This window comes from Emys orbicularis, chromosome 22 (genome assembly GCF_028017835.1).
Source record: "Emys orbicularis isolate rEmyOrb1 chromosome 22, rEmyOrb1.hap1, whole genome shotgun sequence".
NCBI classification, from domain to species: Eukaryota; Metazoa; Chordata; order Testudines; family Emydidae; genus Emys; species Emys orbicularis.
The window spans coordinates 17,027,908-17,170,883 of record NC_088704.1 but is presented as its reverse complement, the minus strand read 5'-3'; the positions used below and the strand labels follow the sequence as shown (position 1 = coordinate 17,170,883).

The window sequence follows — 142,976 nt, the reverse complement described above, 5'->3', positions numbered from 1 at the left end:
CCAGCACCCCTGTAAGGTAGGGAAGTGCTGTTATCCCCATGTTACAGCTATAAAGGAGATGTGGGGAGACAGCAAGGAAGGGATTCAAACTCCAGAGCAGTCCAGCACCAGAACCACTCAGCCACCTTGTCTGATAAAAAGAGATGTGCCGGCCTCATAGGAATTTGAACTCCGATCAATGGGACCGATCCAGAGTGCTGATCGTTACACCATGTACTCAGCTGCTGGCTATGCTGAAATGCAGCTGCCGCCTGCTCAGTGAAACTTGCCAGCTTTCACCTTTCATTACAAACTCAAAGCAGATTTGTCAAAAGACCCCTGCAGGTTGGATAGTCTGGGCCTGACTTAATAATACTTAGCAATATAGCAATTTTCATGAGTAATCTCAAGGAACCTTATAAAGGATTTCAGTATCATTTTACAGATGGGGAAACAGAGGCACAGAGCCCAAGTGACATGTCCAAGGCCACCCAGCAGGCCAGTGGCAGAGTCAGGCATAGAACTACTAGTCCAGTTCTGTATTCATTAGTCCACATTGCATCTCTGACTTCTGGTTTTTCCTTTGGCGACAGGGGAAGGTGATAGTTTTGCATGATTTTTGGCACAAAAGCAGGTGAAACTTAGCAGCTGCGAGTGGATTTCACTGAGGTTTCTGGTTCATTGGGGGTATGGTGTTGGCAGATGAGGTGGGAGAGAGCCCACAGGGCTCAAAAGCAATAAAAAAAGTGTGTGTGAGCCCCTGCAAAGCAAACCCGGTGAGTCTGGTGCTACTCTAAAAAACTACAGGCTGTATCCCCAGTTGCTATAAATCTGCGTAGTTCAATTGAACTCAACAGAGCGAGGCTGATCTACCCCAGCTGAGGATCTAGCGTAAAACCCATAGTTCTGGTGCTAATTACAACTATCTGTCCTTTTACGTGTATATTTTCAAGTGTCAATACAAAGGAGCTGCCATTTCTTTGCCAACCCCGTGATGTATTCGGTTGTGAAGCACGGGCTCATTGAGTCAGCTGGGGGCAGTGTACTACCAGCAACCTCACAGCAAACTGTGACGGAGACATTGTAATCCTCAGACAAGCTGAGCCAATGTCCATCCTGCGGGAACTTCCTTGACTTCAACTGAGTTCCAGCCAGAGGGATTTCCGCTGCAGGATGCTGGGCCAAGTTCCTTCCTGGTGTAAGTCAGGAGTGTTTTGAAGGATTATCTTGTTGGTGTTTGCACCGTGCTTTGAGATCCTGAGCTGAAAGGTGCCACAGAAAGGCAAAGATCATTATTATTATTATTATTATTTCTTTCTTTATTATTGTGAAGTGCATCCAACCCATTTTATTAAGAGCAACTATGAGTATGGATGGAGAGGTCCAGGATACAGCACGGTCAGTGCCAAAACTCTGTTCTGCAGGCTTTTTCTGTCTCCTGTCAGGCTTTAGAGTGATATGGTTGAGCTAATAGAAAGACACGCTTAGTTTAAGACAGGTGGGTGTGAGTCGAAAGGTCATTCAGCCTGACGGAGGCTGGACACACATTCCTTTATAGAACAGCTGTGATAACACAATCCACTCCAATCAAAGCATAGAACTAGAATGAAAAGGCAAAATTTCTCCATCCTCCGTCGCACTGGCAGAGGGGGCTAGATTAGATGAGGTAACCTAGGCAAAGAGGTTCTTTCGAGTCCAGTCCAGGTAGCTTCACTGATCCATTTTCCTTTGCCTCTTTACCAGGGGATGGGGGAAAATGCAGATACACTTTTCTCCATATGATTAGAACTGAAAACTACTAAACGGGACATTAAGCATTATGTGTTCCAGACCACAAGCTTCCTACAGAGCTGATGAGCTCTCTGAAAAAGCTGAGTCAGCATTCCTCCAACTTTAAAAAAAATCACTTGACAAAATCTGTTTTCTTCCCCCCCTCAGTGCATTGTGGGAGGGAGGGCCTATGGGCCTGGGACCTGATCCAAAACCCAGTGAGAGCCAGGGAAAGACTCCCATTGATTGCACCAAGCTTTGGCTCGGGCTGCAATTTTCAAATGGTGTCCAGGTCCCATTGAAATCCAGTGAGTTACACGAGCCAGCCGCTTGTGGTGGGTTTAAGGCAGCGTGATGGGGGGTTGGGGAGGTGAGGGCTGATGCCATTGAAGTCAGAGGGAATTTTACAGCTGCCATCACTGTTAGTAGGCTCCCAGCCATAGGAGACGGAGACACAGGATGAGGCTGAATCTCCGCCCTGCACCTTCTGCAGCCATTTATATCAGTGGGTGTGAAATGGTGCCCAGCTGCTTCACTCACATTTGACACCCGTGTTGCACCAGGCAGGGGAGAATCAGGCTGAGTGTGATCAGTTATGCACTTGTTCATTTAAAGTAAATCAAAGGTGGTGGTTAAGCAAGAGGCTCTGTTGCTAAATAGTCTTTACTAACCCAGCCTCTGCACGCAGGTCAGGGTCCTGGTCAAACTGCCTCCCAGCCCTTTCTCACGGTTCTAGTTTTTAAACAAAGCCTGGAAATAACCAATTTTAGCTCTCCTCCCCTCCCCTGCAACCTGGCCAACTTTTTAGTTGAACTGTGTGCCCAGATTTGTAGCTGGGAAGTTAAAGGATACACAGAGACAGCAGGAGCTGAATAATGCAGTTTTGCAGCAAAATGCCTTCCCTGCATTAAACGAGAGGAAGGGTCTTTGAACTAGACGACGTAACCAGAATGACAATTTGGACTCAAATGCTTTGGACGGCTACACGGTTTTATTTTTTAAAACTGGTCAATAACACACAGCTTGGAAAGGAGTCAGAATTTGTGTAAAACAAACAGTGAATTCCACTGAAATAAACATACCAACAACAGTGTCTAGGGTTTTCTACGGCAGCACCCTCTAGACACCCACTGAGATCAGGGCCCCATGGTGCTAGATGATAAGTAAATAAGAGACAGTTGCTGCTCCAGAGAGCGTACAGTCTAAATAGACAAGACAAATAAGTATTATGATCCCCATTTACAGAGAGAGGAAGTGACTTACCTACGGTCATACAAGGAGTCTGTAGCAGAGCGAGGAATTGAAATCAGATTTCCTGAGTTCCAGTCCAGGGCCGTCACCACAAGACCACCCAGCTTAGCAGCTAATAGTGCTCTAATAATAAATCATTCCTGATCCATGTGTCTTACAAAGACTTGGCCAAATCCTGAGATCCTCACTCGGGACAGTAGGCTGTTGTCCTCTATAAGAGCCTTGCATGAGTAAAGAACAGGGAGCTTTGATGGTTACGAATCCTGTGGATAGAGTTTCTTCTGGCAGGAGTTTGCAGCTCCCTGTGTCCCTGTTGCATCTATGCCCGGAACCCTCTTAGCACGCACACATCATTCTCCGGAGCGTCCTTCGCAGCTGGCTGTGCCCTGCCAGGATTACCAGGGGGCTCATCCCCAAGAAGAGCGAGGCGCAGAAATTTGCAGCCTGAAGCAGGAAGGGTGCGGTGGGCCAGCTGGTGAAGCTGTGGTAGCCGACTGCCAGCGTGTTGGTCCCCCAGCAGCCCACAAACAGAACGACCAGGGCCAGGATGACCTTGGCAGCTCTCCGCTCAGAGGCAAACCTGGCCACCCCATTCTCGGCCCCCATGGCTCTCACGTGCCCCTTCAGTTTGTGCAAGGTGTACACATTGGCGCCCAGCATCAGGACTACGGGCACAGTTTCCTGGATGACTAAGGAAGCCGTGGCATAGGCCAGCCCGCTCTGCTGGGAAGGGAAAGCCCATGTACAGCCCAGCAAAGGCCTGGTGGTACTGCTCACTAGCATCGGGGAGAGAGTGGTATTCCCAGCCACGTGGCTGGAATACACCAAGGCAGGAAGAGAATACAACACATTCGCCATCCAGAGGGCAGATACAGCAATAGCTGCGTCCCTGGCCCCTCTGGCTTCCCTAGCCCCTAGGGGATGCTGCTTCCTTATGGTACGGCAATGGAAGATGCTCAGGCAGGAAGTGGCCCAGGTGCTCATAGCTCTCAAGAGCACCCAGGTGAACATGAAGACCCTACACCAAGTGGCAGACAAGGAGAGCTGTAGCCCCAGGTCAGCTGTGAAGATCAGCGTGTTCCGCAGCGCTGTGAGAAGGAGGTTGACAGTGGAGAGGTTGGCCAGGAGAAGGTCAGAAGCAGCCATGGTGCCATGCTTCACAGTCATGGCAAGGACCATTAGGAGAACCAGGCTATTGCCCAGCAGGCAGAGAAGGACCAGAGCACCATACAGAGTCACCTGCACCACGTTGCCCTGAGACCGCGCATCCGGTGTCATTGCTCTGGCGTGCCCCGAAAGCCCTGTGAAAGCAACACAAGGCAGGCCTGTTATATCCAAGTGCCCGTGCCAGCCTGGGAAACCCACCTCCTCCCAGAGACGGGGCACCTTGGCTGTGCAGGCATCCAGAGATGATCCCGTCATCCTGCCTCCAACCTGTTCTGCTTCTCTGGGATCAAGTCAGGGGCTTCACCTTCAACCCACGTTAACGGAGACTTCCAGCAAGGGACCAGTTGGGTTGGTTTTTTGATGTGGATGTTATTTCTGGGAACTAGCCCGGGACACACACGGCCAAACTCGTTACACCTGGGCCACTGAATAACCAGAGCAAGGCAGCAGCTTTTGGTCACTACTGTCCTAGAGCAGATCCAGAACAGTGGTGCCACAACTACTACTGTTCTTTTTGCTAGATGTGAAAGCCTCTGGTACCCTACCACCAATTCTCAAATCCCAGGAATGTAGATTCCACTTGGATAAAGGGCCTAAGTGACAGCTCATTATTCACTGTCTCAGATCCACTCACCTGTGTGTTGGGGTCCTGGAACCTGCACAGAAAAGCAAAGGCCCCTCTCCTTCAGTACTTACCATCCTTCCAATTCCTCTCTTCTCTGGTCCGCTCGCTTGTTTGTGTGAATTGGTACTTTTGCTGACTCCACTAGTTTTCCACTCATTTCATCTGCTCATCAGATGCTTAGCAACTAAACAAGCATTTATACAACCCACTGATTCACCAAATGGCTACAGCTGGGACTTTAAAGGCCTGTGACTCCAGATTGATCCTCCTCCCTTGCTAGAATGAGACAGAATAGGCCTACAAAGATTTGCATTGTCTTTCTGTAACACTGGGAGGAGAGTACTAAAAGCCAATAGGTGGGAAGGAGTTTGCCAATCTAATATAGTTGCACCTCTCAGCTGGTGAACTTGGAGAAGTTAAAACCACTGATCCTCCCAGTGTCCCCTCTGAAGCAGGTAGGTATGTACCTTTGCATCTGCTTTACACCTGGATAGATGGGGAGGCACAGAGGGGTGCAGAAACAGAACAGCCCAGGGCAAAACCAGGCCTGGAACCCAAACATTTTGACTCATGTTGTGCTGCTTTAGAGGCTAGCTCATGCTGATGAGTCATACATTTTCTCATGGGAAGTGTTGTCTTTGCAAGAGGGATTTGCTTCTGATGCATTTCAGCAACAGGCTTCATGCACATTTATCCTGAGGGCAGCCCTCCTTTACAGCAGTCTGGTCTCCTCCCTGTGTTTGAGAGGACCCTGATTCTAGGCCCTTTGTTCTCCCCTTCACCTCAACATGGCAGTGGTGGGGTGACCAGCTGATGAAGGTTTAGGGAAGATAATGTTGTGACGTTACACCCCATATTCTTCATAGAAATATGGTTACGGTATGAATATGGTATAACTAAGATATACTTTATGCAAGATGAACAGGAGTACTTGTGGCACCTTAGAGACTAACAAATTTATTAGAGCATAAGCTTTCGTGGGCTACAACCCACTTCTTCGTGGGTTGTAGCCCACGAAAGCTTATGCTCTAATAAATTTGTTAGTCTCTAAGGTGCCACAAGTACTCCTGTTCTTTTTGCGGATACAGACTAACACGGCTGCTACTCTGAAACCTGTCTTTATGCAAGATGGGTCTTGTAAGATATAATTGGAAGGGCTATAATTTACTGAATGTGTTTATCCAATTTGTATGCATGTATCATTTTTGTATCTGAAGCTGGGAATATTGACCATGTCTCTGTATTTCAAATGGGCTACTTTGGATGAGGCCAAACAATGTTAGTGGCTTATTGAGGAAATGCACACAAGTGTAAGGATTACCGAAGGAATGGTGTGCAGTAGAAACCCCTCAGAGTTAGCTCCACACAATGGGAACTGTTTGACCTGGGTCACAGCAAAAAAGCTTTCCAGCAAGAGGGGGGAAGCTATCAAAGAAGGACAATGACAACACGAGATGTCCTCACTCTCCCTACAACAACACACCTGGAATCACCTGAGGAACAAAGTCTGAACAGTGGGAAGTGATGGTCCCAGGCTGGAAGGATTTTTAGCCTGTGTAAGAAAACCTGGGAAAGCCAAGGCAGCTAGTGCCTTAAGAATCTGCCAGCCTGTTTATCACTCAGGGTGAGAATTTGCTAATGTGTATCCTACCTATCTAGTGTGTTAAGATCAGTTTGCGGCTTTTGTTTATTTACTAAGGTAATCAGCTTTGTTCTGTTTGCTATCCCTTTAACTACTTAAAATCTACCTTTTGTAGTTAATAAACTTATTTTGTTTATTATTAAACCCAGTTTATGTGATTTCTAACTGGAGGGGCAAGAAGTCGTGCACATCTCTCTTCACATTGAGGAGGGTGGATTTTTATGAGTTTGCACTGTGCAGATTTTTCTATACAGTGCAAGACAGTATTATTTTGGGTTTGTCTCCTAAAAGGGGTGGGCACGTGAGTGCTGGGGGAGCCCTCTCACACAGAGCTGACTTGAGTTTGTGTCTTCAGCGGGGTGCGGTCCTACCTATGTCTGTGTGCTGCAAGAGGCCGGAGAACCTAATTCTTTAAAGCAGGGAGAGGGGACCTAGGATGGTTGAGCAGGAGGGGCTCAGTGAAATCCCAGTACATCAGGTGGCATCCCAGAAGGGAGGTCCAACCCGTCACACATGTTTATTCTGCCACATCGGTGGGTTGCCATAATACTTCTGCCCTACAGCAAAGGAGAGGACGTGGCATGTGCTGGTATGGACGCCTCTTGAGCAGAATCAGCTGACTGGATCACACCATTGCAATCGATCCAGCCTTAAAGGTGACCTGCAAAAGAAAAAGAAACTGGGATTATGCCCCTTTTTTGCTTCTCTTTGATGGATAAAGAACGGCTGAAAGGATTTTTCCTGGTCGTTCTTACATTAGGAACATGAGGTCTCCTCTCTGCTATTCTTGCTCGAGGACTCCATGGAGGACTGGAGAACTAGGACATGGCAAGAAGTGAGAGGCTGAAACCTGAGCAGTTCTTATTGTAGGAACCCTTCAGGGCAGCGATTGTCTCTTTGTGATATTGGGGTCTAGCACTGTTTTTTAGGGTATGTCTTCACTGCAGAAAAAGGGTGTGTTGTTACCTTGATTAGCAGCTCAGGTGCAACCCTAGGCCCCCCTTGAACTGCTAACCTGAGTTAAAAGCCAAGTTGCCGTATCTTCACTTCTAGTTTAACCCGAGTTAGGTAACCTGAGCTAAGAACACACCTGTGTGCAGTGAAGACCTACTCTTCGCTTCGCCGACGTTTTTGCTGACTCTCCTTTAGCATCCGCTGCACCTTTTCCTCTCAAATTGTTTTGTCGGTCAGTGGGAATTTCCAAGCATCCCAGCACATTCTGCTAATGACCCGAGCTCTGACAGCCAATCACTACATCTGCTCTATGCAATTCAGCTCCTCCTGGAGTAAAACAACGCCGCCGGCTCCCCTTCTTTGTAAAGACAGTTAAATGGCAGGTTGGCTAGTGGAAATGCTGATGATGGTGTGGGGCTGCCCGCTCTGTGAGCGCCGCTTGACCTTCCCAAAGCCCTGCTACTTAGCATGGCCTTACTGCAGCCCCCTGCTAATGCTCCTCTAATTGCTTCATTTGTCTGTGTGTTAGCAAAGCTGCAAGGCCGCGTTAGCTGGCTTCATGGACGGTAGCTCTTGATAATCACACAGCTTATGGAAGCATCAGCCACTAATTATACCAGGACTTGCTCTCCCCAAGAGTCAGCGTGATCGCCTGGCCTGCAAAGGACGATGGGCTCATCCCCCTGGGCCTGATGCAAACTGGGTTGTGTTGCCCTATGCTGCTGTCACCCTGCTGCCAAGCTTCTCTCAGCTTTGGCATCTAACTGAAACAAAGCCTGGTCCTTAAATCATGGATGGCACAGCTCTAATCCTGGGGGTTTTGTGATTAAATCCGGGACGGTATCACTGGTGTGGGACTGATCCTACAGTCAGTGCTGGAGGGGTTGCAGAGAGGCTGGCTACAATATTGTTGTGGCGCATAGGTCCTGTTCCCGCCGCGCATGGGCCCTTGAGATGTTCAGGGCACCGGCTGTCTGAAGTGCTCAGAAGTGCTCCAGGCCTCCGAGGATGCGAGGAGCAGAACTGAGGGTGGCGCTTTGGTGGGAGCCAGGATCCCGCGCGAGAAGTCTGCTCCCTTCAGACGAGCACACGAGGAGCCATGGTGCAGCCGGCTTCTTGGCAGGTGAATTTTTAATGTCGAGTAGAGACTGCGTCTGGGCTGCTTTGACCTTTGTTTGTCTCAGTCCTGATGAGATCTGGTTGGCGTTGTTGGCAGGTATGGTATCCCAGCCCCGCCCTTTGGCCTCGCTGTGCACATCAGCGCGGGGATGTGCCTCTCTCTTCCTAGGGAGACAACGGGGCTTACTTACGAGTCTGCTTGTTGACAGGAAAACAGCGCCTGCTCCTATGAGTCACGTCTGAAATCACTTTGTGCCTTTAGATGGCACCGTCCCCAAAGCTGCTCTGAGAGGATGTTCTGCCAGCTCCAGGGCCAGCTGTGCTGCTCAGACAAAACAGAACATCCCTCCAGGGCTGCTGGTGAGTGACTTGCTGTGTCAGATGCCAGTGCTCCCAAAACCCTGGCGCCGGTGTGGCCCGGGGTTCTCCCCTCCTCGCGGCCTCTGCTCCATCCCACCAGCAGCGACACCTTTAGCCCTTTCACTGGCCCCTATATACTGATCCCCTGGCGTATAGAGGCAGCCAAGGCGTTTCAACAGCCCTGGGGAGAATTCCCACGGCATGGGGCCGACACACATGGCCCTATGCTGCCCCCACTCCCACTAGACCTAGTGACTTGCTCTCTGGATACTCTGGGCTACAGTGCAACTCATAGACAGCCCTGGGTAGGGGGCCATATGTTAGGGCAACCGTGGGGGGCGGCAGTATCTGGGAGGCACAAAGGGGGCTGAAAGCCACTCTCTCGGTCCCTCCTTCTGAGCTGTGGCTTCTGCACCTGCCTCCTGAGAGGGGCAGTGTGGGGTCTGACTCATCCTGGGAACACTGAAGCGAGCTGAGACCGCGCAGGAACGTTTGCACTGAACACAGAGCTGAAGGGTCCAAATCAGTGCTTTTAACAAAGATGTCAGGAAACATTTCTGTTGCTCTCGGGCGCACCCTCAGCTCCTGACAGGGCATCTCCTGGTTTCAAGCAGAGCTGGAAGATCTGGCGCCGGCCGGTTAGGGTTTGTGATTCTCTCTCTTGCGCGTTGGCGTGTTGACAAAAGTGAAACGGTTTCCCCGAGGTAAAGTTGGAGGGTGACGGTCACAGTGTTTTATGTTGAACTAATGGGGTTGGGTATTCAGAACTCTCTCTCCGTCTCTCCCTTCACACACACACTCCTGCGCTGGCCCTCACTTCGGTGGGAATTCTGTCATCCTCTACTGGCCAAGGGGCAAGGATCACGCATGGAATCAGCTCGGCACACTTCTTTCCTTTAGCTTTGAATAATAATAATACCTAGTTTTATCTAGCGCTTTTCATCAGCGGCTCTTAAAGCACTTTACAAAGGAGGGTGGTCTCATTATCCCCATTTTACAGATGGGGAAACTGAGGTACAGAGGGGTGAAGTGACTTGCCCAAGGTCACCCAGCAGGCCAGGGAATAGAACCTAGGTCTCCTGAATCTGGGTCAAAAAGCTTTTTCCAGTAGGCCACACTGCCTCCTTGTGTCACCCATACATGACTGGTGCCCTTTCACCACTAAGGGACTGATTCAGGGCAACAGGTCCATTGGCATAGATTTAATACACCAGCCACCATCTTTGTAAGAGCCGGATTACCTAACTCTTTCATCCAAGCTGTTTTGGTGCCATTTAAATCCCCACAGCATGAATCCAGCCACCTGTCACCTTCGTTCACTTCCCTGTGTACGGAGAAAACATGTGACAGGCTTTTAATAATTGATGGTCTTTGTTAGCTAGCTGTTTCTCACACAAACTAGCCTATATTTATTTTTCTCCTCCAGTTCAGAGTTGCCTTGTTTCGTTTGTGCTCTGGCTGGAAAGAAGAGCTGCTGTTACACAGAGATACATTTGTTAAAAGCAATGATTATGTTTGCACAGGTAACATCTAAACAAGTGCTTCACTGCCCTGTGTGTTGCAAACAGCTAATTAATCAGGAAAATATTAACAGCCACTTTTTTTCGGGCTTTGAGCAGCCGGCGCTGTGATATGGTGCTGCAAAATGCAGGAGTTGATTGAGCCCTAAATAATTGATAACACTAGAAATCACGTCTGTGAGTGAGAGTGACAAGCGCATATTAGGTGGGTCCCTTTCTGAATGGGAATGGGCTGCTGTTATGCACCTGGAAACTGAGATCAGTAAATGTAGGTGCCAGCTCAGAACTAAACCCAAGGAATTCTGTTCAGTGAAACCAGGCACAAGTAAAGTGTGCAATTCTTTGCAACAACTGGATCTTAGAACCCCGAGATAATGGAGTGCTTGAGTTGGGATTCTGGATTATCCTGGCAAGGTTATTTTTTGTTCTGTATTGCTAGGGGGCTGAGGTTCTGGGGGGACCTATCCTGCAAGCCACGGAGGGCCTGATTCTGTTCCCCCGCAGCATGTGTGTCCTCACTTTCACTAATGCAAAGAGGGTGTCGAATTATTATAGCAGCCAGAGACTTCAGCAGAGCTCACAATCCAGTTCTGTCAGGAGCTGTGCATGCAGCGCCTTCCCCAGGTGACTGCATCCTCAAGATGGAGGCACAGGGAAAAGAAGCCACTTCCCCAGCTTACATGGCAAGTCAGCTGCCCAATCAGAATGGAGGCATTTTACACCCACTTTGCACTGGGATAAATAACCCCAGGAGCTGGGCAATGCAGCATCCGACCCAGAGCATGCCCTGTGAGGCGCGGGGGGCCCTCCACTCCCAGCGGCTCCAGGGGAGGCTCCAGATGTTTAGCACCTTGATTAGCAGGGGAGTTCACTCTTCACCAGCTAGCAACGTGGCCAGGCAGGCTGTGGCCCAAATCCCACGTTGCTTCTTTCTTCCCTTTCCTACCAGCCACCAGCTGCACACTCCACTTCCACTTCGAAACTTGCCAAACTTCCCTGCTGGGAGGTGAGGGGCGATTTGGGAGGTGAGGAGATGAAAAGGACAGGAGGTGTGGGGGAGAGGAGGGTGTACACTGGGGCACTGAATATGCTAGAGCCCTACTTTGGGGGCTGTTAATTAAAAGTTAAACTAAACTGTCGAGGGAGCCTAGGCTTGACTTTGACCAGCTAAATCAAGCAGAAAGGTTTTCCTGTGCATCTCCCCCAGGGGAATATCCTTGGTCAGGTCGGGGTTAACTTCAACCTCTTTTTCCTAATCGGGACATACCTACAGAGTCCTCTTCTGGGGTGGTGTTAAGAGGTAAAGTATGTGTTGTGGGCAGTTGCCAATCAGGAACTGACTGAGACCTGCCAAACTCATTTCACCCACGACATCTGCTTTTTAAGAAGGAAAGGCTGTGGCAACACGCCGGCTGGGAAAGTATATCAGACAATATGAAGAGAAGCCCAGTGGCAGAAGAAACGATCTGTTATATTTCTCTGGCTGCAAGGTACCGGCAAGAGGATTTATCTGGCTGTAAAAGCTGTGACTTATTGCTTTAATATTTTACCAATGTTGCTGCATATTTAACCCCACTGAGTGAAGGAACCTGTTAATCTTCCTTCCCAGAATGTTTTACAAGGGGCCTCTGCAGCAGTATCTACAACAACTATGCTATTTCACAGCAGAGTGTAAGTAGTGCAGGGGAACTCAAAGGGAGTGGCAATGCGTCTCTAGCATCGCAACCGACAAAACGACGCTGGGTCAATAGGTTTGCTTCTATTCCACTGTGACTCTGAGAGAGAAGCACGGACTACCCGGCAACCCACTCGGCCCTTCCTTGCAGGCCTCTGTTTAATGCACTCATCGGATTAGCAGCCCTCATTCATCCGCTGCTCAAAAAGGACCAAGTCCTGTTTCCCTTACTTAGAGGATTAGTCCACTGTTGTCATCCAGCTTTCTATCCTGAGTAAATTGAGCAGGGCTAGCTGTTCCTGTAGGGTGAAATGATTGCAAGCTTCTGAGGACAGAGACTCTCTCTCTTTATTCTGTTTGCACAGCGCCTGGCACCCTGCGGTCCTGGTCCAGGACTGGTGCTCCCAGAGGCATCTGCAATAAAAAGAATTAATAATAATATTCTCCTGCGCAGAGTGTCGGCTCCACCCATCCATCCAGCTCTAAGGCCACCATCACCACGGTATCTGTCTCCTGTAGATTCAAAGAGGACTATGCTTTCTTCACCTGCCAGGCGCTGGGTGTTCTGTTGCGAATGACTGTGTGGGAAGGAGGATGGCAGGCAGGTTTCGCAGGTTGCTCTGAGGCTTGTGATATTCTCACTTCTTCCAGCCGTGAGTTCCATGTGCCTGGGCCAGCTCCTACGAAGGTTCTGTCTCATGCCCATTGGCTGATAGTAGCATTGTTCCAGTCGAACACCGCTGTCATTGGAATTATGGTCACGGAGGCCATCTCTGTGCTAGCCGGGATCAATGCCAAAATAGGGCTTGAGGAGGAGTCAAATGGGTTTGTGCTGGCCCTGCACTGGGGTGAGGTTTTTTGGTTTTGGGGAGTCCTTTCCTAAATGGATGTGGGATGGAACTTGAGGGCCCTGCTCTACCCCTGTGTTACTCCAATTTTCTGCCAATGAAAGTCCACTGAAAACAATGGACTTGCACTGACGTAAAACTGGAATTCCATTGACTTCACACTGGAGGCGAATCAATCTTGTTGCAGCCTGTTATCCGTTGGCTGAGATTTCTTGTGCTCCCTTTCAGTCCCTCTCACCTATTGCACTCCTCTGAGAAGTGTCACTGTTGTGGCTAGTCAATGGAGATGCACACAGAGCTTTGGGGTTGGTTGGTTTGATTAGCACATTTTTATCAGTCTAAACAAATATCACCCACAGAAATACTGCATTGAAAGAGCATTATCGAGGTTCCAATGTCAAGCACTCAAAAGCTAGGAAATGCCAGAGTTAATGCACCCTTAATTCAGCCCTCACGTGTATAAGCATTTTGATATAGCCACTAATTACATGATCAAATACTATTTTTCCACCTGTTTCATTCAGTGCATGGGATGGAACTGCTCTGGGGATAATTTTTCAAAGGCTTATTACTTGGCCAGATGTGGGCAGATTTTCACAAGGATGGCAAAAAGCACATGCCTGCCAAATTTCAAGTCCCTGCTCCAAAGCCAAGAGACTCGTGGACTTTTCAAAGAAATGGGCACCAGAAATTTTAAATATGAGCAAAGCAAAATATTTTCCCCAGCCTCATTTTTGGAAATGGCCGAACTATTTTGGCTGAAATTTTCCAAAAAACTTCAGCCTGAGGCAGACACTGGGCATGGAACATGCACCCCAAATAGTTTAAAATTTGGCAAAGCTATCAGCAACTGAAATCAGGGTCTTTTCATGGGAAGTGTTGGGCAGCCTTAATAACTGGCAATCTCATACCAGCCCCACCCATAATATAATATAGATGGAGCTATACGTGTTCAGGAATAGAAAGGGTTCCATTTTTTTTCAAAAGCAGTCAGGCAAATAACCCCATGCCCATAATTAATTAGCTACGTACAGAAATATTTGCATAGCTTTGAGAGGCAGTCACCAAATCAATGACATTTGCCATTTGTTTTGCATGCTCAATAGTTATTATGCCCCACTCCTTCTATCATGTTCCTGTCCTGTGCAGCTCTAAAATGTGTCTAAATGATGTACTTGGCCTGAGTGCTTCCTTCCAGATGAAATAGCCTGGAAGAATTGGATGATTTGAATCCACACTTCCTCATTGGAACTCATCAACATATTTGTTCTGTCTACTGCCATGTGTAAAACATCAAGTGTACTTGGCAGAAACTGCTCGAGACCATTAAAGAGGGGAAATGGACTCAGGGATTAAAAAAAAAAGTAAATAAACATCAGGCATTTCTGCCCCAATTACAAACGAATTAATGTGAACTAGAAGCTAGACATGCAAACGTGTAATACAAGTGGAGATAAGGCATTGTATGATAGAGAAGGTATAAGATGGAAGCAAGAAAACCTAATTGCTGGACATTTCATACAACATAAAACACCAGGCTAGACACCACTGTGCCAAGGTACTGAATGACATACTGACAGCAGAATTAGAATAGAGGGAATATATACCGGAGGTGTACTTACACAGACACACTAATACCAGGATACTAGTTAATACCACCCACTTTATGATTATTTATTGATTTATACTGGATGTTTGCAAGCTTCAGTGAGTTCACCAAGTATTTATGCCGTGACAGTGAAAACCAAAGGAATAATAACAAATGAGTCACCACTTAGAACCCCCTACTGTTTTCAAAGCAGTGCCCCACAGAGTTAGCATAATCCTAATAATAAATAACAAGGAACACATTGCATGTATGTTACGCCTGGAATACCAGGATTGCAACGCACTTTAGAAAGGTGCGGGACTGTTATCACCCCTATTTTACAGATAACGAAACTGAGGCATAGGGTGGTTCAGGTGAATGCTTTCTAACGGGGTGCCCAAAGTTAAAGCTCCTGTCTCCATATTTCAGCCCCGAAATAAGTGGCCTGATTAGGTTCAGAGCCAGTGTACTCAGCACCTCTTGCTATCATCAGCCCCTGTCCTAATTCAGCCCTGGCATAGAGGTCAGGCAGAGGGTGTGGCCAACACATGCTGAACTGCACCTATTCCCAGCTGGTGTATAGTCCCTTAGAGACTGTGTCTCAGATGGTCAATGTTAGAGAAGCTCCTAAGATGCTCTGGTCTGCATTGAGGTAGGTGCAGATTCACCTCAGCGCTTCGAGACACACCTACAGAGCAATAGGCAGCTGGAATTTCTGGCCAGGGCGTCTCTTTAATCCACTTGGAAGGGATTTACGGTTGTCCAACAAGAAAATATTCCTGATGAAGAATGTCTGAATGAGTAGATCTGTTCTCTAGCATTCGGTAGATATGTCCCTGGAATCTGGAAAACTGAAAAGATAAGGAACAAATTAGTATTTAAATATATGAAACCATTCTAGTAGCTGAGGTTATATGTACGAGGACTTGCAAGAAATGGCTTCCCAGCCTTTTCCTTTGACATATTTTATCAACCTAAATGAGTATTGCACATGAAAATCTGCCAGGGAACTCCATCCGTGCTGGTGTAATTAGCTAGCAGGGTGTACAGCAGGCAGCCTTGCTGCTTATTATCTTAGGAGTCTAGAGGCTGGGTTATGGCATGAATCTGTACTGCATCAGAATGTTAATGCCTGGTAGAGCCTGTGACATGCAGCATCTGGCTGCACTGCTCGAACCTTTGCAATGGTCTGGACCAAATTCATCCCTGCCGTGACTGCAATGAAATCAATTGGGGTTACACCAGGCATGACTCTGGCCTCTCTGTCTCTTGCTAGACTGGGGATCCCACCTTTGTCGCATGCGGGAAAGGCCAACGTGATCTCGCCGCACCCAAACAGGTAATTTTAATATGCACTCCTGGGGGCCGATTCAGCTCTGGTGTATGCAGGTGCAGTGCCAGGCAGTTGCACCTGCTTACACTGAATTTCTGAATTTGCCCCTCTCCCCCAACCTCTTTGGCTCCTTTCTCAAACTGGTTTGATGTATGGACGAACTCCATGGGAAGCAGCCCCTGCCCTTTGCTCTCACTGCACCGGGACACCAGGCTAGTCCAGGAGCCCCCACTGAAGCCAAGGGAAGTTTTGTTGCTGACTTCTGTGGGGCCAGGATTTCACACTTCCCCTGTGGCCCTCCCAAACTCACACTGCGAGGGGATGCAGCATGCCTTGGCTCTACTGGACCAGTGCAGGGAGGGAGGACCAAAGCGGACAGGCCCTCGTGAAGATACTCCTGACAGCTACCTTCTCTCTGTGATGTCAGGGGGGCTCCCATTCGAGTGCCTCTGCTGATCTCCATGGGGGCAGCATGTGAACAGGCAGAAGCTGCTCATGTATAAGCTGGTTCTGCCCACGTTATTCACCTCCTCTTGGGCACTGTCCTCTGCATGCCAGACAAGAAGCCTGCTGTGGGGGGGAACATCAAGAGGGCTTGAGGGATTGATTTAGGAAAGTAGGTGCCAGGAGGTAAATATGCCTGGGCTAGATTAGCTGGGGGCAGGGGCATGCAGGATGTCTGGAGGGATCTGAAGGATATAAACACCCAGGAGGCAGAGGAATTGTCTGGGGCGCAGTAAGGGGCGATAAGTAGGAGAAATTGGAGTACCGTCAGAGAAGGAAAACTTGGTCTGAGGATCAGGAAAATGGTTCTATCTGATTGTGGGATGTTTCCCCAAGCCAGGCACCTGACAAAGTCCCATTACTTCAGAACCTAAAAGCAGCCTGTACAACTCACTAGCAAAAGTCCCACAGTGAACAATCCTACACTATCCAGGAGGCGAAGGAAATAGGCCCTCGGGCTCGAGTACGTCAAATAGGTTTTTTCCAGTGTCTAAATTATGTAAACTGGCCAGGAGAGTCACTTTCCACGAGAAGAACAGGATTACTTGTGGCACCTTAGAAACTAACAAATTTATTTGAGCATAAGCTTTCGTGGGCTACAGACCACTTCATCGGATGCATACAGTGGAAAATACAGTAGGAGGATATATATATACACACAGAGAGAACATGAAACAATGGGTGTTACCATACACACTAGAGTGATCAGTTAAAGTGAGCTATTACCTATTATCACTTTCCACGAGGTTTGTCATTTACGTTTGTGTACGACTCAGACTTCATGCCACTGTAATTGCTCCTTGAGATCAGATTTTTCAGGCAGTGCTGGCTAACACATGCAGTAGGGTGCGAGAGAGGAGTGCCTGGTGCCTACTTGCCCATTGGACAGGGTTTGCAGCTCTCTAACACAGGTGCCTGTGTGTATTTTGTCTGACAATTTCCCCTTTTGTATTTTTGCGGAAGTGAGAGACAAACAATCGCCATTTAAAGCCACTCTTTGACTTTTCCTATCGAGGCTCTTTTGTGGGTCAGAAGAATTGAGCTTGGAACTGTAGGCCAGTAACAATTTTTCATGTTTAAAGATCTCTGTGTAATTAGCTTAGTGTCAACTTGATTGTTGGCGAGAGAGAGAATTTCTGACAGTGTAATATAGAATGGAGGCTGATTTACATTTCTGTAGCTTCATCTCTTGCAAGATAGAGGAACAACTGCCATTAAATGTATCCAGCTGGCTTTTTCCAACCACTGGGGAAGTATACCCGGACAGAGGCTGCTGAGGGCTATCAACTAGCCATAGGCTCTTTAAAGGAATAGTTGAGTGGTTAATGCTATCTTTTTGCCCTTGCTTAGCAAAACATAATAGATCTCAAAAAGCATAGATTGCACTGCCGTGACAGATATATTTTTGAAAGGTTCCCATTAAAAATGTACTGTACAGTAGAAACAAGGCATGGGGTAAAATTTTCAAAAGCACCTAGATGATTGCGGAGCACTAGTCCTATGGAAAATCAATGGGCCATTTTGAAAACCCCACCATAAATGACTGACCCATCCAGCTGGCCACAGTTATATCGAACCCAAGAAAATAGGAGAGAGTAGGTGGAGCTCTTTGATCACTCCTGGGCATGTTGGTTTACAAAGTTCTAACTGGACTTCCTTGACTGCCGCCCTCATTAGTGACTGGCCAAGGTAGCTAACAAGGGATCTGTCCAGCTCACCACTCAGTGCATTCTGAAAAGCTGCCTCAGGTTTTCATGGACATCTAGGCAGTGCAAAATATTTGTGTGTCCAACTTTAGTGAAAGCTTGCCTAATACAAAGGAATGAATGTTCCCAGAGAAGCTTGGACCCAGAATCACTAGATTTCAGTACTAGAGTTGAAGATTTCACACACATCTACTAACAGTGGGAGCCAGCCTGGTATAGTGGAGAACACTAGACTAGGAGCCTGGGGTATGTTCCTGGCTCTGCCACTGACTTTCTGAGTGACCTTGGATGAGTCACTTCCTTTCTCCGTTTCTCTGTTTCCCCTCCCTCCATTTGCCTGTCTTGTACCCAGGTCACAGACTGTCTCTCTTTATGTGTGTGTAGCAACTAGCATGATGGGATCCCAATAATTAATAACCCACTCCTATTTTTGTCTAGCAACTCTGGATGGACTCTGAGAGTGCAGAGGGAAAGGGTAGGTTGTATTCAGCTAGGAAAACATTTGTAACCCTGGAGTCACTCAGTGCGGCCAATAGATTTTAGATTGGGTTCAGAGGAGGGGGATGTATGTTTGGTCCTCGGATCTGCTCTTGCTGCAAGTCAACATGCTGGTGTTTCTTCTTACTTAGGGCTCGTCTACACTGGCAAGTTTTGGCGAAAAAAATCTTTCACCCCTGCGAGAGACTTTTGTCTTTATTGTCTGTAAACAGCCAGTGTAGACACCACACCGTTTCCGCCTTCCCACAACACCTAGCGACAGATGGTGTCGCCAGGCACTGTGGGATACATACCCACAGTCCATTGCTCACGCTGTCAACATGTGGACACGATCTGTCGACAAAGGGAGCAAATGTAGACTCGCTTTGGTGACTTTACTTTTGTTGATTTTTTTCGTGTCAACGTTACTATTTGAAGCCTTTATCTTGTCTGGGTTCTACATGCGATTCTAATTGTCAAGTGGAAGCTTGTTTCCACTGCTATGCCAGGAAGTGGATAACTGCTTGGCTCCGAGCAGGGTTTTTTAATATCCGGATATGAGAAATGGGTTACACTTTGTGTCTCTGATGCAATAAAATACAGTCACAGGTAGATTAATTTCCATCCATCAGGTTCTGTGCCAGAAGGTGGCTATTAGCTATGGAGATGTATACCTGTGCCTCTAGCATTGCCCAATAGCTACTTAATTACCCAACACGGAGATGCAGAGATCTATTTTCAGTCTGCTTCTGCAGGGACACCTGCCTGCTTGGTTTCAACTGGTGCTTCGTGTAAGGAGAAAACAAACAAACAAATTCCACAGAGGAGCACGGTTGTGCTCGTACAAGAATCCAGCAGTCCTGTAGTTCATGCATGTGAGTCCTTGCTGTTGCAATGCCAGGAGTGCACTTATCCTTGTGCTCTTAGAAGATGGTTATTCTGTTTCATACAAGAAAGAGGAAGGGAAGAAAGAACCTCTTCTTATGTATTGATAGGATTTAGAGGACCCAAAAGGAAACCCCAGACCCAAAGAAGCTACCTAGGAAGCTCTCTGCAGCATTCATGTTGATTTTTCAATATATCTTGGAACACTGGGAAAGCTGTGTCCAGTTCTGGTGTCCACAGTTCAAGGATTTTGATAAAATGAGCGGGTTTAGAGAAGAGCCATGAGAATGATTAAAGGATTGGAAAACATGCCTTACGGAGACAGGCTCAGGAGCTCAATCTGTTGAGATTATCAAAGAGGTTACGGGGTGAATTGATGGGGATCGCATGAGGAACACATGTTTAATAATAGAGGGCTCTTCCGTGTAGCAGAAAGAGGTCTAACAAGATCCAGTGGTTGGAAGTTGAAGCCAGACAAATCTCTAAAACTGGAAATAAGCTGCAAATTTTTAACAGTGAGGGTAGTTAACCATTGGAATAATTTACCAACAGGGACATATTGCAGCCAAAACTTCTTTCAGTGAAATGGCATTGCTAAAGTTCTATTTTTATGTGCTCTCAATTTTGTTTTCACTGAATCGTTCATGTCAATAGAAACAAATAACATTTAAAACCCAAAACAAAAACAAAAAATCCCCAAATGTCAAAATGTTTCTGATTCAAAATGTGCTTAAATTTTATTCAAAAACATTAAAAAACACTTGAAATCTAATCAAAGCGTTTAGTTCAACTCAAAACTAAATGTTTGATTTTTTTTTTGATCTGCTGAAAAATTAAAAAAACATCATTTTCAGTTTGACACTAAATGATTTTTTTATTTCTGAGTTGTCAGTGAACTGAAAAAGACATTATTTGCACAGCTCTACCCAGGAGTAAAAGGTGCATTAGCTGTATGGCAAGGGGGTAATATATATATCGGAGTTGGTGGAAAGAGGTAGTGGCCTCCAGTTTTGCAGCACTTTGAAAATAAAAAAAAACCTTAGCCTGAGATTTCCATTGTTTTCCTCCTAAATTTTTAAATTACTGCTGGGAGCTGGAATGTTCCCTGGCTCTAATAAAAAGGCATGCTGGCTGCACCTCAGTAAAGCAGTTAAGACTATGCATATTTTACAGGGAAGTAACTTCCTTTTAAATTACTTCTCCTGTTTTGCAGGCATTGTACAGAAGCAGGCAAGGGAGTTATAGAGCTCTAATTGCACTATGATCAGCTTTCTAAGGAGAATACATTATTTGCCCCTTTCTGTTTGCAGCTTGTCACTTCAAAACCAGTCCTCATTTCCTTTAATTAAACAGGTACCTGACTTCCACAGAAGCACTGGACTTGCCCGTAATAGCTTCTTGTCATGCATGGCCAGGTGCAGTCACTGCAGCAGTATTGCCAACCCAAACAAAGATCTTGAGTTGGGATTAAAAAACCCAACCCGGTTATTACAAAAAATATTTGGGGTTCTCTTTATTTGAATTCTGGTTTCTGAGCTCGAAGGTGAACTCAGTTCATGTTTTCAAGCTTTTCTTGGCAACCATGAGAGAACCTTACTTGTGTTTTTTTTTTAATGAAAATTGAGATTCTTATCTAATCAGTTGACTCCAGGAGCTGGGGCTTTAAGGAAAAGCACCAGCTATCACGATAAAATATCCAAACACCAAATATCATGGGATAAAGTCGTGAGAGTTGGCAACACAATCCAGTGCCTCAGAATAAGAATAGCTGAGCCTGATTGGAAACTGTGATTCAGAGGGCACAGACTTTGGCTCTGGCTGTGGAGTTTGTCCTTTGAGTGGGAGGTTGCAGGAATTTGTCTGGGAGTTTCTGCCCTCTTGAATTATGGTGGAAATCTGATGAGGTTCGCTATCCTTGAGATCTCAGTCACACTCTAACTGGAGTCAGAGAACAGGTCCCTTCCCATTTTGGAGCCAACCCAGAACCAAAACCATAGAGGTGGACTTGAATCAGGGGACTCACATGTGACCCCAAACAACTGACAGCAGTTCTGAGTTAGGTTCCAGCACAGGCCTATCTCTCTCTCTTTTTTTTTTTTTTTTTGCACAAGCCACTTTTCCTCCCAGTTCCTCAGAAAGATGTGGTTTGAGTGAAGGACTGGGAACCAGGAATGGCTGAATTCTAACCTTGTTCTCATACTGACGCCCTGTGTGGCCTTGGAAATCACATAACGCCTCTGTGCCTCAGTTTCCCCATATGTAAAATGGGACTAATCCTAATCCTGTTCATTGGGGGTGGGGTTGTGAGGGTTAATTTGTGTTTGTAAAGTTCTCTGAGGATGGAAAGTACTTAGTATTGTTGAGACTGGTGCAGGCTAAAAATCAGACTCTGTTTCTATAAACCATAATGGGAGAGTCCCCTATAGTGTCGTTGTCTCCCTTGAATGGCTGATACACATAAGACTATCAGAGTCTACCTCTGCTGCGACTTAGCTCGAGAGTCCATTAGCCCAGGTAGTCGAGGCTCATGCTCTTACTCTTAGAGCAAAGATCTAGATCTAGAATTGCAGCGCAAATGGAGGCAATTATGTTTAGTATTATGGCCGCACAGCACCATCTCTCTGCCCCCTCCCCCCCCACTGGTCTGCAGGATTGTCCCTAAAACATGGCAGAGTCCTGGCGGCATTGGGGTCCCAGAGTTTCTTGGGCTGGCCCACAAGCAGGGTAGCTGTGGGATGACTCAAGGGGCTCATGTGGGCTCATGAAGTAAAACCAAGGCAACAGATCGAATTTGAGATCAGTCACCAGAGCACCCCCTGACCCTCCCCCTCCCCAAAACAGCAACAATCATAATTTAAACAATATATTTTGAAAAGTGGCTTAACCTTATAGATTCTCCTGAGGCTCCTTCTAATGGAACCTAATTATAAGCCATCAGTTCTCATTATGGGAATGAGTGAACAGCTCAGCTTCCCAGCCCCCTAAATTTGGTACGCTTCAGAGCCTCTTTTTACTTTAGGTATAAATGCCCCCTGGGAATCATATAACTGGGGATGGGACACTAGATGGGGCGGGCTCTGAGTTACTACAGAGAATTCTTTCCCGGGTGTCTGGCTGGTGGGTCTTGCCCACATGCTCAGGGTCCAACTGATCGGCATATTTGAGGGCTGGGAAGGAATTTCCCTCCAGCTCAGATTGGCATAGACCTGGGGGTGGGGGCCGGGGCGGGGGGTTCACTTTCCTCTGCAGCATGGGGCATGAGTTACTTGCTAGTTTGAACTAGAGTAAATGGTGGAATTCTGTGTAACTTGAAGTCTTTAAAAGAACAGTTGAGGACTTCAGTAACTCAGCCAGAGGTTAGGGGTCTATTACAGGAGTGCAGGGCCGGCTCCAAGTTTTTTGCTGCCCCAAGCAAAAAAATTTTCCCGCGCCCCCTGGCTCCGCCCCATTCCAACCCCTTCCCCAAATTCCCGGCCCCGCCTCCTCCCCCGGGCGCGCCACATTTCCCCTCCTACCCCTCCCTCCTGGGGGAGGGGGGAGTGGTTCCTCTGCCCCCCCAGGGTTACTTCCTGTGGCCCTCCCCACGCCCTCCACCACCGCAGCTCACCTCCACTCCGCCTGCTCCCCTGAGCGCGCCGCCGCCGCTCCGCTTCTCCCCCCTCCCTCCCAGGCTTGCTGCAAAACAGCTGATTCACGCAGCAAGCCTGGGAGGGAGGGGGGAGAAGCGGAGCGGCGGCGCACTCGGGGGAGGAAGCGGAGGTGAGCTGGGGGGGAGCGGTTCCTCTGCCCCCCCCCCCCAGGGTTACTTCCTGCGGCTCTCCCCGCTCCCCCCACCGCCGCAGCTCACCTCCGCTCAGGGCCGGCGCCCGAAGAAAAAAAAAAAAAGGGAGCCGGAGTGCTGCCCCTTGGAGAGTGCCACCCCAAGCACATGCTTGGAGGGCTGGTGCCTAGACCCAGCCCTGCAGGAGTGGGTGGGTGAGGTTCTGGGGCCTGCGATGTGCAGGAGGTCAAACTAGATGATCATGATGGTCCCTTCTGGCCTTGGAGTCTAGGAGTCGAAAGCATTTTGACTTGTGTGAGAAAGCATGTGGAGTCTCTCTAAGAAGCCAGCATGCACTGGGGCCGGCAAATTTTGGAGTGCACATGCAACATGAAAACTCTGTGTGTGTTTGTGTGCACAGGTGCATGTATTGGGGGGGGGGGGGGATCCCTTCCAAAGATTCTCAGCTGACATCAGAAGAGCATTAAATGCAGCTAAGAGCAACTGTTGTGAAATTCTTTAACTAAACCACTTTTGAGCAGAGCCCATTAATTGACTGATCTAGGAGAAAGGTTTTGGGATCCATGCCCAGTGAGCCATTAACTTATCAAAAGTGCCCAAGAGATGCTAGAAATAAAAAGAGTCAGTGTGAAAAATGCAACAATACCTGCAGCATTCTCAATGAGAACGAGTCGGGAATTTTTTGACAAAACATTTTTTCATCAGAAGATTCCGATTCACCGAAAATTAAACTTTTTGAGGGAATGAATGGGTTGGTTCTGATGCATTTTCAACTCAATAAAAGTTTTGACTAATAACAGAGATTTGAAATTGTCATTGTTTTGTTTCATCATTTTCAAAATGAAAACATCAGGGTTTTTCAGTTTGAATGACTTTTTGTTTTGAAATTTAGGATGATTTTAGTAATAAAAAAATTAAATGCTCAAAACTGAAACAAACCAGTTCAAAATGAAACGTTTCAATGGCCTGAATTGATTATTTTTTTTGGCGTTTTGGGTTTGTGGAAATTTTCAAGATTTTGACTTTTCCTCCCGATTCGTGGTAGGATAATTTTTTTCATATCTTGAAAATGTTCAGGGGGGAAGAAAACTGTTTCCTGCCCAGCTGTGTTTCAGTCACTAGAGCAGAATACTGGAAAATGTAGATGTTATCAGCATGGCCACTAACCTGCTGTGCCTACTTCCCCCTCTGCCTCACACTCTCGTCCCACCAAGACAAGTGTTGACAAAGTGTATGAAAGAGACAAGCTCCCTGTGGTATCTGTCAGGGGCGGGTATGGCCCATCCAGGGCTACACACTACGTTTGCAGGTTTCAGTAGTGCTCAGTGCTGTTGTGGAACCCTTCCCTTGTGGCAGCCTACAACGCTCTGTGAATTCCTTGATGGCTGTAAAAAAGCAAAGTGTCACATTCCAGCAAACCATGTCCATCTAATCTGGATCACCAGTGCCCTCTAATTCGGGCTTGGAAAGTGTTTCTGAATCCCATGCACCCTAGCCTCAGAAATCATCACCAGCATTTCCCAGGCTGGAGCCAGCACCCGAGGAAGGAATTAACGATGGCAGCAGAGAGAAGGAATGTGTTGCGTAGAAGCAAACTGAGAGCTTCAAGCCCAGGTCTTATTGTTCCTCCCCATTCTCAGGATGGAGACTAAAGACATTCCAGCTGCTGTACAATGGCTTGGAAAGACACATACCTCAAGGCCTACATTGTTCATGTGTAAATAATAATGAATGGAGCTGTAAGAACAAAAGGGCCTCTGCTCTAGGCAATCCTGTTCATCTGTTCCATATGGAATGTCACTGGGAGCGAAGGCCTATGTTCTTATGACTAGACTACCACTCCTACCCTCAGCTGGGTCCATGTGTAGAGTGCCTAGTGTGTGCAATGGAGCCCCGGTCCATGACTGGGTCTCCAGGCACTACCATAATACACCTAATAAACAATGAGATGTATGTGGACTGGAGAAACATTGCCCTAGGATGATGTTCATCATCCTTCTTTGTGACTATCCCCAAATGTATGGAAGAGGAAATCTGTCTTGTAAATGAGTTCACTGGCCGGGAGTCAGGTAAACTGGGTTGCAATCCTGGGTCTGCCATGGACTCATTGCATGATCTTGGGCAAGTCATGTAGGCCAAGATTTTCAAAAGAGACTAGTGATTTTAAGCACCCAACCTGAGACACCCGTAAAAGGGGCCTGATTTCAGAGGGCAAATGCTTGGCACTTTCTGAAAAATCGAGCCCCGTTTTTAAAGCATTTCAAGCTGGGCATCCAAAATCACTAGCCACGCTTGAAAATTTTAGCCTTAAAAAAAATCTTGCTGTGCCTCAGTTTCCCCCTCTGTGAAAGAGGGATGATGATACTCATCGACCACACAGGGGTGTTATAAAGCTTAAGTCATTCATATCTGTAAAGTGATAGGAGATTCTTGGATGGAAGGTGCTATTGAAGTACCAATTATTAACATGACTCTTGGTTATTTCCTAGTTGCCTGGACCATGAGAGAGGCAGCAGGATTCCAAATCTGGCAGAGCTCCAAATGAACCATTCTTGTGGGTTCCGCTACATGGCTGAGAAAGCCATCTGACTGCTGGTGTTGGTAAGTCCAAAGACACATTCACAAACCTTGGATCAGTAACTGGTTCAAAGATAGGAAACAAAGGGTAGGAATAAATGGTCAATTTTCACCAGGGAGAGAGGTAAATAGCAGGGTCAGTATGGGGGTCAGTGCTGTTCAAGATATTCATAAATGATCTGGAAAAAGGGGTACACGGTGAGGTGGCAAAGTTTTCAGATACAAAATTACTCAAGCTAGTTAAGTCCAAAGCAGACTGCTAAGAGTTATAAAGGGATCCCACAAAACTTGGTGACTGGGCTAAAAAATTACAGATAAAACTCAATGTTGATAAATGCAAATTAATGCACATTGGAAAACATAATCCCAACTATACATACAAATGATGGGGGTCTACATTAGTTGTTACCACTTAGGAAAGAGATGATGGAATCATTGCGCACAGTCCTCTGAAAATATCTGCTCACTGTGCCCTGGCAGTCAAAAACGCTAACGGAATGTTAGGAACCATTACGAAAGGGTTAGATAATAAGACAGAAAAATCATAAATCCACATATAAATTCATGGTACGCCCACACCTTGAGTACTGCGTGCAGTTCTGATCACCCCATCTCAAAAAAGATATATTAGAATTGGAAAACGTACAGAGAAGGGTGACAAAAATGACGACGGGTATGGAACAGCTTCTGTATGAGGTAGGGTGACTAGATAGCAAATGTGAAAGATCGCGACAGGGGGTGGGGAGTAATAGGTGCCTATATAAGAAAAAGCCCCAAATATCAGGATGGTCCCTCTAAAATCGGGACATCTGGTCACCCTAGTAAGAGGAGAGGTTCATCTTAGAAAAGAGACAACTAAGGGGTGGGGGATATCATGATAGTGGTCTATAAAATCAAGACTGGTGTAGGGAAAGTGAACAGGGAAGTGTGTTACTTACCCCTTCACATAACACACGAACCAAGGGTCACTCCATGACATTAATATGCAGCAGGTTTAAAACAAACAACAGGAAGTACTTCTTCACACATTGCATAGTCAACCTGTGGAACTCATTGCCAGGGGATGTTGTGAAGGCCAAAACTATAACTAGGTTCCAAAAAGAATGAGAAGTTCATGGAGGATAGGTCCTTCAATGGCTCTGAGCTAAGATGGTCAAGAATGAAACTCAGTGCTCTGGCTGGCTCTAGCCTGTGACCGCCAGAAGCTGGGAGTGGCTGACAGGGGATGGATCGCTCGATAATTGCCCTGCTCTGTTCACATGGGCCATTGGTCTGAGCCAATATGACCATTCTGATGTTCTTATGATGGCCATTTATGTTAGATTTGAATACATTGGCCACATTGCGACAAGATGATTGTCATGAAAAGGCTGAGGTAAGTGCATGGAAGAACCTTTCACGTTAAAATGAGATTTGCAGCTGAACATGAAGGATCAGGGAAGAGCCCACAGCCACTTTGGAAACACCGATGGCTTGGATCTAAGCTGAACTGACTGCTCAGGCACAGCAGGCTCTGGCACCGCACGGAAGGAGCTGAATACTTACTGCAAGGACAGCTTCTTTGGAAAGGCCACCGTCGCCTGCAGCACCTTTAAAATGGTCTGCTCAATGCAGAGATGCTGCTCAGGTTAGAGAGGGCAGTTTCCCAGGCTTTAGGCACCCATCAGGCCCGGATGCCTTTCGTGGACTTGTATGTTGCTAAAATTAAATTGACAACACATCATAAAAGAGATATTTTAAAAAGTGATAAAAGCAAGTCACACACCCAGAGAGATCTGATTTTATCAAATGCAATTTAATACAAATACTCCAACTCCTCCTGGTGAAGGTGGCCCACAACTTTGACATATGAACCTAGAGCTACAGTCACCTTCGCTCATTAGATGATGAAAGCATATAAGACGCAATCCTGACCCTATTGACGTTGATGGGAGTTGTGCCATTAACTTCACGGAGGCCAGGAGTTCACCCATGGACCCTCAGCTTGGTGTTGAGACTTTTAAGATGTTTCTGACATACCATCACTGGAGTTAACCTAGGCATAGTTGAAAAAGGCATGATTTCTTTCTGCAAGGTCCATCTGTTCCATCTCTACTTGAGTAGGTAACTGGCAAACCTCCAGAGGACCGAGGTTTGGTTCAGATAAACACCTAGAAGGTAGTAGGATGATCAGCTAGAGAAGTGCTGCTCAAAACGTAGCTCACAGACGCTTTCCTGGTGGTCTGCAGAATGAACCACTGCTGGGCAACATCACATGGCAGGGGATTGGGAGAGATAGGTCGATGGAAGAATCTTTCTCTTGTGAAGTGGCTTTCTGAATGAAAGAGCTGGACAGCTACAGCAGTGTAATCTTTCCAGTGTAATCTTAGGTCTACAGATTTCAGATGGAAACCTCACTAACCCTCGCTTCCTTGCAAGTCATTGGGATGTTTCTGGAGTAAGTGGATTATTTGCTGTTTAGGCTACAACTACCCTAAAAGACTCTCTAGTGGTATTTTGGCACCTTCTGGACTCAGGTCAGAACCGGAAGTCCAAGAGGGGGTGACAGGAAAAGCAAGAATAAGGTAAGAAAAAAATATCCACATGTTTTTGAACAGATGTTTGATTGAAGGGAGGAGGTTGGTGATACTTTGTGAGCGAGAAACCCAAATGTTGAAGTTCTTACTCAGGCAAAACTCATTAGAAAAACCCCCATTTCCCTTTACCCATCTTAGCTCAGAAAACAGAAACAATTCCATAAATTGGTTGTTTCTTGTCTGCTGCAGCATCAGTCTCTCGTGCATTAGCCCACCCCTGCTACATGGGGAGATGAGGGGGGGAGAGCAGCAGTCCATCCACCTGTTTCCTTTGGATTTCTAGTGGCCTGAGGTGTCAGAGAAACTTGTTTGTGATTTTTGTTTTCAATACATGTCAGTCTGGGACCAAATGTGACCTGATGAATGTTTAACTCTCAGCCAGCTCCACAACAGGCAGAAGCTGCAGAGCGCTACAAAAGTCTCCCTTGCTTCCTTTACAATACTAATGGGACACTGAGCGTTCTCTGGTCCATTAGCTGGAGCTGCAGGCACGCATCATCCCCAGACGCTGTGCCACCGCCAAGCCCTCCATCTTCAGGGGCTGCTGGAGCTGGAAAAAATCAGCCCAGATAGAAATATGCTTCCTCATAACAACAGTGACTTATCGATCTTGTCTGCTGGCCCTCGCTTCCTGCCGTTAATGCCTCTGGCACCGCCCGTTCGCCCTATTGACCTGCAGCTGGGCTAGCCTGGTTCTCTCTGGGTGGGTGCGGGGAGAGGAGCAAGAGGCAGAGCCAACCCCCTGTTGCAGACAGCCCCTCTGGCTTCTCCTCAGCACCACTTTCACCCCCCATTGTTCCCCCCTTGGACCAGATGCTCCATCCCCAGCCCCTCACCCTCTCTGCAGCTGCATGCTGCCAGTCTCAGCTTCTCCCGCAGCCCAGATACATTATCCCCAGAGCTGCCTCCAGTCCATAGGCCTGGGCCCTGCAGGATCCCTATTATAAGCTAGGCTGGTTTGGACCATTACCCAAGTGCATCCCTGTGCATTCCTCTCTCCTGCCCACCCCACATTCTCCCCATACTGCAGCCCTGCCTGCCCCCTTCCCAGCAGTACCCCATCCCCATGCTGCAGCCCAGCCTGCCCCTTTCCCAGCAATACCCCATCCCCATGCAACAGCCCTAGCTGCCCCCTTCCTAGCAGTTCCCCCTGCACGCTGGTATATCCAACCTCTTCCTCCTCAAAACAGCCTCAAGCCCCCCTATGCTGCTACAACCTCCTCCTCCCCACGGCTCGGCCCCTCCTCTTTGATCCTTCCTGGGTACAGCCACCCCACTCTTTGCTTCCCTTCCCAGCTCAGCTCCTCCCCAAATCACGCCCCCCTCCCAGCCTGGGTCCTCCAGCGCCTCCTAAGAGGGCGGACTCTCTGCAGCTCGGGTGCATTGGTCAATTTTCATGTCAGTTCCCCCCCGTCCCCGGGGGCTGTGGCTTCCTCTTTGAAATTGTTGCAAGTTTGAGGAGGGGGGAGGCAAGAGCCGGAAAGTCTGGCGATTCCCGCAGGAAGGGAGGGGGGCGGGGGGTTAGGAGGCAGGGCCAAAACGCCGCCCTCGCATTGATCTTGGATTGATGGATTGATTGATTTTTGCAGCACATGGGAAGCAAAAGTTTTCCTCTCCCCCCTTCTGCTTCCCGCCCCTTGTGCCAGCCGGCAGCAGCCAGCCCGCTCCCCGGGACCGGGCGCCCCGCGTCCCCCTTTGCATCTGCGCTGCTCCTCCCTGGATACTTTGGTGGTGTTTTTGCCCCGCTCTCCTGCGGGCGCTGAGGAATAAAAGGCGATCGGGCCCTTCCCCACCCTTCTCCGGGCTGGGACGGAGGGAGAGAAACAGCCTCCCCCAGCAAGGATCGCTCTGGGGAAGGGCAGAACTTCAGGGATGTGTAGTTTGCGGGGAGTGTGGTTCAGCTTTGCCCGGCTGCTTTAGTGGAAGCAGGGAAGCGACGCAGCTCCGAGCCCGGTCTGCTCCAGTCTCATCATGGGGTCTGGCATGTGCTCGAGAAGGCAAAAGGGGCTCTTGCAAACCGGCTTCTGCCTGGTGGCGGTGGCTTGTTTGGGCGCCGGAGTTTTCATGTACAGCCACTTGCAGCAGAAGGCGAAGGACGCCGAAGCCCTGGCTCTGAAATTCAAACAGCAGCAGGAAGCTCTGTCCGCCCAGCTACAAGGTGAGTGAACCCCTGTGCGTTTGTGTTTGTGCCTCCCCCGTTTCAAGGGGTCTGTTGTATGATTCCTCCACGGCCCCGCTAACAAGTGTTAGCTGCTTTTTGTAAACAGGCTCTGCTGCTGATTGAAAGGGGGTTAAAAATACGTTGCCCCAGTCTGCTTCTTTTTTAACCTCCCTGTCTGGAAATAGACTAACTATGCATCTCAGGTTCTCTCTGCAAATACCACTCAGGGTCCCCTGTGTCTGTGTTTAATTGTGGAGTTCAGTTACATCTAATCTGCCCTGGTTTATGTCCTGGTAGTTTCTTTGGATCATTGGCACAAGCTTTATGTAACTTTTATTTTTTAATTATATCAATTGACTCTTATTTCGCTAGGCAGAATCAGACCCATAATACCCAGCTCTTCTGGATGAGGAAAGTTAGGTGCCAGGATACCGAATTGTGGGAGGGAAGATTTTTTTTTTTTAAGTTATCATAACATCCGGTACCGCTGTTTTGAGCAAAGAAACCCCCTCAATTTAGTGAGAAAATGGATCTGCTGTTCCTGTAGTGTTCCTCCCTGTCTGTTTTGTTGTTGATGGATGCTAATATAATGCCACAGCAATGAGGCATGCTTAGGGGGAATTGACTATGCAGGGCCCATCCCTGGAATCCAAAGGAATATCGCTTTTGTGGGGCTGTCTCTCTCTGTAATTTTTCCAGAAGGACCACCCACTTAGACTGGCAGAGTTTCTGCACAGATACCGCTAGCAGCAAACTTTTTAAAAATTTTGTTTTCCCCCTTTTCCTTCAAAAAAATCTCCAAACTTGGGAATATTTAATTTTAGCTACTAGAGAGATTTCCCAGAATGGCAGGATGGAAGATGCATGGTGTTCTTGTTCTGAACTCTCTTCCTTTTCTAGACTATGCATTCTAGACTTTTTGTGTCTCTGCTAAAACTAGAGCTCCCAGTATTAACACCAGCATTCTCCCTAGGGCCTGAGGCTGTCTGTATCTTTGTTAGATTTAAGTAGAGGGATTTATTCCTTGGAGTCTAATTCTCTGGAGCCCAGAGCTCTGCATCTGTAGGGTGGACTCAGCTATGGAATGAATGCCCACAGAACACATTTCATATGGCTACACGCCACTCTGATTCTGGTGTCTCAAGGACAAGAGAATCACTTAAACATATTTCTTGTCATAAATAATAGACTAGATTCTGGCATGTAAAGCCAAGATTGTTCCTCAGGCTCAGAACAGTTATGACCTCCATCAGATATAAAATTATATCTTATGGACGGTAGGCTGCATTGCTAAGAAGGTCTACTGGTTCCATCCCTGCCATTGCTTCAGCATAATCCTGCTCAAGGCATTTTCTTTTCTGGGTCAAATCTTCCAAAGTGTGCGCATGCTGCATTGCATGCCTGCAGGTGCCAGTGTGCATGTGCTGTGCAGAACTTTGCATGCAACTCAGCCCGTGCTCTTCTTGCAATTTGGACTCTGTTCCCATCTGTAAAATGGGTAGAGTGACTTTTCACCTGTCTCACAGGGGTGTAGCAAAGTGTAAATCTATGGAGTGCTGTGTATGTGCTCAGTACTTACAGTTCGCTTCTGTTTTCCTGCTAATCACTTGTGGCTTTAAGGCAGCAGCTACAGGTAGTGCCTCCAGCACGGCCCCACCAGAGGCCTCCCACATGGACCTCTGATCAGAGGCAGCTGGGTCCAGAGAGAAGGATCAGCAGTGCAGATATTCAGTCCACATTATTTCTGTTGACGCTCACCATCGGGGTGGGATGGATGTTAAAAGAATAAGTTGACACCACCGATCTCTTGGACCTGGTTCTGGGAGCAGGACAGAGGAAGTTACTGAACTCAGGCTCATAATGTTATTCCACTCAGAGAAAGTTTATGTTTGGATGCGTGGACAGGTAGCAAGTAACCTGGTCGCTTTCAACCCTACCACTAGCAAATACAGGCATTGCCATGGAAACCCTTCATATTTTGGGAACATTTTGTCCAGTTATTTTAAGAAAGATGAAAGTTTGATTCAAATTCTGCTGGCAAGAGAGGCAGAACAGGCTGGCATCTGCAAAACTGTCAGCACTGTTCATAGATACGCTCAGGTACATCGGTAGTTGCACATCTTGCTGTATATCTCATGCTGTCTTCCCATACCTCCACCATCAGCATTAGTCTGGTGCTTAAAGCCGGGGAGTGGGCTCAGGGCTCCTGGGGGCTGTACCCAGCTCTGCAGCTGTCTTGCTCTAAGACTTCGAGTATGTCGCTTTACCCACTCGGTGCCTCAGTTTCCCCCATCTGTGTGTAAAACGGAGACAGTATTTCACAGGAGGCTGAAGCAGGCAATGTTTATCCAGCACTCTGCATAGCTCTTCCCATCTCTCAGGTACTTCCTGTTCCCTTCATAGCCAGCATAGCAAGTGACCAACACTTCTGGCTCTCCTGTAAATAAAGTTTTAAAGTGGAACGACAGGCCACAAATTATTGCCGGGGAAAGTAAAGCAAGGGGAGGAAGTCAGCCTGTTCTCCTTGCAGGGCTGCCCCGGAGCCACTGACGCGTGGCCCATGTTATGTGGCACAGGGAAATGTATCTTCCCTTGTTCTGCTGTCAAACAGGAGCCAAGCAGCTGCTGAAATCGCTTTGGAATAAAATGGGCAGGCTCTGAACTCGGCTGCTTGTGTCAGAAACGTGAAAGGAAGAGAGGGAGGCTTCCTAAGTGTGGGGTGCCTCCTGTCTGATGTAGTCTCGCTGCCACCACACCAGGGCATGAACCATTGGGGTCCCCTGCAGCTGTGACCAGTGGGGCCTGAGGGGGAAAGCTGTCAGAGCATTGGAACAGAGGGATGGAAAGGATGTACTTACAACCCCCTCCGGTTCCCCGTGGCCTGGCACATACACTCAACAGACTTCTGGGCCGGAAGAATTCTCCATCTCTTAAAGAGCCACCATCATACATGGGTGACAATAAGACTTTAATACTCCTACCCCAGCCACTGGGCATCTGTCATGTGTTTTGTTTCCTTTGCCACCACTCGTGATTAGAAGGAGCTGCATGGTAATGCTGGCTTTCATTCCGGTTTGTAATCTGCCGCTCCCTCTCCCCCTCCCATGTGTGATTTCTTGAAAGCGGCTGCAGTTTGGCATTTTGAGAGATGGAGGGTTTGCTACGCCAGAGATGGCGCCAGTGTCACGGGCAGTGGGTGGTGGCGTGACTGAAGCAATCTGGCAGGAGGACTCGATTGATCTCTGTAGAGGAGAGAGCGGCAGCGAGAGAAGCTACCTGGGTGGTTAGCAAGGGGTGGGGAGGGACACAGGGCAAAGTACTGCATTGAAGTTTGTGGGGGACTTTGTGTTCTGTGAAACTGCCTGAAGTTTGCAGTTCTGAGATATATGTTTGGTATCCTGTAGTCGCAATTGCTGCAAATTCACTCACTCATCCTAGCAAAGCACGAGCCACGCCTGATGATTATAACAAATCCAGGGCTCCCTTGGAACTTCTCTGCCAAAGCTGTGATAGAGCCCTGGTGCTTCTGCTCCAAAGCCACTGGCTTCTTACCCCAAACTTTAACATAGAATCTCCATTAGCTGTTCATGCTGTAGGGCATAGGACACACAGCTGAATTCCTGATTCCTTCCAGTAGAGGTCAGTAAGATATGACCTTAACCAGGTCATCCCATAACATTTGAAGTCTGAAATTGTAGATTTTTATTATGGACAAAGCGATTTGTGTCACCAGGTAGCTGAGGACATGAAACAACTTGTCATAGGAAAAGATACACCAAGATTAACAGCAGAGTCAGTAAGGTGTCAAGGGAGCTCAGATCTGTCCCCACCTACACAGCTCATGTATGTTAGTATTTTTAAGCAAATCCTCCAGCTCGGGGGAATGTGTGTAATGGCAAGAAATGATTAGGAAAATTAGCTTTCATTTAATTTTTTTCAAGTCCATTCTTTTCAGAAGTTCAGGGCTTTACATTTTAGTTTGCTTGGCAGCATGTGACACTGCTTTAACCCTGGAATTCTGGCTAAACTCCAGCTCTGTTAATTACACTCCGACCTCCTTAAATACCCTGCTGTAATTTCAACTGGCTACAGAGTTCTTCACTTCCTGCCCTAGGCTGCTATGTAAAACTACTCTGCTCTGTTAAACAGCTGCTGTATTCCACATTGGAAATGGGTGAAGTGATCCTTCTGTACAGGATTTACTTCCCGGTTTGTGCAAAGCTTAATCCCTGTTTACAAGGTTCTGATAGCTTTGCGTGAAAGGTGCTACAGAAGGCAACATTTTATCCTTCTCATTGGCTGCAAGGAAGGCTTACCTATCTTTTAAAGTACCTGGCCCTGGGAGTCAGGAGATATGGGGTTTGTATTTGGCTCTGCCACAGAGTTCCTGTGTGATCTGGAGCATGTCATTACCTAGAGATGGCCCTAATTTGTGAAGTGTGGATTAGGATTTTTGGATCTGGGTTTCGGTTCAAGTTTGTCACTACATATAGCTGCTCCATGCCTCAGTTTCCCCATTTGCATCATGGAGATAATAGCACCTCATACCTTATAGGGCTGTCAGAGCAGATCTATGTTGCACAAAGGATGTGGCTGAGTGAACACTTGTGTATCGCAGAACACATGCGAGTGTCTCTTCTGACATGAAACTTCCCTTGCGTGGTGCACCATGCACTTGGTTCTGCTGCAGTTCCTAACAGCACCGTGCTGTTTAATGAAAGTCAGGGGCCTTTGGTCTTGTCTGGGCTTGGCTTGGCAGCTGTTCTCACTGTTAGATGGTGGTTCGAAGTGACATATAAAGAGGGCGTCTGATTTTAGATTTTAACCAATTAAACACCGATAAAACACCCTTGATTTAAAAAAAAAATTATCCAATAAACACCAGAAATAGTTACTTGTATCTAAGGGCTTGTCTGCATGGAGCAGTAATATGTTCTTGGGGGGGGGGGGGGGGGGGGTGATTTTTAAAGCGCATGAACATGTGCGCTAATTGATCCATGTAGACCCTGCTGGTGTGCACTAGAGGTACTCTAGTGTGCTTTACTGTAGTGCTGTTTGAAAGAGTAGTATGTTAAAGCACATTAGGGATCATTATGAGAGATTACTCATTATGGTGTATACTACTGTCGTGAGCAATGGCTATAATATACATGACTATACAAAGAGAGAGCCTTGTAAACTCCCGGTTTTGGACGTCTACGTAAAATTCATTTCATCTTTGGGGGATTTTTAGCAATTTTTGAGTAACTCCTGAAAAGCAGAAGCCTGACATATAAACAAGCCCATGTGGCAGGGATTTGTACTGACTGTGTCCAATATTGACCTCTCGGGTCAATGCATCTTGATGATCCGTTGCTTATGTCTTGAAACTATCCGTGTTCTTGGAAACTAGCGCCACTGACTGAAATACCCTCATGCAAAATACCCAGAGGGGACAGTTCCTCTTTGCTGCTCAAGCAAATGTAATGAACTTCAGTGTGAAATTGTGAATCAAAGGGATCCTAAAAACCAACGGTGCCATCGCTTGCCGTCTTCCAGGCGTCATCGTTGCTAGCCAAAGCAGCCACACCTTCTTCCTGCTGGAACACCATGTCCAATCTCCCATCCCACCAAAGAGTTGTTACCACCCATGGCCGTGTCCCGGCTTAACTTAGACTGGGAGCTCCTTGTGGCAAGTGAGAAACTCGCAAAGAAGGCCAGTGCAGAGAGGGCCTCTGGAAGGTGGCTGACCTTCTTCAGATGACAGAGTGTCATTGACTGAGGTTCCTTCATGTGGGTCTGTATGCTGACCTTGGCTTCGAGCGAGCAGGGCAGGGAAACCCCCCCCAGGGTGACCTCTCGCTGAGCAAATGGCTGGATAAGTGCTTCTAAAAATATAGTTGTCACTGATGACTTGCCAGTGCTGTGCCCGTGTTTCGGCTGGCTGAGCCACTCCAACAGAGGGGGGCCTGCATCGAAGGATGATTTCAGGTCCTCAGGGTAGAAAGTTAAACAGCAGTTCCTGGTCTGAGTTACGAAGAGCCTGTTGAAAACTGAAAGGATCACTCTCTCTTTTCCCCCTTCCCTTTCAAATGTACAGTTTGTCAGGAACCAATCGAGCAGCTGTGACTGTGAACTTTAACTCTTCCTGATCCCAGTACTGACAATCCCAAGTGCTCAAACATCATGAGGCAGGCCCAAAAAAATCACAGGATTGGCTTGAAAAACATGACAAGTTTTACACTGTTTTTCTTTGGGTTTCTGAGCCTTGAGGTCGCACTCAGGTCATGCTTTCAAGCTTTTCCCTGTAACCATGAGAGCTAGAAACTTTAAAAAGGAGCTGAGATTCTCACCTAATCATCTGACTCCAGGAGCTGGGGCTTTAAAAAAAATTACAAAAAAACCCACCAGATAAAGAATCATAGAAATGTCAGGCTGGAAGGGACCTTGAGAAATCATCAACTCCAGCTCCCCTGCACTGAGGCAGGACCAAATAAACGTAGACCATCCCTAACAGGGGTTTGTCCAACCTCTTTTTAAAAATCTCCAATGACGGAGATTCCACAACCTCCCTTGGAAGCCTAGTTCATGGGTTGTAAAACCTGCAGGGGAATGATTTAAAAAAGAACCAAGCATTTCCCTTGTTCTCAAGGTTGGCTTCGATTCTAGGCCACAGTTGTCCTGGCAGAATGGACAATGCCTTTAATTTTAGTAGAGTCTAGAAGCACCGACTGAGACCAGGTCCCTATTGTGCTGGGCACAGAATAAGAGACAGTCCCTGCCCTGAAGAGCTTACAGTCTAAATAGACCAGATGGCCAAAGAGAGAATTATTATCCCTATTATATAGCAGGGGAATTGAGGAACAGAGAGACTAAGTGATGTGGCCAAGGTCACACAGGGAGCCTGTGGCAGAGCAGGGAACTGAACCCAGGTCTGAGCCCTCACCCAGCATCTTACCCACTGTCGAACGACTTCCTTACGATGTGAGTAACCGACTGTCCCTTAGCTCTGTCGCTGCTGGGCTGTCTTCCTTGCCTCCCTCTTTCATGCTTCACTCAGCCACGTTAGCAGACAAGACCTTGCTGGCAGGGTGAGGCCGGCTCCGATTTACTGCAAGGTTTTCGTGTTGTTGAATTGAATGGGGGGGAGAGGGGAGGCTCGTTACTGAACCATTCTGTGGTTCAGGCGCGTTGTCGTGGGCCACCGTGCTGAGGGCTCTGCCAAGAATGAACAATGCAGGGGCTGTGCAGCGTTGGGAACAGAGGCTCAGCGAAGCTGCTGAATAAACTGCAGGGCCTGGAATAGTTACAGGGACATGGAAAGGCTTGCAAAGGGTTGGGGCTCAGCTGCCTCCGCCTCCCCAGCTGTTTCAATCACCTTCTCCCAATCAGCCACACGCCTTCAAGGGATCGGAAGGTCCTTGCTGGTCCACTGTTGCTCCTCCCAGAAATACCCCGAGCAATGAGGATTCTGTGGAGACACTACACTGCCCAGAGACACTTGCATGGCTGCTGTGTTTGCTCTACTTACTCCCCGGGCAGAAGCCTTTGCTTTCCATTGTGGCCCTTTCTCTTTAGGGGGTTGGGTTTTATACACGAGTTCTCTCTGCCTGACACGGGACCAGTCCCGTTACCTCTTTGGGCTTCACTCTTGGGACCTTTAAAATCAGAACTTGTTGCCAGGGGATGTTGTGAAGGCCAAAAGTATAACTGGGTTCAAAAGAGAATGAGAGAAGCTCATGGAGGGTAGGTCCATCAATGGCTATTAGCCAAGATGGTCAGGGACGCAACCCTATGCTCTGGGTGTCCCTAAGCTTCTGCCTGCCAGAAGCTGGGAGTGGCTGACAGGCGATGGATCACTTAATTGCCCTGTTCTGTTCATTTCCTTTGAAGCATCTGTGGGAAGACAGGACACGGGGCTAGATGGGCCTTGCTCTGACCCAGCATGGCCGTTCTTGTGATACTCGCCTGCCTTCACAAAGCACTTGTGGGATCTGCAGATGAAGTGTTGCAGAATTGCAGCGCATGGGAGAAGCAGCCTGGCAGGGCTGCTGCTGGAGGGGTCCCCCACGCTCCGTTGGATGTGCGTGCCCAGCGATCCTGGGGGCTGTGCTCTCTCACTCAGTTTTCTGCTCTCCGAGGGACTTGCCCTCCGTGGAGTTGGCTCAGGGCTCAGTAGATGTTTGAAGCAGGGAAACTGGTAATTGTTTTTAACACAAGCTGCACTTGACTCTGTTGGCTTAGACAGAGAGGAGGTGAGGGCCAGTGGTTAAAATGCATGTCTGGGCATCAGGAGATCTGGGTTCTAGACTGGACTTTGTCACTGACTCACGGTATGATCTCTGGCAGGTCATGTCCCTGCTCTGTGCCTCACTTTCCCCTTTTGAAAAAAAATACGTAGGCCTGGTCTACACCGAAAACTCAACAACTACGTTGCTCAGAGGCATGAAAAATGTTGCGCCCTGAGCACTGTAGTTAGGTCAACCTAACGCCCCCCCGTGTAGATTTGGGGATGGAGAGATTTTTCTGCTGACCTAGCTGCTGCCTCTCGGAGCGGAGGATTATCTACATGGATAGAAAAACCCCTTCTGTCGCTACAGGAAGCGTCTACGGTATGGGGTTATGGAGGCCCAGCTGCAGTAGTATAGACAGAACTGAGACTTGACTTACCTCCTCCTTGAGGGTGTTGTGAGACTTTATGCATTACGTTGGAGGTGCTACAAAAGGGCCAGGTTAACAGAAGGGACCATGAGATCATCTGGTCTGATGTCTGGTCTAATGAAGATCAGCGAATTTCACTCTGATTTCTGCATCGAGCCCCTAACTCCTGGTTGTGCTAGAGCACGTCTTTTAGGAAGGCTTCCAGTCTTGATTTCAGGACTTCAGAGTTGTAGGTTAAGCTCATGTCTATATAATAGAGTCGTGTGTGTGTGTATACACTCCCCTGTGGGTGTATAAAATAACATACACAGACATGTACGTAACCCTAGTTTGAAGCTTAGCGCAACTGTGTGGCTGCACAATAATATTTTAGACACAGTCAAAGCATTCCTAGCATTTCCTCTGATTCTGAGCCCCTCCGCCACGTGTCCTGCATCCATGGGATCCTGGCACCAAGCATGCTGTGTGTCTGGGAGGCGGGGGGGGGGGGGGGGACAGTAATTGTTTTTGCCCGCTGCTGTGTGATCAAGCAGATGATGATGTGACAGCCTTTCAAATTTGATTATAGACATCTGGGGATTTTGGCTGCAGCCCGTGCAACGTGTTGCAAGGTTTCAGTGAGGTGTGTGTGTGTGTGTGTGTGTGTGTGTGTGTGTGTGCGCGCAAAAGGGCCCAGCTGTGAAAGGATTTTCTTTGGAAGCAGCTGTTTTATCCCCTCTGTCACCCAATCACAGCCCAGCACCATGCCCTAGCCTGGCCTCTCCTTTCTGGGAGCAGGGGGTATTAGCGAACCAGGAAGAGCTCTTGGGTAGCTTTCAGATTTCAAACTGGATTAAAATCATCATCCATCAGGAGGTTTCTTTGGCACTTTATCTGTCATGTGGCTGATACACAAAACAATCCTTCGCTTTCCCTCCGGGTTACCTCTGTGCACAGCATAGATGTTCTTTTGTGCATGTAATGGGAGAGCAAGCTGGCTGGCCCATTTATCCTGAATGGCTTGTGTCCGCTTTAGGACCAATTAATGGGTCAGGGAGTGGATGGGTGGGAGGAAGCATTTGTCTGGCTGTCTCCTGTGTGCTGCTGACACAGTTTCAGAGCAGCTGACCTGGGAGGGACTGGGCCGCTTGAGTCTTGCCGTGGACTCAGCCTGGAGCTGTTTCAGACTCACTACAGAGAGGAAGCATGTGATTTGGCTGGCCAAAGGAAAACAAACTCCCAGGCTTCCTAGCTCAGGCACCAAAGCAGGCCTCCGTTGTGATAGAGGAGCATCCCCTTTGCAAACCTCCAGCCCAAGCAGCTTGTTTGCTGATGCTACGGCACAGGGCAAGGTATCAGAACCTGGAGAGAGAACTAGTTTGTATCCAGCATCTGGGCACTTTTAATGCAACCGTGATTTGCTTATTGTGCATACATAGCAACTCGTCGCCCCTTGAATGTTCCAAAGCATTTTACAAATTGGGGTGTCTGTAGAAATAATAATGCATCTAGGGATCTTTCACCTGCCACTTAAATGCAGCCGCCTATGCTGTTCAATGCAGTAGCTGCATGATCAGTTGGGAATAGTCTCAATTAAAAGTACAGAGAGTGGAAGTGGCTGCCTTTTTTTTTATATATATATATATATATATAAAGGTAGAAGGTCAAATTGGAATCACTCAAACCACAAAAACTAACCCTCACCTCTTGTGAAAAGTCTTTACTGATCACACGTCGTTGGAACATTCTACCTCCAGTAGCGCAGTGCTCCCCCAACGCCATGCTGGTTCGGTGCTCACGCAGAGTTCGTCCGACCAATTCACCGACACCCACTTTGTGTTGCACCCAGGATTTCCTTAGCTTCCCCCCAATCCAATGATTGGCCTGGCCTGGCCTTGCTTAGCATGAGAGATCTGGTAGGGTTGCAAAGTCTCATAGCCCTGAAGTAAGCCCTGGGCATCCAATCAAATGCGGTGTCTGTGCGCTGGCTTGTTTCCACTGGAATCCTCAGTTCAAATAAACGTGGTTTCCCTGGTCCTGCCCAAAGCACTGATGGTGCGGCCTGGAATGACAGGTCCTCTTCGGTGGGAGGGGACAGAGGATTGGTGCTGCTGTAGGTCAGTGGAAGCTTGTGCAATGAAGACTCAAGTCAGCACTCTTGAGGCTCGTTTTTAGAGCAATCCCACTTGGGATACAGTGGGCCCATAGTAGATTGACCGAGCAGCATGACTTGTCTTCTGGACAGGAAATACTTCCCTCCACCCTGTTCCTTCTGTTTCTGGACACACTTGCATGGCTCTCTCGCCATCTTTCGTCCTGCTCTACCTTCCTTTCTAGGAGTGTTCTTTTCCCCCCGCAGGAATTTTTGTCAAAATCAACACTTTTAAAAATGGTTTAGAGCAGACTGTGATGAAAACAGCCTTTTTGTCGAAAGAAGGTTTTGGCGATACTTTCCCGACTAGCTCTAGTTCCGAGCATGTCTCTGGCCATGGGTCTACTGTCACACCCTTGATTCCCCTCCAGTCTCTCTCCCTTGGCCATTCCTCGAGGAGTCTCGGAAATGTTCAGCATTGGCCCAGCTTTGCAAAACTGTTAACTCCAGCGGGAGCAGAATTGGGCCGGTGCTGAGGGCTTCTGAAAAGCCCCCCATGGATTTGCCTTCGCTGTTGTGAACCTGCCGTTAGCAATAACGGAGTTCGTTCTTGATGGTTTTTAAGGCTGCTCTTTTGGTTTCTCACCCTGTCCTTTAATGTCCCATCGAACGTAATTGTCAGGAGCCTTTGATCTTATTCATTGATACATGGCGGGATGGGGGAGGATCGACAGATCCTTTAAAGACTTTGTTGCGGATGTGAAATCACTCACTAGACAGGTGCTCTTAGGAGCTGAAACTCTTTCCAGCTAAACACAGGTAGAGATCAAAGTCTCTTTTACTAGGTTAAACTGATGACTTGGACCCTGCGACTGCCGCTCTCTGTTTGGGCTGCGTTTCCTTCGAGGAACCATGGCTTGGGCTCGGATGGTCACAAGCTACCGGGTGCTGTGCTGCCCGTTTCCCGGGGTATTGAGGGGTGAGTGGCAGTGGGAGGGAGCCGACTGTTCCTTTCTGCGTCTCAACTGGGCTGCTCCTAAGTCTCATCCAGGTCCCTTTTCCGCCATTGCTTTACAAAGAAATCTCGTAGCCCCTTGGCATGTTACCGCAGCCCAGCTGTACAGAGTGACTGTAGGTTAACAAGCTTCCTCAGCGTTATATAACATGCGGCTGACCCCATCCAGAGCTGGCAACTCCAGGCTATTTGTGCGCCAAACCTGCTCTCTTTAATTTGATCACTACTCACCCAAATTGGCCCAAATTGGATGCTGTGACTTGGGGGAGAGTGGGGGGAGGACTCTGTCCCACTAGTGAGTCCTCTAGTCCCACGTTTCTGTCCATGATGGGGAGACAATCGGATGGAGATGAGGATGGGAAGAAATAGAAACCATTTGCCCACTCATCACAGACACAACTGCAGTCATTGGTTTTTGTTTATGAACATTTGGGGTCTCCAAACACCTGTTTGAAGGACCCCGGAACACTTGGAAAACCCGCTAGATGGGATTTCATGTCCGTATTACAAAGCCTCCCTTTCGGCTTTTGAGCCAGCTCTTCAACCAAAAGGCCCTTGCAATGTTGATTTGATGCTCTCTTCTTATCCCACTGCTTCTCCTTTTGGGGAAGGCACCTGTGGGATTCAGGATAACTGGAGCTGGTGAGCGCCAATAGATCTGCACTCACTATTGGTTTTTAAATGCTCTGCATGTTAATTCAACCTCTTTGCTTCACCTGCTTTGAAGTGAGACCTTCACTCCCTTTGAGGAATGGATTCCTCTGTTGAAATGCTCTCCAGTGATGTCTTCAGAGCTATATTCTATGAGGAATCGTGGTAGAGACCCCTATGGCCAATTTATTGGAGGGAAGGGGATTGTTTAGCTTTTTCACTAATGGCAGAATTATGTGACTCTCTGTGGATAACCTCCAGCATCTTCATAGAGTCTAATTTCTGTGTTTAGGACCTGCTCCTTTAAGTTTTATTCAGGAGAATGGGACTCTTGTGGGAGTTTTGCAGGATAGGGCCCTTTTAAAGTGAAAATGACAGAAACAAACAAACGATTCCCTCCCCTCCCCTTAGCAACTCCTCCTCATTGATTGGGTGTTTTTCTGAAATCTCTGCTCTAGGAATTATTTTGGGAAGTTCTCTGGCCTGCGTTGTACCGGAGGTTAGACTAGGTGATCACAATGGTCCCTTCTGGCCTTGGCATGGATGCACCTATGAATCTGAGTTACCGGTCGTAAATCTGTTCTCTGCCTGTGGCACACAGTAGTTGTCTCCTTAGGGCTGGAACGCTTTGTTTGAATTCTGGTTGTTGGGCTTGGTTTGTGGGTGCTGGGGGGTGGTCTGTGTTATACAGGTGGTCAGACTAGATGATCAAGTCATCCCTTCTGGCTTTTAACTCTCTAACTCTAAAAGCAACCACATGTGTAATCCGCAAGTGCTACAGTTCCCGTTAGTCCGCTCTGGGCCCCGTCTATAACTGGACCCTGGGGTGGCTAGACTAGAAACTCGTATCATTGCCCCTCTTGTCTGGATAAAAGCAACGACTGCAAAGACGCGCTCTAGTTATTCACACAAGTTTATCCATTGAGAGCATTCACTAAGTGCACAGCTCTGTGTTTTCCCAACCCATTGGAGTGGCGGTGGGCCGATTGGCCCGTTAAAGAGAAGCTTATGAAATACCAAGTAAAAGTTGTTCCTGCTTTCCTGCCCCGTAGCAGGGCCTCGTATCCCCGCTCCCCATGTCTGTGTGGGCTTTCACCAGCTTCCTTGCTGTGCTGGTGGGTGAAGAGAGTCACAGTCCCTTTTGCTTGTGGCTGGATGCACCTGCCATGTTCTGACTCAATTCTGTGAGGTCAGAGTGCAGTAGGGTTGGCACATAAGAACAGCCATACTGGGTCAGACCAAAGGTCCATCTAGCCCAGTATCCTGCCTACCGACAGTCAGGTGCCCCAGAGGGAATGAATAGAACAGGTAACCATCAAGTGATCCATCCCCTGTCGCCCATTCTCAGGTTCTGGCAAACAGAGGCTAGGGACACCTTTCTAATTGCTGGTAACCGAACCCACCCCTGCCCCAACTCTTCCCACAAGGCTCCACCCCCATCATTCGCTCCTCTTGTCCCCCACACCCCATCGCTCGCTGGATCGTCTCAAGGAGCCTGCCTTCTGGTAGGAGGTGGCCCTGGCTGAGCAGGGGCTGGCATGGGTTAATGACCCAGCATTGCCCCACAGTAACCGGACTTCTGGTTCGGGTGCTATTTAGGGTTGCCAGGTCCCCTTTTCAAAAGCCGAGCACCTGGCAACCCAAAATGGCACCCAGACACAGACGCCAGAAACCGGACTGTCCGGGTAAAAACCAGACAGGTGACCACCCTAGAGTGCAGGGATATTTTGCTTCGGAGGGACCCAACCGTGACTGTGATTATGATTGTGAAGGGCCCCTTGTTATCACAGTCCACAAAAGCATGCGCTTGTGCACAAAGGGTGCTTCACGGTCTCGGGGAATCTGTACCATTGACTGGCTGGCAACTGGCATGTGACACTTATACTCAATACATGGCATCCTTCAGAAAGCCATGGCGCTACTGGAGGGTTTGTCAAACAGAGCAACTAACCCTCTAATACCATAGCGCACATTTCTCCATCCCTGAGAGCGGGAATCCTCTCCCGAATACCCGGAGACGGAGCGGCCAGCAGCCTTTCTGCAAACTCACGGGCAGGGTGGGGCCTTGCTTGTACAGCGGCTGCTCCCTCTGGTACGCTCTGGCTCTTGTTTTATTACTGACGCCGGCTCATCAGTTCCCCCAAGGCGAATCTCTGACTTTGAAACCTCGTTCGGCCAATGGGACGCCCTCAAGCGTGTCCTAGGACTGAAAGGGCTAAATGGAGAGAAATCTTCTCCACATTCTCAAATGCCTATGGGGCTCTTTCTGCTCTACCTGCTAATGGACTGGCCAGCTGGGAGCCTTAACAAAGGGTAAGGTCTTGATTCTTTTAGTTCCAGGAGGGTTTTAAGAGCCATTTAAGTAACTGCTAGTGCTAGCATTGGTTAGCTGGGCACTTACCACAGCGATTCATGTGGCTGTCCTACAGTGCCCCATGTCCCTGCCCCTTGGAATCAATGGTAAAATTAATTCTCCCCCTGCTTTCGCCCCCTCTTCTAAATAAATATACGTAGGTAACTTGACCAGTTTATTTCTAACAAGAGAAGTTGTTTCCAGCTGTCCCCATTACCTTAAATTCCTCATCTGTAACTAGGGTTGACATCTCTTCAGGTTTTCCCAGGGTTGTTCCCCCCGGATTGCTATCTCAGAAATCTGTCAGGGTGCACACTGCCAGTTTTATGGGCTCAGGATTATCCCAGATGTACATACAAAAAAAAACAAAAAACCCCAGGACATCTGAGATGGCAACCCTATTGGTAACCTGGGGATAATGCTATTATGGACTGGCTTTTGTGGGTATGCACCACTGCCCTCTAACGCATGGAACAGGAGCTGCTTACATGTGTCATACACGCCATACAGCTCAAGAAAATTTTCCATTAGCTCAAGTGGTAGGCTTCTGGAGCAGGAGGATGAGCGTTCTAACCACACTGCTGCTGTGATGTTCTGAATGGTTATGATAGCAACCAAGAAGTTTCTAAGTGACCATAATTTGTTACAATATTCTGCCTACTGCATCACAAGGGTATTGTTAGTATTCAATTAGTTAAGGGGCCACAACTAACTTACATTTCAATCTGTGTGAATAACGACTTTTCTAAGATGGAAGTTGTTGGGAATCGTTTTCTTGAAAATAATCAGTCAAGATTTTAAAACCCACGTGGAAAAGTCCATTAGCATTTAATAAGGATGGAACCAATAAGGTTCTATAGAAGTTAGGCTAAAAAGCTATGGAGTTAATATCCATTGTAGAGAACTTCTTAAACCATCTAAATGGAAAATTCTACTCCTGCTTCAGAATTTGATAAATCCGGCTGCAAATTCTATAGGAAGATTATCCTTCTTTATTGAATTCTCGAGGCGTTTTCCATAATTCAGTGATTGGCTGTCATTCTGAAGGATCCTTCACAAGTTTAAACAGATGGAGATAGATACTGAGTTGTGTAAAATGTCATCGCTAAATCAGTGGGGTTATTAAAAGTTATACCAGCCGAGGATGTGCCCTCTAGTGAGCTAAATGATTCTTAGACACACATTCGTCTCTGGGGTAGAACCCAGCAGTTGTTCAAACGGTGCACTGCAGCACTACGCAACAATCCAGGACAGGAAGTGAAGATGCCTGTATCCAGTAGAAACTGCAAGTGGCTCTGATAGCAGGTGGGACCTCTACATGCTACTGTAGAACAAGTGTTACGATTCAGTCGCTGAAATATTCAGTCAGACCAGAAATGTGCAAAGAGTGAAGAAGCAGCAAGATGGTTGTGTGGCAATGACATGATTTTACAAAGGCCCAGTATCTGATGACCTGCAAGGCTGCACTGGCTGGAGTTACACACATGCCTTCAACACCAATAAACTTTAGGTCTGGGCTTGTGATCACAAATGAGCACTGTTAATGCAGCCTTACGTGGTCCAGTATATTTTATACATGGAATAGCCCCCAAATGCCTGATCATCTGGTAAGACTGCCATGGAAAGTTCACTAGCCTAAGTGCAAAAACCTACTGGATAGTTTGCTCACTGGTCTTTTAAAAAATAAAAAAGGCTAATGGCCTCAAGCAAGTGGGTAATGCAGCCCTCCCTTTCTCTTGCACACACAACCTGCAAGCTCTTGGAAGATAAAGACAATTCACATTGCTAGGTTAGGGTGGAGCAGCTAGGAATGGCTGGGTCTTGGAGCCAGCACAACATGCTGGAACAGAGCCGAAGTTCAGGGGATGTTTACTCCTGGGATTGGAGCAGCTTAAAAGAACCTGTCAAGCTGTGGTGGTTTTTTAAAAGTTCCATCACTTTTTATATCCCCTTGTGGGCTGGTAAACCAGGGGCTGGAATGTGGTCCCTTCCCATTCAGCTATACAGGGTGTGGGATTCAGAAACAGCAGCCGTGTGGTTTTTTTGTTGGAAGTTTCATGCAGAGAAATACAGTTGAGCTTCTCAGGTAACTGCATGCGCCAGCCCAATGGTGAGCCCCGGGCTCACGTGCTAGCTGGCGATTAGTGGAACCTCCTTTTAAAAATCACTTTCTGATTTTTTTATTTTTATTTTATTATATTTTCTTTCTTCCTCAAATACATGGACAATCCTGTCTGACCCAAAGTATCTCTAGCACTAAGAACAACATTTGCATTCTGTGTGGATTTAAAATACAGACACTTGCGCCACCCAAATCTGCTGCTGTTGCTTGTAAAGTGTCTTCGATCCAGGTCTTAGTGTGGATGGGTTGCACCAATGAAGTAGTGAACTGTGGGAGAATTGGTCCTCCATCTTATTGTTGCCAGCACAGGGTGCCCGAGGCAAAGCAACAGCGAGGTTCGTGGCCCGGTGTGCTTCGCGCCAATAAACACACCAGGTGGAGAAGCAAACAAAGTTTATTTGAGATCTCAAAGCGGTGCTAGGAGACAGGCACGTCTCAAATCAAGCACACTAACAGAAACAATTTTTTTTCCTTTATACCTTTTGCAGTCAAGCCTCATCCCCCCCCCCTCTTCCCCCACTACCCCTCCCTTCCTCCCCCCCCCCCCATTCCTCTCTCTCTACCCCTCCCGTCCCTGGTAACAATTACTAAGCAAATAGCAATTACGTTTAAGCAGTTAGATTATGTTGGCAGCTATAAGTTCAGCTCGTTAGTAACTTCTTTAAACCGTTATCTTGTCCTTTTTCCCTTCAGCCAGAAACATGCAGGCCTCATTATTACCGCTTGCTACCGGTAAGGGGGGTTACCACTGATAGCAGGCTGCTTACACATTCCACTTGCACCTGGCTTTTGAGGTCGATTAGAGTTTAAACATGGAAGGAGTTTGGTTCAGGCCTAGTGCAGGAAGGCTTCATTGACACTTGTGATTTTCCACCCTCCCGAGTTACCTAGGGTGATGGTGATGCCTGGTGACGTCAACATTATGACAAGGCACCCTCGGGCTTGTTATCTGGTATGTTAAAATTCGCCCACTATCAGCTGAACAAGAGACCCTATAAATGTGTCTGCACACATCAGCCAGGTATAAAGCGACAGTCAGGGCTTCTGCAGACACTGAGTCTGTGAGGCAGGGATGTGCTTTGCGGATGGGCAAAATGAGACAGAGTTGGGTTACGAGACTGGCTTGGCCTCAGACAGTGCTGGGAATAGTACCCCCGAGTCCTGCCTGGTACCGTTGTGTCCTCCTTACTCCTTCCCTTTAACACTTTCAGAAAAGCAACTGAAATTGGTTCGAAGTAGCAATGAGTGAGTGAAATTGACTTGAGTAAATCAAATCAGCGAATGCTATTACTTTGTATAGTCCTTTTTTCTGACCCTACTAACCATGCCTGACACACATTGTTCACTTGAAGTCCGTTCGGATTGCCACTTGCGTGCGTCTGGGGAGGGTTTGCTGAAGAGCTGGCTGCGTTTCAGTGCTGGCTGACATGATCACCGGCTAGCTTGAAAAGCTCCTTGGGATGGTTCAGGTTGACGGGGGCAGAAGATGTGAACTGGAGCATTCTGTGAACTGAAGAGTGGCCATGGTAACTTATTACAAAGTGGGACTTTGTTACGGGTCCCATCAGAGGTATAGAAGGATTGTATAGCTCCTTTAAATATAATCCTGCTTTAAAGGATAAGGAATCCCTGTTTAAACCCAATAAAAAGCCGCTGCTAGCTTCTCAGCATTAGAGAGAGACTCCTGATCCTTGTCACTGCAAGGGGTGAGAAATGGGGTGTGTATAACGGTGTTTCTGGTGCATTTGAATCAAAGCCACACCAGCTTGATTTTTTTTTTTTTTTTTTTTTTTTTCAGGGACAGATCCTCGGCTGGCGTAAATCAGTGTAGCTCTGTTGACTTCAATGGAGGAACATTGATCTACGCTGGCTAGGGATCTGGCTCCTCAGAATCTAGGTGTGGTTCTCAAAGTAGCACTGGATTTGTTCCACTCTGGCCTCCCCAGTGCGAGAGCCATTTCCAAGTCCCCAGTTCTCCATGCAGCAGCGCGGGATCAGCTGCGGGTGAGGCGGGGTGCTCTCAGCCTGGAGGAGAAGAGCTTTGAGAAAGGGAAAGTGTTGCCTAGCCAGTAGCCCAGGGGTGGGCAAACTACGGCCCGCGGGCCGCAGCCGTTTTAAGCCAGCCCGCGAGTTCCAGCTGGGGAGCGGGATCTGGGGCTCACCCCACTCCAGCCGGGGCGCCAGGTCAGGGGCCGCACCACGCGTCTCCCGGAAGCAGCCACAGGGCCCCGCTCCACGCGTAGGAGCCGGAGAAGGGACATACCGCTGCTTCCGGGAGCTGCTTGAGGTAAGCGCCGCTCGGAGCCTGCACCCCTGAGCCTCTCCCCACGCCCCAACCCCCTGCCCCAGCTCTGATCCCCCTCCTGCCCTCTGAATCCCTCGATCCCAGCCTGGAGCACCTTCCTCCACCCCAAATCTCTCATCCACAGCCCCACCCCAGAGCCCGCACCCCCAGCCGGAACCTGTACCCCTGCCCCAGCCCTGATCCCCCTCCCGCCCTCCGAACCCCTCGGTCCCAGCCCAGAGCATCCTCCTATACCCCAAATTCCTTATCCCCAGTCCCACCCCAGAGCCCTCACCCCCTCCCACACTCCAACCCCAATTTTGTGAGCATTCATGGCCTGCCATGCAATTTCTATTCCCCAATGTGGCCCTCAGGCCAAAATGTTTGCCCACCCCTGCAGTAGCCCATACACAGCAGGGGAAATGATGCTCCCAGGAGAAGAGGTCGTTTTCTGTAGAGCTGGTCAGGAACCTTTTGATGTAACGTTTGTGTTGGAAAATGCCAATTTGTCACAACTGAAACATTCCGTGGAAACGTATCAATTTCGTTGAAACTTTCTCAAGTCCAGGGTGGAATTTCGGGGGGAGGGGAGAGCCAGACGGAATAGCCAGGAGCCCAATGCTTAGGCTCAAGTCTCTGCTCTCCCTGATTTGGAGCAGGACCTGGGTCTCCCACATCCCAGGTGAGCGCTGTAACCACCAGGGTATTGGCCACTGTGGGCTGGGTCAGGGTCTCTGTCTCTTTTCTGTTTTAATGGCAAATTTCAAAGGTCTCACTTGCGTTGCGAAGTGAAACGAGACAAATGCCAAAACCTCAGCCCTTGTGAAATGGGGAATAGTCCGACTGGCTGTCTAGTTTGCCACTCGCTCTGGCCTTTTCTTAAGGGAGACTGTAACCCCCCCGTGCAAGCTGCTTCCAAGCTCAGTCCTCTTTCTGTCTTCCTGGCATTTCCCCAGCACGCAGGTCCTCCCGGCAGAATTATATCCGGGGATGTACAATACTTCGCAGCTAGGTTCCCTTGTTTCTACAGCATGTTAGAATGGCTCCTGAGTGTAATTTACATGAGAGCCAAGGTTGGCTGTGCATCGCAGGGCTGTTGTCACACTTGACATGGCTCCTTTCTTGCCTTCCCCTTAAGCTTTTTCCTCCACAATGGCCCATGTCCTGCACTGACATCCAGGGGCTTAGTGTTTTAAGGGCTTACTCAGCGGTTTGGGTACGTCTCGTAAACTTGTCCTCTTCAGGCCCTTATTTTTAAGGCAAATGGCCATGAGCATTTGAGTGGAGGGTCGGGCAGGTTTGAGTCTCACTGTCCCAAACGTGGAAGCGTAGCCCTCCCTGGTGGTTAGAGAAGGAAACCAGCGTCATTCTCTTCCCTGATTTGCCCACTGACTTGCCCTGCGGCCTTGTGCCAGTTGCTTCCGCTCTTTGTGCCTCTGCCTTCCCCTCCGTAAAATGGGGATAGCAATACTTAGCCACCCCCGTAAGGTGATCTGAAATCCTGGATTTGCAGGGCTACCCGAGGGCAACATATAATAACCTTCCGTAGCCCCTTACGATGTCACGGTTGTTAGTGCAACATCAATTCCCTCTGCCTCAGCACAGAAGTCACCCAGACCCGTGGATAGTGCTAATCTTGGGGCCTTTTGAGAGTGAGAGAGTCTCTCTTTCAGGCTTCAGGATGAATTTCTGCTCCGTCCCTCCCTTCCCATGAAGTACAATAGAAATAACCAGGGGGCAAAGACTCAATCGGAGGCCGTTCTTGTGCCCCAGGAGCATCTTTCCAGTTCTGTGCCTTCCTTTTCTGTCTTTCCGTGCTCTTGAGAAAGCGCCTGCGCCTGTCTCTGTGAGCAGAGGTTCCAGAAATCCTGTCTCCTTCCCCGTCTGCAGGAGTGTAGCCGTGCTGAGCCGCCATAGATGTGGCTCCGCAATCCGCACTGAGCTGGTTCCCTACGGGCCGTTTAACTCTATGGAGCTGCTGGTGCATAACCAGCTTTGGCCTCCCAGTGGATTAGTAACTCCACCGTGATGTCGGAGTCCCAGCCCTAAATGGAGCATTGAGCCCGGTGTTTGCTCCGTTTGGCCCTTTGTTCTGAAGTGTCATTTACACGGAAGCCAAGGTTGGCTGTGCATTGCAGGGCCGTTGTTGCACTTGACATGGGGCCTTGTTGCTACACCCGAACCACCGTGGGCTAATTGTCCAGAAAGTCCGGGCCTGTTGTCTCCTGGTCACGAAATCAGAGGGGGGAAGTTAGGAGGAGGAAAGACCTGTTGGCTCAAGTCCACTCCCCCAGGAGCCTCTCTGCATGATTCTCTGTCCCACTGCAGGGGGAGCTCAGGATGTGTCCCCTACACACACTTGTACTCTGTGGCTGTGGGGAGCAAATGCAGGGGAATGCATAATTGTTTGGCTGGTTTATGTCATGCTTTCCCTTTCTCTTCGCGTCCCTAGTTGTGTACGAGCACAGATCGCGGCTTGAACGATCCCTGCAGAAAGAGCGAGGGGAGCACAAGAAGACTAAAGAAGGTGAGTCTCTTGCGCAGGCATAGCAGAGGCCGGCAGCAACTCAAATAGTCTCGCCAGGGAATAACGCACAGCACCTAGAGTGATTTCCACCTTCATAGCACTGTTCAAAGGTTAATGAATCCTCCCAATGTCCTCATGAGGTGGTAGATGGGAAACATCCCTGCTTGACACATGGGGAAACTGAGGCAGAATGGTTAGTGACTCACCCGAAGCCACAGAGGGAGGAGGTGGTGTGAGATCAGGGATTGGCACTCTGGAGTTAATGGCTCCTACTGCTGTATTTAGTCTCTGTCTAATCAACCAGTCTGTCTAGGCTCTTGCATTGACACCTGTGACGTAATATCTGAGTTCTTCAGACCCGTTAACTGAACCCAGCACTGGACCATGCCTCTTCATTTTAAATAGGTAAACTTTATGGCAAGGTGAAATAGCTTGTTCAGTTTCACAAAAATCAATAAAGCTATTACAGGTTCAGTGTTTGCAAGGTGTTCTGAAGATGTGCAGCTGCATAAGTGCTTCTTAATAATAATAATAGCATTATTGCAAGCTCTTTGTTATGGACACTGGCTACAAATTGTAAAACCTCCCATTAGCTTGAAATGCAGAGATGAACATGTCTATTTTTAAGACCGTGAAATTGAATAGGAAATAAGAAGCAAAGGGGCTAGAGCCTGTCTCTCATAGTAACACTGAATGCTGGATGGCAGATCACTTTAGCCCTGAATGTTGCTGGCAATTTAACAGCTTGGCTTGTATCTTCAAAGCTGCTATGTGGAGAAATACGTCTATCCCTTTTGGCCTCATTCCTAAGCTCCCTGCATTTCTGGAAACGTTGACATGTATCAGCCGAGTTTGTCATGAGTCTGTGGATAAATAGTTGACTCAAATGTTGAATGTCTGTCTTCTAATATTTAGATTTCTTTCATAGTTTGTCAGCATTGCTCTAGGAAATGAGGCGACTGCCAAATGGATCGCTGCAGAGCGTGCATGGACTCTGAATGGCTCAGGGCTGCGTGCATCTTGGCTCTAAGAACACTGAGGAGCTTTTCTCCATGACTGGGTCCTGTAGACCATTTATTTCAAGCAAACCTAGCATTTGATGCTCGTGAAGTGAAGGACGAGGAGCGCTGTCTTCAGTTAGCCTTCACCACACACTCCCCATTGTCCTGACCAGCTGTACGCTCTGCAATTACTCGGGTAGCCTCCTCTTGGGAAGCCATATATAGCAAGCCATGCAGTGGTTTTGTGACTGGGGCACAAGGAAGTTGGCACGGTTACTCCACGAGGATCTGCGAGGCCAATGCGTTAACTCCCTGTACCCATCCCTTCCCAGGGGGTTTTGATTACCATTCATTGTGTTGTGGTAGCACCTGGGAGTCCCGTTCTTGCACCAGGACCCCCTTGTGCCAGGCGCTGTACAGACATAGATCCAACAGACGGTCCCTGCCCCATAGAGCTTGTGCACTGAGCTGATGTGCTGCTGTGCCCTTAAAGTGAAGGGTGGCAAGTCTGTAAAATATTGGGCTAGAGTTTGCTCAGCATTTTGGGGGGTAAAATGAAAAGCTCCGCCCCCAGCTCTGCCATCCAGAGCATCCCTGCAGAGTGGCATGTGCTTGGCTCCCAGTGACACAGCAGTTAGGGTCAGTTCTGTTTCTCTGAAGCTTCTAAGCAAGTTGGGGGCATAAGTTTCATAGAGCCATAACCTAACCAAGTACCATAGCACCTGGCCTGACCAAGATACGGGCCCCTTTGCACTCTACACAACAAACGTGCAATCTAAATAGACAAGATGGACAAAGGCTGGTGAAGGGAAACTGAGGCACCATGTCAGGAAATGACTTGTCCATGGTATCACCGCAGGTTACTCACAAGGAATAGAACCCAGGTCTCCTGAGTCCCAGTTCAGTGCCTTATCCCGTGGGCCACTCTGCCTCCCGGCAGTAGCGATTTACACAGCCTTCTTGGGAGGGAGAGCACAGAGAAGGCGTCTTGGTGGGGCTGCTCTCGCAGTGGCGCGGGAGAAATCTGAGGCACACTGGTGCTCCCAAAGGTATCACCCCCTTGTCCGGTGCTTCGTCGGAGCTCACTTCTGATCTCACTGCAGCCCTGATGACTAAGCTGAGCAAGGGAGGGAATCTCTGGCTTTAGTACTGATTGGACAAAGCATGGGTGCTTCTGGCCCTGTGCTGGTCTCTGCAAGCCCAGCAATACGTTACGGGGTCTAACTATTCCGTGTTAACTCCTGCTCCCCTGATGTGGTACCTTCAGCACCGAGGGCTGGCCCTGTCAGATCCTGGTTGTTTAGGGGAGCTGCGTCTCTTTCAGCCGTGACAGTCCTCTGGAGAATGCAGGGGAACCCTGGTGGTGGAAATCTGGGAGATGCATGAGAGTGCCAATGCCACGTTCTTCATGGAAAGGCCCTTCTTATTTGTGTGTTTGATTCAGAGGGAGGAGCATGCAGGCAGACACCGAATAATTGAATCCCTTTCCCAATTCCAATAACCGATCTACAATACCGTGATCGGATCTAGTTAGTACCGAGGTTGGGTGGGGAATTCACCTAGCCTCCCATTCTAAGAAGAGGACACAGTGTAGCAAATAAATGATACACCTTTGTGAGGCTTGCAGGAGCCAGTGCTTCCCCATTGGCCGGTGCAGACAGGACTGAACGCAGTGCTATTTACGCCTGTCTACTGGAGTTGGGTTGCACGTGGAAATGTGTGCATCTCGCTCTGCTGGACTCTTATGTACATCAAAGTATCCACCAGGCAGCTCAGTTAGAGGCCCAAGCACTGGAATATCGGGGGATGCTGCAGAGCAGGACAACGAGATGCGTTAGCCAAGACTGGACCAATGGGGGATGCTGCAGTTCAGGATCGATGGACATTGCTCGCAGCTGGCAAGGGGACGCGAGCCTGGAATAGTAGCTTGGTGCTGTAGGGCCCCGTTGAGGTGCAGTGCCAGAGCGGAGTGGGCACTGAAGGGAGGTGAGAGATCATGGGAGCTTGAGGAGGCCAGAGCCAGCAACTGGGTCCCTCGCTTGGCATAAGCAATAAAGCCTCAGGAAAGGACAGGCCCTCTTTTCAAAGGGCTTTCTGGATCTAATTCAGCTACACTTGTGTTTTCCTTAACCCCAGACACTGTTATCTTCACGTTTTGCCTCTTGCAGTGGGTTGAGTCCGTTTGAATCATTTTATTATGATTTTGTTTTATGGTAGTGCCTAGGGACCCCAATCAGGTGCTGTACATGCAGTACAATGACATTCCCTGCCCTAAAGAATTGACAGTCCAGCCTTCCTATGTAAATCATGTCAGAGAGGACGAGATGTCCCACGGTTCTCTTTGGACTCTTGGAGCTGGCTTTGGCTCACCGTGGCTAATGCTCACCAGCCAGCCCTTGGTGAAATTTGTGTGAAGATAAATCGGTGTGCTGTAAGATGCACTGCTTCCTCCACCTGTGTATGCTGTAGCTGTGCCGCTGATGTTCTCCGTCAAGCCCACCGTGCTGGGAGAGATGCCACTCTGTAGCTTTAAAATGTATTGCTCACTAGCATCTTTCGTCTCAAAGGACCCCCCAAAGAATTGCGCAAACTTCGCACCGCTGAAATGCTGCCATCCCTGGGGTGCAGAGTGGCAGCCATCTAGAACACCGTACTGTAGTGGGAAGAAGGGAAATGTTGGCCATGGCAGACAGGTCTAATGGAAAGTACTACACGGTCTTTGATTGCACAGAGCAGAAAGGACCTCGGTGTTCTTTGAGTCTCTTAAAAGCTTCCGCATTCCATCGGGCTGTATCACAGCCTTTTGTCCGGTTAGGAGTTTTTCTCCTTCTGAAAATCTAAAACAGATCCTTGTAAATTCCATCCAATTAAACTCTCTTCTTTTTTCCTTTCTAGATTTTTTGGTGTATAAATTAGAAGCTCAAGAGGCACTCAACAAAGAGAAGGTAGGTACAGTACGTTCCTGTGTGTGTTTGAGAGATGTCCTTTTAGTATTTCCACAGCTGCACACCAACATACAGCTACCCAGAGGGAAGTGAAAAAAGACTCATTGGGGATGATGCTGGCATTAGAGTTTTGGGCCAAGAGGTATCCCATCAGGATGAATCCTGGGTCACTTCATCATTAATGGTCTAAGGGCTTGTCCATGTGAACATTTAGTTCCTGGGAAGCTGGGGTGTGAATCCATCCCACACTAGCCTGCTGTGGACTAAGTGTCCATGTGGACCCTGCTGACTTGCATTAACAGTTTGAGTTTGTCTACATGGGGGCATACAGAAAAATTAATCCAAATTAACTAAAGGTGTGAATTTGAACTGGATTAGTTAAACCTCATTAACACCTGTGTGAACAGCTTCATTCAGAATTAGAGTGGCCTTAATTAAGTTTATCTGAATTCATTTCCAAAGTGAATTAAACCAAACTGAATTAAAGCCACCTTAATTCTGAATAACAGCATTCACACTGGGATTTAATGCAGTTTAACTAATGCACTTTGAATTCATACCTTTAGTTAATTCAGATTAATCTTCCTGGATGTTCCTGTGTAGACAAGTCCAAAATGTTAACATGCATCAGCAGGGTCCATATGGACAGTTAGTCCGCAGCAGATTAGTGCGTAGTAGATTCACACCCCAGCTTGCTGTGAACTTGTCTACACAAACAATTAGTCTTATGTGAGTAAGGGTCTATTTCAACTCATTTGGGAAGGAGAAAAGAACTGTGTCTCTCTGGGGATGTTGCTAGCCCAAGTTCCTATTGTTTGCCCAGATCTGTAAATGGCAAACTGAGTGACCGGACTACTTCTAGCCTCTGTGGCATCGTGGAGTCCTGTTCCTATGCCTATTGGCAAAGGAAAGGCCAGTTGTCTTTGTGTTGGACAGAATTCTAGTCACCTGCGAAACAAAGCATAGGGACAGCACAGAAGAGAGAGGGACTATGCTGCAGGGAAGCTATAGACACTGTCTGTCACTGCGACGAGGGTAAATGGTTTCTCCTGGTCCGTGGGTGGGAGCGCGGCAGCAGAACGGAGTTGGGGGAAGATCATGAGTAGCAACAGCCTCTCCCCCGGCAGCCCTGTCCCGATGGGAGATGGGTGTTTGTCACTAACAATCTGCATGTTAAATTACCAGCTACCTGGTGCAGAGAGCCAGAGCAAAACGATGCGTCTCGGCGGGGGGGGGTTATGGAGACAGTTGGGCTCTGCTCGTTATTCAGCCTATAGTAGCAAAGTTGATAGGTTTTACTGCCAACCCCCATCTGCCTGAAAGTGTGTGTGTGTGTGTCTCTTTTTCCCCTCGGGGGTGAGGCAAGGGCATCTTTCAGTGGAGATGGGAGTCCTTTGTCATCATCTTCAGTAGCCCCTGGCCCTTTGCAAAACAGAGAGCATTGCATAACTGAGGGCTGTTGTTCACGGCATGTGATGCTGTGTGACCAACAGCAATGAAAGTGGCAGTGCTGCTGAATTCAGGCAGAACTTTATTACTTGAGTCCCTAGGAGCCCAGATAGCTCAGCGTTTGCATCTGATTTTCACAGGCTTCCTATTGTCTCTATTTATGGGGCTGAAATAATGCAAGATTGGTCCCATCCCAGGGTTTTCAGCCCCATAACTATTCTTTGTGGTGTTAAATCCCCTGACAGCTGGATGTGCAAATGCCAGAGCCCCTTTTCATTTATATCCTCACTGCAGTTTGCCAAGTGCCGTGAATATAGCAGCACAGAAAACAAAGGGGAACCTTTATGGTTAAACGGTATATTCGTTTTTAATGAAGAAGTTAATAGGGTGTACTGGTGAGACGCTCCTGTGAATGTGAAGAGCATCTACAGTTACTGGGGGGAAAATGACAAGGAATCTTGATCCTCATTCTTCAGGGCTTGGGTCAGGAAGAAATGCATCCCTAGGGGGTAACCCACTTACTTTAGATTATAGGACTTGTTACTCCCTCCCTGAAGCATCTGAAATTGGTCACTGCTGGAAATGGGGCACAGACTAGGTGGAACATTTAATCAGTTCCACTGTGACTGCTAAATACCATGCAGTTATAGAATTAGCATAGTGGAGATACTTGCTAAATAGACTGATGGCTATGCAGCTCCATAGCAATTGTGTGTTCCGGAAACTCATTTGGTGGTAATATTTTGTGCCCTATAGAATATATAATTTGAGTTGTGGCTTAGAAGATAGCAATAACTATGCACTGTGCTTAGTTTGCAATTCCATGGTGCTGCCTGTGATCTGTCCCGTGCTACTTAAAGCTGCCCAAATACCGATCTGAGCAGAGAAGCTTGTGAAAAGGCAGCAATTCCGCATCTTGTTCACCACCTGTGCCCTGCAAGCTCTGAGTTTTCACAGGGAAAAAACGAATCTGGGCCCTGTCTTCTGGGCTTGTCATTGCCAAGAAGGTAGAGAGGAGTCAGAGAGCTTTGGGGTGCTAGGAGCAGGGACCAATGGAAGGGTGCAGGGAGGAACGAGAAGCGCATGAAAGAGGGGGAAGGTCCACACGTGAGGGAACAGGGGGTTTGGGTAAAAGGCAAGAAATCCTTTCAGGTAAATGAGAGCCAGGTGGTGCCATTGAACTGTACATGTTGGAGAGACCATGTTGCCTTCTGCTGCCACACAAGGAACAAAAGTGGTGGAGCTGCAGGCAGATGAAAGTCTAAATGCTCTTGGGCCTCGTCAGCACACTAACTGCACTGGTTTGATTAAAATCGAGTTGGTTTAAAGCAGTGCAAACCATTCTCTGGACACGTTACATATCTGTAAACTCGTGGTTTATATCTGGTAGCTGCGCCCATATCCAGGAGTTTAAACGGATGCAGTAAAACCAGCGCAAAGATTGGTTTTTAGTTAAATTGGTGTAATTTTCGCAATTAGGCGAGGGCTTAGGGCTTGTGTTGTCTGTCTCGCCCCTACGGCTCGTTGACAAGAGCCGTCATCCCAGTTCCCAGGAAATTCTGTCCTTTACAAAGCTCGGGTGCGAATCACAGGCCAGGGAGAATTACTCTGCATTTACACCAGAGGAATGAGAGCAGAGTCCTGCCCCTTAATTTTAAATAACTTCCCTGTCTGCATCTCCGTGCATGTGCTCAGGAGCCAGATTCTGATCTCACTTACACTGGTGTAACTCCATTGAAGTCAGTGGAGTTACTCCAGATTTACGCCACTGTGAGAGCAGAATATAACCCTTCATTTTCTTTACCCTGGAAAAAATTCCTTGAAACCAATATTTTTAGTGAAATGGGCGGGTTCGATGAAACGCCTGCGCTGAAAAACTTTTGGTTAAAAAAAGTTTCCAGGTTGTTAAACCCTCTCATTTCAATATTGTCAAATCAGAAAGTTTTGAGGGGTTTTTTTTTTGTCTCGAAACAACTTTTCACTTAGAAATGTTAGTAAATTTTACACTAAAAATATTAGTCAAAATCAAAATGAAATGTTTCAAACTGATCAAAAAGAAATATTTTGATTAACCCAAACCAAAGGGATGTTTTTTGTATTTTTGGTTCACAACATTTTCAAGCTTTCAAGTTATTGTCCAATTTGTGATCGGATTTTTTGACATTTAAAAAAAAAAAAAAAAAAAAAGTCTTTATGGGACAGGAAAACTGTTTCCTGCCCAGACAAAACTAGTAGTTTGGTTATTTTTAACTAATCCATTCTAGCAGCACCCCCTGAGAAGTGACCCTTCTTAGGTTAAATGGATACAACGCTTAGTCTTATACAGGAGGCCAAACATCATGTGCGTTGCTTTGCATGTACATTTAATGGTATGATTATGTAGCCACACTGATGTTTGTGTGTGGTTTTGATCTGCCTCTGTATCTTCTGCATTCTAATGTTTTTATGTATTTGTTACAGCAAGATTCTATGAACAGATATGGGGCCCTCAGTTCACAGCATAAGATACTGAAGGTAAGTCAGTGCATGATTGCAGAAACAGGTGTGTTTTCACCAGTGAAGACATGGCCGGGTAGATTAACGTCATGCCCTTTTAAACTTCCAGAACTGTCTGTGCCTGGCTTATACCATGGATCTTGCCCTCCTATTGTGACCCAATAGGGCTCATGTTGGAAACAATGAAACAGTTATTTCCCCCTCACTTTGAATCCGCTCAGCCTTTCACAAAAGGTTTGACTAACACACAGGTGCTGGGAGACTGTGCTGTCGAGTGGCTAGAGCAGCAGAACTGGGTGTGGGGGCTCTTGGCTTCCAGTCCCATTTCTACCAGTGACTTGCTGTATGATCTTGGGAAGTCATTAATATCTGTACCTCTGCACAATGGAGATAATAAGGTCATCACCGGAGCGTGAGGTGGCGTAACTACTGTATGTAAAGCTGTGTTGGATGAAGGGTGCTGTGTAACTGGTTCCGAGGCTGGCTGTAGAGGTGTGTTGGACGAAGGGTGCCGTGTAACTGGTTCCGAGGCTGGCTGTAGAGGTGTGTTGGACGAAGGGTGCCGTGTAACTGGTTCCGAGGCTGGCTGTAGAGGTGTGTTGGACGAAGGGTGCCGTGTAACTGGTTCCGAGGCTGGCTGTAGAGGTGTGTTGGAGGAAGGGTGCCGTGTAACTGGTTCCGAGGCTGGCTGTAGAGGTGTGTTGGACGAAGGGTGCCGTGTAACTGGTTCCGAGGCTGGCTGTAGAGGTGTGTTGGACGAAGGGTGCCAAGGAGCTGTGGTATGGGTAAGGAGGAGGTGCCAGCACCACAGGATCTGGCAGTGAAGCCATTGGTGCAAAGATCTGCCTTTGACTGCTCTTTTGCTGCCCACTTGCCCCATTCTGAGAGCTGTTACGGGCCATTGGGAGGGAATAGGAGCTACAAGCAATTATTGTCAATGAACCTTCCATAAGGATAGCTCACCGGGGATGCTGATTGCGCCTGACGTGTCATGGTACCTCTAGGTGATAGCTGAATGCCACGGCGATCTTGAGTTAAAATTAGACACCCTGGGCCTGAAAGCTTGATTTGGGTGAAGGAGAGGGTGCCCTGCCTATCTGTTATGAGGGCTGCTGCGTGTGCAACCAGTTACCAGAGCCGGATAGGGCCGAATCAGTTAAGAAAACAGCTGTGTCAGCAGCACCTTCCCTTTGTGCAGTTTCCTTTCTGCCTACAGGCCTATCGTTGGCTTTCCATGTTAGATCTGTATCCACTTGCGGACTGCGTTTCTCTGTTGTACTGGAGGAGGTGGGCATGGGCTGGGGGACCTGACCAGATAGAAAAAACTTCTTCCTGGGGCCCTTTCCGTGCCTAGTCAAATTCCCACTCGACTCCTTCCACTGCCTGAACTGGGCCCCTCGTACTCGGAAAGAGTTCGTACGCAGGTGTAGGGCAGGATCACCTACCTGCTGGGAAGTTCAGCCTACAGGAGCCCTGCTGAGCGAGGGCCTGAGGAGAATCGCAAAGCAGGGTTCCCTCGCTAGGTGTGTGTGAACTGTTCCGAGTGGAAAGCCCAGCTACCTGGGAACAGGGCTGTGCGTGTTCAGGACTCGACCGGGGGCTGCGTGCTGAGGGCGGGGCGGAAGCTCTTTGTCAGACGAATCTGGCTTTGCAGCGTCAAATGTGAGGGGGAAAATACACATTTCCACAAGTTTTACACAAAAATAAAATATTGTCAAAATTTCCCCAAAAAAACGAAATTGGAGGATGGGGAATTGTGCACAACACCACAGCAGGGCCTCCTGTGAAAGCACTCGCGTCTTGCGCAGGCCTGTCTGGGAGCAGAACTTGCCCAGGACAAATGTCCCTTTGTCTTTTTCCACACTGGGGTTGCCCCTTCCATCATCCCCCCCTCCCCCCACCTCATTCCACCTGGACCCTGTGTGAGAGGGGAGCATATCAAAATGTTCCTTAGTGCTGTTATTGCACCTCCCATCTGAAGATTTCAACCTGCTTCACAAATGGGAGGGAATTAAACCTCACAGAATCCCTGCAAAGTAGACAATATCCCAGGGGTAAGCAACCTATGGCACGTGTGCCAAAGGTGGCACGCGAGCTGATTTTCAGTGGCACTCGCACTGCCCGGGTCCTGGCCACCAGTCCGGGGGGCTCTGCATTTTAATTTAATTTTGAAATGAAGCTTCTTAAACATTTTAAAAACCTTATTTACTTTACATACAACAATAGTTCAGTTATATTATAGACTTGTAGAAAGAGACCTTCTAAAAACGTTAAAATGTATTACTGGCACGCAAAACCTTAAATTAGAGTGAATAAATGAAGACTCGGCACACCACTTCTGGAAAGGTTGCCGACCCCTGCAATATCTCCTCTTCCACCGAGGGGAAACTGAGGCCCTCTTCTGGCTTCCTAGAGGAAAGGGCGCATATATGAGAGAAGCTACCAGCTCTGTATGTGTGTGATAGACATTTGTAACAGGAAATGAGTCTCGTGGTGGAAGGTGCGTGGCTTTCTCCACAAGTAGCAGAAGCCTGTGACTGGATTGCTGCTGTCTCATCTGCGATGTGATTTCTCACGACTCTTTGCATCTCGAGTGGAGACTGAATTTTTTTTAAAACGTTCATCAGAAGAATTCACCCGTCACCATTTACTGTCTGCAAAGACGAAGAGCTGGATTCAAATGAAAGAGATTTGTAGACCAGGACCTCCTAAAATTGCCATACTCTGGGAACTTGCAAAGAATGGCATTTTCTTAGCACTCGTGGAACTGGGCATGTATTATTTACTTCTTCATTTTTCTAAACTGACATTTTCAGAGCTGCTTTGTAAGCCACGAGATAACTGTTTATTTTGTACTCCATATCTCCAGATGCTGTCCAGAATTAAAATTGCAGCTGGCAGAGAGGTCTCAGGCACTGTACACCCTCTGAGCAGGAAAGTGAATGTGGGGGTCTTATGCTGTATTCCACATGGCACAGATCAGTGATTCTCAACCTCTCCAAGACTAGATGTCTTTCTAAAAGATATACCCTTGCTCAGCTGCAAATTGAAGGGCTTGATGTAGGGAACACTGAATGAAGTTTTATGATAGATCCATAATACATCTTAAATACTTTATGGCTTCCATTACCATAATATCTGAGCACTTCACAACACCTCTCTGAAGTAGGAATAGATTAGCGCCCCCCCCCTTTTTTTTTTACAGGTGGGAAACTGAGGCACAGAAAGACTAAGTGACTTTCCCCAGGTCACACAGGAAGTTTGTGTCAGAGCCAGGAATTGAACCCTAGCTGCCAGCTAATGCTCTAACCATTGGACCATTCTTCCTGCAGGTCAGATCTTTAAAATCAGTCTTTGGTCAGCAACCCAAAAACTGAGCAAAAAACTTGCCCTGCAACTGACTGTGTTTAAAATAAATAAATAAATAAGAAAAATTGATCCAAGGCTAATGAAATGTCAGTGTAATTTAATCCAAGATGCATCTCTTCGTGAATTCCTTTTTAAAATAAATTGAATAAAAATTAATTGTAAAAATTTAGTTTTATATTAAGTCAATCAATTATTTTAATGCAAGAAAGTAATCTCAAACTATATTTGGCTGAATTCACATTAAAAAGGGACATATGTAAGTCCACTGTGAATGTATTGGAGAAGGATTGCAGCTAAAAGTGCTAATTAATGATCATGAATATGAAATGCGAGCTTGCTTGCAGAACATCACATTCTCTGTCCTTGGTGCAATGCACTATTGAGTGTGTTCTCCACCCGACTAGTGCCCATTCCACAGCAGAGAGGAGTCTGTTCTAGTTCTCGGTTACTGGACTTTGGCTCAAATTGTAGAGGGTCCTGGCTCAATCCCTGCTCACAACCAGGATGGTGGTGGTCATGCTTCTGCAACACGTGGTATTGGATCTCTCTCCAGGTTTAAACTTGTTCCTGTATTTTTGTCTATAGGAATTGGGTGAATATGAAGCCGAAAGCAGCAGTCAGACCTTCTGGTTAAGACCTTCTGTCTCTGGCTCCAAACTTGCCACTGGCTTCTCTTTCTCTTGCTGAGTTTATGCTCGATGCCTTTTTCCACAGATTGGAGCATACCACACTCACTTGGGCCGTGCAGTTGCTTTTGCCCGGTCCCAGAAGCTCTGGACACTGCAACCCTGTTGGAGCTGTTGAGGGACCCACTTCCAGGCTGCTCCTGGGACTTGAGAAGTCCTCCTGCGTTTATAAAATGAAGCATGTGCCGTTTATGCCAGACTTCTGGCTTGGTACACCGCAAAGTGTGAATACTCGATGTACTTGTAAAGGGTAAAATGGCAGCCAAGACTCATGGCTTCTCTCCCCAACATTGACTGAGGTCTCAAGCAAAGTTATTTAACCTTGCTGCCTCGCTTTCCCTATTTCTTGATGTTTCCCACTTTTGAGTTACAAGCATTTTTAAACCATTAAGTTTGCTCTAAGCAGAATATTTTTCCTGAGGCTGATTTGTGGCTGACCAATCCCCTGGAGCATGTAAGTTTAAATTACTTTGGACCCCTAGTAAGCCTTGCGTTCACAAACCATTACAGTTCTTTGTAGCTTATTTTAAAATGGCAGGCAGGGAAAGATGCTCTTGTGGTGAAGAAGCTGGACAATGGGTATGTCTACACAGCAGAAAAGGTGTGTTCTTCACTCAGAGTGGTTAACTCAGGTTAAAATAGCAGTGAGGACACAGCGACGCTGTTAGCAGCTCGGGTTAAAGCCCATAAAGCAGCCTGGGGCTCAACATGAGCAGCTAACCCTAGTTAAACGCCAAGTTGCCATCTCTTCACTGCTATTTTAACTCCAGTTCGCTAACCCTAGTTAAGGACACACCTCTTTTGTAGTGTAGACATACCCTGAGACTCTGGAGATCTGGGTTCAGGTCCTGATCCTGCCACAGACTCCCTGGGTGACCTGGGCAAGTCGATTAGGGAACTGAGCAAAGAGAGACTATCTCTGTAAAATGGAGATCGTAATCCTTCCTTTGTCTGTCTAGACTGTAACTGTTTGTGGCAGGAATGGTCTCTTCTCCTCTATACAGCGCTTACATAATGGGGTTCAGATCTCAACTGGTGTCTCCAGGTGCTACTGCAAATACAAATCATAAATCAGCATTGGGACAACTCTGTGGATTATGGGATACTGTTTTCATCCATACTATATGTATGTGAGGACCTCCGTGGCTTCTCTCTCTTTACCTTATTGCTCTGAGTAAGATTGTTCAGCAGGAGACGGGTTGTGCTATGGACTTCCCACAGATCTGAAGGCCCTATAAAAGTACGTCCCATTGTTCTATGAAGCCGCGAGGATGACTCCAAGCACTGATGGCATTTTAAAAATATCATTTAAGGGAAACAAATTGGAATTACTGCTGTAGCCCTGCAGAGTTATTGTATTGAAGGGCCAGGAGTTCACCTGCGAGCCGGTCGATTTGTATATGTAATTGGTGCTGGCAAACTATGTGTGGAAGGACTCCATGGGTTACTATGGGAAACCAAAAGGAGGTGAATTCTGGTTCACTGGGTTTGAGCAAAAGGATGTCTCAGCATGTTTTGTTCTCTAGTGTGGGGAGGGCCGGGAGACGGAGTCTGTTCTCAGATTATTTCACCCTGCATTTTTGAAACTCCAGTCCCTCTGAACCCAGTCCATGAGTCTCGTTAGGGCCCCCGGTCCCAGTGCCCTCGCCTTTGTCTGGAGCAGAGCTGATATGTGGCCTGTTGGCCGTATGTCACCCACGGGTCATATTGAGGCAGCAGATGTGGGACTCCCTCCAGCTCCGAGCCATCTGTACTAGTGGAGAGGGGGTTCTCTAGCAGTTTGGTGCCGTGGGGGAAAGCAGCTAGCAGGTTTTCAGAAGGCAAACCCAAAAGAGAACACAAGTAAATCCCCCATGCAAGAGCTCTGTGTGTGCGCTTGGCAGGCAACGTCGGGATGCAAAATGGCAACAGGAAGGGGAATTTGTCCTGTTTAAAGGTGCAGGACTCAGGAAACTTGGCTTAGCAGATCAAACTACACACCCCGTGGAAACCTCTTCTGTCCTTCCGTGTAACGTCCTGCAGTGCGGCAGGAGCTCTGGAAAGGATGTCTGGGTTGGTGCAGTGTGCCACATGCATAAGGTGAGGGAAGGTCATGGTCTTTGGTTGGAACGTTGGGTGAAATCCAGAGCCATGTGCCAGACCAATGAAAACCGAACGTAATGCAGCAGGAGGCCACGTGGGGTGAGGAGCATCTCCAAGAAAACACGAGCTAAATCCATCGGCCGGTTGGAGACGTTGGGACAAGTAACGGCACTCCCCCCCGGTTAACGTGCACCATGCGCTGCGCTAAACTGGGTGGCTTCCATGGAGAGACTCCAGTTCTTTCTCTCCCCCCCACCCCCCCCATTGTTACTCAGAAAAGAGAAGTTTTTTCCCTCGGCTTCTCGGGCCCGTCCTCTCCCAAATCCCTCCCTCAGCGTGGGTTAGAAACTCTCTCCTTGACGTGTCTGGAATTTTTTGGCGCCTCACTTCAGGAACCAACTTCAAGAGGAATCCTCCACTCTCTACCCCGGGGGAAAAAGAGGGCAAAGAACCCCTGAAAACACATCTCCGTGTCCTGCTCCTCCCCTTTGTCAGCCTCCAGTGAGCTGACAGTGGGAAGTGCAGGAGGTGGTCTGCTTTCGTTGGCAGTAATATGAAGTTTTCTGGGCTTAAAGGGCCAGGCAATTTTGTGGCTTGCTGCCATTTTTATATGGTATGAGCCAAAAGCCTGGATCCAAATTCCCCTCTCCCTCCCCCTCCCCCCCCCCCCCCCCAGCTCTCAGGAATTCATAGTCCCATATGGGAACTTCATGGCCCCAAACATCACCCGGGGCAGCGTTACTTAGTGGTTGGAACACCTCAGACCTGAATGAAACAAGCAGGCAGGTCACAGTCCCAGATCCTGTCGGACAAGCTTTGACAGCCCAACACCCACCGTTGTGAGTGGCTCTAACTGACTGTGGCCTTCACAGCCTCAGCCAGGAGGCCGGGATTGTGTGGTGCATGGAGCCTCAACCCTCTCGCCTGCACACGTGTCCCTCCAGCTCCAGGGCACGTGTGTAAAGTAGAGTGTGTGGGTGACGCTCGTCCGTGGACAGAACAGCTGCCTGCAGCCTCCTGGGTTGCCAGTCCAGCACCATGAGATCGCACTAAAATAATAACTGTCTGGGTGATCAGCACTGGGAATAGCACTTCAGTCATGGAGCTGAGGGCACTTCAGCTTCCGGCGTGGCTACTGCAGAGCATGGGGGTGTTACTCTGTAAACTATTCTAGCATGTGTCTAAGTGGGGAGAGGGTCAGGAAAAATACAAGCGTTGAATGGACTTTTGGCTTTAACTCTATTCCCGGTTACCTGGGTGCCAGGGGGACTTTGGAGATAGGCTGCAGAGAGGGCCTGTACTGGATAGGTGTGATAGAGGTGGAACTGCAAAGGCATGCGCTGCCAATGCTTTGGAAACGTCCCAGCAGAGGGAATCAGACAGCCACGGGGTGGTGGTTTGCACCAACCCTGAGTGTTGCTTTTTTTTCTCCCGTTCAGAACCAGCACGAAGACGTCAAGAAACAGCTGCTCGACCTGCAGCTGCAGCACAACAGCTTGAAACTAGAGCATCGCAAGACGGTGGAGACCCACAGCCAGAAATACGCGCAGCTGCAGCGGGAGAAGGAGAGTGAAGTCACAGGCTTGCAGGGTGAGCATGGCGGGGAGCTGGGCTGGAAGGGCGCCGTGAGGAGAAGGCGCGACTGACGGCCTGGGTGTGGGAGAGGGCGCACTTCCTCCTGTGAACTCCCTGCTAGTTCCCTTCCGCAAATACTAGAAGGATCCTGAACAGAGTACAGGCTAGTTGGGCATCCGTGTATGAGAGAGGCAGGGGAGGCTGGGTCAGTAGAGACAGAAAGCTGTTTAATGGTCTATATTGAGGGAGTTTGTGTCAGTCTGGTTCCCAGTGTCCGTAGCACACACCATCCCCATTGGCAGTCTCTACAGAGAGGCCAAGGACTAAAGAGTTCAGGCTCCACGACTGTCTCTCGCCGCAGGAGGTTCGGGATGAATCCCGTTGGCATGGGACAGTGGGGAAGTTTGCCTTGGTGACAGCCATGCAGAAGCTGTTGGGCCTACCGTTCTCACCCGCAGAGCTGGGTAAATAACGGAGATTTTGGCTCACTGGCAATTCCGAAAATGTGTTTTGGGTCGAACACAATGTGTCATGCGACCCGAAACAAAAGGCTTGGTCTCGATTTTTGAGTGAGTTTTACGCCTTTTTGGATTTTTAAAACTAACGAAAGTTGAAGTCTCAAACTGAAAATGAGTTTAGACTTTTTCTTAATTTGGGGTGGGTTATTTTTTGTTTTTGTTTTACGTGAACCATTTGGCGAAACGGACACAAAATCACAAAATGTTTTGGCGTCGCCACATCTGCATTTTTCACCGAGGGGTGGGGGAAGTTTTGGCTGAAAAATTTCACCCAGCATTAATCATGAGCACTAACTAAGTTTCAAGTGAATCGTAGGGGAGCCCAGTTAAGGGCCTTCTGAGTAGAATTCTGCCCAAGGGTGGCCCCACTAGTCTAAGTGATGAGTGTTTTAAGTTCAGCAGAAGTTGTATGGGAGGCACATGGGCCCCTGTGGCAATGAAGTCTCCAAACTGCCTGGAACAGGCAGGGCAGTACTGAAATTCCACACTTCCCTCTTTGTGTCTTGGTATTGCTACCACACCCCTCACCATGGTATCTGGGCCCATGTTCTGTTAGCCAGAGTCTTCATGGTGCTGCCTGGTGAGACACTGACACAGTGGAAGGGAACGGCTTGCTCTGGAGGATCCTAAGGGTGTCTGAATCCAAAATCGGAGGCATTGTTGTGCTAGCCAGTGTGTTGCCCACGTGGCAGGAGCTTCTGCTGGAGCAGAAGGCTAGAAACACACTGGGGGAGGTCTGGCTGGGATTCTCCGTACCTGTGTCCCATGGTACACCTGTGTTCTACTTTCTCTGAGCACCGTCTGCGTATCAGCATCTGAATTCTCGCCTCACTGTTATTCTCTGAGGAGCTGAAGGCCGAGCCCCCATGTTCTTTCTCTCCTGACTCCAGTTTCCCGTCTCTTGCTTCACAATTGGCGGTTTGATCAACTACATGTGCTGAGTTTGGTTCTGGGATGTTGTACACAGTATAACGCTCATGTCCTTCAGAACGGGTGCTGCTCAGCACGTGTGCAAAGAACACTTCAAAAAGCCAGCTAGATGGAGCCTTTGCCATGTGGCTTATGGCACAGGGCCAGGGGATCAGGCTATTTTAACCTTGCTAAGTCACGATCATCATCTTTCTTGCCGCTTCCCTGTTTGAGGTTGCCGACTTTTATAGAGTTCTTCCAAAACTCATGATTGTACACCTGGCTGTCTTGCAAACTGGTCTCTCTAAGGTCTGCCGATATCTGGTCCCTATACCAAGTCTTTGGCCTCTGCCTTGGTCATCTTCCATCCATGACTATTGCAGGGACTGGCCTATCCCTATAAGTCTCAGATCTCTGCTGGACACGTCCATTCCAATGTAGCCTTGTTTCCCTCAACTTGTCTTCAGTTGGGGCAATCCAATCTTAGGCCCCTTATAATTTCATTTCATTTCCTGTCACATTTGATCATCTCAACACCTTAATCTCTGCGGTGGAGAGCATTCAGATTTATTTTCGTGTGGCTGGCCAAGTCTTTGTTCCGTACCTTAGGATAGGTTGAATTACAGTTTTATATTCTCTTCCTTTTAGCTTTACTGGCAGCTTTTTGTCACAAGCAGGTCAGCTCCCACCATCTGCACCAAGCAGCTTTCGCACGATGCTGAGCGTCACGCCGGGGGGCACCATTGTCAGCAACCACTGATCCTAGGTATTCTTTCACTCTCTAAGCTGTCTGCCTGTGATATCTTTTTATGGTGGGTCCTCCTCCTTCAGCTTTCATCACTTCAGTCTTACCAGCGTTCACTCAACTTTCACTGTGTTGCCGCTGTTCAGAGTTGGTTTGCTGGGTCTCCGTACATATCACAAAGTCACCAGTGAACTGCTTATTCCAAGGTGGCTCCCTTCATATATTCTCACTTATCACATCCAAGACCAGTGCAAACAAACAAGAGCTCAGTGCTAATCCCAAGTGCAGGCCAACATTTACTGGAAAATCTCTGCTGTAGCCCCATTCGGTTTTGACTGTGGCAGTTACTCCATCGTCTATATCGCGGATAAGGAGGACATCTTCTGGCACACCTCTCCATCACAAACTCCACCAAACTAATTCTCTTGGTACATAGTCGACAAAGACCATGCCCAGTTGCCATCTCTTTTCTCTGCACTTCTCCATAAGGTTTCGTGGAACAAATATGGCATCCATTTTATCCCTTCCAGGCATAAATCCACCCTGACCCTTCCAAATTTCAACTGTTCCATGCAAACGCTTTTCAATCATCGTCTCCCATGCTTTCATACCTTATGACGGGATCCCTGGGGTATAGCTTGAGACTGTGGGACTGCTGTGCCCCCTGAACTCCCTCCAGCCTGGGCTGTCTCACAATGCCTTGCTAGTGACCAGCAGCAAACCCCGCCAGGTGCTGTTATCACTCAACACAACCGCATGTGGAGACCTCATACCCAGCTAGATTGAGTCAGACAGAGAAAGGCACCAGAGCCAAATCCTCCCAGCACTGTACCTCCGGAATATACTGTCTTGCACTGCTCAAGCCGAGCAGTGCAAATGTATTAATTGGTTCACCACTTCATCAGTGGAAAGTGGACATACACCAGCCTTTGCAAAACCTGAGCAGATTTGCCACACGCTTCAGGCAAACTCACTGGTAAATAAGTTTATTGACCACAAAAGAGAGCTTTTAAGTGATTATAAGTGATAGGCAAAAAGTTAGAGCTAGTTACCAAAAGAAAAGAAAATATAAGCACACAGTCTAAACTCTCAACCCTATTAGACTGGGAAACATCTAGATTAAGCAGTTTTTCTCACCCCACTGGATATTGCAGTTCATAGTACACAGTTTTCACCCCTTGAAACCTGGGCCAGTCCCCTCAGTTGGAGTCTTCGGGGTGTTCTTGTTGCTTGCAGCGTAGGTGGGGGCAGGAGAAAGGCCAAGCATGGGGCCCCTGTGTTTTTGTTTTATACCCTCAGTCCCATGTGTGTGGGGAACACAAGTCCAGGCATGTCTGGGGGGCATTGCTGAGTCTCCAGGCAAGGTTGAGCAATTCCCCTGGTGTGGCCTCATGCAGGTGAGTTATTGAATTGGAGTTCCCTTGCTGGACGATGGCTGTTGATGGTTGTTTGACACCCCTCCCGTGTGTTAGCTACTTTCCTTGTTCTTGCCTCTGGGGAGCTAATATCTGGCTGATTCCCCAACTTACAGCATGTTTTAGTGACAGCCATACAACACAATTCTCATAACTTCATATGCATTAATGATACACATATATGGATAGAGAAATGACTTTCAGCAGATCATAACCTTTCCTCTGATAGCTCACATGGCATGCTTTATATGCAATATCAGTTATATGTAAATGAGGAACATGGGGGTTACAAGACTATACCCCCAAGGTATAGTATGTCACAGACGTCACGTAAGCTTGGCGATAATTAGCACACAGTGTAATATCTCCTTAAAGTTTAAAAATGTGCATCAGAAGCTTTTTATGCCATTCACCCGCATTTTGTCTTTCTTAAGAATATCGTCGAACAGACTTGTGAATTGCTTAATGGCTTCTCTTCTCAATGATGTTAGTGCATCCAGGTCAGCTGGCCCAGGGGTTTTCTCCTTTTTCTTTTTCCTACGTGCTTCTCCAATTTCCTCCTTCTGCATGCAATCTGTCGTGCCTCAGTTTGGCTCATGTGTTCTTCCCCAGTCATTTTCTCTCTTGCCCTAGCGCCTCTGTGCCTTTGTGTCTTGCTGCATCTGACTTCAATAAACCCACAGACACAAGGGGAGCATCACCAGAGCGCCATTGAGTCATGAGCATTACCGGTGTGTGGGTGCAGTCTGGTGACAGCATCCAATGGCAGTCTGAGGTCGTGTTAATTCTTCACTGCCCCGTGTGCAGCTTTGGGTTGCTGGCATGTAACGGTAGAGAAAGGATGGCCCAGTGGTTAGGCCCTAGCATAGTGCTTGGAAGACCCAAGTTCAGTTCTCTGCTCTACCACAGACTTCCTGTTGTGTGCTTGGGCAAATCACTTAGCCTCAGCTCTCTTTCTATAAAATGGGAGTACTAGCCCTGTCGTCCTGCCCAGGGGGTAAATATGGAAAGAGTGTGAGGAGCTCAGATGGTATGATGATGGGAGGCCGGTGTAAGTCCCTTCATAGAGCAGACCATCAAGAAGTGACCCAGGCTGAATGCAGTGAGCAAAGAGACCTGGGCCTCAGGCACTGAGTAGAGTCAGGGTTTTATCCCAGTTTTAGAACATTTCTCCATTTAGCATTGGCCGGTGGTCCGACGGGTGCCCCAAAGGCTGGATCTGGCCCGCCGGATGGTTCTATCCGGACCCTGAATGACTTCCAGCTGTGCTGGGACATTCATAGATTCATAGATTCTAGGACTGGAAGGGACCTCGAGAGGTCATCGAGTCCAGTCCCCTGCCCGCATGGCAGGACCAAATTTTGTCTAGACCATCCCTGATAGACACTTATCTAACCTACTCTTAAATATCTCCAGAGATGGAGATTCCACAACCTCCCTAGGCAATTTATTCCAGTGTTTAACCACCCTGACAGTTAGGAACTTTTTCCTAATGTCCAACCTAGACCTCCCTTGCTGCAGTTTAAGCCCATTGCTTCTTGTTCTATCCTTAGAGGCTAAGGTGAACAAGTTTTCTCCCTCCTCCTTATGACACCCTTTTAGATACCTGAAAACTGCTATCATGTCCCCTCTCAGTCTTCTCTTTTCCAAACTAAACAAACCCAATTCTTTCAGCCTTCCTTCATAGGTCATGTTCTCAAGACCTTTAATCATTCTTGTTGCTCTTCTCTGGACCCTTTCCAATTTCTCCACATCTTTCTTGAAATGCGGTGCCCAGAACTGGACGCAATACTCCAGCTGAGGCCTAACCAGAGCAGAGTAGAGCGGAAGAATGACTTCTTGTGTCTTGCTCACAACACACCTGTCAATACATCCCAGAATCATGTTTGCTTTTTTTGCAACAGCATCACACTGTTGACTCATATTTAGCTTGTAGTCCACTATAACCCCTAGATCCCTTTCTGCCGTACTCCTTCCTAGACAGTCTCTTCCCATTCTGTATGTGTGAAACTGATTTTTTCTTCCTAAGTGGAGCACTTTGCATTTGTCTTTGTTAAACTTCATCCTGTTTAACTCAGACCATTTCTCCAATTTGTCCAGATCATTTTGAATTATGACCCTGTCCTCCAAAGCAGTTGCAATCCAGGGCATGGCACAGCTTGGAGAGCGCAGGAGGAGCCGGTATCGTGCAGCCCTGCAGACCACTGCACCCCCGTTCCCGGTTGGATAAACCCGGGCTTTGGCTAACCAGTTGCTTCCCTCTGTGGATTTTAGATGTTCCTTGGAGCTGGAGCTCAACCAGTGGAGCTCCCTAAGCAATGCAGGGGTGGAGTCACAGGGGAACGGAGTTACTATATTTGCCACAATCACAGGGGATATCATTTCACCCCTGGTTAAACTGGAGCTCAGAAAATCCAGGTCACGCTGGTTTAATATTTTGAACATTCTTGGCCTAAATCACTGCCCAGAGGTCCCCAGTCAAGATCAGGGCCCCCTTGCACCCACTCCCTGCCCTCCTAAATAGACAAGGAGTGAGAGGGGAAACTAAGGCACGGAGCTTGGCAATGACTTGCCCAAGGTTGCACAGCAGGTGGGTAACAGAGCTGGGAATAAAATTAGGGTCTCCTAAATTCCAGGCCAGTGTTCTACTCACTGGACCACACTGCCTCTCCCTTTCATTTCATTCAGCAAGGAGAGTGAAACTAGATTAGCCAGAGTCACTTCCTGCTGCACTAGTCTAGCATGGCAGGGTTTGGGTGTCCCGCATTACAGAAGGAGATTTAAATGGAATCTTCTCACTTCCCTGTAAACTACTTTTTCGTTAAACACTTTCTGTTGCTCTGACATTAGGTCTCGTAAATTCTAGAACCTAAATTTTGGAGTAAATGTAACCCTCCCTTTTTAATTAGTGGTGCGTGTATATAAAACTCTTCTAATGGCAAAAATTGCTGCAGGGAATGCTGATACCTCTAATTCCTGCAGAGCATGTCTATTTAGTTCAGTTTTTATTGAGGTCGTGAGATTTTTGCGGTTCACTTCTAGCCCCTGGATTGGGTCGGAGGGTACGTCTACACTTACCGGAGGGTCCGGCGGCAGGCAATCGATGTTCTGCGATCGATTTATCGCGTCTGGTTTAGACGCGATAAATCGATCCCGGATCGATCCCGGAAGTGCTCGCCGTCGACGCCGGTACTCCAGCTCAGCGAGAGGAGTACGCGGCATCGACGGGGGAGCCTCCCTGCCGCGTCTGGACCCGCGGTAAGTTCGGACTAAGGTACTTCGAATTCAGCTATGTTATTAACGTAGCTGAATTTGCGTACCTTAGTCCGAAGTGGGGGGTTAGTGGGGACCAGGCCTGAGAGTGTGAAAGCTGCTGATGTGGTTTTTTTAAAGGATCGCTGTAGCCTAATATTTGAGTAATGCTGCTAAGGTGGAAAAAGAAACCCTACATGCAAGCTAAAGAGATTACCCAAATATTTGATTCCATCTCCCTCTTTGAAACACACAGCGAAAAACAGAGTGAGGAAAATGATCTTTATCAAAGCAAAGGGGAATAACGCTCAGAAAAAACACTTAGGGGTGGGGAAAAAAATCTACTCAAGGAGTCTGACTTCAGCCTGAGATAATTGATATTCAGTCCCCATCTTCCCGGCTGCTCGTTCACTCGGTACAATATCGTTCCTGTATTATTAACTCTAAGCTGGCTGGTAAATCTTTCCTTTGTGGGAAGGTGGTGTTTGACACCACGGTCTATGAAAGAGCATAAGAGATCCCTCTGTAATTGAAAATAAAGGAGGCAACAGAGCAGCAGGAACCTTTTTGTAACGCAGCTGGAAAGCAGGTGGTTCTTAGCAGGTGTTGTGACGAGAATTACCCACTCTTGCGCCAGGGAGGTGGTTTGAACAGGTGACTGCTGGCAAGGCAGCTGGGTTGTGTTCTCAGCTCTGTGGCTCATTTGGGTCACTGGTCACTTTACTGGTTTGTGTCTCCCAGCTGGTAGCATGGAGATACTACCCACTTTTGTAAAGCACTTTGTGATCTTTGGATCACTGCATACTGATTCTTCAAAGACCTCCGAGGGTTGCAAATACTGCTGAGCAAGCTGGGGTCTGCCTCTCTCCCCAGGTCCCCACGCACACCCCCTCTTTATGTTCCCTGCTGTTTTTTCCACTCCCTCGTTATAGGACTTTACGTGTAGTAACACCAGGTCTCCCCCTTACAGCCCCTTGCTCTAATCCACACGGTTCAGATCTCTCCCACCACGTGGAGCTGCCCCTCAAGCATCCGTGCTTTCTGCAGATTTGACCAGGGTTGAACTTGCACTAGAGAAACCCCCTAAAGACAAGAGGTGACATCCTGGCCCCGCTGGGTATGTCCACACTGTAATAAACCACCCGTGGCTGGCCCGCGTCCGCTGACTTGGGCACAGGCTGCGGGGCTAGAAAAACCGCAGTGCAGACGATCGGCTTTAGGCTGAAGCCCGGGCTATGAGACCCTCCCCCCTCCGGTGTGACATGCACAGTGAATAGAGACACCATTGTAATTAGGAAGACCTATAATCTCAAACAGAAATCTAACCTGCCAATTCAGCCTACAGTGAAGTGGCTGTATGGTGAGTGAAAATACCACGCCCTCGCTTGGCATGAGGCCCCTCAGAGCTGTTTGCAGGCTAAAATACACACCAGGGCAGGTTTGAGGGTCTAGTGGTGTTTTAATACAGCCTCAGGCAGAGCCCAGAATAAGGCTGGCACAGTCTGTCTCTTCCTTTGGGGATATAGTCAGTTCTTGTATTCAGTGCAATGCAGTATGTTGGAATTGGTGTGTAGCCTTTCATGCATTAGTGACGGTATGAAGAGTTTGCAAGGAGTACAACCCTGATGTTTCAGGGCATAAGCCAGCCGCTGAACGGGTTAGGAAGTAACTTCCCCCATGGCCAGGTTAACCTAGAACTTCCTTCTCCAGGCTTTCTTGCACCATCCTTTGAAGCAACTGATTGTCTGAGAGATTGGAGACAGGAGGCCGTGCTGGATTGGCACCCCCGGTCTGATGCGCTCTGCAGTTGCTGTATGTGCTTGAGGGTTAACCGTACTCTGTCACGGATGCCCTGCCTGAAGTGCCTTCCTTCCAGAGTAGGGGCTCTGGCGTCGCTACCTGCCTGCCAATAAATAGCAGGAGAATAGCTGGGCTGCAAGTGAAGGAAAACCTCTTATTCTGCCCTAGCAAAGGGCATAAACTTGGTGACTGCCCCTGACCACCCCCTGCGGCCATCTGGTGTTGAGGTCCCTCTCTAGAGGAGGGAGTTACTTGGGTTGACAGGAGGGGCTGGTGGCTATATCTGAGAGGCTGCTCCAGTGGTGCCTGGCTAGTGCCACCTGATCTTCCTCGTGCTTTGAGAGCCCCGGTGTTTCCATCTGGGTGAACGGGATGCGAGCGAGAAGCTGCGCTTAGCCAAACCGTCGTGTTCACCTGTATTCTCGCTCTCCTCTTGCAGATACCGTCTTCAAACTCCGAGAGGAGAGCAAGCTTCTCCGGCAGGCCCACCAGGATGTCCACTCTCAGCTCCTCGATGCTCAGGTAATAGATGCTGTGCCCTCGCTGGGCTCGTAACAAGGTAGCCTGAACGCAACGGCCTGATCCTGAACTCAGATGAATGGTGTTTATAACCGGCTTAGAGCGCAAACACCAACTGGATAAGGCTTCCCAGCTGCAGAGGGATTAATGGCAAGAGGCCTTGGGCTTGTAAAGCCGGTTTGGCCTAGTGACTCAGTGCACATAGACCTTATATCGGAGACTGTGCTTTGCTGCTGGCTGAGATGAGATGAGGGATCTCCTGACCTTAAGGTTTCCCGGGGCTTTCTGCTGTTGTTGGTTTGTGCCCTGGCCTCTTGACCAGCATTAGTGGCTTTCTAAAGCGATGTGCTTGCAGAGCGCTTTGAGAAGGTGCTGTGGGGGGGGGGGGGGGCGAGCAGTGGTCTCATTTGAAGTGTGTGGATACTAGGAAGGGAGGGGATTTGTTTAGGGGAGGTCACAGGAGCTGTGGATGAAGCTGAACACAGGGAAATGTGAGCAGAGCATCCCAAGAATGAAAAATGTCCCCCAGGGAATAAACTCTGAACTGAAGTGATGGGAGCATCATCCTTGGAGTGCTTTAATTAGCCAGAGCGCTAGGGAACAGTTCTGCACTGGCCGGCACAAGGACGGATCTCCCAGGTAGGACTTGTCTGCGGAGTCAGTGGCGTACGCTGAGTTGCACCGTAGAATTTCCTGACTCGGCAGCTCTCCCATCCCAGTGGGATACCTGAATGGAGAGGACCGATTGGATTTCATGCATAGACTGGGAGGTCATCTGAAAACCAGGGGTGAGGACTCCCTGGCAGCTTCCGGAGGTCGTTTGTTATTAAACGGCAGAAAGAAACCCACCTTCTTTGCTCCCAGTACCTAAGAGCTGGCTGCACTTGGACGGAAATCTGCCACAACCTGGGCACTTCTTATGTTCAATATTCATTGGAGCTTTGTTCAGGAGATGATCCTTGAAGGAATCTTCCATTCCATTTCCGATGCCCGACCTTTTTGGCTCTGCCTAGGAGGGCTGCAGCACATCCTCCAGCTCCGAGGCTTTTAACAGAGGCCCCCCCCCCGGCCTTTCAAAGGGAACTGCTGCTCCCTTACTACCTTGATGGATCATTCAATAGGGAAGCCTCTTGCCAGCTGAATTTTCTTTTTGCCTCCTCTTCTGAGGTGGGGAAGACGATATACAGCCCCAGTTCCAAGATCAGCTCTGCCCTCACTCCTCCCACCCCCAGCTCGGTTCTATGGCAGTGAGATACGCAGCCTTCCAGCTGTGAGTGCAACTGGAAACTGTTCCCCTCTGATGCTCTGTGTGCAGTGACTTGATAGTCTCAGCTGAGGGGTCTGCGTTACAAGGCCCGTGCTGCAACTGACTCTCCTCGGTGCCCTTCTTAGCAGTCTCAGCACAAAGATGAGGGCTGAGGCAGGTCTGGAGGGAGGTGTCGGGGAAGGTTGCTCTGATACTGTCCATGTTTTGTCCACTTTTTCGCTAAGGGAAGCTTTCAATCTCCAGGGCTGCCCCGTCAGTGCTCTTCACAAGCACTGAATTCACTTGGAACAGCTGTTTGTTTTTCCTGTCTCTGTTCTCGCACAAAAGTCTCAGTTACACAATTCACAGATTAGGCAAGGGAAGCAGCCGGTGTGGTTTTAATGCGAACCATCTAAACGTGTCTGGCAAGTCCCCCAAAGATCTGCTTGCCTCTAGCACTCAGCTCTCTGTATTATGAAAAAAACCTGCTTTTTTTCAATCTGAATCCTTTGGAAAGCGCTTTGCAGCCTGCGTTCCTGCAGGGGCTTTGTGGGGTTTGTTGTACAGACGTTTTCCCCTGACATCTTTTAATTCTGCTTATCCCAAACTGACCCAACACCAATAGCATCCCAGAGATCAGAGGTGACACTGGTCTGGGACTTGTTCTGTTAGTCTTGGGACTCACTCTGGGCCTATCATGCTGCTAGAACGGGAATCAAAACCGCGAAGCCAAGTGACCCTTGGCTTTGGGGGGGGAAGAGATTCAGGAACATCTGCCTGTAAGGGGATGAACCAAAACCCTGAGCTGGGGAGAAATCTGGATCTGAGCTTTGGGGCTGAGGCCCATCGCTATGCTAGACTAAGAGACCAGTACAGTTTTGGCATGGTTTTGAGTCCCCTAGTATTAGGGGCAACTGTCTTGCACTCTTAAAAGGTGCTAGCAGGGTGTGAGACCACTGCCAGTGAGATAACGCCATTCTGATTAGTAGCTTGCTTCCTCCCCAGCCACTGGAGTTCCAAGGTATCTTTGCTAAAATCCTCTGAGCCCCTGCTCTCAAATGATCTGAAGTCTCCACTGCTAATCCTAGCTCTTGATGCAAGCAGCTCTTCGGGGATTTGTGTTTTCAATAGGTATTTGCATGATGCATATCACGATGGGGAGCCCGGATCCCTAATTGAGATCCATAGACACTACCATAGTGCAAACAACAAATAATAAATACAGGCGGCTGCTGAACTTCTCTGGCTGAGACGGCTGCAAAGGTGCTTTGGTTGGTGGAGCAGGACAGATGCTTTCAGGACCAGTAAATCTCTCCGAGCACTGGGCCCGGCCAGTCCTTGGAGTCACGATGATCCCTGCTGCATGGCTGAGACAGTAGTAAGCATTAACCAAGCTCTCTGTGGGTTAATTCCTCCCGCAATAACCAGCGTGTGTCATTAAACCCAGATCTCAGGAACATTTTCATCCCGAGTGGTGTTCAGTCACCTTCTGCCAACGGCTATCAAATTAATTGCAGAGAGAAATATCGCAGGGCTGTCCTGCCTGGTTGAGACGGGGACTCGCTTGGGAATACAAATAGGCACTCGCAAATGGTAGAAAACGGCTCTCTTGCTGCTTCGTGCGCTGATGCTTTTGCAGAGGGGGAGGCCTTGGAAGGGCTCCTAAGAGCGACACCAACAACATGTCATTGTTCAGTGTAAAAGCTGTCGAGCGGGGGTTGAATTTTTGGGGCAGAGAGGGAAGCCTGAAGAGCAAGGAGCATGTAACGGATGCAGTTTTCCTGGAGAGGGGCTTGCGATCAATATGGCCCCTGAATCCCTGCAAGTTGCAGGAGTCCCACTGCTCCAAGATGGGGCTGGGGGCCATAGGGCCCTCATGACGGGCAGGCACTGCGTTTCCAGTGAGGCACTGTGCAAATCTGGATAAAGCTGGGACTTTGCAGATTACCGAGGGAGAGGAGAGACCGAGGGGGAGATCAGTGTCTTTCTGAGGCCCTCAAAATGAGCCAGACACTCCAGCAGCTTTGTCAATATATTTTCTGAAGTCATGTCACTAGCTGGATTAACGTATTCTGTTGCTAATTAACAGCCTGCTGTCAAACACTCTCCTGGGCTGTGAGCTAAGCTCAGAAGCGGGGAGCTGGCTGTGGTTGGATGCGGCTGACAGCCGATCCTTCCCCTGAGCCAGGCATCAGGGTTGCTAAGGGATGGAGAGGAGGGGATTTTTCTTCCTTTTATTTGCAACATTGTTCTTGTCTCCTGACCTGCTCTGCTCTGGATGGCTCCAGGGAGTGCCAACTTCATGAACAGTTCATCGCTTCAGGTTAGTTACCTGAATCCAGCGCTGGTTGTTGGCTCAAGTCCAGGTCGCTGGATCTGAACGCAGTCGCTCTGACAGCTGTTGGCTGGCCAATGTGACATTTAATTGGATGGATGAGGGGGTATCTCAGTAAGTTTCCCCCTGGGCTGGTGCCCAAACAATCACCAACGTACTCAGAGACTAGCCTGGTGGTTGAACTGCCTTCCCCTCCTCCTCACGGCTGAGGCATGGTGGTGGGATGGCTCCCATGGGCCCAGTCTGTGATGTGCCCAATCTGGGAATAAATAAAGGACCTCAGTCAATCCAGCCCCCTTCACTGGGGGCCTACTTCTGTTCCTCACTGTTTCACAAATCTGTGCAGAGCTCCCCTGGGCAGCATCCGCTCATTCCTTCAGGGAGTGGTGGGTGTTGTCTGGAGTCCTCTGCTTGGTGTCTCCAGCTGGCACCCTTGTTTTGACCCTCACTCCTGTGCCAGTTGTTGTCCTGAGAAATCAGCTGGGTCCTGGTGATGGTGCCCCTCCCTCAGTTGTGTGGGCAGGGCTTTAGTTTTGGGTGGGCCTAGGCACTCCCTCCCTCCCGGGATTCAAATAGGCCAGCACTCTTAACCAGCACCAAAACCAGCAGGTGATGCACGCTTCTCCAGACATGTGCCCTCACCCTACCCGACAGCACCTTTGCTGCGGATTGAAATGAAGCTCAGCCTTTCCACTCATTCGTCGTTTTGGCCTCTTTACCAAAACGCTCAGAAATCGCCTCAAATGTGGATTTAGTGGTGTGGGCACCTGTCCTCTACGAAGCAGATTGAGACCGAGCCAGCTCATATAGGCCATTGAACAGCTGTTGGAGGGTGACAGGTTTTCAGGAGCAGCCTGGTCAAAACCCGAGGAGCTACCAGCTCTATGTCCATTACCAGTCACCCTTGTAGCTAAAATATTCTTGTCTGGCTCACTAAGTGCTGAGAGCATTTGCACCTTGGCAGAGAATGCAGGATCAAGGGTGAATTATTCTCTAGCTAAGCACCTCTCAAAGGCTCTTTTGTGGATTCTGTGCTGGGGATATTACAGCAAAGCGCTCAGAAAATCAAGCATATTGTGTCTGTGTGTGTCTCTCACACACTCTCTCACACACAGACACACACCCCTTCTCTCTGACATTTAAAAAAATACGTTAAAAGATTATTACAGATTCAAAGTCAATTACTCGGAAATTAGGAGATGCCAGAAGCAAGGCTGCCTGTGTTACCTTCTTTCACCCCCTTGTGCTGTGTCCTGTGGAAAAAAGAGTTTGTGATCACACAGTAACAGACTATCCTAATGCGTAGATGCACAAGGAGGTTGAATTTAGGTTGCCATTGACCTCACTGGGCCCAGGATTTCACTCTTGGTAGCTAAGCAAGCAGATTCCCTGCATCCGCCAGCAATTCTTTCTCTTACTGTAGTGCTGATTTGCACCAATCCTGCCTTCCTGCTGCAGACGGCAGGTGGGCGTTTATGCAAAGGGAATTTATGCGGTGTGCTCGTTATCCAAGGACTGCAAAGCCCTTGGCATGCCTTAGTAAATTGACAGGAGCATTGAGTAGCTGGTGCTCTGATCGTACAGATGGGTGAAATGAGGCCCAGAGGGGCGAAATGACTCTCACTCTGCAAGGCCTTGGGTGAATCAGTGGCTGATACATGAAGTCCTCTGTGCTAGACTCCAAATAACTTCCCATAGATCATAGTATATTTAAAACCTCCCCCCTGTGTGCTGGGTTTGCTAGAATGAAATCTCTCTGGTTTGTTCTAATTTAGCCAACCTTCTCCTACCAGCTGGGCTGATCCGCTGTGTCCCGGAAGCCATTCCTCACCTACTTTCCCATGCTGCCTTCTCTGTTCTTAAACCACGCACCGCCACCTCTGAGGTCAAAGCAAAATATGATCACAAAGGAGAGACTTGAAATGAACAACCTCTGCTCCAGGAAGTTTCCTCCCAAACTTTCCTCTCTGCTTGGAAGACTTACCACCCAACCCTGGTTTGGCAACCGGATGCAAAGAATTCCCCACCCCTCCTCCCACACAGACTTCCCTATGAATAAAGGAGTGTCCAGCCCTTCCTGAAAGGCTTTTTCAAGCCCTTTCACTTTCTAGGGTGGGGAGGGAGGAAATGAGCTGATAAGCTGCAGCAAAGTGAAAAGTGTTACATTTGCCTTGGAGTCCAGGGGAATCCATTTTCATTGAAGTAAATTGAATGGTCAAGTAGAATTAAGCCAATTATTGTGTCAACCCCTCTGAGATGAACACATCCGCTGAGAAATGGTTCCCTGGAGAAGAGCCCGTACGTATGTGTGACCCAGAATGAAAGGGACCAGAGGTGTAAGGGCAGAAGGAATCCGTTCTGCAACGTAGGCTGTAAAGTCGGTTTCATGGGTCAGCATTTCCGATGTAAAAAACGGATGGTAAAAGCTGGACGCCATCAGGGTAGGGAAAAACTGAGTCTGAAATGAGGGACATCCGTGCTGTCGGGACAGACTGGAGAATGACCATGGCAGAGACTAGCTCTTCTTGGGGGCTTGCTGCAGTCATTGATGGGGTGGTGCTGGACAATCAATGTGAATTCTCTCCAGCCCCTTCTTGCACACGAACGCCCACCCCAGCCTAGAGGAGGGCAGGACTCTGTAGTGATGGCTTTTCCCAGCGGGGAAATATTAACCCTTTGTCACCTGAGTTTTTATTTGCCCTTCTCATTGCCCTAGACCCAGATGGAGGAGTTCAGGCAGCTCAAGGAAGCTCTGCAGAAGATGCCAAGTTTCAAGGAAGTAGGACCTGCGAAGGGGCAAGAGCAGCTCCAGGCACTGAAGGAACAGCCCCCGGTGCCGGGCAGCAACCATTTACAGTTCTCTAGGCAGAAGGTACAGTACCCTGGCATTGGGCCTTGCTGGGTCCAAACCTGGGCATGTGAAGTCTCCTGGCGAGAGGAATGCTGCTTGATGGGGTGGCTGAGTACCTGGGGTTAATTCTCCCCCCTTCCCGCTTTCCGTAATTAACGCAGCCTTGCAAAATTTTTTCTTCTCTCCTCCTTCCAGGTGTTTGCAGCCAATGGGGCCAAAATGCTGCTGAGCTCCGTGGATCAGGAGAAGCCCCCTGGTGGGAGCCTGATGAGACCACAGATCTCTGGGGTCAGGAGCCAGGGAGAGGGGACTTTGCCCCAAGGCCAGACCTCACATAATAGTGATGGCCCCAGGCCTCAGAGCGATGTGCTGTTTGCCCATCCGGCCCCACTGCAGGAAGCCAATCCACCACCAGCAGCCCTGCCTGCCCGGCCGCAGGGACATGGGGACAGCCCTGTGATCCGATTCACACGGACAGTGAACAGTGTGCAGAATGGGAACTCGGTAAGTGGAGTGTATAATCCAGGCCAGGACTTAGGGAGAGTCTGTGACACTAGACAGCACAGGCTGCCGGTCAAGCTGAGAGAGAACCCCAGGGTCTGTCTGGATCCAGCAGCCTCTTTTTAAATTTGGAAGGGAAACCAGCCCCCTGTTCTGGGAAACAGACATCGTTCAGCACAAAAGTGAGTCAATTCCTGCAGTCTGTAACGAAGCAGCGGCGCCCGCAGCCATACACCCGTTACGCACAGTGCATACCCTTGGCAGGGGGCGTGGCTGCCCGGTGGGGGGTGTGTGTCAAAAAGGGCAGTTTGCCCCAGGCTCCCATTTGAGGGGGCCCCCAAACTGAGTGGCCTTGTGACCCATCGTGCAGTGCCTCAGCGCCACTCAGGTTTGGCTCTGTAGCTCCTTCATCATGATGGAGATGCCGGGTCAAATTTTGGTGAGTGGCATTGGTGGCACCGCGATCCCGCGAGCTGGGTCATGGCGACCAGAGTGGGGAGCCAGGCCCAGCCACCACCGCAGGGTGAGTGCACCCCAGGTGAAACATTTCCGGGGGTGCCCGTGCCATGAAGTGTGGCAAACCTTGAATTCTGAGCCGCTTTGCACTTGAATCTGACCATTTCCCTCCATGTTAATGTGCACCCCGCGTTTTCCAGGCCCCGGAATGCTGTGGAGCGGTTTAATGTGCTAATCTGCAGCGACTGCTGCCCCTAGATCCACTGCGAACAAGCAGGGTGTTTTTATTTCTGTTGGTCGTGAGAGATGACTTTTTCCCTCCCCCGGAGTCTGACCGCTTTTGGTTTCCAGCTTTGATTTTCATGTGGAGATTTCTTCCCTCTGAGCGGAAGGGAAAGGTGAATCCCTCTCTGGCTCAGTCTTCAGGAAATGATCCTTTGCGAGGTGTTTGCGTTTCCTCTTCCCTGGGTGTTCTCCTCCAGGGGGAGAGTGCTGACTCCTGGCCTGAGGTGCAGCCAAGCAGGATTTAATGAAGTGGTCGGACTGTTTCCGCTTCTCATTTTCCCAGTTCTCTCTAGACTCTGATTCACTCTCTTTGCAAACTGCTGGACAGTCGTACCGAGAAGGGCTGGAGCTTGCAATCCCATGGCAGCAGGATTCCTGCCCCTTGGAGAATGCTTGCTCTGCAAATAGTTCACCCTGGGTGTCTTCATCTAACCTCATCCTGGCTACCCCTCTTTGCCATCTAGCTACAGCCCAGAGGTGGACCTAGGGCTTCATCCACATACTAGGAGGAGCCTGTTCATTTGCTCCAATGGGCTTTGGATGAGGCCCATAAAATCCCAGGGTATCCGCTACAGGCTGGTTCTTCTGCTATGCAGTCAGTGGAACTGACTCCACCATCAGCCAATGGGCAGGGAATAAGTGGGCGACCAGCCACGTCCTCTGCTTCTCCTTTTCATTCATCTAGCTCCGGAGGGCACTGCTCATCCATAGTTATTCATGGCCTTTTCTATTGCACTCTTCACCATGGCATCTGTGCACTGTGTAGCCATCATGAATTTACCTGTGATCATCTCCATATTGCAGCTGTTGCAGAGCGATGAAGAACCTTCTTTCCCGACCTGCTGAGCACCCACAGCTCCCGTTGACTTCCCCCAGTTAGTGACTTGCCTGGTGTCACACAGCGAGTCTGCTGCAGAGCCAGGAACCCACATCTCAGGGTCCCACAGTGATGGGCAGGTAGAGCTAAAAATGCTGCCTTAGCCCGGTGTAGAGACACAAGAAATGAAGCTGGGCATTGGTGAATGCGGGAAGACCGGAGACGGCGGGGGATACATGCTAGAGCGCAGGTGGGGGAAAGAGGCACCAGAAACCATAGATGTTTGCCGTGTTGGTCCCTGATCAGTCAGTGCCTATTTCTCTCTCTGTGCGTCGCTGCAGGCATCTTTTATGCAGCCACTGGTTGGGGAGCCCCAAACTATATTTATCTTTCAAACCACATGTGGATGTGGATTTTCACGGCTGGCCTGGTCCAGAAACACTCTTGGTCTCTGCCTTTGAGTAAGGACATCCTGTATGTACTCAGGAGGATGGTCCAGTGACTAGGGCCCTGGCCTGGGACTCAGAAGAATGGGTTCAACTCCCTACTCTGCCACAGACTTTCTGTGTGACCTGGGACAAGTCACTTGATGCCTCAGTTCCTCATCTGTAAAATGGAGTTAATAATAGCACCGGCCTGTCTCACAGAGATGTTGTGAAGATGAGTAAGTGTTAATTACATCCTGACAAGCCAAACCACAGTATAATAACACTAATCGCAATGTAGTCACATGGTAATTACTATACCCTTATTTTAAGGTGTGACCATAGGATTGTCCTTTTGTCCCATGGACATTGGCCTGCTGAGGACAGGGCAAGTACATTTCACATAGCCCGCCCGATAGAAAGGTATTTTTCTTAACTCTCTGGGACATGAATTACTTTCCTTCGCTCAGAAAATGGTAGCATGGCTGGCAGGGAACGCATCGCCCCTGCAGAGCGATTCCTGTCTTAATGTTCCCTGATGAAAGATGTGATCCAAAACCAGGAACCTTCCAAACACGAAGTGGCCGTGAGGGTCTGAGCGGCCAGGTAGATTGTACAGCTCTTTGTCCTCTCTGCAGGATCACAAGGTGGTGGTGAGCATTCAGGGGAAAACCAGTGAGGAAAACCGTGCTCCCAGAGGGGTGGTGCCTAATCTGAAACGCCCATCTACGTTGGAGAAGGAGGCAGCTCCAGCCAACCATCCCTCGGCAGGGAACAAACCGGCGCAGATGCAAAGGTTTGTACTGCAGGGCTCTCCTCTTACTCTCAGGGTTCAGGGGGAAGAATGCTACAGAAGGTCATCAAGACTGGCCCATTAAACTCTTCCCCTTGCTGGGGTGTTCAGTGTTATCTTCCATATAAAGAGCTGCAAATGAAGACTCCAGGTCCCAGCATGCTCTGCTCTTTCTTGATTTGCCCATACAACATCCATCTTGCTTCAAGCTGCAGGCCACTTGTGTCAAGATGCAGCGCTGCATGCTGGGACGCATGGCCTGGTGGGTTCCATTTCCATGTGAAAGGGGAGGGCAGCAGGGTGCCATGTTGCAGAACTCTCCATGGGCTGTATTTAGCCAACAGGATGGGCTTTGGCTACCAGTCCTGTAGGTGTCGTGAAGTAAGGTGAGACTGGGGAGCTTCTGCTGAGCAAGGTGCAGGGCATGGATTGAGTCTTAGCCGGAAGAAATGGCAGTGCAGAATTTTGAGTTGACTTCTGCCAACCTCTCTGCAGTGGGGAACTTAAAAATAAAAATTGTGTTGTTTAGCAAGCTGAAGATATACAGCAAAGTGGAGGCCAGACATTCTCAGCAGAAGGGCCGTTAAGGGATCCCATCAGCTTTTCTAATTAAGAGGCGTTAAGCTGTGTATTAAAGCTGAGGCTCACTCATGTTTTCCACTAATTAATCAGTAATCCGTCAAGCTCTGTGGGAACAACCAAAGCAAGATTTGAAGGCTTGTCATCTTCAAGGTTATATGGTAATCAAGAAGTGGCAGGTGACTGGCCCCAGTTGAGATGCTGACTTCTCCTGGCTTTGCATCTAGGTTTGAGGTGACAGTTCTATCCTCTTTTTTCATTTGTGGATTTCCTTCCTCTTGTGGATGGAGCTATTGCTTGGGTCCGTGTCTCCATCATACCAGCAGGAGAAGCTTCTTTGAAGAGCCTTGCATGATTGTAAAGTGGACACCTAGACCTTGTCTACATACAAATGTTGCACTGATTTAAAATGTTTGTTAAATCTCTTTGAGTTAAACTCTGGTGCATTCTCCTGATAGATGCATTTGAATTGTTTTGCAATTGGCTTATCTCGACTTTAGCTTAATTTGGTAAATGTAAACCAATTGAATTATGTCCACACAGTGGCTTGCACGGCTTTAACTAAAGAGATTTAAAACAGGTGCAACTTCTCTTTTTAGGTGAGGCCTTAGTATGGAAATTTCCCAGCCTCTTGGGGGCTGTAGTTTTTATTAGACAAATGCAGAAGGCCTCTTTGTACCTAGCAACCTCCATCGCTCGGCCTTCATTCCATGGTATAGGGGAGAGGAGACGAATGCTCTCTGGGTAATTTACAAATAAAGGTGGATTCAGAAGTAGGCGGGGACTGTTACACTGAGATCATGAAATGGATACTTATTGTTTGTGTTGCACTCACGCTTAGGAGCCCCAGTCATAGACCAGGACCTGTTGTGCCAGGCGCTGTACAAACACAGAACAAAAATACTGTCCCTGCCCCCAAAGAGCTGACCATCTGAGTGAAGGACTCTGCTGACCAGTTAGCAGAATGAGCATTCTGCATGTGAAAACACTTTCTGATACTGCAGTTCTTCCGAGTCTGGTTATGATCCGAAAAGAGCATCTTTCTCAGCTCCTCTGCTCCCTACATATCTCCAGGTTACATCTACTTACTTTACTGAAACAACAAGATGTGGCTCCCGTTAGATCTGCCGATGCAGTCAAGCTGGGGGAGAAACAGCTTCTGAATTGTCAGCTGAGTTCTGATGGGGACAGTAACAGTTCATTTCCTCCCTGTTGTTCTTGTTCACTTAGATGCCAGCTCCTCAGGGCAGGCACTGCCTCTTATGTATCTGTACAGCACCTGGCCCAATAGGGCCCTGATCTCAGTCTGGTCCTCTACGTTCCACTGAAACAGCAATCGTACCAATAACCAATGGATTTAAGAAGCAAACTGGCTTTAAGAAAACATACTAGACGGACGAGGTTCTGTTGTTATGGGGATGCAGAGCCATGAAAGTCGGCGGAGGTGGGTGTCACTAAAGGCACCAGCGCTATATGTTGTTGCATATAACACAGAGGGGAGTTTGTCACCAGTAAATAAGTCAGAGCACGCAAGCGTTGCGCTATTTGGCACATGGAGACGGAGGCCGCATGGCACTGACGGAGCATTCTCCTCGAATGGATCTAAGGTTAAGAAGTCGTCAGAGCAGCTAGGGACTGTCATGTTACCTGGATAGTGTTTGAGGGGGTGGGGGTGGGGGAACATCAAAGTGACATTCTCTTGGAGATGTCAATGCCAAAAATAACACAGCCTGCCAGAGGCAAAGAAGCCATTTGTCCAATGTGAGGAACTATTGCAGGGGTGGATGAGATCAGCAGATTCCAGAGAGACTCTTGATGGTTGATTTACATTTTGATTGTTTCTGTGGTGGGTGATCCAGGATGACATTCTGGCTGTGATTTCCTTTCTAAAAGCTTGCTCCGTGGCAGCGTGCTGGCTTTAAATGCAGCAGCTGAGCCCAGTGGGAACAGGCAGAAGGGAGGAGCGTGCAGAGCTGGTGTTGGTGAGCTGAAACCACTTTCACACAAGGGTTCGGGGAGGACAGACAAGTTCTACAACAAGCCAGGAACCAAATCCTAGAGTGGCTCCAGTTGGCTAGGCGCCAAGAATTCTGGGATACGCACCCAGAAATCCTTGCGCCAGGCACAGGTATACCCGAGTGTAGAGCACGTTTGGCATAGCAATGTGGATTCTTGGAGGTGGGCTTAGCTAACGTGCTCGTGTGTGCATGAGCCAGGACCCAGGGCAAGCCTGCAATGTAGACACATAGGTTGGATGCGCCAGTCCCACTAATTTTAATAGCAACGGGGTGTCCAGATCTCTCAGGCAGATTTGAAAATCTCAGCTGGCATGTGCATCTGAATCGGGGATCTCAGGCTGTATAAAGGAGGAATCTGAATGTGAACTGAAGCTGTTTTTCGAGGTTTAAACGTTCTGGTAGTGCCCATCATTTTTCACTCCTGAAAGTCTCCGTGCCTCTGGGATGGGTGATGGAAGTGGTGACATGTTGCAAGCGTTTGTAGCTGTTCTGGAGAGTTTCCCCTGCTGCTTTTGGGGGGAGACAGTGTTCAGAGAAGCAAACTGGTCTTTGGGGGGCTTTCCCTGCATTCTGAACCTTTAAGGTTCACCCCCCAAAATGTGAAGGCGTTCTTCAGAAATCAGGGCCGAGTTCAAGCCTAGTGTAGGTAGGTGCCACTCGAGTGAATCTCAAGGTCTGGGTTTGGCTCTTAGTGTGTTCTAGATCTTCAGAAGTGTGAGGCTAGGTGCTTGGGTGATTTTGAATTTTGCCCATTGTGTTGCGTTTCTTCAATGCGTTGGGTGGAGAACAGCCCCCTTGTTGGAGAGGTCTGAGCCATCTTTGTACCCTGCATAAAAGACACTTCCCTCTGGCACTGGTTGAGAATATCTGCATACGTATCCTACCTTAAATACCCCTGTACAGCCCCCTCCACAGCCCATCTCTCAGCATCTGTAATGCACGTTCATAGACGGGGACTGGAGCCTCTGACTGGCCATGCAGAGATGGGCTTCTGAGCCCAGTGGTTGGTACAGATACCATGCAGAGATGGCAGCATTGAGGAGAAGAAGGTGCATGGCATTTGGCATTTCTCCTGTCGCCAGCCATCATTAAAGCCTTGTTGTGCCAAGAGGGAAGCAGATAGACAGACAGTTCCAGGTAGCAACAGGAGCATGTTTGAGGCATAGCATTCACAGGGAAGGATCAAACTCCCAGCCTAGCTCATGGCTGACCAGAAGGAGCTGCCCGTACTTCCCCAGAGCTCAGAGGCAGGCTCGCAGGCTGGTCACAGAGGTCGGGCTCTAAAAGAGACAGACCCCCCACACACCCCAAAGAGGAGACCCAAGTAGACTTTCACCACAACATCTGTCACAATTACTACAAACAGCTTATGAGAGAGTGATTGTTTTAAAAATAGACCAGCAAAAGGCTATCTTCTGTGCCACGCTGCAACAAGTTCCTTATACGGTAAAAGCTGAGCTAGCTGGCACTTGACCAGCCAGAAAGCTCTATAAACTGGCATTTCTGATCTTCAGTCAAGGTCCGATTTATAGTCTGGTTGGTGTGGGGCCAGCAGGCTCCCTACCTGGCTCCCTGGGAGCGGCGACATGTCCCTGCTGCTCCTAAGCGGAGGAGCAGCTATGGGGGGGCTCCGTGCGCTGCTCCCACCCCAAGCGCTGGCTCCACAGCTCCCATTGGCTGGGAGCTGTGGGGGCGGTTCCTGCAGGTGGAGGCAGCGCAAAGAGCTGCCTAGCTGCGCCTCCGCCTGGGAGCAGCGGGGACATGTCACAGCTTGCGGGGAGCCACCCAAGGTGAGTGCCGCCAGGATCCGGCACCCTGAAACCCCTCCTGCACCCCAACCCCCAGGCCAGTGCCCCTTCCTGCACCCAAACTCCCTCCCAGAGCCCACGCCCCAACCCCCTACCGCGCCCCAGCCCTGAGCCCCCTACCGCACCCAAACTCCCTCCTGCACTCCGAACCCCTTGGCCCCAGCCTGGAGCCCCCTCGTGCACCCCAAACCCCTCATCCCTGGCTCCACTCCAGAGCCCCAGCCAGCACCCTCACCCCTCCCACACCCAGTCCCCTGCTCCCACCCAGATCCCCCACCCACATCCTGAACCCCTCATTTCTGGTCCCACCCCAGAGCCTGCACCCCCAGCCCAGAGCCTGTACCCCCTCCCACACCCTATCTCTCTGCCTCAGTCCAGAAAATTGGTATTCCATTGGTAAGTATAACTCTTAGTGAACCAGAATATTTGACTAACTGGCACCCCCCTTTCCCCCAATATGCTGGATGACAAAGCTTTTACTGTATCATTACTTTTCTTAAAAAGGCTTTCTGCACCCATCCTCCAAAACTCTACAGTTCTCAATAATGAGTCTTCAGAGTTTGGACTAATTATTCTAGAAGACTGTGGTACAAGCAGCATTATTACTTTAAATAAAGGTTGAGACATAAAGAGGACTTTTGGTTTGGTATTTTTCCAAAAAGGCAAATTTATGCCTTCTAATATGTGGGAAGCATGTAAATGTATCAATTTGGAGTTAGAAAATATTGCCACTGCTATATGGATAAGTTATCACAGTGCATGAATAAGAGATTAAAGCAGTTCTAATAATAATACATTGCATTTATAAAGCATATTTTATTTGGCATTTGTGTAGCACATAAATTGTTCTGTAGCTTTTCCATGTAGCTTGCAGCGATAACTAATGCAATCGGCTCCTTTGCCTGAGATGTACAATTAGGCAGGAGTTTTGAATGTGTGGGAGGTGGGTTTCTCTGTTTTTTTGTTTTGTTTTGTTTGTTTGTTTGTTTGTTTGTTTTTCCTGCTTGCATTTAGATTATGAAATGCCAACAAGCTGTGTGGCTTATTCTGTTTTTTGTTTCTTACTTTGCTGCAGCTGGCAAGACATTGTTAACAAAGTGAATGCCCGAATGGATGAGGAACAAGTGCACGGTCACCCAAAGCACCTTCACTTTGACACCAGATCTGAGCAGAATGGCAATCTGTTGTTGGCCAATCAACAAAGAGGGGCAGAGCATCCGATAGCCAATCGGGAAGGAGACAAGGAAGGGACCGATGATGAGGAACTCGAGATGGGTATGGTTTCCATAACGCAGTGAAGTACAGTAATGACCTATCTTACCAAGAGGGAGGCTTTTGAACAAAGGAAGTCTCTCAAAAACTTCAAGAGAAATTTTAATTTGAAATTTTTGTCAAGAGATATCATGTATTTTAAATAATCCAAACTTGGTCACTTTTACCCTAGTTTCTAGTCCCTTCCTCTGCCTCATGCCCTAGCTCGGTCCTGTTTGGATTCTCAGCGTTGCAGGAGAATGCTTGCAGCCCCCAGTGTCTCCAGCATTAATACATGCACTCCCCAAGTGTTCCTGGGAGGACCCCCATTCAAATACTGACATAGCCCAGCCCTGCTTAGGGTTAGCGCCGATCGGCTCAGAGCACAGGTAAACCAAGGTATGTTTGATTGCGAATGAAGTACAATTGCTACGAGTTTTAAAAACTCTTCTCCTTCCTGCCTTGCAAAGTGCAGAAATGGAGCCTGGCTCTGGGAATCCCCTGACATCCTCCCTGCTGCTGTGTCTGGGAGGAAGATGTTAAATCTGCAGTCCCCTTATGGATGACTAAGGAATTAGTTTTCCTAGGGATGGAAGGAGGAAGGACCCACCTCCTGTAGTAATTTACAGGAAAGGCTGTTGCCCTTATTCTCCTCTGTCATCTGAGGAGTGCAGTGCATCATCTTGTTATCGCGGTTAGGGCGGCCCTTTCATCCAACCTTGACCTGTCCCCTGTCTCCAGGCCATGTGCATCATATGTACTAAAGCAATGTGCACACAGGTCGCGGCACTTTGTTTCCCGTCTCTAAGAGAGGGATGGAGAATCCCCTTCCATTGTTTCTTGCAAGACTTGAGTTCAGTCTCCCATGTGATTTCTTTTTTGTTTGTTTGTTTGTTTGGAAGAGGGATTCCAATCTTAATCATGGTGATGAATTTCCCAGCATCCTTTGGGGGCGATGAGCAAGCCATTTCAAAGGCCAGCTAATTCCATTAGTCAGTCAGACAAATGCAGCAACTGCAACCATCTTGGAAGACTCAAAGTCTGAGCAGCTGGGGGAGACCAGCCCTCAAACCATTTGGCACATGTTAGAATTGTACCCTCTGCTGCTGCAACTGCATTCAGACTCCCCGGACTGGCTCAGCCATCTAATAATGTATTTGCAAGGGAAGCCATTAAAAAGGGGAGAAGGGGGAAGCATTTGACCCGGTGTAACCTATCATCAGGCCAGGAAACTGGTTCATGAATAATTCACCAGCTGAGGTTTGCGAGGGAAGAGCCTTTATCTCTGCTTCACTTCACAGGCATAATGTATAAATATGGTTAAGCTGAGGGTTGGGCGATTGTACCACCTCATTGTTGTCATGCTGGACAGCTTCGGCCTTCCAAACAGGGGAACTGGGGGAACAATGAATTTCCCCTTCGTTTAGTGATAGCTGAAACAATAGAAGATGACTTCCCAAGGACTAGACTGCTTTCAAGCCTGGGCAGTGGGTGGGCCATGTGGTCCAAGGAGTTTCCTGGGGATCTGATAACAAATGCAAGGATGAGGGATATATTTGATTGTAGCCATGCATCTGTGTGCAGGAGAGAAGCAGCAGAAACACCTCAAAGAGTGAAGGCAACAAGGAAGCCACAGAGACAGCGAGAGAAATGTGTGACCTTGAGGGGGAAAAAACAAAAGTGAGAGCTTTTGAGCAGAGTGCTGGCTGGAAAAGGGCTTGGAACTGTGAACAGAGAAACTATCTCCCTGCTTTTTGATTCCTAGTGTGTTCAGGGAAACAGGACTTTATGTACGTTCTTTGTAAATAAACAGGATTGCATCAAAGAAATACCTGACTCCATCATCAATTTCTGTCCCTAACTGAAACAATCCACAAGATCTCAAATATTGATTAACTGCTCGGGTCTAAAAGGCTAATAACCGTGTTAATTACAGTAAGAATACAGATTTGATCAATGCAACCGCATGGGGTTAGTAGACCAAGTTGAGCTAACAAAGTCTCTGTTGCCTTTGGTCAGTGACCTATATCTAAGTGTCACTGGGATTCTGAATGAAATATTCCTTAGACAAGTTGGCTAGTAGGTGGGGCAGGAAGTTTAGGAGTCAGGGCTCCTGGATTCTGTCCTCAGCCTCTGGGGATCTGGGTTCAAATCCTGACTTCGATCACAAGTGAAAATGAGTTTGGTGGTCTCAGCCTGAACTCTTGCCAGTGGATTTTGGCGCAGTTTTCATTCTCTGCTCAGGAAAGGGCTCGGATTAGGAATAGCGGTGGTGGTGAGGGGCAGAGATGCAGGTCGGTATGATTAACAGAGCCTTCGATAATAAGGCCATAATAAAGATAGGGAGGAAAGGTCTAGATCATTGTGTCAGTGCCCTTCCACTGCAGGAGAACCTCTCAAATATTTGACGTTAGATATTAAACTGATCCCGTGCTGATCGGGTCCAGGCAACTGGACATAGAGAAGTGTGAGGGTTGCGTGAGAAAGAGAGGAGAAGCCATGTTCTTGTTTCAAAGCCCAGATGCCTTGTCCCTTCCCATAGAAGGACCCAGCTGGTATTTCATCTTTAAATGACCTGCTTTCAATAAGTTCCCTCAGAAGAATCAAACTAATTGCCTCACTTCAAAGCAAACTCCTCTTTGAAGGAAACAGGCTCGCACTGCGGGGGTGGGGATGGGGGGAATGTTGGGACCAGCAGGACTTGGCCTCCACGTCTTAATTGGGATTAATGCCCTAGGGAACTACTTTACGGCCCAGGCCATGAAACTATCTAAGTGGGAGCCCTATTGCCTCTTGGTCTTACTTAATGTTTCAAGAGGGAAAACTTGGCTACTGCTGATGACAGACAGCACAGAAACACCGCCCCAGCTCCCTGCCCCCGGCCTTCGTTATGGCCTTTCTTGTCGAGGATTGTTAGGAGAAGGATAATAAATGATGCACTGTCAAAATGGGCGATTAGTCCTCAGCTCTCTTCTCTCCCTCCCACCCCCCCGGAGTCTTGTCTCAGGCAGGACTTCTTTTCTGTTGCTTGTTTTTGCTATTAAAAATGCATCCAGGCCTCAAAGACACTGGGTCTAATGCAGCCAGACTTGGACCATGAGCCTGGAGGGAGAACCATCTCCGCACCCCAGGATTAGAGACCAGCGAATGAAGCTGTTTAATTGGGGGGGCGGGGATCATTTCTGAGTGGGGGAATCATCCTGGAAACTCATCTCATTATTCTGTTAGCACCCCGTGGTTCCTTCCAGCACGCCCTGCTTTACACCCCCGAGTCTGCCATCTTGTGGTCGCCAGGATTCTCATTGGGATGTTCTTCATAGCTCATAAACCCTGCTTCTAACTGTCCGGAGCCCTGTGGGCTGCCCCTCCTTTGTGCTTTGTGCACCCTCGGGGGACACGTGCGTTGCCTCGGTTCTCCCAGCTCCTGCCAGTTTGGGGGTGAAAGAGTGGGCGTGGCGCCTCGCGTTCCCTCAGAGCGCTACAGATTGTTGCTGCATCCATCTCTTGGGACATACTTGCCCTGTAGATTACACAGCAGGCCGAACGGGGCAGCCTGATGCTGGAGGCTCATATCAACCAGCTCTGCTTGCCGCTGCAGTGGTCAGCATGACCATTGGAGCCAGCGTAACCAGATGCTGTAGATGGACCTACTCGGATCCAGATCTGGGGGGGGTTGGGCTTCCCTCTGGTCAAAACAAAGGGCTGTGCAGGGTCCAAAATGTACGACGGGAGAAATAAACATAATGAGCCTCCTTGCTTTCCCCCTAACGGATGCTCTGTGTGGTTCCCCTTTCTTCTCCCCCTTGCCACGTGGCGCACCGGCCTTTCATTTTCAACCGCCACACGCCAACAAAGGGCGAAGTGGCACCGACCTGTAACCCACCATGGTACAGCGGGGCCGGGAGCGATTCTCTGACTGGCTGCGCAACTGGGTTGTTTCCATGGATACCACCCAGCCTCTGCAGTAGCCTAAGGGACAGAGAGAGAGACGGATTCCTGAACGTACAGATGAGTGACTGAGCATCCGGTGGCTCAGTAAGCCAATCGCCCTGTGGTCTGACTCCAGCTACCTTGCCACCTAACAGGAAGTAGATGGGTGTAATTGGCACATCAAGGATCATTAAGCCTCCAAAAAGGCGGCCTTACAAATCCCTTGCCCACAAAAGCTGTTACTGTTACGTGGAGTCGTTTTTCTTGCAAACTTGACATGAAGAACAGTGAGTCGAGGCCGCTGTCCTACGCAGCGCACGAGACTGATGCCAAGATTTGGACCCTGAAATGATGTACCCATCCCCCCAGTGTCGCCTGTCTGTGCAGTGTTTCTGGGAGTGTACATTTTGTTGTGGTGTTAAATGTCTTTTCTACTCTTCCCCACGTCGTCAGTGGTCAACAGATCCAGAGGTTTTTGTGTCACCAGCACGTACCCGCACCATAGATGCCAGGCAAGGTTTTGGCAGCTGGGTAGAGGGGGTTTCTGGCACCCACGAATATGCGAGAGGTGGTTTTGGATTTTGGCACCGAGGAGGCAGTGGAAGTGCCTCTGCTAAGCTGGGGCAAAGGTGACTTCAGATCTTGGAGGCAGGGGACTGAATTGCTCCTTTCCCTGCTGCCCTTGACCGCAACTTGCTACCCGAGCACTGTCCTTGCGTCCAGCCATGGCAAATAAGCACTACTATTATTATTTAGATGCCTACTAAAGTGGTCGTTGATGAAACAGTCAATGTTGACATTTTAACATACTATTGTTAGGCACCAGGATTAACCCGTTACAATGAATGAGGAGCAGTTCACACCCCTCCACGCTATTGTGTCAGGCTGTCTGCAGAGACAGGCAGACATCAATGCATCAGCTTCCACTCTATACCTGTTCCGGGGTGTGGTAATCAACCTGCTCTCTGGTTCCAGGGATGCTTCATCACAGCCCAATGCAGTGTCTTTCCCAGGTAGGCACGAGTGATCAGTTCACTCTCTTTCTCTAGGAAAGAGAGAACTTTCCATGGCGCACAGGGCCAAACGGTCACATTGCCAGTGCCCTGTGGGTTTTGCTGCTCCCTGGATGAGCCTTTTGGTCGGCCGGATTGACTCATTTCATTTTTCTTGCAGATGCTGGGATGATCGAAAGAGAAGAGAATATGCACACGCAAAAAGAGGCGGTGGTCCAGGAGCCAATGGTAAGAGAAGTCGCCATGATGTCATCACTTGAATCTGATTGGACACCAAACTCCTCCATTCAAGCAGAAACTTTCCATGCAGCCCGTGTAGCACCTCATTCCCAGATCTTTCTCACCCCCGCCCCCAAGAAGGTGTTGTTTTAATGAAGAATCATGGGCGTTTTCCTAGCATCCATGCGAGTGCTAACGGGAGGTATGGTCAGCACAGAGTGAGCGCTGGGAGTTCTAATCCCAATCCCTCCCACGAGTTCTCATCAGACAAGTCACTTCTATGCCTCCGTTTTTCCTACCCTAAAAACGGGCAAAATTACCTCTCTCTGATGGGTGTTTGGCGGAGCAGAGTTGGTCAAACAGAGCATGTGTGCGTCTGAGGGGAGGGGGGAATATTTATTTGCTGTTTGATGACATCTTGTGTATAAGCAGTTGCAGAATCTCTCACCTTGGGGGCCACAAACCTGCTGTTTCAGGGGGCCCTGAGCACCCTGCCGTTCCCATATGGCTAAATAGGTCCCAGTTAGATCTCTGCTGTGTGGGTGCGGGGAGGGATCCCGAGGAGCGGGTGCTGGTTGTTGTATGGAAAAGGGCCGAGAACCGCTGCCCTAGCGGAAGGAGGTTGTTTCAACCATCTGTAAAGCTGATCAGATCACAGGGGGGAAAATGTACTGGCACATCCTTTTCTCTGACAAGCTCCGGGAGAGGCAATGCACTGACTGGTGTTTATGACGCTGGTCGGGCTAGCTCGACTAATTCACTGGTGGTTTGTAAAGTGCTCTGAAGGTGAGATACGCTATGGAAGTGCCAAGTGAGATTCGTTCGGTAATAGATGTCCATCGGGAGAGCTTCAGCTCCATTTATCTCCCTTCGCTTAGCTTGGAGAGGCTAAAGGAGAGAGCCCAGGCTCCCCTAAGAGGAGCAGTAACTTCAGAGAGAAGTGATCTTTCCCTACGCATTTCTGGAGTGTTCCTCCATGACACTGGCAGGGCCTTGGACCTCCAGCCTGTTTGACTTTCTTTTGCCCACCATGGTGCCTGCAGGTCCTTGAGACATCACACCTTTATCCATGACCTTGACTCATGCACAGGCTTTCACCTTTCTCTGCCCTCCCTAGAGGGGAGGACCTCGATGTTTTCATTGAGGATGCCAGCTGGTAATTCTTTCCCTCCCCTCCCCTCCCCCCCCACCCCCCCCAAAGATAGGAGTCAGCACTGATCCAGCTGCACTAGAGGAAACAAACTCTTCCCAGGTGACCTACAGAGGAGAATACCAAAACAAAACCATGGCAGATATTAAGCACAAGAGATGATGGTGCCTCCTCTCCCTGCCGGTCCATTCTTTTATTTCAGTGACAGGGTATGTTTCTAGCTGATCTGCTACAAGGCAGAAGTCTTGCCTCTCCCACTGCCTGGAGCTGTGTGTCTGCCCCTCTCTGCTGGAGCTCAGGGTTCGATGCATCTCCTGAGAACATCTGTGCCAAGGAAACCATCCTGGTTTATGGTTCCCGGAGCTTTAGACCTGAAAGCATCACGCACATAACAAGGCGTAGAGCGTTGTGTCAAAATGCAGATTTGTTTTGGCTAAAGGCAGCTTTTTCTTCTGAGGTTGGTTTGATAAACAGAGTACAGCTTCCTCCTTTCCGGATTTAGGGTCATTGCACCTATTGCCAATGAGTTGGTTTGCCTCACAGGCAATGAAACAACTTTCTGATGTGAGGTGGTTTCCTCCCTTGGGTTGCTAAAGATTCCAGGCAATGACTTCCTAAGAACTTCATTAAGACTCAACTTCTGCTGAGTGTTTCTTCATTTACCAACGTAGCTGGACAGATGGAGAGACCCACAGGATAGACACACACAATGCCTGGGATTTCAGCAGGGGCAGAAAGTGAGGTGAGGGGGGCAGATTGCCTGTTCTTGCTAGGCCCCATCACCTCCTCTAGCCATAATTTCTTACAGCCTCATCTGAGGAGACTCTGATCTGGCTAAACCCCTGAGATCCAGCCTGAGGAGGACTGCTGCAGTGAGGTGGGAAGCCCTCCTTCCTGGAAGCTGGTGTCCCCAGCTGTAGCTTCTCCCACTCATTGGCCTGAGCTTAAACGCTGGAGAAAGCCAGCTCGTATTGGCCACCGTGTGTCCCGGGTGTGGGGGTGCTGGGTGCTCACAAGAGGTTTCTCTCACCCAGATGCCTGATGATGCTGCAGACCCTGCTCAGGACCCCAATAACCAAGGGGAAGATGAGTTTGAGGAGGCCGAGCTGGAGAGGCCGGATTTTGAGGAGAAGATGGTCCAATCAGACAAATACAAGGACCCCAGCGTGCTAGGGAAAGAGGAGACAAAGAAGCCGCTGAAGGTAATGTAATGTGATGGGGAAGCCATTTCTGCAGGGAGGGGTGTCAGGGGGGTGATGAAGAGGGTTCTTGGCCCTACAAGTGAGAGGAGGAAGAGGATGCATGCCTCCCAAGAGAATTTTCACCCCTAAGCCCCAATGCTATATTGTGATGGGCTGGCAGTGAGAGAACCCTTCCCCCATCATCTCCTGCTCCTGATTCTGGGCAGCTTGTGGCTATGGAGTTCCAGCTGGGTCATGACCAATTTTCTTTTGGCTTCCAGGAGCTACTGGCAAGCTGCCCTCCTTTCTCCCTCTTCCACCTGCTCTGAGGCTGGCATGGCAGCACCCCACAGCACCTGTTCTCTGCCCAGCTATTGCGTAACATGTCCCACTTGCTCTTCAGCCCGTTCCGGTGCCACTTTGGGCGCTGGGCCTCCCAAGACCGTAATTCTTCAGGGGGCGAAGGGAAGGGGGCAGAAATCTGGTTGTAAGGTGGACTTTATTCCAACTGTGGCCACTTGCCACCATTGGCAATAGGTGTAAGCACAGGAGGGCTGAAATCTGGGAATCCTGGCATATCCCATGCCATGTCTATAGGGTTAGAGTCTTACGGGCCCCGCGGCTCTGGATACGCCCTCCTTCTGAGCTGATGCCGGGTCTAGAGAAGGTACCTCGGAAACTTCTTTTCCCTCGGTCTCACAGCACAAGAGCCAGGAAACATTCAATGAAATTAAAAGGTGAAACATTCAAACCCGATCAAAGGAAATCCTTTTTCACAGACCCTGGGGCAATGAGCGCCACGGTTTAATCCCAGGAAGCTAAGGCCGCGAATTTAACTAGACTCACAAAGGGGAACTGATAGTCAGAATATCCTGGCTTGTCACACTTAAGGACAATCAAAATTTTGGAGAAATTTGATCCTTTACTTTGGGGTTTAAGCCAACTTTGCACGATTAGAATCCAGGGTGAGATCTAAAGTGGGGGGCCGATTATCCCCTCTCTGCCTACTTTAGGATTCTTGCGCCTTCCTGGGAAGCACCTGTTGGTAGCCATGGTTGGAGACAGGACACTAGACTAGATGGACCTTGCGTGGTCTAGTTTGGCGATTCCTGTGTTTCTGTGATGTGGCCGCGTCCGTGGTGGACTGGTGGCAGTTATGCTGTGCGAGGGAGAATCTTGTCTCCTCCAAGGAGATGCTCGCTTGCAGAAGGAAGCCATTCATTTTGTAAAGCGCTTCTTGCTGTCTGGAGTGAGACTCTGCAGCAGGGAAATATTAGCTTGTTTTGACAGGCTGCCGAGCGTTCTCTGTATCACTTGTTTTTAAAAGCAGCATTTTATCTGTCAGGCTCTAAACCGATGATTGGTAGCAAGTCTAAAAACACTCCAGACCAATGGAATAGACATTGAAGCAAAGAGCCCACCACTGCAGGATTGCATCTGCTGAATAAAACCCTCCAGCTCCTTAGTGGGAAAAAAAATTGTACCTTAACTATTTGTATTTGCATAAGGCTAGGCTGAGCTGTTCACGCTGTTTGGACAGAGTGCAGGTACCTTAGGAGGAAAGACCTGAGGGCGCTGGCAGTGAGAACTTGTGCAAACTTAGCACTCCTTTGGGAGGAAAATTTAAACTCCTTAATCAGCTTGGTCAGTTTCTTTCTAATGAACTACTGGATGGAATCAGAACTGCACAACTGTGTGTCAGAAGTCCTATATGGCTCATAGGAAGCAGTGATTCTCCTGTAGTCCAAGTGGGAGAGGTCTGTGCTTTTGAGGAAGTTCTATCCCTGCTGTTGCTGTTAGGTTCTGAATGGCTGTCATTACGAGTTTGTTACAATCTATATTGCAGCATCAAGATACTGCAGCAGCCAGAGCTGCATAAGCACAAGGTATAAATAGAGCATTGGCAATCAGATGGCTGACAGGAAAGGATAAAGTCAACAGCCCTATGGAGGACAGAACTAACCAGAGGACAGAACACTCCCCGTCTGTTGTTTTTCCCCCTTACCTTTCTTGTTTGCTTTCCTTTCTCTCTCTTACTGGAACTCCCTGCTCAGCCTGCTCCTTCCCACCATGTGAACGCTACAAACCTTAGCACAATGCCTGGCTTCTGTTCCGCCGGCTTGCTTTGCTGACCGGGGCGGTCAGCTGGGTTTGGTGTCGGAGCACTGCTCCCTTAGGCTGTAATTCGCTCCCTGGTGGGCCCAATGGGGAGGGTATTAGGAAGGGTAGTCCGTTTGGGTCCCATTGGTGGGGTCCGGAGGGCGGCATGTGTCGGTGCAGCTCTGGGCAGGAGCAGATGGCCTGCTCCCAGCTCAGCCCGTCGGGTGAATGAGGAGGTGCTGAATCGTTGCCCTGAGTGAAGGTCTGTTAATCAGAAGCTGTATCAGCATGTCTGAGTCCTTCTCTCCGGGAGGTGTAAATTATCGAAAGCATTAATATTTCATGCTCGCCAGCAAGAGGCTCCAAGAAAATCCCCCTCAGATCCAGCTGTGTTCGTCTCTAACTCTGCAGCTGGGCAGGCTGCGGTGGGCTGAGTCAGGCTCAGGCGGGGCAGAAGCCGCGCAATCTGCCCCTGCCCGATACCAGTCCTGGTGCTCTCCTGAGCCAGTGCCACTAGTGCCGACCTCTGACTCAGTGGAGGAGCTGGGCCTAGAACCTGAGTGTCTTAGCTCCCAGCCTCTCTGAATGATGAACAGCTGAACTGATTCAGCCAGGATTTGAACCCATGACTCCAGGGAATATGAATATTCCCCAGTGAGCAGAGAGCCCTCAGCCATTGCTATTGAGAGGAGAATGATCCAGTGACTTTCCCCCTCCACGGACCCTTTCTCTCATGGCCACGCCCTGTTTTAACAGGCTCAGCCATGGTGCCCTGCAGCAGCCTGGGCTCCTTCCCTGCTAGCCTGCAAACAGGCAGCAGCTATGGGCCAGATCCTCAGCTGGTGCGAATCACCGGCGCTTACCTGGAGTCGGAGAAGCTGCATTGATTGACCCCAGCTGAGGCTGTGGCCCTGCACGTGGGTGGAGAGAGTGCTCGATCATGACTCCCCCTTGCGCTCCTGTCTCCTGTCCGGAGACGTTCTCGGTGCGAGCTGCTCAGCCCGGCGGCTTCCCCGGGCGCGGGGGCGCTCTGCAGCCCTCCGTGCACTAGGAAGGCTGAATTGCGATTCGTTTTCTCAGACTGCCATCTCTCATTTGAATGGGCAGCAAATAGAAGGAATGGTCTTCGCTGCTGGCTTCTGGCTGGAAGGTCTGCGCTCGGCTGTGCTTTGCTAATGTGACTTGGGCAGCTGCAGTGGGGTGGAGGAGCGGGGACACCGTTCTCCCTGCTGTCTCCTAGAGCCCAGCACGGCTCTCCCCTGGCGCTTGGATGCTAGCTCAGCCGTACGATTGCTGCCCAGCTCTGCCAACTAGCTTGTTCTCTCTCTCTCTCTCTCTCTCTCTCTCTCTAACAGGTGCTTCCCCACTGTCTGTAGGGACTGTTCAACCCAGGGTGGCCGCTTGCACACCAGGGCTCTGTGCAGAGCTCTGACACAGCGCTGATCCCTACCGTGAGAGTGCTCCCATGCACAGGCCGACGCGAAGGCGTGTGGCTGCTGGGAAATGACTTGGCTGCTTCCATCCACCCCCCCCGGCTGCCTGCGGGATAAAGGGGACAGAAGCGTTGATTGGGGACAAGCACCCAACAGAGATGGGGTCACCTCTGATGTTCCAGGGTCTTGATTCAGCAGCCTCCAGACCTGGGGCTCTAATACATGAAAGTCTGGGTCTCCAAAGCTGCTTTGCTGCTCTGTCAGGATTGGGGTTGGGGGTGTGTGTGTGTGCTTCTGGGAGCTTTAAAGCAGGCCGACCTACCAATGTCTGCCCTCCTGTGTTTCCAGGGTGCCGCTGGGCCAGACAAAGCCAGGGAAGAGCCAATGGATGACTACCAAGAAGATCAGGAGCAAGAAATTGTACGACACTGAGGTTCCTCTTCTTTTCCTGTGCGGTCGTGCGGCTGCGGGTGTGTTTGAGACCAGGAGCTGAGCCTGGTGCAGAGGTTGGGCAGACCTGTGCGTTGGGACAGCTGTTAGGGGAAAGCTCCCAGCGCCCTAGGAATAGGGGTCAGGCTCTTCGGGACAGAGACTGTGCCGTTCTGCGGTGTAATGGTCGGCGCACTGGACTGAGATTCAGGACAGCTGCGTTCTATTCCTGGCCCTGCTGGGTGACCTTGGGAAAGTCCCTCCCTGCTCTGTGCCTCAGTTTCCCCATGTATAAAATGAGCATCATGATACTGATGAAAAGCGCTGTAGAGGAGCTAGGTGGCATTATTCTCCGATGCGGTTGTGCCGCACCTAACAGAATGGGCCCCGATCCCAATGGGGGCCCTCGGGTAGTAGCGTCATGCGCACACAGGGCCTTCTTTTCAATGGTGTTCAGTACCTCCCAAGCTGTCCCTTCTCTTCAGTTAGACTCGCTGGTGCTCAGCACCTGTGCAAATCAGGCCCTGGATGATGAATAGGATGAACAAGGCTTTTAATGTTGTTAACCCTCATCCCCTCCCCCCACGTCAGTAATGACGTACACAAGCCATTGCAAAGCACCCTCATGCTGTTCAGGGGCTTCCCTTCCGTCCCCCACCCTGATCAAACCAAGCCCCGATCCTGCTAAGAGCTCTGCACCCACCGGCACGGAGCCCCATGCAGGAGTGGGGTCCAAAAGCTCTGGCTGCAACAATGCGGTGGGGGCGAGAGGAGAGAGTTCATCGAAATCTCAAGCTCGGCCCTTGTCACCTCCCCTCTTTCCCTGGTAGTTTGATCTCCACAGCGAGCTGAATCCTGCCCCCTAGCAGGTCACTGAGCACGGCCGAGACGCCGCTTTTGGTTTAAATTGTCTAATTTGAGGAGCAGAGTTGGAACCCCCCCGCCCCCAATCTCCTCGGTGCGTCTCTGCCGGTTGCATTTTGCTGTGGCGTCTGTTTATTAATAATGGACGAGAGATAAGTGCCTCCAACAGAAACCGTCCCCTCTGGGCTTCTGCCTGCTTTCAAAGCAGAGCGATTACCTATCTTCAGCTACTTCTTGTTAACTCTGCTGCAGCCAGGGCCAGGGATCCCAAGGCGCCTTCTGGGGATGCTGACACGGAAGGGAAAGCTGCAACATCACTGATATAAATGCATGATCAGTGGTTAAAAATGGCTTGTTGCTATGCAAGCTGAGAGAGGTGGGTGATTGGATTTCACGCCTCGGGCCACGAAGGCCCTGATTCAGCAAAAGCCACAAGCATGTACACAAGTCAATGGGGCGTAAGCACATAGTTCACTTGTGTGAACAAAACAAAGCTGCAGATTTCTGAGAGAACCATCCTACAACCGGGGTAGCCTCTCTTCTTTACTTGCCTGCGTTTTCAAAAGTGACGTGTGATCTCGGGTGCCCAACTTGAGACAGCTGTAAAAGAGGGGGCCTGATTTTCAGCCTGTGCTGAGTCCCCGCCCTGTGAAAATGGGGACCCTTTAAGGTGTCTGAAGTTAGGCAGTCTCAGTCTCGACTCATTTCTGGACAATTTAGGCCAAGGGTTTTATGGTGCGTTGTCAGGGCTTAACGTGGTCTGAAAAATGTAGTGGTAGTGGTGATGTTTGTCATCATCTGGAAGAAGCAGATTTGGTAAGACCATGCTTAAAGTTCACCCTTCAGCAACCAAGCTCAATGTAAATTGTTTTTTGCCAGGTCTGCGACCCTTTGCTGCCCCTCTTCTCCCTCTTCCCCACGCCCCCCACGCCCCAATTTAAACGCTGGCTGGTTTCTATCACCTCTATCACTGGGCTACATCATCTCAGAGCCAGGAATAGAACAATGAGAGATTATTTTCATGCCAGAGGCTTTTTAAAATAACAGTTTTTGGTGGTTCTTCCTGTGGTAATAATAATATATAATATTTATCTTCTGGTTATGGACCTTTTAAGGGGTCACATTTTCAAAATTTTCTCCACAGCCAGGAGGGCTAGAAACTTTTTTTTTTTTTTTTTTTTTTTTTAAATTAAAGCTGAGGTTCACACCTAATCACAGGACTCTGGGAGCTGGGGCATTGTCAGAAATTGTCAACACTACAGGCGAGTTTTATTTTTGGTGGTTTATTTGCCCTGCCCTTAGCTTAGGCCAGTTCTCAAATGTTTGTACAGGTGACCCCTCTCACATAGCAAGTCTGAGTGTGACACCCCCCCCTCCCCCTTATAAATTAAAAACACTTTTTTCTATATTTAATACCATTATAAATGCTGGAGGTGAAGCGGGGTTTGGGGTGGAGGCTGGTAGCTCACGACCCCCCTTGTAATAACCTCGCGACCCCTTGAAGGGTCTCGACCCCCTTTTTGAGAACCCCTGGTTTAAGCAGTGACCGCAGCCATGTCAGTTTCATTTCTGATTGTAGCCATGTTGAGTCACTTTCGCTGCCTGGCGCTATGCACTAGAATAACCTGATCATTGCAGCCATGCTGGCAGAGCTTTCAATTGAACCATTTCCATTTAACTTCAAAAGAGAAACAATTGCGGGAATGATTTCCCATTTAAACGGGGAGTTGTGTGTGTATGTATGTGTATGGGGAGCTGTTTTATCAAGATCTAAGTTTTCGTCCCCCAAAATGAATTCAGTATCTAAATCGCAGCACCCTGGCAAGCTAATTTTGCCATGGACATAGCCTCCCTGAGGTCTTTGATTGCGAAGAGACAGGGAGATGCCCTTTGTTGCCGCCTGTGGAGTCCTCTTGAATTTTTACTGCCATCTGATTTGTAACATTTAAATGTAATTTCCACTTCAAAACCATGAAAAGAGGAATCTCTAATTCTGAGGTGCAAATGCGAGGCGGGAGGAAGACTTGCATGGGGGTTAATGAGCAATTTCTAGATAATGCCCAGCTCTCCTCACCTGCTCCACGCTGTGCCTGAGAAGCAGCCATCTGTGGAAGCTGGATGTGTCCTTGCTGGCGGGGATTCTGAGGTTTCCTGGCTCACATTTATGGAAAATGAATGACCTTCTGCAATGGCAGAAAGGGGCCAGATTTTCAGAGGCCCCCCTGAACCTCAGTGGGAGCTGTGGGTGCTGAGCCGTCCGCAGATCGGGCCGGCTGATCCCAGTGAAATAACGCCCTTGACTTCAGTGGATACTGGAGCAGGCCCCCACAATCTGCCAGTCTTGGCTGGGTTTGATGGTGGCACATGGAGGAGCGTTGACCCCAGCTCTGCAGTGCGACCTCTGTCATGGAGTAAATAACCATGATAAGAGGAGAGCAGCTGGAAAACGTGAACCCTAAATGCTCCAAAGGCAAAGAAAAAGACCTCACGCTTATGTATTTTTAATCTCATGATTTTTTTTTAAGCCAGTCTCATGATTTTGGGGCCCCACCTGATGGTTTTTGATCATTTAGGGTTGGCAGTGCTGTTCTCCTTAGTGCCAGCTAAACCAATGCAGTGTCCCCTTCCCGCCCTGTCTCTGGCTAGGGGAAGCTTCAGTTAGCTATCTGTTCCAGTGCCGCATTCTGACCCCCCATCTCCTGCCTCTCTTTTACCACTGCCCTTTGGCTGATGGGGGTCCACTTGCTCCCCTGTTTTTACTTAAGAGCTTGCCCAGGGATGGCCTGAAGCGCAAGCTGAATAAACAGCTCTTTGGGGCTTGCAGTCGACAGCCAGATCCCCACCACAAACCTTGTAAAAGCTTGGGACGGCTTGTGCGTAACACCATGCATACTGCAAGATCAGCCCTTAGCTGTAGCTCCAGTACTCTGGCCCTGACACTGGGTCAGAGGGGAGCCCTCAGCCCACCATCTCCACTGAGCCCATTGAATGTTCTCTCATGGCACGTAAGAAGAGTAAATAGTTGTTAATGTCGAGCTCTTTTCATCCATAAATCTCAAAGCACTTTACAAGTGAGGTATCATTATTCCCATTTTACAGATGGGGAAATTGAGGCACGGAGAGGCAACGTGTCACCCAGCAGGCCAGGGGCCGAGCCAGGAATAGAACTCAGATCTGCTGATTCCCAGTCCAGTGCTCCGAACACTAGGCCCCTCTTGCCAGATGCAGGGGTGGGCTTCCTTGGCTCAGGAGGGGCATTATTTCCTAATGTCAAATGACAGTGTTACGTGAGAGGAGGCTGTCTCTGGGGGTGTTAAGCCATTTCCCTCTGTATCAGAGATCACGTGTGTGGCATTTGTTTGCTTGATTGATTGACTGGTGATAAATCTGTGGGCTCAGCCTGAAGTTTCAAGGGAGGAAGGCAGCAGTCCTGCACAATATAGGACATGAGTTTTGCTGTTCCTCCCTGCGGGAAGGGTGGTTGCTGGCAAAGGAAGGGGCATGACGAAACACGGGGTGTGACATACCCTGCCTCTCTCTTGGGGTCATTTGGGTTCCTCATGGGACTCCTCCTGCCCCCCACCCCCCCCTTAAAAATCTGGCTATTCATTCACCATCGTCAGGGACTTCCTCCCTTTGTAGCGAGATCTAGCCCTCGCAATCTCTGTATTCTGCACTGGAGGTTTCCTGTAGTACCATGCAGGGCAGCTCTGCAATGGCGCGCCAGCTCCGTGTTGGGTGGGGATGGAGCCCTGGCATTCACTCTAAAGCAGCGCTTCCCAAACCGCATGGAGCTGGTGGTTGTTGGAGACCTCATGATGCTGGCTCCTTTTCTTTGATTCCAGCCACTGAATTGCATTACAGTGTGCTAAAGTACAGCCGAGTGTTGTTTTTCCATGTTAAGTGCTGTAGTTGTCACACGGATGTTATGTGATGGCAGATGGGAGACCGTGGGGGTGGGGTGGAGTCAGGAAATGGGAGGGGAAGAGTCCCCAAGACAATCTCTGTTTAGACGTTGGCCCCAAACAGAGGTTTGCAAACACCTGAGCTAATGTGTTTCTAGGAAATCAGTCCCAATAGCCTCTAGGCAGCAGATCCGGAGTGGAATCTTTCCAAAGCCTGAGCCGTGCTTTGTACCCGATTCAAGTGGCCCCGTGCTGTCTGGCCCGTGCGGGCAGGGATCTGAGATTTGAGAGAGGCCTGGAAGCACTTTTTGACTCTTCTGCTATTTTAACGGCTAGATGTGCTTGTTAGAAACTGGGTCAGAGAGCACAGCTCTAGGCCTGGCTGATTCAGTGAAGCTGGAAGGGGGTAGGAAGCAGGCGACAGCCGAGCCCGCAGCAGCCTGTCTCCTAGAAACCGACGAGGAGAGAGAGACCAGGCTGCTGGCGAGCGTCATTGGTAATAAAAATCTACCTTGGAGCCGCCTCCCCTTTCTGTGCCCCAAAGTGTCCCTGCTGGTCAGAAGCCTTCCGGGGGGAGAAAGCCCATCTTGCTTGTCCCCTGTGTGTGTGCTGCTAGTGGTGGGGTGGTGGGCTGTCCATGGCGCAGGAAGCAAAGCGCCTCAGGCTTCAGCACAAGGCTTTTAAGTGCTACGTCAGTGCCAGATTTGGCGTCTTGTTCAGATGGGCCCAAGCTGTGCCTGTCTCTCCCTAGCCTGCTTCCTGTTCAGTACCAGTCCGGGCCCACAAGCGTAATGAGCCGTTGCACGGCTGCATGTAAGCACCCTGTTTGTGCTGAATCTTGAGCACCGATCTCTGAGTAGTACGGCACAGGCCAGGTACCACTTACAGCTACCCCCATTTGCTTGCAAGCTGTAGGTGGTTGGGTATCCATGCCTAAAGATGCCAACTAAGTGCATCAGAACCCAGGGAACGTCAGGGTGTTAATTGGCCAATTAACTGTAAATCACACTATCCCCTCCCACCCTTTCCCTGAATCCCAAGTATATGTTCTTGTATGCACTGTCTATAGGAACTGAGATCATACTCAAGTAGTCCTTGAAAAATAGGAGGACTTTGGTCAGTTCGCACCTGCAGGGTTCACGCAGTTAAATCCTGGGTTGAATTACAGTTAGCACCCCTGGCACTCCCCAGAGTCCAAAGTATTGTCCCCTGGGACCGGCCCCCCGGTGAGCTTGGCACTGTGCAACGCACAGTAAGGGCTTGCCTCCACTTAAAACACTGCAGTTGTGCAGCTTCACGGTTCTAGTGCTTCAGTGTGGACCCTACCTACGCCGGTGGGAGGGTTTCTCCCATGGGAGTAGGAAATCCACCTCCCCGCGAGGCGATAGCGCTGTCTACACGGGGACTTAGGTTGGCTTAACAACGCCACTCAGGGGGGTAGATTTTTCACACCCCTGACCAATATAGTTAAACCAACCTAGTTTTCTAGTGTAACCTAGGCCTAAGAGATGGTCCTTGCCCCAGAGAGCTGACATCTAAACCGATGAGGCAAGACACAGGGTGAGAGGGAGGAAGGATGGTCATCCTCATGTAACAGGTGGGGGAGAGACTTTCAGTGACTTACCCAAGGTCACCAGGGAAGGCTGTGGCAGGGTTAGGAATCAAACCCAGATCTCCTGGATCCCAGCCCACGTTAACTGGTGGCGAAACCATGAATGCGGGTGACCACTTGGCTGACTGGGTTGGGCTCTTGCTTTCTGTTCAGTGTTGATTTCCCCGCCTCTCCTTTCTTCCTGCAAATAGGAGGATCATGGAGGGGAGGTGGACGATAACGACGACCTGGAGCTAGTGCAGGAGCACAAGGACCGTGGGGGCGTCCCAGGAGCTGAGAGCAAGAAGGACGATTACTACTGAGGGTGCCATCGGCTCAGAGCGCCTGGGAGGAGAATGGCGTGTTATGGGAGCAGGAGGGAGGAGTTGCAGGAATCTCCTCGAGAGACATGGATCCGGGATGAACTTCCGAAGGCAGGGCCGGAGGAACGTGTGGCCAGCCCACAAGCAGGCCGCTTCCAAATGCACATTGTGTGTGTGTGCCCGGTGCAATCTTGGCCACGCTGCCCACTGGCGGAGAAAGCAGAAGTGCTCTCTGACCCCTGGCGTGGCCACATCCTGCTGCTTCTCTCGGGGGTGCTTATTGATTTCCCCCCCCCTTTTATTATTCCCCACTCCCGTTTCAGATGAAGGTTTTTTTTGTTTTGTTTTTTTCATTTTTTTACTGCTTGGGGCATGGGAGAGGCAGATGTTTGCTGAACTACGAGACACCAGTGGTTGCACGGGCCCAGGCTGCTGCTGGACTCACTTGACTGATCTCCAATACAAAGGAATCTCTTTATAAACCCTTTGGTTAATGGTGCTTCTTTAAAACGATGTCTGTTTGCTATCTTGGATCGTGCCTCCTGCTGCAAACCCCACCTGGAAATGGTGTTGCTAGGAAAAAATGAGCGTCTTGGTCGTTTAAACACTTGGGGTCCATCAGCAACTGACCAGCCGGAGCCCAGAGCGGGGGCAGTGGGAGTGGAAACTAAAACAGAACTTTGGGCGCAAGGGGCAAATATCTCAACTTGGTAAATTTTTGGGTCACTTCTGGTGGCTTGATGGGAGCCTGACCCTCCTGGGGACTGGGGGTGGGTGGTTAGGAGTGGGGGAGGGTTATACCAAAATAGACACCCAGCGTGGATTCATTCATCTGTCTCCTGACCAGAATGGTCAGCTGAGTTGAATGTATCATTGATAAATCTCTGGCAAAGGATAGAGGCAGCAATCATTTTACCACTTAGCAGCTGCCAACGTTACCAGTAGCTGGGTTCTTCCTATGGATCCGTGGCTAGACCCGTACAACCTGCTGTTCCACTGGTCCCGATGGAATGCTTGTGGGAGGCAGCAGCTGTGACGAAGGAGCAGTGGTGAGTCTTACTGAGTGGAGAGTCATCTGGGGTCGGGGCAGTGTCTGAGTAGGAGGCACTTTTGCAGCAAACCCCTATCTGACATTTTTGGCTAGTTTGAACGCTCTTGTGCATGGTTTGGAAGGGACCATGGAGGGGAGGTGAAAAAAGCCAGCAGTTTCACTACAGCAAACAATGCTAACCTCCCTGGTGATTGTACCATCATCTTTCCCCCTCTACTGTACCGTCCTCACCGAAGTATTTCATTAACATTGCTACTGGTCCTCGGCAATATTATAGGAAGGTGTGTTTCAAAACAACATGTTAGGGAGCAGATGTACATAAGAACGGCCAGACTGGGTCAGACCAATAGTCGATCTAGCCAACGGTATCCTGTCATCTGACTGTGGCCAGTGCCAGGTGCCCCAGAGGGAATGAACGGAACAGGTAATCATCCAGTGATCCATCCCGTTGCCCATTCCCAGCTTCTGGAAAACAGAGTCTAGAGACACTTCAGAGCATGGGTGTGCATCCCTGCCCATCCTGGCTAATAGTAATTGATAGAATTAGGTAAGTTCATGGAGGATAGGTCCTTTTTGAACCCTGTTATAGTCTTGGCCTTCACACGAAGTCCACGCGGGAGTGTGTTCTCAGGGAGATACGGACCAATCACTCCCCAGGTGCCTACTTTTGAATTTGTTACCAGGCATTCGCTTACTGTGAGCCCCTGACATTGATCTTGGATTTATTATTAGAGCAAGCTCTACCAATCCGTGGACACTTGGGACCAGCACAGTTCTGTCAGTGCTATTCAGAACTTCCTGGAGACGGTGGGGATGTTCTGAAAGCACAAGCACACAAACATCCCAGAGCCCCCCCTGTGCCAACCCACAGAGGATGTGAGTGGTTACAGCCACCAGCGAAGACACCCTGCCTCTTCAGCTCATGCTTTTAGCTTTGGAGGGGCCCAGTTCAGTCCCGTGTGTCAGCCAAGATGGTGGCCATTGTATCCCCTCCCACCCAATTCTCTACCCCAGTGAGGGGCTAAATTGTGTTCTGTTAAGCTCGCGCACCCCCACTAATTGCAGTGTAGTTGCATAGGTGTGAGAGCAGAATTTGAGCTTAACATGGCTTTAAGAAATCCTATTCCCTGATTTTTCTGTCTGTCAAAATAGCTGCTATTCCTTAGTCGAATGAAAAACAGCCTGCAGTTCACGGGAAGATGATGTGCCACCTCCAGACATCCCGAAGCCGTTCTCAGCAGACACCTCACTGCCGGCCAGGGGCATGCTCCATGGGAATGGAAAGGGGGACTGGTTAGCGTGCGTGCTGGGCCTGTGTTAATATCTCCGCACATCACGGAGCTGCTCCCCTCTCCTCGCCACACACCACTCCTAACTGGAGTACTTCCCCTTTCCCAGCCTTGGTCCAGAGACCTACAGCCAGGTGCTGTTCACTTGCCCACATAAGTGAAGCTTTAAGTGGGCCCTGGGGTTTGGGGGTTTGGTGGGTTGTGGGGTTTTTTTTTTTTTTCTGATTTCTGTGCCTAATTTAGAGCAATTCCACAAAACCCAAGTTAATGAGCCTTGCTCCCCAATCTCTCTGCATTGTACAACTCAAGCAACTCATCCATCTACCCCGCTGTTTTCAATACAGTGGGGAGCTGATGCTTCAGAACTTAGTTGGGCAACCCGTACAAATATTTTGGAGAGACAAAATGACGTATGAAGGTTTTTAGCTGCGGCCTAGTGGACAGTTGTCCACATTGCAACAGGCACTAACTGGTACCTTAGCTGCCCGCCTCAGCAAAGAGGCCAGGGTCAGAATGGCAAATCCCTTGCCTCTAGTAAGACAGCCTCTTACGCCAGGTTCTCCCTGGAGGTCAGGGTGGAGGCACATTAGCCAAGCTCCACTGCTGCCGGTGCTATGTTCTCCCTCTGGAAGCCACACCGTGATCCGTTAGGGAGTTCAGTGTAAACTACAAAGGAACAGGCATCATCCAGAGTGATTTGGATGAAACAGTTAATAGTATGCCTACGCTCTGCATTATCCTCCTCCAAACCCTGCTGCAGGAAGCAACACGATTCTGTCTCCACCACCTGCTATAAATAGATTCATCAGAGGAGAACGTATCTGCCCAGCTGCATCCCAGTCAGAAACATCCCTAATTCTCAGCTGGGCCCCAGAAACGTCATTGTTCCACAAACCAAGATAAGATCAGCAGTGACTCGGAGGGTCTCTGGTATGACTGTTTCATCTCTGCGTGCCCAAGTCGGCATCGTGAGATGAGTAATGCAGGTAGCTTCCTACTGAACTTTGTTTCTCCTCCTCCATTCCTTTCCCTGTTCTTCACGTGTGGCTCCCAGATGCTGAGAGTAGGGACAGGCTGGGCTAAGCGCTGAAAATAAACTCCTAGTAGTGATGAGACCGGTGTGCTGATCTAGAGAGACTCAGGCTAGGTCTACACTACCCGCCTGAATCGGCGGGTAGAAATCGATCTCTTGGGGATTGACTTATCGCGTCTCGTCAGGACGCGACAATCGATCCCCGAATCGACGCGCTTACTCCACCAGCGGAGGTGGGAGTAAGCGCCGTCGACTGGGAGCCGCGGCAGTCGATTTCGCCGCTGTCCTCACAACAGGGTAAGTCGGATCTGATACGTCGAATTCAGCTACGCTATTCGCGTAGCTGAATTTGCGTATCTTAAATCGACCCCCCCCTGTAGTGTAGATGTAGCCTCAGCAGAGGTTATCTAAATTAGGAGGCTAATTCCCTGCCTGCATAGCAGAAAGGAGTAATCTTTGAAATTATGACTTGGAAGGAATATAGCAACTCCAGCCCTAAATGCAAGGCTCCCTGCTAAGAGAATGCATTTAACATCCAGCCATTGTATGTTGGTCTCTGCTGATACCTAAGTAGCTCCTCTCTGTGGACTGTCTAGCAAACCCAGCTGTGGGTCTAAAATCTACACAGCATTGTGCTAATTTTGTCATCCTTGGGTGACCTGGATCCTAATTGTCTGGATTATAGCCAACTGCCCCCCATTAAAATACCTCCTCTAGTGTCCCCTCTAAAATGGGGTCTGGAATAGGAGGTGTATTCTACTCCCCTTACTCTGCTCTGGACAGAAAAAATGGAAAAGCAGCAAACTGGTGGGGATACATCTGTGTGCATAAGCACTAAAGCTTGTTCAAAGGCTGCTTAAAAGCAGATGATGGAGCAAAGGGTTTGCCCGGGCAGCATGGCCTGAAAGTTTATGGCAGATTAGGGACAAGCATGAAAGTACATTTAAATGACTGAGGGGTCAAGGGAATAAACGTTGAGCCAAAGCTTTGGTTCAAAACCTTTCCTGACAAACCAACCTAGCCTAGGCATAGAATCATATCATAGAATATTAGGGTTGGAAGGGACCTCAGAAGGTTCTAGTCCCTCCTCAGAGCAGGACCAATCCCCAGAGAGATTTTTACCCCAGTTCCCTAAATGGCCCCCTCAAGGATTGAACTCACAACCCTGGGTTTAGCAGGCCAATGCTCAAACCACTGAGCTATCCCTCCCCCCCAAATATGCTGGGCTTAGCCCTTTGACCCAAAGTCAGAGAGGATCCAGGGTTCAGTCCCATATATAGCTGACTCGCTAGTGTGAATGGGATACTGGATGGCCCACTCAGAACTCTCCATACTCCCGTTTTGAACTTGAGGGGGCCTGTTGGTGAAGGTGATCTGGGACACCCAAACCGGAACCCACCAAACCCAGCTCCTGGTCCCCAACCAGTACTGAACCAAGAGTTAAAGTTAGCCCATGATGTCCTGTGGGCAAGTCACTTGGGGGTGGAGAGAACTCAGGAGAGGGCATTGGTCCGGTTCTTTCAGGCACATGTTTATCAAGATACTAAGGATTATTATGCATCCTGACCAGAATGCCAGGTGAGGGGCTCTGCAGTGTATGTGCAGGTGACAGATGTCTTTTAACCACATCAAGCAAATGCAACAGTTTCAGGACAACAGATGCAAATGGATGCACATTTTCTGGATGTAGGATAAGATGTTTCCTGATCTTAAAGTCTCCGATTGGCTGATTAAACGTGTCTCAGGGACTGAAACAAAACATTTTTGTTGTTTTGTTTTGTTTTGTTCCCTTCTGGCCCTTCCAAAACTTGATCAAAAGGGAGCTTGGATTTTTGTAAACAAGCACATTTCAGGGTTGGGATGAGGTCAGAGTGTTAAGTGCAGCTTCTGTCTCTGGTATTGACTTTCACTTGCAACCTCACTGCTGGAAAAACACAGGCACAGCACACGGTCTTATTAGCCTCTCTGCAAATTTGTCCTGCCATGGGGCTGTCTAGGCAGGGCATGGCTTTTAGCTGCCTCTTTCTGGTCACAGACTCACAGCAGGGTTGCAAAATATACAGTCAGCCTCTTACTAGACAGAAGGCAAAAAGAGACGTAGACAATAAATAAGGTAGGGAAGGAACAAGAGACACAAGGGAAAAGGGCCACAAAGGTTCACATCTCGGGGGGCGGCTGGGATTTAGCCAAAGCCAGCATAGGTGATGAAGTCATCTGGGTTCCTCTCTCCGGCCAGGATGCGTCTCAGGGTCAGCACAGTGCAGGCCCAATGGAAGCATGGGTCCCAGGAAGCGGTGAGGGCAGCAGCCACCATGGTGAAGTTCGCTCCTTCCTGTTCTCTCATCTTTCATTCCACCAGCACCTGTGTCCACTTCTCTCCTAGATGAAGGATGTCAAAAGGGAGCGGTGGGTGGAATAGCCCGTCCTCTCATTGTTTTGTCCGCTTAATTTCTTACACACCAATTTTGGGTCACTGATTTCCAGTTTTATGCTTTTCTTGTTTACCAGGCATGATCTTAACACAGTCCTTGAGCTATAGCAGGAGGACTTTTGTTGTTGTTGATGACTCATTTAGTCTGTCTACCTTTTGCACCTTTTTCCTTCAACATTTGTTGTTACAGGTTATTGTGACACTATGAACTTTCACTCACTTTTCACAGTTGAGCTCCCAAACAGGGTCAATTTGTAGGCCCGATGATCACAACAGCACAGTGTGTTGTCCCCTTGAAGAGGACTTGAACTCACAGCAACTTGTTCAATTGAATGCTCAGCCAGAGGTGTTGCATAATTAAAGGTTGTTATAATTGTTCTGGAAGGAAATTTGTCCCAGCTGGAAGACCCTCATATACCTACAATGCTCTGAGTTTCGGAACTGGCTGGCAGAGTACCACTGCTCTGGGATTTAAGAGGGGAAACTACCATGCATAGGTATAAAGAAATTCTAAATAACAGGAGACCATTCCCCACGCCTCTTTCCAAATTCACTATGAGCCGATTCTGTATTCAGGGGTCTCCAAAGGCTCTTCCCTCACTGACTAACACTTCTAACAACCTTACAGCCAAGGGTCTCCTTCAGAAACCCTTTACTCACACAGAGTAGTATTTTACTCAGTGAGTACCCTGAGTGCTTTCAAAGGGATTCTTTGTGCAGTTAAAGTACTATTCAGCATGAGGTAGAGTAGCTGAATTAGGCTCAAAGGAAGCAATATTACAATATTGGCCATAGAGTGGTTAATCAAAACCCGTAGCAAATCTGGGCACCTGCTCTGAGGTATTCTAGGGCACTCCCTTCTACTGCAGTAGACTAACAGGACTTCTCTGGTTTGATTTATTTTCCCTCCCCAAAGGTTTTAACAGGGACATAAAATAAGGCCCAGGCTAGGGCCATGTCTACACCGCAGGGACTCTAGTGGCATAACTATGGCAAACTTTGCAAATATTCCTTAGTTACGCTTGACAAGCCGCCTGTGAGGCAGGTACAGGATCACACCCTCGACCACCAAAATGAAGCCGGCTTTAGAGTGGAATCTGTTTTAGTAGCAGACGGCAGTGTTGCACAGACTTCAGGGAGGCAGGATGGAAGGTGGAATGGGCTCTGAGCACCTGCCAGACACCCCCATCTTTTATGAAAAGTGTTATCAGGTCCTTAATGCCAATAAATTTTCTTCAACGAGCCTCTGACCTGAGATGATGAGGCACCTCTAGCAGCATACCACCCCCTATTCCCATCCTGGTGAAATGGTTCAGCGCTCACTTAAAATGAAGTGATCTCCTACAACATGTGTGAACCCTGCCTGCTTAATCTGCCCCACCTTGTATTTCGCTTACACTCGGATTTCCTTCCCCAGTCCTGCAGAATAGCTCTGTGTAGCTTGAAAGCTTGTACATTTCACCAACAGAAGTTGGTCCAATAAAATATTACCTCACCCACCCTGTCCCGCTGCTATCCTGGGACCAACAGGGCTACAACACTGCAAACAACAATTAAAAAGGTAAGTCGCTCAGAGAAGTTGGCTCAACAGTAGACAATTTGGTCATATAAATGCTCAACACATTTAAAATGAGGCTATATTTTAATAAATCTCAGACAGGAGTTAATTATGCTTTGAATGCATTCAACTAACTGCTTGAATTCAGGCCAAGTCATTTTCTGAGGCAGTAAAATACATTCAATCAAACTTCAGTGCTTCAACTTTTGTTATACATCAAACTTTCACAAGCTAGTAAATGTTCCTCATGGAAAAAGCATAAAAACTCATCTATCCAGATTTCTCACTCCTGTATTGTTTATATTCGGACACATTACTTGCATTTTCCATATTACATTGTTATTTCCACTTAAGTATTTGTTGCACATTCTGCTGTTAGCACAAACATCCCAACCACATATATCAGTCATTCTGCACAACACAGCTAAGATTCCCTTTTCTTCCCATTCAAAGGGACCACTTCCTTATAATAACAAGGAGTCCGGTGGCACCTTAAAGACTAACAGATTTATTTGGGCATAAGCTTTTGTGGGTAAAAAAAACCCATTTCTTCAGATGCATCATTCCTTATAATGGCTTTTCATTCTCATTTTGTGCTCTCCTGTTTGCATTCTGGTCTCATCTGCTTCAGCCCATGCTGATTTTCCCCTGCATTTGCCAAACATTGATCCCCACCCCCCTTGCATTTGACAAACATTGATTTTTCCCTCCCTTCTGTGTTCTTAATTAATCAGAAGCCAATACTTCACCTTTATGTTTCCTCTTGTGTGTATGTGCGTGTGCAGCATTACTGATGATGTAATTGATGCTGACCATAATATATGCATACCAGCAGGGGCAGCACACACATTATCTGTGACACCAAATGGTAGCTATTTTTAAAACCTAATTCTTGGCATCAAAAGCAGCAGAAATAATAGACAAAGAGGTAATATAAATCTCCATATATGGACCATATCATTATTCACTAATGGTGTAGGATGGGAGGAAGAGGAGGAAACCATACATTCTCAGCACTATATATTTAATATTATGCAGCTTATACCATAGGCTCAGAGAATGGTCACTGTTATAAGCGATATGGGCTGAATGAGTTAATGCCACTAAAGAAAACATTCAAGTCTTGATTAGGGAACATTAACCATATTCTTGATCACAATAAAGTTTTTCTACAAACCGTAATTTGAAAATTCTTCCTTGCAAGATTTTGCAATGATCGGGCCAGTGTTGGACCAGGAAGTATTTCACAGTAAAAAACCAATAACAAAATGAAGCATCTTATCCTTCAGCAATATTTATAGTCTCCCTTGACTGGTGGAGGAGGGGAAAGTACAATAGTAACTTCCGGCTTCTCTGCTGCTTAAAACCTCTTAAGACTCTTTATACAGTTGTTTATAAAACAATTAGAGCAAATGATAGCGTTGGGTGGGGTCTGGGGTTAGGCAAGATTTAGAGCAGCTTCCACCACTTTAACTGTGCAAAGGATCCTCAAAGAGTTGAGGTTACATGTGTATTTTTATCATCCTTTATTCAGGAATCTCCTGCTTCCGCATTCTGACAATGGCAAGAGCAGCAGGAACACACTCCCAGCATAAATCTTTCAAGAGCTTTCTGAAAGCATTATGCGGTCAAGCAAATGTGCCTGGTGTTATGTCCCTACCAATGGTTGTCTTCACTTTCCCTCTGTATTGCAGGAAATGGCTGACCCCAGGAGACTGAGTGAATGGATGAGGAGTCCTTCTGGCGACTGGAAGTGGCTTCGGATTACAAGTCTCTCTGGGGGTATGTGTACACTGGTAAAAAACCCACAGCACTGATTTCAGAGTAGCAGCCGTGTTAGTCTGTATCCGCAAAAAGAACAGGAGTACTTGTGGCACCTTAGAGACTAACAAATTTATTAGAGCATAAGCTTTCGGATATATAATATATATATGCATATATATATATATATATATATATATATATATATATATATGCATCCGAAGAAGTGGGTTGTAGCCCACGAAAGCTTATGCTCTAATAAATTTGTTAGTCTCTAAGGTGCCACAGCACTGAGTCTCAGAGCCCATGTCAGCTGCCTCAGGCTTCAGGGCTATGACATGTCAGCGTAGACATTCGGGCTCCGGCTTGGGCCTGGGGTCTGAGACCCCAGGAGAGGGGAGCATCTGAGAACCCAGGCTCCAGCATCTTCACTGCAATTTTTAGCCCCGCAGCCTTTAACCCTGCCAGCCTGAGTCAACTGACCTGAACTCTGAAGCTTGGTGCCACATAGATTTTATTGCAGTGTAGACAGGACCCAGCTCCAGCCCGAGCCAGCTACGGGAGCCAACCACGGCCATTTATCGCAGCGTAAATGTATCCTGAGCTACCAAGGGACTGGACTAAATGCCTTAACGAGTCCTTTTTCTTCTCTAATTGCTATGATGGGTGTAGCCAAGCCATGCCACTGACTGCCTTTCTCCCAGCCTGTGTCTGACTCAGTATGTCATGCTCAAGTCGTCCCCCCCCCCCCATTCTTCTGCAGAAAGGCCAATAAACCCTACCTAGCCCCCAGGGCCATGCTTAATAAGATTGAAATTCTAAACCTGAAAGCATAACCTTTAGTTTATAAGAAAATCAAGACAAAAACACTTTCATGACCAAGATACCACTCACTCACCTTGCCGTAGCCTGGTCCAGGGGGGCAGGACACCTGGGTTCTATTTAGGGCAACCAGATAGTAAGTGTGAAAAATCAGGACGGGGTGGGGAGTAATAGGAGCCTATATAAGAAAAAGCCCCAAATATCGGGACTGTCCCTATAAAATCGGGACATCTGGTCACCCTAGTTCTATTCCTGCTATCCACTTACTGTGTGGCCCTCCAACAGCATTTCTGTTTTAACATTGTGTCAATATCAGTCTGGTCCAAGCAGGGTTAGGTGATGGAGTGTTAGAAACACCTGGCAGCCTTGCAACCTGTCTCCACCAGAGCTCTCAATGTTGCTAATGCTGGTGGAGCTGCATGAGTCTGAGCAGTGCTGGGAAACTTTCTACAATTTTCCCTAGAAAAGGGCCCTCAAAGAAACATTTCCCATCCAGTACAGTGCTGTCAATCCATGGGATTACTCTGGGCTACATGGCAGGAAGTGCCAGCTGGACTGGGCCTACCCTGTACAACAGGGATTCTCAAACTAGGGGTTGGGACCCCTCAGGGGGTTGTGAGGTTATTACATGGGGGGTCATGAGCTGCCAGCCTTCCCCCCAAACCCTGCTTCGCCTCTAGCATTTATAGTGGTGGTAAATATATAAAAAAGTGTTTTTAATTTATAAAGGGTCGCAATGAGAGGCTTGCTATGTGTAAGGGGTCACCAGTACAAAAGTTTGAGAACCACTGCTGTACAACATGCAGCAAAGGGATGAGGGCAAAACTAAGCGGGAAAAACAGATCCATGGTGATACTTTGTTCCAAAGGGAACGGAATTCCATTACTCCCCATTTCAGTCACTGCTCTGTAGATTTTAAGGGCCAGATGGGACCATTAGGTCATCTATTCTAACCTCATTCCTAAGCAAGGCCAGAGACTTTCACCCAGTTACCCTCTATCAGGCCTGGTAACTTGTTTGACTAAAGCACATTGTCTAAAAAGGCATCCAGCCTTGATCTGAATCTACAGGAAGGAAACTGGTCCAAATCTCCTCTCATTGCTACTGTTGGCAGAACTGCGCAGGTGCATGGATAATTTAAAAGTCAAACACAGATGGAACTTTTGGGTAGAGGCCCCTGACTTCATCCCTCTCCATAAAGTACAGTGGGTGTTGATAGGATCCAAATGCAGGGTGTCAACCCTTTAGGATTGTCCTGGAGTCTTTAATTAAAGCTTATGTCATGTGATGAAACGTCCAGCAATAGGTCTGACCAAAACTGGCAACCCTAATCCAAATGCACGTGGGTTTGATCTAAAACCCAGTTGAAGTTAAGGGGAATCTTTCCATTGGCCTCAAAGGGTGTGGGATTGGGTGCTTTTGGGGGGAGAGGGGGTTGCTGGAGGGCTGGGGGGGGGGCAGGAGCGAGCCTTATTTCCCCCGTCTTGAAAGCCTGACAGTGTTCAGTGTCTGCCTGCAGGACGAGGGAGGGTCTGAGCTATTCGTTGCCTGGGCTCTGGTTTAATCACCCGCTTTCCCTTCGGCTTCTGGCTCCATCCTCTCCCCATTTGCGCTCTGCCAAAGCGCAGGGCAGGCGGGTTTCTGCTCCACAGCCCAGCGAGAGTTAACGCAGGAGCCGGCTCTCCATTGGCAGCCGGGGGCGGCGCAACCCTTTCGCTGGAAGTTGGCGGGTCTGAAAGGCGCCTGCCGCCGCTCAGCTCCGGGAGGAAGAAGGAGGCAGCGACTGCTCCCTGCACCGGGGACTCCCGGGGCAAACTTAGCCGGCGCTGGCGGAGACCGGGCGCGCCAGGAGGAGGCTCCTGTCTGGGCTCGGCGCATGACGCTCCCGGCCGCCCGGCTTGGCTGGGATGCCTGGTCCCCGCGGATCCGGAGGAAGTGAGCTGTCCCTGCCCGCCTGCTAGGGCTGCGGTGCCACCCCTCCCCGCCCGGCCCCGCTCCATGCCCCGGGCGCCCCCCGGCCCGGCCAGCATGCTCCGCCCGGGCACGCTGCTGCAGTCGCTCGCCCTGTTCTGCCTCTGCCAGCGCCGCCCCGGGCACGTCTGGGGCAGGCTGATGAGGGGCTCCGGGGAGCTGGCCGGGAGCGCCGCCGCTGCCTGGGACCCGCTGCCGGCCCTGCCCCGGCGGAGAGCCTCGCCGCCGGCCAACAGCTCCGGTGCGGCGCCCTGGTGCCCGTACAAGGTGTTCAGCGAGGGCCAGGCCAGCGGCCGCCTCTGCTTCCGGAGCCCGGCCCGGGACTTCCAGTGCCCGCCGCCCAGCTGCAAGGCGCACCGCTCGCCGGGCCGCGCCCTGGTGGCCAACGTGCTGCGCAACGGCAGCGTCCTGCTGCAGTGGGGGGCGCCCGGCGGGCCGGGGCGGGACCTGCGGGGCTTCGCCCTCAACTGCTCCTGGGACGGCACCTACACCCGCTTCCACTGCGACAGCGTCCAGCTGGGGGCCAGCTGCCGGGACTACCTGCTGCCCGACGCGCACGGCAGCGTGCGCTACCGCCTGTGCCTCCAGCCGCTCTACCGGGCCGGCGGGCCGGGCGCGCCCCGTGCCGAGTGCGTGGAGTTCAGCGTGGAGCCGGCCAGCATGCAGGACATCGTCATCGCCATGACGGCCGTGGGGGGCTCCATCTGCGTCATGCTCGTCATCATCTGCCTCCTGGTGGCCTACATCACCGAGAACCTCATGCCGCCGGCCTTCGGCCGGGCCGCCGCCCCCAAGAGGGGCACGTAGGGCAGGGGCCCCGCCCCGGCGGGGGGGGACCGCTCCAGAACCGGCCCTAGAGCGCCCTCTGCAGGCGGGGGCATGGAACCAGCCTCTAGAGCCGGGGGCTGGAGCTCCTTCTGCAGGCGGGGGCCTGGAACCGGCCTCTAGAGCTGGGGGCTGGAGCGCCCTCTGCAGCCAGGGGCCTGGAACCTGCCTCTAGAGCTGGGGGCTGGAGCGCCCTCTGCAGCCAGGGGCCTGGAACCTGCCTCTAGAGCTGGGGGCTGGAGCGCCCTCTGCAGGCGGGGGCATGGAACCGGCCTCTAGAGCCTGGGGCTGGAGCGCCCTCTGCAGGCGGGGGCCTGGAATCTGCTCTAGAGTCAGGGGTGTGGAACCGCCCCTAGAGCCCGGGCCTGGAGCTCCCTCTCCAGCCAGGGGCCTGGAACCAGCCTCTAGAGCCCGGGGCTGGAGCGCCCTCTGCAGCCAGGGATGTGGAACCGCCTCTAGAGCCTGGGCCTGGAGCTCCTTCGGGCCTGGAACCAGCCTCTAGAGCCGGGGGCTGGAGCTCCCTCTGCAGGTGGGGGCCTGGAATCTGCCCTGGAGCTCTAGAGCCAGGGGGTGGAACCGCCTCTAGAGCCCGGGCCTGGAGCTCCCTCTCCAGCCAGGGGCCTGGAACCAGCCTCTAGAGCGGGGGGCTGGAGCGCCCTCTACAACCAGGGGTGTGGAACCGCCCTTAGAGCCTGGGCCTGGAGCTCCCTCTCCAGCCAGGGGCCTGGAACCCTCCACCCAGCTCAGGCATGGTGGATCCCTCTCCATCCAGGGTAGTGATGGACACTTCTCTTCCTAGCTAACTCCAAAATGCATATTGATCACAGTGCTGTAGGGGGTAGACTTTGATTAAAGCGTCACCTGAGGGTTACCAAAGCCTATAACCTTTCTGTTCCTGTTAGCGGTGACAAGGACAACTTAAATCCAGAGGAAACCAGTGCCATCACCCAGAGCAGATCTGCAGCAACCTGAGGGACCTCAGTACCATTGTATGACTCAAAGATCTTTAGAGTTGTATGCGGTATTATTTTCCATAGAGGACTTTCTATAGACCAGTCTTAACTAGACCAAGGGAAGTTTTAAATAGCTAAGGAAAACTGTGTTTAGAAAGAAGCAGGGGAGAAATAGTCACACATTCAGGTGTCTGAACATCAGTGTTCTGTGATAAAGAACTTATACTGTGAAATATTTGTGAGGTATGTAATTGTGGTTGGGCATGGTCATGCAGACATTACTAATAGAAAAGTACGTATTGTTACGGAATCCTGAAAGATTGGGTTATAAGCAACCTTCGAGATAATGTTGATGTGTGCATTTTATTATGATTTTTAGAACTAAACATTCCACAAGAGGATAAAAGAGATGGGACAAAGAAAGCCCCAATTCCTCACACTATGTGCCATAACCTGGATTGTTGCATTGTTTTGCAGTCGTGTTACATAGGAAAATTCACAGTAAAATAGAGTTAGTTAGTAATAGGATCAAAATTAGGCATATTAATTAGTGCTGATTTAAAGCATTCAGAAATACAAGCCTGTTCTTCAGCACATATTTTGTTAGGTACCATCTTTTTTGTGAAGTTGTTTTCCTTCATTTTATTTGCAGACTAGTTGTTAAAATACCAAGATCTTTTTGTTTTAATAGCAAATTTGCCAAGTGTATCATGTAAAGGTTTGGAATTTTGTTTTCTATTTTTAGTAAAAAAAAAAAAAAAAAAAAAAAAAATTAAAAAGCAGCTATTCTGCCTGAGCCATACCCAGTTTTCAAACTTAAAATATCTCAGTGAGTTAAAAATAAAAATCAGGAATCTGCATGAAGTGCCAGCAAAATTGCAGTTTTGAAAAGTAAACTAACTTATTTTTAGAGGCCTCAAATCAAAAAAGCACTTAAACACATGTTTAACTTGAAGCATGTGCTTAAATCCCATTGATTTAGATGTGCTTAATTGCTTTCCTGAATTGGAATGCTATCCTGAAACTTGGCCAAAGAGAGTAGATCAATACAGTTTAAACTCTGGGGCTGATGCAAAGTCCACTGAACTGAGTGGAAAAACTCCCATTGACAGCGGTGGGTTTTGGATCAAGCCTTATGGTAAGCAGCTCAACAACTCAGGGGCCCAGGCCTGCCCCAATTGAAATCAACAGGAGTTTTGTCCTTGGCTTTAACAGCACTAGGCCCTTTCAAAAGTAACAATGTTTTTAGAAAAAACATTGGATCTAGCCAATGTGTCTCGGGTTTCTGCCTGCTGCAGTTTAAAAAAGGCCAATTTAAGACTGGGATTCATAATGGAAACATGAACTGAGCTTTAATTATAATGGTGTGAAAAATACACAATAATAACTACTATGACTAGTCTTTGCTACCCCATCTTTTACGAATGCAATACACCTTTGTTCCACTAAGGTAACACCTCCTAAACTCTGAATTCTGTTATGTAGTAGCTGAGTATTTTTAATATAGGAACACTAGCTGTAATCCAGTCACTCGATGCTATAGTAAACTAGGATTTTAGCTAAACTCTAGTATTCATTATATTGTGCCTTAGTGTTGAAAGTTTGACCCATTTATATTGGCTTTTCTGTTCTTGTTGTAAATGTTATTGGAACATGTGTACCTCCCACAGTGTTTTGTCTATTTAATAGGAAAATAAACCTAGGCTAGCTGAATATTACTTGAATTTTAAATATATATTTAAAATAGAGTAAATTACCTTCCTAGAGCTTCTGTGTTAGTTTTTATTTAGTATTGTCTCCACATAGTTTACTGGTATAACAAAAATCTAACATTATGTCACATTAAAAAATAATGGTAGGGGGAAAATAGGGTTTATGTAACAGCGTATTATTAATAGATCACATATGAAACTAAAGTGTTTGTCTGAATAAACACATATGTTTATAATCAGTAAATGCCCAATGGGCATTTCTTAGGTAGTATGGAAGACCTAAAACTTGTAAGTACAGTAGATGGCATATGTAGAAACCCTCTAGAATCTGTTAAAATACAATATTTGTACTAATCAGATGAGCACAGCCATAATACAGACTACATTTCTCTTCCTCCCCCCCCCCCGTGTGTGTTTAATCCAGCAAGCAAACTTATTTCCCTTAGGACTGAAATAATTTAAGGGTGGTCAGGAAGCTGAAGATCTGTATTTTGTCAGACAAAAATACCTCTCTTTTTCATTATTTCTTCATGTTTTCCTTCTCACAAGAAGCTTGCTGTAAATTACACTTCTTCCCTTCATGAGTTTCTTGCCTATGAACCTTGGTTTAAAACCACCTGACAGTATTTAAAATATAATTGCAATCGGGGGATGAGCCCTGACAGACAATTTCATTCACGTTTTTCCCAAGAGAGAGATAATGTGTGAAATAATCTGAAATTAGTTCAAGAATATTAAGACAAGTTGTACCTAGTGGAGTCATGTCATCCTTTGTGTAAATTCATTGAAATTCAGTGGATTTAAACCCACTGTGAATTTGGCTAGTTTCCTTTGAAGACTTTGCATGCATCTACCCTATGGCCAATTCTAGGCAGGATTAGTAGAGTGGAACTAATATTGTACATTTCTATCAATTTCTGTCATTTGCTGTTGCTGTCTTGTCCTTCATCTTGCCATGAATTGCCAGACTTGAAAGTTAAATGTATAACTAATGAGCCTTGTATCACCTTGGAGTTGACCTTAATGAATTAAAAGAACATAATAAAAACGTTATAGATTCTGACTGATACCTTTTTTGATCAGGTGAGTTAGAAGTCCTTTCTGATTCACATAGTGGATAAACCCACCTAAGGCTTGTCCTAGTTATATTGCTTGCTGTAAAATTATTGCAACATCGTTTGTTATACAGGTAGAAACACATGGAATTTTTAAGCACGTGCCTTATGGAAAACATTGCCAGTATAACACTTCTGCACAAAGATTTTTTTCCCCCCTCTAACAAACAGGTTTTCTGTGTACACCTTTTCTTTTTCTTTGTTCTTGTTCAGTGTCCCACATGTCTACGAACCTGAAACAAAACCCAGTGAGGTCAATAGAAAGTCACCCATGGACTTCGCTGGGCTTTGGATCGGGCCCTATAATGCTGCATTGGTTGTCTGTGTTTCTCAGCAAATTAACTGTAAAAATATTTCCTTTCAAAAAAATTAATAACACTGGTGGTTCAGCTGTACAGCAAGTATGTTCTCAGCTGTGCTGGAATTTTCAACACGCATATTTTTGGTTTGATTTCTGGCCAGTATAATAGAATTGCAGTGGTGCTTCATTTGAGGATCTCAAGTGATTTGCAAGCAGTTGTAAGTATTTTTATTTCCATTTTAAAGATGAAGAAACTGAGGCACAGAAAGGTTATTGAGTGACTTGTCCAAGGTCACACAGAACTATTCTGGCAGAACCTGGATTAGAATCCAGACCATCTGACTTCTAACCTGCTTTTAATAAATAGAATCAGCTTTAACAACTGTTTTATTTTCCAAATAATGGGCCAGATCCTCAGCTGATGTAAATTGGCATCGTTCCATTGAGATCAAGGAAGCTCATTGACATCAGCTGAAGCTGTGGCCCAATCCATTTAGGTCTTACTCGGTTTGACATTCAATGTTCCATTCAGATTTATGTGCCGTTTAAAATATGAGCATTAAAAATTAACTATTTTCATTTCTCATCATCCATCATTGATGAACCCTAGTTTGGGACAAACATTACACAGTTTCTTTTCACATATCTTCTCCTTGAGCTTCTTTGTAAAGAGGTGATCACACTATCTACCGTATTTTAATAGCGGAGTTAAATACATGCGCTAAAGACTCTGAACACACTACATTCCCTACAGAATCACTTTCCCCACTAATAACAACATGGTCAAAACAGCCCTGTCTGGTAGTTCATCCAGTGCAGGTCCCACTCCAAGGGTGGCTGAATTTCTGCAGTGGGTGAAGTGAACTGTTATTTATGTAGAGTGTGGTAGTACCCCTACTCGCTTTCCAAACACTGAGGGGGAGAAACAAAATCCCTGCCCCAAAGAGCTTGCTATCTAGATAGGTAAATCCAGCATACAGGTAATGACTCCAGCCCTTCAATCAGATCTGATAGTGCTGATCTTTCCCCTGTGAGAAGCCCCACTGAGCCAAAATGATCAGTGTGAGGATAGACACCTCTTTTGTTTTTAAATAGAAACTATCCCAGTCTAACCTTTTAATGAGCCGTTCTTAGCTCCAGACCCAAGCCTCGTCTACAACCACAAATTACTTTAAACTATGTACTCACAGAACCAGCTCCTGATCTCAGTTACTCTAGCAGAAACAGCAACAGTTAATTCCTAGATTTAACTTTCAAATAAGCTGCATTGGTAGATACTGGTAGGGAAAATGCACTTGCTACAACATCTTCCCCACTATCCCCCCTATAAAGAGATACCCTCTAGCAATGACATCTGCTTTTGTGGATTGCATTTCTGCAGCATGTTAGGCGGGAGGGGTAAGAAACAAGAGCAACAAGATGTACTACAAAGGATTAATCCTGTTGCGGGAATTGCTGCAACTCTCAGAAGGTTTATCTTATCAGTATTACATTCATTTCTATGCATTATGGATGGGATGTGTAAAACAATATCGTATGGCTTCTCATTGGCTTTCAGTGGATTAAATCTTGACAATATATCGCAGCGTTGGGGCAGGAAAAATGAGATAATTCTCTCCCTTTGCATATGATTTTAAGCAAAACAAGAAAACAACATGTTCAATAATAACCCATTTGCAATTGATCATTTTGATTTTTTTCTACAGCATGAATAAGGAAATTCCTGTGTAGCAATAATGGGGATGTTACTTATATGTGCCTTGATATTAATTGGATCCAGACAAACTGTATTGTATAAAATGGGGCAATTAAATTAAGCATTCTTAGCCAGTCTCTTCAAAATACTCAGCTTATGCTGCAGGGGTATGATTGATCCTGTTCCATTTCAGGATATTCTAAAGAGCTGGGGCTAGATCCTCAGCTGGTGTATCTCTGCACATTCCATGGACTTCAATGGCGCTGTGCTGATTTACATTGTATATTAATATTATGGAGGGAAAATGGAAATAGCTTCTGCTGTGTTGTCTCTGCCTTAGCAACTGGGGTGTTCAAAATCCAAATGCTGCAGTCTAAGGGGTGTTTGGACTCAGGGCTTAGCTGCTAATTTTCAACACAAATACCCTGCAGTCTGCAGGCCACGTGTGCAGCTGTTAAAATAGGATGCGGCTGAATTATGCTTGCAAGCAAATTTTCTCTGTGCCCTTGTGCTAAATGGGAGAAAAAATGGTATTTGCGGAAAGGTGAGCAAACGGAACTTTTCTGACTGACTTTGCCTTTGAATCATCTCAACTCCCAGGCAGAGATGGCCTCAGCTTCAGGCTAAGGTGGGTTGTTGTTGTTTTTTTAATTACATTGGGTTTTGTGTTGCATCAAAGGGAAAGTTCAACCTGCTTTGCTTCCCTGTGAGGTGAAGGGAAGGCTGTTACTTTGCTTCCATGGATACCTGGAGTAGTAATCTTGCAGGGTTGCAGACCACTAGGCTGTTTTTCACCAAAATGTTGTAGAAAGAAGAGGGGGTAGGTGGAGGTGGGGAAGGGAATGGTAGATAACAGCTACCTTGTCGTGTTCCTGTATAAAAGTCCTGCAGTTATAGTAAGGTCTGTTATAGGCCAATTCTGAGCAGATGCATCTTCTCTCCTTCCCCCAGTGTTATTTGCACTCTCTCTTTGAGGGCCACCCAAGTTGAAAAACGGATCCAGTCTTTGCACTGTTTTCAGGGTGGTGGGTTTTTTTTAAGCTTCCCTTGCAATGTCCGAGCCTGTCTCAACTCAGACCTGGAGAGATTATCACTGGGGATGAAAGAGGGACCCACGAAAGCTTATGCTCAAATCAATTTGTTAGTTTCTAAGGTGCCACAAGTACTCCTGTTCTTTTTGGGCCTCTTTAACTCATTCAGCCCTTGAGTCGAGAGAAGGGGGTTTGGTTGACCAGGCCCCAGGTCAGGGAGCTCCGGGGAAACAGAGAGACACTCCAGTAGGCTTTTACTTATTGATTTGTTTGTTTGTTTCCTGATTGTAAAATAGAATGGAAGGAAAGGCAGCTAGAGGTTGCGAGATCAGGGAAGGACGATCTTGTAATTAAGGCACTGAACTCAGACTTGCTGTGGCGGGATGTACCAGACCCTTCTTGGCCCCATCCTGGAGCCCTCGTCACATCTGATGCAGTTTCTGGTTCTGCCACAGACTCCTACCTTGGGCATGTCTCTTAATCCCTCAGTGACCCAGTTCCCCATCTGAGAAATGGGGATGATGATAGTCCCTTTGTCTGCTGCATCTAATTACAGGGACCAGTCCTTACTATGTGTGTGTGTATACAGCGCCGAGCACAATGGGGCCCCAAATCTCGGTCAGGGCCACTAGGCATTACCACCATGATGGTTCTAATAAATTGGTGTCCGTTTGGATTAAAGCTTGACTACCCAGCGACTGATTTTGCATTCATATCTGAGCCTCCTGAGAACTTTTTCTGCCCTGCCCTGTGACAATGGGTACGTTTACTGCCGAGACAATATTCTTCCTCCAGTTCACACGCACAGGGCTCAGGTTCTCCATAGCCAGGCATCCTGAAGCCAGTAGCACTCCGTGGAGTGTACTTCAGTGTGGAGTCTGGCCTGAGATGCTTTAGCAGATAAGTAATAGCAGCCAGTTAGGACTTGATCCACATGGAGAGGTTTGATCCTTCTATTATAGGTACTTCTCTGGCCCCCAGCACCGCAGGCCCCGAGTGCCTCACAATCTTGACTGTATTTATCCACATGACACCCCTGTGTGGTAGGGCGGTGCTATCATGCCCATTTAACAGACTTGGAACTGAGGCCCAGAGCGGCTTTTTAAAGGGACTTAGGTGCCTTACTCCCATTGAAAACAATAGAAGTTAGGTGCCTAAATACTTTCAAAAAATCTCAGCCTAAGTGACTTGCCTGAGGTCACCTGGGAAGGCTGTGGCAGTGCAGGGAATTAAACCCAGGACTCCCAAGTCCTTAGCTGACCCTGTAACCACTGGACCCTACTTTTTCTCTGCTGATCATGGTGGAGCTGCCATAGTGGCAGGGCACAATGCCATTTCACCAGGCAATCCAAACCCTGTGTGCGCAGTTTATCTAGTCGCTAATAGTGCTTGCGCTGAGTTGTATTTCTCTACCTACACGGTAACGAACCCACTATTACTTCTCTTATCTCTTGCCCCAGAAGAGATGCTTGTATCATTTATTTGCTTGGCAGGCTCATGTGTTTGCATATGATGGGGCTGGTGTTCCCTACCGATAGTATGAAGATGAATGTGCTCATTTTCCTGCATGCAGATGCAGGCAGGTTTCCAAAGCTCGGTGACTGAAGTAGAAATGTCTACTAGGAAAGAGGCAAGAATCTGCTTACAGCAGCCCAGCAGAGTTGGGCTTTTTTCCCCTTCCTCCTCCTTCTCATCCCAAAGCATCTTTACAGACATGGGGAGCAGAACAGCATCATCATCCATTCCTGTCCAGGGCTTTTTCCTCCATTGACCCCCGTCTGGTCATGTTCCTGTGTACTATGTCCTGCCAGCTACTTGGTGGTCGGTCTCTAGGTCTGACTAACCTTGGTTGCAGTTGGATTATTTTATTTGGTATCTGTCATCTGTTTATCTTCTGCAGCGACCCCACTATCATTATCTTTTCAGTTGCAGCCAATCCCGTACCCTGACTTCACATTCTATTCTCCTTCTCACGTCTTCATCTGTCTGAAGATCATTCCACTGTACACCTGCCGTCATCCGAAGAACTCACATCCCTACTGCCTCCAGCTTTCTGACAGCTGTTTCATTTAATGCAGCTGCTTCCAGACCGTAGAGTAATACCCTTAATGCACTGGTTTGATACATTTTCACGTTGGTACCAAACTTAATATTTTTACCAGTCCATAATTACATCAACTTCTGTGCATCGCTTGTACCTAAAGCCCATCTCCTTTAATCTCATCCTTGTTGGAACTGTCGGCACTGATCAAGCTTCCTAGGTACACGTACGATTTACTTGTTCTAGGATTTCACTGCTGCTGCATTTCAACGCTTCATCTATTGTTCCTTTTCTAAGATGTGATCACTTCTTCTTGGCATTTATTGTAGGGCCAAGGCGACCACACCAATTTTCCAAGATAGCAAAGAGTATCATCGTTCCTTCAAACATGTCTGCCAGTTATCATCTGCATAAGCTTAACTCTAGATCATGCCCTCCAACTCATGTACCATTCCTAACATCCCATTTAAGAACATGGTGAAATGCGATGGTGATTCCATGTCACCTTGCCTTCCTTAAAACTTTGGCTTGAACCAATTGCTTAATTTTTCACCAATTTTTATGGCACTACAGGAGTGTTTGTACATAATTTATAATAACTGGAACTTCATATGATTTTACCACTTTCCAATAATGCTTCTCTCAAACCAAATCACTTTTCATAGCACCCTCCAACTGAGGATCTCAAAGCACTTCATATGCGTGAGCAGAGTAAGCCTTGCACCTTGGGGTGGTTGGTCTGGATAATTATTCCCGGAGGGGGGAAGTGAGATACAGGGTCTTGTCCAAAGACACACAGAACTCGTTAGCAAAGACAAGGATAGAATTCAGCAGCATCTTATCTAAAGGGCTTGATTTGGCCACCTTTACTCATGCTGAGCAGTCCCTCTGTTCTCGAGCCATCCCACTGAGAGGCAGTGTGGTGTAGTGGGTAGGGCACTGGCCAACGACTCAGGGTTCTAGTCCCGGACCTGCTGTGTGAACAGGGCAGGTTACGTCTCCTCTCTGTGACTCTGCTTCCAGCCTCTTACTACGAGTTTGTCTACGCTGCAGCTGGGACCGTGCGTCCCAGGGCGGGTCGACAGGTGCTAGCTCTGCTTGAGCTAGCATGCTAAAAACAGCAGCGTGGCACCGGCCGCACAGGTGGTGGCTCCCGAGCACACGCCTAGGCGGGTCTGTCCTCGGGTGGCTAGCCCGAGCTGCTGCCCACGCCGTCATGGCCACACTACTATTTTTGTAGTTTGCTAGCTCGAGCAGAACTAGCGTTTCTGCTTACAGGTGCTGGGAGACACGCTCCCAGCTGCTGTGTAGACGTACTTGTCGTGTCTGTACAGGCCCTGTTCTCGAGTGCGGCCTCCAGGTACTACAGTAATACAGATCACAATACTAAAATGATTTAAATGGAGCTACTTTATGTAATAAGCTATTATCCAGTCTGGATAAGGGTGGGTACTGGTGTTTTCAATGGTGAGGGGTATGCGAGTGAGACTCCAACACCCACTGTCTTGGAGAGCTTGCTACCTACAAAAGGAAAAGTTTAAATACATGATTTAGCAAAGACTGGCAACTTCCACTGAAAGCCTGTTTGTCTTTGTTTCTTGCAGGCTTTAATTGCACTAGTCTCTGTTGTCCATTGAAATATGATGTCTCAATGTTATTTAATTAAATGCATCACCCAAAGGGCTCTGGCCTGGTAAATCAGCAGCACACACACACACAAACACAGAGAAGTGGCTTGGTGGCATGTTCATTTTTTCCTAGCTTCATGTCGCCTTATCTCCTCCAGCTACTCTGGGCTAATTCCTCTTTGATTGCAGTGCCGCAGACCAAAGAACAAAAAGCTGGACAGATCAGGCTTCCCTGCTAGCAAATCAGGCTGCAAGCTTCTCTGCATGGTCTCTGTTACTGAGCAATGGCAAACTCGACATCATGTGTAATCCCCACCCCCACCCCCATGAGGAGCAGTGCAGTCCAGTGAGGACCATCACGTGAGAAGGTACAAGTGCACTTTGGGTAATGCATGCAAAGCCTGTTCGGTAATGGATAAGACTGAAGGGACTTCTCCGCTTGAGGATCATTCATACTATGGTGAGCTAACACTTTACTGCGTCTGAGCAGCTGGACAAAAAACTAAAATACTATTAAAAAAAAGTCACTGGGTGCCAGGATAAAACTGCCACTGTCCCATTAGTAAGAGTTCATAACAGATGTTTGGATCTAGAATTGCCATGGCTTATTGGATCAATGATCCATCTAGTCTGATATCCTGTTTCTCTGACTGGGTCCAATGCCAGCTGCTTCAAAAGATGGAATATTATAGAGTAATCTGTCAACAGAGGAAATTTCCTTCCTGACCCTTGTGATTTAGGGGTTGGTTTATACCTGAAGCATGGGAGTTTAGAGCCCTTATAACCTTTTTGTACCATTTAATGTAACGGAGGATGTTCTCATTACCTATAAAAAGCTGATCCTTTTTTGAATGCTGCTAAACTCTTACCCTCAATAATATCTCGTGAGAGTGAGTTCCACGAATTAATTATGCAATGTGTAAAATATCTTAATGGGTTTTCAGTGGTGTAACAGATGGGGGAGAAAACATCAGCTTCTAGCTGTTGATTACTAACTGAAATTCACCATCTTTTCTCTGTTCCTGCACAATGGGACTTTTCGTTGCTTTTTGAAGAATAGGAAAACAAATATGTTGGCTGAGCCCCAAACCCAGATTAAAGGATGATCTGCATCACTCTTGCATGGAGCAGAGGCAGCCAAAGTACAGCCCAAATAGAGCCCGTGGGGTCTTTCAGTGCAGTCCCCGCCAACTGCCTTCATCTTTAAACACAGCCGGGCTCATTCCTGCCCTAGGTTGCTCTGTCTGGTTCTGATCCTATCAAGCTGGACCACTGCAAGCCAGGGTCTGTAGTCTCTGGAATATTAAAGATATGGGGTGAAATCCTGGCACCATTGAAATCAATGGGAATTTTGCCATTTACTTCATTGGAGGCAGGATTTATTTTCACCCATGGTTACCTGTTGGGCAAAGGTGGGTCTCCCCTGCTAGAGAGGCAGAGACCTCTGAGTTTCTCAACAAAGAGGCTTGTGGATTACTTGTGCTTTAAAATGTGTTAAGTACACAGAGAGCCTGAAAGGAAGTGAATGTGTCTGAACAGAAGCTGGTTTCCACAGACAACAAGATTAAATCTGCTAATACACTTACTATCACCAGCCCTGGAGTCCGGCTGATGTGGTGCAGCAAAATGCGGCTAAAATGCTATTGCACGGATTAGCTCGACTTCCTAGACTGTCAGCTGGTTCTATTCTGTGTGGTGGCAGCAGCGAATGTAGCTGCAGTTGGGCTTGGTTAGGTCCTGGATGTGGGAGTGGAGCGGAGCAGGACTGTCCGTTATTGAAATGCTTAAGGAGACTTGTTTCAGGTTGTTCGGCTCATCGAAGGTAGTACGTGTTATGTAAAGCCTCCGCTCAAATGCGATTGTAAGATCTGTAACTTGTATCATTAAGTTCTGCAACCTTTTTGCAGACTTTGTAACTTCAGTTATTGTTAACATAGCCTTTTACGTTTTGTAACCTTTGCAAGCTCTGTAACCTTTTCCAGTTACCACTTGTATGAACTTCCAAGCTTTGTAATATCCCATCACCGGGGCCGCCCGGGGGGCGGGGGGCAAGTGGGGCAATTTGCCCGAGGCCCCACAGGGGCCCCGCAAGCCCTGGCCCGGCAGCGGTCCAGGTCTTCGGCGGCATTTCGGCAGTGGGGGGCCCTTCAGTGCTGCTGAAGATGCGGAGCGACTGAAGGGCCCCCCGCTGCCGAAATGCCGCCGAAGACCCGGACCGCCGCCAGGTGAGTACAAGCGCCGCAGCTCCCCAGCTTTGCCCCAGCCCCCCTGAATCCTCTGGGCAGCCCTGCCCATCACACAATCAGAGAGAGTGTGAATAAGGGAGTGTGTGGGGAAGATAAGGGAGTGTATGTGGGACTGAGCGGAGAGGAACTGCAAGGAGAAAAGAGCCAGGAGCCAGGTGTGCCTGATGTAATCTGCCCCGAGAAGGCAATCATGGGGTGCTGTAAAGAAAAGAAGAACCTGGTATGCATGAAAGAAACTGGTCTGGGAATGCTTCTTGGTGACGGACACAGAAGAAAAACTCAGTGTACATGACAGGAGCCACTTAGTTCCAGAAAAAGGAAGAAGGCATGCACACAAGCTGCTGCTCCTTGACCTGCTCACCAGCCTGGATTTATGACTGCAGGCGGACATACCAGATCTACCACGCTTTGGCTTCTCGGCTTCCATGCTGTCTCCGGTAACTCTCTGCCTGTGTAAGTGTGTGGCTGCATGAGGGTATGAATGCAGTGAATGTGTGCGTGTGTGGATAAGCTCCATCTCTTTTCTATCTGACCCAACAGCGGCATCGTAATAAAACTAATACAAGTGTGACCCTGGGTTGGTTTTTAGGGGAACTGAGGTAACAGTACGGTGTCTATCTCCCATTGATTTCAGTGGGAGTTAGGTACCTAAAAACCTTTGAGGATCTTGGCGTTAGTTCCTCTAGCCTTTCACATCTAGCAACGCAGGCTCAGTCCCTGACTTGGTTACAAGTGAAAATATGTGAGCATCCGAGTTTTAGTCTCTAGCGCACAGTGGATGTTTCCCCCACCCCTGAACCACCCTCCAATTCTGGATCATTAGTGATCACAGATCAGGCGGTGTCATAGGCCAGGAGTAAGGTGCGTTGATATGGAAGGGAAGCTTGGACAGCATTTGCCTGCACAATGCCTAGGCCTAGCTAATGCGATCAGCTCCTCAATTCCATGAACATCAAGTTCACCCCCACACAAAGCCAGGTGTCATTCCCAGATTCCCGACACCTTTATTTAAAGGGATAATGTTAGCGCTCACCAGACCCTTTGAGCATTGTTCCGTGACAGCCCCAAAGCTTCGAGGAGGAGCTGGCAGATGGAACCACGCAAACAGGAACTGGCTTCCAAATGGTGCTACTGGTGCAAAGACATTGAGGATTCCTAACTGCAAACTCAACATGAGGTAGCAACCTGATTGGAAAACACGTAGTGTAGCACCGTTTGCTAGATACGTTTTGTGTTGCAATCATTGATCATATGGTTGGAAATTACAAAGTTACCTACTTCTGAATAGGCCTCCTCTTTGTAAAAAGCTGTGCGCCTAATAGAACTTAGGCTCAAGATTGTCCTGCAGTGTTCCCCTCTCCCGGAGACTTCTTTGCAGATGAGATCTGCTATTGCAGGGGATTATCCTGGTGCTTGAACATTATAAACGAATAGGCAAAGTACCCAAACCAGCTGCAAGCAGTGTGAGAGGTTTGGGTTTGGGACTCATCAAGGGTGTTTCTACCCCTAGTTCCCCAGATTGTTTACAAAGCCGGGTAACTGTCATTATCCTGGTTTTACAGATGGGGGGAAATTTCGGCATAAAAATGTTGACTTGCCCAAGATCACAGTGAATCAGCGACATAGCTGGGAGGGTCTCCCAATGTCCTGTTCTCTGGCCACTGGACCACCCTGCTTCTTGCCCCACTAGCAAATGCTCACATTCCCTCTAGGGCTCTAGAGGAGCAATTAAGGCTGAAAAGTGGCTATGGGTCTAGCTCTTTAAGAGGAAGAAAGCAGGTTGAGGTCAAGTGCTGCTGCGACATGAGCTCTCAGATTGTTCCCTTGAAAACTGTCTTTGCCTAAAGAAGCCAACATATGAGTTTAGTGCCACGAAACTGCTGGTGACTTGTCTCTCTTGAAGGATGAAACATGAAAGGGAGAGAGCCTTGTGCTTTATTTCTCAGGGCCAACAGCACTGCAACAAAGCAGTGAGGAGACAGAAACTCCGAGGAAAGAGCTTAGAGATAAGAAGGAAGCGGGAAAGGAGCCTAGCAGGGAGAGGAGATGAAGGTAAAACAGCCATTCCAAGAAGAGGGGCATGGACTGGCTGGCTAAACAGGTTTTACTGAGGAGATGAAATTAGGAAGGGAGAGGAAACTAAATCAGATCAGGGAGTGGGCCAGAGAAAGTTGATCTTTTAATATTCTTTGTTCTTCTTTTCCGAGGTGAATTTCATGCTGGTGCCAGGTGCTGGACTGAGCCATGGAGGTTAGTGTCCTTGGCCCACAGAGCATAGGTAAGGTTCCCCTGGCCTGTGGATGTTGTTGTTATTAATGTCTATTACAGTAGCTCCTAGAGGCCCTGTAATATGGCGGCCTTTGTTAACTCCCTTTTGTGAAAAGATGGGGAGTGACACTTCCCTGGCTCCGTCCCCCTTATATCGCCATGCCCCATTCTGGCCTGGTCCTCAGTAGTCTCTGTCCCCTTCAGGATGCTGGGGAGTCAGATGTTCTGTGGCTCTAGTGGGGCTAATCAGCCCAAGGTCTCCTGGGTTTAAGACCTTCTCCAAAAGCCCCACCCACTCCACTGGGTTCCAGCTCAGGACCCTTGTGTGGAACAGGCTGAGCCAGTCCCTTGCTGCTCCTTGAGCTACCTCCTGCCTCTTCTCCTCTGTGGGCTTTCCCAGCCTCTCGTCCAGCTTCTCCCTCTTTGGGGTGTTGTTTGTCTCACCTTCTCACTCTGCAATCCCTCTGCCCCTGGCAGCTGTCCCAGTCCCCTCCTGCCTTGCAGCCCTTTTATCCTGACCCTGACTCCCCACAGCAGTGAGTTCCACAGGTTGCCTATGTACTGTGTGAAGAAGTAGCCAAGTCTGGAGTGTTTTTCTTTGTAAATGAAAAAAACTTTTTTAGGAATAAGTGTACTTTCCAAGGGATCTTAGCTGCTTTTACCAAACCTGCCATCAACCTGCCATTTATTTCCCCTGGTGACTTTTTTGACATTTACCTAAGTGCGGTTGGGCTTTGGGAGCATTCCTGAAGGCTTTGACAGAGGCAGCTCAGGACTTTTTAATGCTGAGCTGCCCTCTGCTGCACAGTGGAGCACTTGGGATTTTGATTCCAGATGACTGACAGCTCAGCACAGCCTCACTTCAGAAGTGACACATGTCTGACATCTCCAAAGTCACAAGAAGTCTGCGCACTGCTATTAAATTCTGCACAGGTGTAATAATCTCAGCCGTTTCAGGGCTCCCTTTAATAAGGGCTTTAATTTCCCTAAAAGCAGCCCTGGATAATTATGGCTCTCACAAAAATGCTGCTGCTGTGTTCCTATCTAGCAGCCCTAGAATTGCTCTGACATATCGGAGAGGCTGAAAATAACTTTCATTTTCTTTTCTCCAGGGGAAAAAAACCAACAAAATCAATAAAACTGACCTTGAGCTAAGAATGGGCTTTGAGCATTTTATGATAGAGCCTCCCTCAATTACCCTTCCTTATTTAATAAGCAGTTTGATTGCAGGCCAGATCACACTGAAGATTATGGAAAGTGATGTGCTGCAAAAGCAGTGACAGCTCTCACTTGGTATGAGGTTATAGTTTAGAGAGGAAGATGCAGAGAAGAGAGAGACTGGCTTTGGGAAGCAGAGAGGGGTAGATACCACAAATCATTTCCCGCTGGCATTAGCTTGAATTTGAAAGTGAATTTGCTGGGGTTGAGTTCATGCCCTTTTGGGTTCCTTTGTGTGGCCGAATTTGCTCCCATGACTGTCTGGAGGGAATAAAGTTGAAAACTCACAGGCCCAGAACACTTGTAAGTGCATCTCCAATACCCACATACTTTCTGACATCCAGCAGGGACATTTCCATAGGTGGCAAACTGGAGCTTTGCTTTGATCTTGTGATGGGTTTGGTCACAGAGACCCCCTGGGGACTGTCACCTGATGTGCTGAAGTTACCTCTGAGCCCGTTTTCCACTGCCAGGTTGGGACTCCAGAACCCTGCCTTGTTGAGCCAGACATGCTAGCCTGCTGCAACACAGACCCAGGTCTGGTCAATGCCCCCAAAGCTGCAGGCTTTAACCAAAAACTGCTCAGCAAGTCACCTATCTCCAGCACCCAGACACCTAGTTCCCAATGGGATCCAAACCCCAAATAAATCCATTATACTCTGTATAAAGCTTATACAGGGTAAACTCATAAATTGTCTGCCCTCTATAACACTGATAGAGAGAGATGCACAACTGTTTGCTCCCCAAGGTATTAATCACTTACTCTGGATTCATTAATAAACAAAAGTGATTTTATTAAGAATAAAAAGTAGGATTTAAGTGGTTTCAAGTAATAACAGATAGAACAAAGTAAGTCACTAAGCAAAATAAAGCAAAAACACGCAAGTCTAAGCCTAATACATTAAGAAACTGATTACAGGTAAAATCTCACCCTCAGAGACATTCCAATAAGCTTCTTTCACAGACTAGACTCCTTCCTAGTCTGGGCCCAATCCTTTCCCCGGTACAGTTCTTGTTAGTTCCACTCAGATGGTAACTCAGGGATTTCTTATGACTGGCAACCCCCTTTTATATCTTTGGAATAAGGCAGGAATCCTTTGTCTCTCTCTGGGTTTCCACCCTTCCTTCTAAATGGAAAAGCACCAGGTTTAAGATGGATTCACATTCCTGTGAGACTTCATTACTCACTGGCTGGCACCCATGTATACAGGAAGGCTTACAAGTAAACAGAGCCGTTTACAACCAGTTAATGGGAGCCATCAAGATTTCAAGCCACCATTAATGGCCCACACCATTCGGGTAATCTCTGCATTTCACTCCAAGATTTCAAAGCACACTTGGCATTATTTCTTGAACTCAGGCAGCGAGGAAGGAACCAACTTTCTGCATTGTTCACAAGATGGGGAGCAGCCCCTGTGCTAACAAGGGGTATTTTTAGATGCTTTGGGCATGTGTTGTTCAAGAACAGAAATGTTATCACAGCGCGGCTTCTTCACAGCATCGTAAAGAAGGAACTAGCTTGCTGCCAATGCAGCCCAAGAAAGAGACATAGCAACAGACATACAAACTCACTGCCAGCATCATTTTTCCTGCTTTTCCTGAAAGGAGATGCAAACTGCGGTTGACACCCGGAGTTACAGGAGCCGAGTTATTGCAGCTGACTCACTAGAGCAGGTGAGTCCGATTAGCTCCAGCCAAGGGATATAATGACCAGGAGGGTCTCTCTCTGAGATAGAGAGAACAGAGAGCTATGGGCAGAAACCAGATTAGTCTTGCAGGGAAAACCTTGAGACAGAAACCAAGCTCAGGAAGAGGCTTAGGCCGAGGTCTGTTTGTTAATTACTACCAGTAAAGGCAAAAGCCAGAAAGGGGGGTAAGTTTGTGCACTGTGTTGTCTGTAGGGAGGGTGGAGGCTGCCTGTTTGCACCCAGTCTCTGGTTCCCTTTTGTCATTACTATTTGTATTATCAGAACACCTCGGAGCTTGGACCAGGACCCCCATTGTGATAGGTGCGGCTGCGTGGACACAGGACAGAAAGATGGCCCTTGCCCCAAAAGGTTTACAAGATCTCAGAGCTCCGTTCCATGGGGAGACTATGGCTGGCAGATCTGGATCCTGCCACCTGCCGGGTCTTTCGCAGATGGGGGTCCGGCTTTCCGTAGCAGTTTTGTTGTTTTCTGTCGTCTAAATTCTCGTTCTTCAGAAAACCTGACAGCTGGTTCTCCGTGGATGGGCCCAGCACCAGCAACGCCACAGGAGGTTCCTCAGGAATATGACCACGTTCACCAGGCACCTCCCTGAAACTGGACTTTCGGAAAGACTCGTCATCGGATTTAGATCAACTGACAGCAACTCCTGGGCACCTGATTCTACTGCAGGGGAGGCAGCACAAAACCACCCTCTCCACAATCAGCACGAACCCATCCCCCGGCTGGCAGCCTCGGGCCTGGACAGGGCAATGGAGACTAGACTATCTTCTCGCTCCTTCAGGTCAGGAGTGGGAGTGGGGGAAGCCGGGGCTGCTGCTGGCCATGCTGTGCCTGCTCTGAGCATCAATAGAGGGTTTCACTTCTTGTGCTTGTAGCATTCAAGGGCCTGGGTTCCATCCTCAGGGCTGACCCATGGGGTCATGTTATACCAGCGTGAAGTTCTCTGGGATTTCTCTCCGAGAGCGTCTCTGCAATGTCCTGGGACATCCCCGCCACACTCCTGACCAGGACTATGGAAGTGCTAAAGAAGAAGCTGCCCCTAGACAATCCATGGCAGGTTTTGTACTGAGCCCAGTGCTTGCTGGGCCACAGCTTTGGAGGTCTGGCCAGTGCCGTGTGAGTACGTAGCGCAGACTTGGAGAAGGCCAGCTCTGTTCTCATTAATGCTGGAGAACTCACTGGAGTTACTGCAGATTTAGACCAGCGTGACCGAGGGCTTGTTTACATGGGAAAGCTTGACCAGTTAGACCGAGTTAGTTATACTGCTATAACCCTAGGGCAGGGGTGGCCAAATTGAGCCCGAGAAGGAGCCAGAATTTACCAATGTACATTGCCAAAGAGCCACAGTAATATGTTAGCAGCCCCCCATCAGCTCCCCCCCCCAACTCCCAGTGCCTCCCACCCATCGGCAGCCCCGCTGATCAGCGCCTCCCCCTCCTTCTCCGCACCTCCCGATCAGCTGTTTTGTGGCGTGCAGGAGGCTCTGGGGGGGAGGAGCGAGGGCATGGCAAGCTATGGGGAGGGGGTGGGAAGGGCTGGAGTGGGGGCAGGGCCTGTGGCAGAGCCAGGGGTTGAGCCGTGAGCACCCCCCGGCACATTGGAAAGTTGGCGCTGTTGTCAGATGCTACCGGTGTGGTGCTCTGCTCTGTTCAATGTTGATATCAGTCGGCTGTGTGTGTGTGTTCCCTCTGTGTGCTGCCCCAGCAGGGCCGGTGCTTCCATTTAGGTGACCTAGGTGGTCGCCTAGGGCGCCAGGATTTGCGGGGGGCGGCATTTTGCCGCCCTTGGTGGCAAATCGGCGGCGGGGGGGGGGGGCGGTCCTTCCGCGCTCCGGGTCTTCGGCGGCAATTCTGCAGCGGGTCCTTCACTCGCTCCGGGACCTGCCGCCGAAG

General features: G+C 48.6%; 3 protein-coding genes across 3 annotated transcripts; 2 read left to right on the top strand and 1 right to left on the bottom strand.

The window, feature by feature from the left end:
* Positions 1-3,336: 3,336 nt before the first annotated feature.
* Positions 3,337-4,422, bottom strand: LOC135893354 (olfactory receptor class A-like protein 4). Its single transcript, XM_065421148.1, has one exon. The coding sequence runs from the start codon at positions 4,420-4,422 to the stop codon at positions 3,337-3,339; it is 1,086 nt and encodes a 361-aa protein (XP_065277220.1).
* A 25,886-nt stretch (positions 4,423-30,308) lies between these two features.
* On the top strand, positions 30,309-110,425 carry LOC135893597 (Golgi integral membrane protein 4-like). The gene is made up of 14 exons (XM_065421448.1): positions 30,309-30,495; positions 52,087-52,161; positions 56,058-56,107; positions 60,017-60,070; positions 67,629-67,779; positions 76,843-76,925; positions 83,220-83,375; positions 83,550-83,858; positions 86,477-86,634; positions 92,112-92,311; positions 97,391-97,458; positions 99,634-99,801; positions 103,662-103,733; positions 110,315-110,425. Exons 1-14 carry the CDS (start codon positions 30,309-30,311, stop codon positions 110,423-110,425), a joined length of 1,842 nt encoding a protein of 613 aa, XP_065277520.1.
* An 11,943-nt stretch (positions 110,426-122,368) lies between these two features.
* Positions 122,369-123,148, top strand: FNDC10 (fibronectin type III domain containing 10). The gene has a single exon (XM_065421175.1). It carries the CDS (start codon positions 122,369-122,371, stop codon positions 123,146-123,148), a length of 780 nt encoding a protein of 259 aa, XP_065277247.1.
* The last annotated feature ends 19,828 nt before the right edge of the window (positions 123,149-142,976 follow it).

Coding starts and splice junctions, on each gene's coding strand:
- LOC135893354 (XM_065421148.1), bottom strand. CDS start 4,422: ATGACGGGATCATCTCTGGATGCCTGCACAGCCAAGGTGCCCCGTCTC.
- LOC135893597 (XM_065421448.1), top strand. CDS start 30,309: ATGGGGTCTGGCATGTGCTCGAGAAGGCAAAAGGGGCTCTTGCAAACC. Junction 52,162..56,057: donor GCACAAGAAGACTAAAGAAG/GTGAGTCTCTTG, acceptor TTTCCTTTCTAG/ATTTTTTGGTGTATAAATTA. Junction 99,802..103,661: donor AGACAAAGAAGCCGCTGAAG/GTAATGTAATGT, acceptor CTGTGTTTCCAG/GGTGCCGCTGGGCCAGACAA.
- FNDC10 (XM_065421175.1), top strand. CDS start 122,369: ATGCCCCGGGCGCCCCCCGGCCCGGCCAGCATGCTCCGCCCGGGCACG.